General features: G+C 48.2%; 1 protein-coding gene across 8 annotated transcripts; it reads left to right on the plus strand.

Moving 5' to 3' along the window:
- Window positions 1–14657: 14657 nt before the first annotated feature.
- LOC140394042 (carbohydrate sulfotransferase 12-like) lies at window positions 14658–97471 on the plus strand. Of its 8 annotated transcripts, XR_011935808.1 has the most exons (5): window positions 14743–14899; window positions 27660–27797; window positions 85513–85582; window positions 95796–95877; window positions 97164–97471. XR_011935808.1 is itself a non-coding variant. In XM_072480829.1 (3 exons), exon 3 carries the CDS (start codon window positions 44572–44574, stop codon window positions 45916–45918), a length of 1347 nt encoding a protein of 448 aa, XP_072336930.1. In that variant the 5' UTR covers window positions 14677–14736; window positions 27660–27797; window positions 44541–44571; the 3' UTR covers window positions 45919–57910. The 8 variants fall into 8 exon arrangements, 5 of the variants coding, with proteins under 5 accessions (XP_072336933.1, XP_072336930.1, XP_072336928.1 ...); XR_011935809.1 differs by lacking the exon at window positions 85513–85582; XM_072480829.1 differs by lacking the exons at window positions 14743–14899; window positions 85513–85582; window positions 95796–95877; window positions 97164–97471 and adding exons at window positions 14677–14736; window positions 44541–57910.
- The last annotated feature ends 46708 nt before the right edge of the window (window positions 97472–144179 follow it).

Genomic DNA, 144179 nt, shown 5'->3' on the forward strand with positions numbered 1-144179 from the left:
GGTGAAAGAGGTCCAGGTGTTGGACACGAGAATCTCCGGTATCCGAGTGCAAAATGATTGCCGGTGTTTTTCTGAAGTGGCGCTGGAAGTCTTAGAGGACATCCCAAGTATGTCCATCCATTTAGAATGGGCATCGACCAAGATAAAAAAACATTGACCACATTAATGGCCTGGCGAAGTCGGCATGTACCCATACTCAAGGCCTTCCTGGCCATTCCCATGAGTATAGCGACTCTGATGGTGGGAGCTTCTGATTCTTCTGACATGGCGAGCACTGTTTCACCAAACCTTCAATGTCTGAATCAAGCCCGGGCCATCAGACATAGCTCCTGGCGAGCATCTTCATTTTGGAAACACCTGGATGAGGTGATTGGATGCTGGCCAGAGCAAGGGATACTGACTCCAGCTCCCCAATGGATGATACCATCTTCCACGCTGAATTCTTGACGTTTAGACAGGTGTTATAACTTGCCTACTTACCATTGGCTGGGGACTAATGACTATCCCACAATCCTGTAGGAGTATGAGCTTCCCCAATGAGGGGGGGGCGGAGAAACCACTAGTAAACTCCTAGTATAAATAAAGCTGGCCAGTTCAGGAATCAGCAGGAAGGAGTATGTAGCAAGGGAAGTTACTGCTACTGTTATGTATATATGTTATAGTAAATAAATGTTATTACTTTGTATCCTTAAAACTCGTGCTGGATTCTTCGTGGCCCTTACAAAAACAGGAAGGGCTACAGGTCCTCTGGGGGGTGTCCTTGGTTTCCACCGCTTAGGATCATGTGACATAGTTTCGCCAATGTGGGGTCTTTCTGGGTCCATGCCTGGATCTGCCTGACGGACACAGGCAGGGAGTCCATAAAATACAAAGCCATGATGACCTCATCTATTCTCTGTTGGGGGGGGGGGGGGGGGGGGAGTTTACGGGTAATGGTAAGGGGTGTCAGCATTGGCTATGTGCATTCCTGGGCGGTGCTCGGAGTATTCATATGCCACCAATAAGCGCGCTCAGCGCTGAATCCGAGGTGATGGGTGGGATCGCCTTGTTCTCCTTAAAAAGGCCTTTATGGTCCATGATTATTGGAAACATTTGGCCATAGACATATGGACGGAATTTCTTCACTCTGAATATCATAACCAGATCTTCTTTATCTAATTGTGCACAGCATCACTCTGCATCTGCCAGGCTTAACGATACATATGCAATTGGTTGCTCTGCCATTGTCCCAACGATGAGGGAGGACTGCCCCTACTTCGTAGGGAGAGGCATTAGTACCAGCAGTTTTGTGAGATTAGAGTGCACCAAGATATAGGACAGCAGCTGTTGCTTCACTTTTGTGAATGCTTCGTCCAGTGGTTCCTGCTACGACCTAGAGGCCTAGAAATTACTTAAAGTCCGTCGTGTTTCGCAGAGTTGGCGACCCTTTTATGGCCTTCACTTTGTCCCCTACAAGGTACAGGGCTGTTCTTGTCGATGCGGTAACTGAGGTAATTCACCTCTCTCGCCTGAAAGACGCACTTTCCCCTCTTGAGGCGGGAGCCTGCATCTGAGAATTATCGCAGAACTTCCTCCAAGTTTGCCAGGTGTTCTTTGTCGGTGGCTCCTGTGATTAATACATCATCTTTGTACACTGCCACCCGAGGGAGCCCTTGAATGATATTTTTCATGACATGATGAGATATATCGCACGCCGGTGAGACTCCAAAAGGCAGGCGGGTGTATTCGTAAAACACCTTATGGATGTTGATGGTGACAAACCTCCTGGATGCCGTATCGAGCTTCAGCTGGAGGTATGCATGGCTCACTTCCAGTTTGGCAAACGTGTAGCCTCCAGCCAGCTTTGCATAGCGATCTTCAATATGCGACACAGGATATTGGTCAAGGCGGGAGGCTCTATTGACAGTAAATTTATAATGTGGAGATTCCGGCGTTGGACTGGGGTGAGCACAGTAAGGAGTCTTACAACACCAGGTTAAAGTTCAACAGGTTTGTTTCAAACACTAGCTTTCAGAGCAGTGCTCCTTCCTCAGGTGAATCTTACAGTAAATTTATAGTCCTCAAAGGCAGGCGGACTTGTCAGGTTTTAGTATTGGAATCACTGGCGCAGCCCATTCCATAAACTGTATTATACCAAGGTGCTCCAGACTCCCAAGCTCAGCTTCTAACTTGGTGAGCAAGGCATAGGGGACTGGTTGCCTTGAAATATTTAGGCAGGGCCTCCAGATACAGATTTTTGCTCTTGCTCCTTCGATCTTTCCATGGCCCTCATGAAACATCTCAGGATATCCTTAAGATCTGCTGCCAGTCCAACTGGATTTTTTGCGGTCAATCTCTGCCCAGTAGATTGGGTCCTGAATTGAGTGACTATTAGGGGAAGTCAGATCATCTGTTGCCCATGGGCAACCAAGGTCACGGAGCTTCTTACGATTCACAGAGGCTCCCCGGTGTACGTGGCCAACCTGGCCCTGGTAACCCACAGGCACAGGGGCGTGATGCGGACTCGGAGGCGCCTAGAAATCCGTTCCCCCACAATGAAGACAGTGGCTCCTGTGTTCATTTCGAAGGGGTGACCGTTGACCTGGGGTTTAATTTTGATAGATGCAACTTTGACGGAGGTGATGCATTAGTTCGCCTTGTTCAGATTTGTGGATTTGCAGAGCCTGGCATGAGGTGACTTTGGCTTCTGGCCCGGGCAGTATGTGTACTGACAATTCTGGGAGCCTTGCCTTTGGTATATCATTCGGCCGCAATTACAGCACTCTCATGACTGCTCCCCGAAGTCCTCTGGGGATGCTTTTTCCAACTGTCCTGGCATAAATGGACAATCTAATGGGGAGGGGTGGAGGTGGCATTAGCAGGTGCAAAGGCCTGATGATGATATTCAAATGGGGATCTAAAATGATTGGCAGGGGCCAGAGACAATCAGAACAGGAAATTCCATTGGCGTAAACTAGTGGACTCGCCAACACGAAGGGCATTCAAATGGTCATTGGATAGACATATGGACGATAAGGGAATAGTGTAAATGGGCTTTAGAGTGGTTTCACAGGTCGGCGCAACATCGAGGGCCGAAGGGCCTGTACTGCGCTGTAATGTTCTATGTTCAAAACCGCGTTTTGGGACTCCCGCGGGATTTCCCTCTCCTGCCACCCATCCTGCCCCCGAAAACGGGTTGCAAAATCTCTCTCTTGTATCTCTAAATTTACCCAGTTCCAAAGATCTATTATTTCCCTAACCTCAAGAGCTAATTTGCCTCCAAAAATATCCTGTAGCTTTTTAAAAACAATAAGAAAAATCCAGTAATAGTTACCACACCAGGCACTTATCTTTTTCTAGGTTGCTTTTGACATAGAGAAGAACAATTGGTCATTCAAGCAGGGGTTTCCAGACATAGCTTGCTCGGAGTTCAAACAGCTTCTCCTGCTGTGAACTGAAGTCTTCAAACAGATATCTTGCATAGGTTGAAATTTCTCCTGATATATTTTCCCTTTTGATCATCCCTTATCTAAACTAACACCTTCAGAAGTCAACTTAATTGTCTTTATTTTGTGAGTCCACATTTAGAATGTAAGTGCAACTTCCACCTTGTCTCCTCCTTTGAGCCTCAAAACAGGCACCCTGTGTGTCAGGTCTTTCAGGGGGTGTTTGTTTGTGATTTCTTGTGGGGGCTACTCATTTTTCTAAGTTTCTTCAGGATTGAAGTCACATTGTCTGAGGGTGCTTGTGTCACTGTGTATGTGCCCAAGGCTTACCATGCCTTCAAGCAGATGTGAGGGATATTGGTTACATCCTGGTGGATGAGGAGGCGTTGTTTTCCTCAATTCTCTGAGCTTCAGAGGGTTGCTTCATCGTGGCCGGGGAGGGTGAGTCAATGTGTGTCAGCAAAGGTAGCCAAGGTGTTAGATTGACCTGCGAGTTCCAGTGATGGATCCAGTTATGCATTGGGCTTCGTCCATTAGATGGTCCCTGGCTGTCATATGGACCTAACCTGTCCCTGGGTTTTCTGCCCTCCAAGGTGACATGCTGCTTCAGGAACATTGCCATTGAGCTTGGGAGATTGAAGAATCCCAACAAGAACCCAGTAGCAGAAAAGTCTGTAAATTGGAGGTTGAGTTCCTGCACCACGAACCACAGAGCCCCTGTCACACCTTTGGCCCTGTCTATCACCACTGCATGACTTAACTCATATCTTAGATCTCAGGGCATTTCTACAAGAGAATTACGAACACAGAGAGAGCAGTTCACTAAGGTTCAGATTCCCCTGCCCAATGACATGGTTAATCAGACTCAATGACTGCTCCACCAGATCTCTCACCTGCAGATTCAGAAGGCTAAGGCACTTCCCTCTCCCAAGAGTGCAGCTAACACCTCAAATGATGCTGGAGATCTGCTTTATCTTCACATAGATCACAACAAGTCACAGGACCGTTAATGCTACATCACCTTAATTGATGACAGCTGCCGCAATATTTACAAACTCATTGGTTCCCAGGTACATAGCACAACGTCTTGAGGCAAGAGATCTAAATGCTACAAAGTCCCTTCCTTTTGCACTGACTCTGTTATCTGCTCTATTTCCGGCTATGGTCCTACTACCCATGGTGAACGTTCTTCGCCTGTCTAGCCTGTTCCTGCAAACCCAGTCATACCTGCTGAGCTTTCTACCGTCCACAGCTCCAGTGGTGTCAGAAGTGTCAGCTATTGGGTCAACCATGCAAACTCTGCCAATAGACCCCACGGCCTTGTCTCCATCGCTGTCTCCGGGATGTATTCCTCAAATGCTTCCTGATGTGCAAACTCTGATATCTGACCTCGGCCCACGGTTTGTATCTCTAGCTGTTCAACCCTGAGTTTCAACTCATGTTCCCATAGCATCAGCTTGTAGTATGCCTAGCCAGCTGACTACGTGCGCCTCTATCTCCGTTTCCTCTGCCCCTGACAGTTTTAAGATGCTCCACTCATCAGAGACATCCCCAGACTATCTAGCAGATTTTATACTTCTGGATTGATGGAGATATTTGGCTGCTGAATAAATCCCAGTGTCTACAGAGCAGTTCACCCCTGTGAAATGCGTTTGTGTGTCCCGTATGTGCACCATTTGTTGGGTGTGCAGGTACTTGGATTGTCTTTCACAAAGAAGTTTTTGTTTCTTACATTTATATTATGTTTTTTGGCCACATATGTTCGCTTGTGAGTACATTTATATGCGAGGATGCTGCTTATATGTATTTGTCTTGGTTGTTCCTTGGGCATCTTTAGTTAGCACAAGATAGGTATCTGATGTACCCAGATGACTGGGAGGTCAGGGTTCCCTCAATGGGCGGGGAATTCTTGGCTCATTGTACTATTGTTTTGGTGGCAGCATCAAAGTTCAATTTTTACACCTCAGCACTTTGTATTGTGATCCTATGTATGTGCCAATCTACAGCTGCCCGGCAGAGACTCTTCACCCTCCCTCCCTTTTAACCTGGTACCAGGTAGGCAATACATGATTCAGCTCCTGATTGCTTCTGAATAGTAGCAACCGTTGGTCGAGCAGTAGGATGGACTAGATTCCTTTCTTATCTCGTGGATTCCTGTTGGGTTTAGTTGTCGTGGAGTGCTGCTTATTTAATCTTCAGACCTGGCTCGAGTGCAAGCAGGTTAATGAAAGTTGTTTTGAAGCAGGTACCCCAAACACCACTTTCACATCTTAAATACATCGCCTACATCTTTCCACTGTACGGTGTGGGAAAGTGGATTCCTCTTTGGACTCGGATTCTCTAGTTCACGTCCTCAGTTCATTGGAGCCAACCACCGGGCCTCAGGCCATTTTGAGTTTTAAAGCCTGCTTCCTCTGCCTCTCCTCCCAGCTCTGCGCATATGTCCGGTTTTGATGACAACAGATGTCAGGTAGGGAGGCATTGGGTAAGAGGCAGCACGATGCAGCCACACTGGGAAGCTCAAGGCTACCAGTTTTGTGTATGAGTGGAATTCGAGTCTGCCTTCAAGGTCCTTCCAGTTAGGAGCAAAAGGTGGTAAATGGAGATAATCATAGAATCCATACAGTGCAAAGAAGGCCATTTGGGCCATCGAGTCTGCACCGGCCCTTGGAAAGAGCACCCTATTTAGGCCCACGCCCCCACCCTATCACAGTAACCACCTAACCTTTTGGATGCTAAAGGGGCAATTTAGCATGGCCAATCCAGCTAACCTGCACACCTTTGGACTGTGGGAGGAAACCAGAGCACACGGAGGAAACCCACACAGACACGGGAAGAAAGTGCAAACTCCACACAGTCACCCTGAGGTCAGAATTGAACCTGGCTCCCTGGCGCTGTGAAGCAGCAGTGCTAACCACTATGCCATCCCAATCTGGAAGTCTCATCACCATTGAGAGCATTCCCTTCTTGGACATAAAATCCATGTTGCATGCTGGCTATAATTTGGCACAGTATTTACTGCAGATATTTTGCATGCAAAAGAAAGACCTGAAAGGCCAAAGCTGTAGACATAGATACTGAGAAACTGAGTATAATTTCAATACTGGACAATCAGCAGGCTTTTTGATAAAAGAGTACATGTGAAAATGTGCAGGCCTGGGCACAAGGGTAGTTGTTGAAACTCATAAATAGTTCCAAAAGATTGTCATTAAAGTTCAAAGAAACTGTGAAAGCTCTTGGAATTGTTTGGATGGTTGTTTTTTGAAACAGAAATGGGAAAGGCCATGTCAAGGAGCAGGGTAAGGTTTGTGAACTTTCCTCGCCGTTCCAGCCCTTCTCGATCCCCCGCCCTCAATGATGAGTGGGCCCCGGCTTCATTGCCAAGCCCTCCCTCCAGCCACTACCGTTGGTGTTAATACGCAGTTCCAGTACATTGACGATCCTGTGACAAATTATTTCAGCTTCATCTCATCAATAAAATTAGGCAGGTTCTCGACAAATAGTTGATGATTGTCTGGTTTTCAGATTGTGCCTGGTTTTCAGATTGTGCACTGTGTTTCACTGCCTGGAGTCCTGTGGTGGAACAGCCTGTTTTATCCTAATTCGCTGAGCATGAGGCCTTTGGGGTGGAATCTGTATTTCTGAGTTCTTTCAGGGTTGTTGTGGTGTTGGGACACACGACTCCAACGTCCCTGGAGGAAAACCCAGGTTGGCAACCAACATGATTCCGAGTCCCACTTTCAGTATGCTTTGCGTAAGTCAAGGAGACACAGCCGGATTGAGACACATACAGAGTGGGAATTTGGAACTTGGTAATTTGGTGCCCCAGCTCTCTACCCCAGAATAATGAAGGAGGATAGAGAGGAAACTGCTGAGGCCTTGACAGAAACCTTTGGATCCTCACTGTCTTCAGGTGATGTCCCGGAGAACTGGAGAATAGCCAATGTTGTTCCTTTGTTTAAGAAGGGAAGCAAGGATAATCCAGGGAACTACAGGCCGGTGAGCCTTACGTCAGTGGTAGGGAAATTACTGGAGAGAATTCTTCGAGACAGGATCTACACCCATTTGGAAGCAAATGGACGTATTAGTGAGAGGCAGCGTGGTTTTGTGAAGGTGAGGTCATGTCTCACTAACTTGATAGAGTTTTTCTAAGAGGTCACAAAGGTGATTGATGCAGGTAGGGCAGTGGATGTTGTCTATATGGACTTCAGTAAGGCCTTTGACAAGGTCCCTCATGGTAGACTAGTACAAAAGGTGAAGTCACACGGGATCAGGGGTGAGCTGGCAAGGTGGATACAGAACTGGCTAGGTCATAGAAGGCAGAGAGTAGCAATGGAAGGGTGCTTTTCTAATTGGAGGGCTGTGACTAGTGGTGTTCCGCAGGGATCAGTGCTGGGACCTTTGCTGTTTGTAGTATACATAAATGATTTGGAGGAAAATGTAACTGGTCTGATTAGTAAGTTTGCAGACGACACAAAGGTTGGTGGAATTGCAGATAACGATGAGGACTGTCAGAGGATACAGCAGGATTTAGATCGTTTGGAGACTTGGGCGGAGAGATGGCAGATGGAGTTTAATCCGGACAAATGTGAGGTAATGCATTTTGGAAGGTTTAATGCAGGTAGGGAATATACAGTGAATGGTAGAACCCTCAAGAGTATTGAAAGTCAGAGAGATCTAGGTGTACAGGTCCACAGGTCACTGAAGGAGGAGAAGGTAGTCAAGAAGACATATGGCATGCTTACCTTCATTGGCCAGGGCATTGAGTATAAGAATTGGCAAGTCATGTTGCAGCTGTATAGAACCTTAGTTAGGCCACACTTGGAGTATAGTGTTTAGAGAGGGTGCAGAAGAGATTTACCAGGATGTTGCCTGGTAAGGGAGGGCATTGGCTATGAGGAGCGGTTGAATAAACTCGGTTTGTTCTCACTGGAATGACGGAAGTTGAGGGGCGACCTGATAAGAGGTCTACAAAATTATGAGGGGCATAGACAGAATGGATAGTCAGAGGCTTTTCCCCAGGGTAGAGGGGTCAATTACGAGGGGGCATAGGTTTAAGCTGCGAGGGGCAAGGTTTAGAGTAGAAGTACGAGGCAAGTTTTTTTTACACAGAGGGTAGTGGGTGCCTGGAACTCATTGCCGGAGGAGGTGGTGGAAGCAGGGACGATAGTGACATTTAAGAGGCATCTTGACAAATACATGAATTGGATGGGAATAGAGGGATACAGACTTGTAGTTTAGTCGGGCAGCATGGTCGGCACGGGCTTGGAGGGCCGAAGGGCCTGTTCCTGTGCTGTACTTTTCTTTGTTCATATGAATTTCACCGAGGCTGTTAGTTAAACCCAACTCCTTAGCTTGGCCCCAGTTCCCTCCCCCTTTCCTGGTGACGAAGTCTTGGAGCCTAATGTTTCCCTTTCTAGCTGTTCCTTAAGTGAAAAGGCAAAACAAAAGTTTTACTCGTTACCCTCTGCTTGGCAGTTCTTACTGATCACCTTTATTAATTACTAATTTTAAAAATGATCAATATATTGTGCTGAAAATTTTTTACTCAGCAAAATGTCGATGTTTTCTTTGTAACTTAACTGTTTTTTAAAATTCATATTTAATGTTATGCAAATCAGATCTTGCAGAAAGGGAAATAAGAGGCTCACAAAGAGTCTGATTGCTTTTTGCAGGACCAGAAAAAGGGGTTAACTTTGCTCCAATAGAAATGGTAAAAGCTGGGATGCTCAGCAAATCTGACCCTTCATCCGAATTAAGGCATCTTTTAGACCTGAAGCATTAACTCTGTTTCTCCCTCTCCAGATGCTGCCTGGTCTGCAGTACTTTGCTCACCTATTATATACTCCATGCTGGGCATTTGTATGCGTCGTTAATTTCAACTTAAAACAACAAAATATTTATCACTCAATACAAAATGTAATTTTCCCGCTAACATTGGTTGGTGCGAAATTACTGGAGGGTTTTGCCATTTTTAAACTTAGAAGCAAAACCGGGAGTTATGCACTAATAGATTATGCCACTGTTATCTGCAGGTTAGGGACTTTGCGCGAAAGGTCTGGAGGGGGTCCCCTCGGTTGCCGGGATACCACTTGCTGGAGCGACTGCTGCTTCCGGATGTGGAAGGTGAGGGAAGAATTGGGGACATGTATAAGTGGCTGGGGGAGCAGGGAGGCAAGCGGGTGGTGAAGATCAAGGAGAAATGGGAAGCGGAGTTGGGAGCAGAGATCAATTGGGCAGTGTGGAGCGAGGCACTGCGGAGGGCAAACGGGACCTCCTCTTGTGCAAGGATTAGCCTGATACAGTTTAAGGTGGTGCACAGAGTGCATATGACTAGGGCAAGAATGAGTGGGTTCTTTCAGGGGGTAGCAGATGAGTGTGAGGTGTGGCCGTGGCCAGCAAATCACGCGTACATGTTTTGGGGTTACGAAAAGTTGTGACGATTCTGGGCAGGAGTGTTCATAGTCTTAGCCAGGATAGTGAAAGAGGAGATGGACCCTTTGGTGGGGATATTTGGGGTTTCAGAGAAGCCGGAGCTCATGGAGGAGGATGGCCGATGTCGTGGTCTTCGCTTCTCTGATTGCACGGCGCCAGATTTTGCTGGAGTGGCGGTCGGCATCGCCACCGGGGGTATTGGCTTGGTTGGGTGACCTGAACGACTTCCTGCGGTTAGAAAAGATAAAGTATGAGTTTAGGGGCTCTGCAGGGGGGTTTGAGAAAAGGTGGGGGATGTTTGTGGCCGTGTTTGAGAGGCTGTTCGTCACGGTGGAGGGGCGCTAAAAAGGGGAAAAATCTGTACAGACTGTATAGTAGATTGTTGGGAAGTATGTTTCCCGAGGTGTTTATTTGCTGTAACCTGTTTCGATACATGTCTATAATAAAATACATTAAAAAAAACAATCAAAATTTACAATATGAACAATTAATAGACACAACAGTCAATAAGTTAGGCATTTTGGAGGACATCAATTTCTGTGTGGTTGTTGGCGAATCTCAGGTGTCTTCTTTCTCGCGTTGACTATAACCTCTGGTGTTTTGGGTGTATTTTGGACGTTGTCCATTGTCAAAGTAGTGTTTGAATGTTAACTTGGTCTGAAAGTGTCCTCAATACTGTCTTCCACAATTCTTTCTGATATTGTCAGGTTCTCAGGAATGTTTCGGTCTTCACTTGGCACAGTTTGTTGTGGACTCTCGGTTGATTTTCTCTCTGAAAAACTAGCTCTAGTTGCTAAAAGTTGATCATTGTGTCTTCTCCTTGCTACATTGTCCTGAGTTTGAACCGTGTAGGAGATCAGTCCTCTCTGTGCTAAGACAATGGCAGGTATCCACTTCTCAATGGTGGTATATTTCCTTGCAAATACTTCCTGACCTTTCTGAAAAACACAGCGTTTAGCCCTGTTCTCATGTCGCAAAACCTGACTTTGCTGTCTCTTCTCAACAATTCATTTGTCTTAGCCGGCTTCAGCAAATCAAACGCTGTGTGCCACAGGCATTATATCATGAATAATGCCGGAGAACTTTGGGTTGTTGAATGTGCAGTATTCCTGTATGTCATCAAGAATTGGCTTAATCATTTACACAATAATCCTTCCTCACGAGTTACCTTCAATGAATGCTTCATGTCTGAATAAACCTTTCAAGCCAGCCCATTTGTGACAGGATAATTAGGAGCCGAACGGATATCTAAATCAATCTGATTGGGAATCTGATTCAATCCAAATGGGAATCTAAATGTTTAATTTCATTCTCCTTTAGACAATTTGTGAATTCTTGCGAAATGAACTGTGGCCTGTTGTCATTAACAAGCTGTTCAGGGTAACCTAATCTTGCAAAAAACTCACCCAGTCTTTCCATTGTTCTCTCATGGTAGCGACTTCAGGCCATTTTGAGTGCGCGTCTACCACAATGAAAAACATTTGTGTTTTGAATAGTCCGCTAATATCTCCGTGAACTCTTTGCCATGTCCCTTCTGGTCATTTGCATAGGTGTAAAGGTGCTAGTGGCGGCAGGTTGAACCTTTGCACAAACCTAATACATGCCCGCCTTCTTCTCGATTTCGCTCTCAAGCCCTGGCCACCAAAAATAGCTTCTGCCTATCTCCTTTATCCTTACTATCCCACAATGATCTTCATGAAGTTGGTTCAGGACACGTTTCCTTAACAATGGCAAAATGATGACCCTCATTCCCCAGAGGAGACAACTAGCCTATACGGATAGTTTGAGTTTTCAGGTAACATTTGGCCTCAACTCCGTGTTTACTCCCTCGGTATTGCCACACAGTGGGCGCGATTCTCCGCTCCCGCGCCGGTTGGGAGAATCGCCTGGGTCGCCAAATTTTCCCGCGACGCCGGTCCGACGCCCTCCCGCGATTCTCCCAAGCGGCGAGAACGGCCCCATCGAGTTCCGCGTGGCACAGGCCGGAGAATTGCCCGAGACACCCAAAATGGCGATTCTCCGGCACCCCTGCTATTCTCAGGCCCGGATGGGCCGAGCGGCCAGCCCAAAACGGCGGGTTCCCCCTGGCGCCGTCCACACCTGGTCGCTGCCGGCGGGAACAGCGCAGGAACGCTGGGGGGGGGGGGGTGGATCCTGCACCGGGGGGTGGGGGGGGGCCTGAAATGGGGTCTGGCCCGCGATCGATGCCCATCGATCGTCGGGCCGTCCTCTCTGAAGGAGGACCTCCTTTCTTCCGCAGCCCCGCAAGATCCGTCTGACATCTTCTTGCAGGGCGGACTCGGAGAGGACGGCAACCACGCATGCGCAGGTTGGCGCCGGCCAACCCGCGCATGCGCGGGTGACGCCAGTTATGCCGCATCATGTATGCAGCGCCGCCTTTACATGGCGCCAAGGCCTGGCACGCATAAATGACGCGGCGCCGCTCCTAGCCCATTATCAGGCCCTGAATCAGTCAGGATAGGGGCCGTTTCGCGCCGTCCTGAACCTCGACGGTGCTCACGACGGCGCGAACACTCTGCCTCCATTTCGGAGAATCCCGCCCAGTATCACGTCCATAACCTCTGACAGCAGTGGATTATATCTGGTATATTCAACTTGTCCTGCGGTTACAGGAGTGTTATCAAATAGAAAATATCACCACCCAAACTATTTGTTGACAACTCGTTAGGTAAAAGTAATCTAGAGAGTCTATTAGCATAACCATTGAGATTTGATTGATGATATTTTATTTTGTATGTATGTGCTGACAACTGCAATGCCCATCTCTGTACCCGGCTCACTGCTAGAGATGCTAGAGAAGGAATACCGGTGTGTGGTCCACGTATCACTGTCAGCTCCGTTAGTAAATTAAGTTTCCTTCCATATAGGTATTGGTAAAAACATTTGATTCTGAAAATCATGATTAGAGCTTCCTTCTCTATTTGTTCATAGTTCATTTCTGCTTTGTTCAAGGATCTTGATGCAAATGCTATTGGCTTCTCTTCATCAACAGGCAGTATGTGAGAAACCACTATTCCCAAACGATAAGGTGATGCATCGCAAGACAGCTGCAATGGTAACTTCAGATCAAAGTGTGTCAGGACTTCTGAGTTTAGTAATGCCTCTTCAGCTTGTACAAAGGTCTTTTCACATTGATCCGCCCATTTCCATTTCCTGTTTTGACACAATAAGTGTCAAAAACAGGAAATGGAAATGAATGAGAAAAATTGCTACTATGACTACTAAAATCCCTTCTATGACATGCCCCATAGAAGATTTAAAGAATTCACATTTATCCTGCCGTACTCGTAGTACATAGTCTTCTTTGAAGTGGAGATGCTGACATTGGATTGGGGTGAGCTCAGTAAGAATTCTTACAACACCAGATTAAAGTCCAACAGGTTTGTTTCGAATCACTAGCTTTCGGAGCACAGCTCCTTCATCAGGTGACTCAGACAGTGACCCAAGATGGAACCCTGAAGCTGTGAAGCAACAGTGCTAACCACCGTGCTGTCTACGAGGATAGTTTGTCCGTGTAAACGGGTGATTGCATCATCAATACATCACATGATGGGACTCTTAAAGTTGTTGTGACTCGGAACAAACAACAATGCATATTAAAGAGAGCCAGGTTCAAAGAATCAGAGATGATTGCACAATATGAATGATCGAGTTGTGCTGATAAAGCCCTGGTTGTGAAGTGGAACTGAAACTTGAGCTTTCAATGGTCTGTGTAAACCACAGCCAAGAGTACAAAAGCCAAGAGGTTTTGCTAGACCTATATAAAACAGTAAGAAGTCTTTAACCTGGTGTTGTAAGACTTCTTACTGTGCTCACCCCAATCCAATGCTGGCATCTCCACACCATGGCTATATAAAGCAGTTTGACCCCAGTATGCCTAGGGGCATCTAAAGATGTGAGGAGACAAATTAAAGGTGGGCGGGTGAATTTGATGCCAGGAAACAGGAGCACCACTATGGTTGCCTGGTATGGAGGGCATTAGCTATGAGGAGAGGTTGAATAAACTCGGTTTGTTCTCACTGGAACGAAGGAGGTTGAGGGGCGACCTGATATCTACAAAATTATGAGGGGCATAGGCAGAGTGGATAGTCAGAGGCTTTTTCCAAGGGTAGAGGGGTCAATTACTAGGGGGCATAGGTTTAAGGTGCGAGGGGCAAGGTTTAGAGGAGATGTACGAGGCAAGTCATTTACACAGAGCGTAGTGGGTGCCTAGAACTCGCTGCCGGAGGTGTTGGTGGAAGCAGGGATGATAGTGACGTTTAAGGGGCATCTTGACAAATACATGAATAGGATGGGAATAGAGGGATACGGACCCCGGAAGTTTAGAAGATTTTTTAGACGAACAGCATGGTCGGCGCAGGCTTGGAGGGCTGAGGGCCTGTTCCTGTGCTGTACGTTTCTTTGTTCTTTGTTTATAATTTCTCCCCCTGACCTGATCTTAATTTCAGGTTTGGCGTTCCAAAGATGGCAGAGGCCGTGAATTGTCCCTGAGGACATCATCGCCGCTCAGGGTCTCAGCCATTTGTCCAGGTTTTTTCAACCGGTGTGGTGCTCGCCTCAATGTAAACACCGAAAGGTCATCCTTCTTATCCTATTGACTGCTTTACAGCTATAACTTACCAGACTGAACTGACCGTACTTTCCAATTACCACCACGCCTGGCGCCTACTTCGACGGCACCGCGCAAGCACAGCAATTGCGCCAGAGCGCACGGCACCGCGCAGGCGCCGGGCGGCTGGCTCCGAGCCGACGGCACCGCACGTGACCTGGTGGCCTGTTCTCGCGAGAAGAGGCAGGGGCCGCGATGTGGCCGCGTTGCCTGGTAATAGCAGCTCGAGCCGGGGAGCAGCGGCGGGTAAGAGACTATGTGAGGTAGAACCGGGTGGAGCCATTCCCCGGGGTGGTATTCCGAAGAGTGAAGCCCGGACGGGGAGCCCCTGACTGCAGAAAGTGAGAGCGGTGTGGATGGAGCGAGGTGAAGGCTCTCTCCATCACCGCGGGAGGACCGTGACATCCAGGTAGAGGGGACATTCCCGCCAGGACAGAGAGGACATTGTGAGAGTGACCGTCTCAGGGATGGCATTTGCTGAATGCGACCCACGTTGCCCCTGCTCCGTGGCAGGGGAAAGCAGCGGGCACTCCCAATCTGCACACCATGCCGAGAGTCCCGCGGCACATCTTTGCTGTTGCTCCAGACCACAGCCCCTGTGTCCTGTCTGAATTAAAACACGGAAAGTGTTGGAAATGCACTGTCGGACTGGCAGCCTCTGTGCAGAGATAAACTGAATTGATGTTTCCTGTCCAATGTGGCACCTACTCGAAACATTAACTCTGAGTTTTCTCTCCACAGAAACTCGCCAGAAGGAAGTGGTGGTAAAACTCGGGGAAATAAGTGATACTAGTCTTGCTTACCTTAAAATGGAATTCCTGTTCGGACCGGTCCTTTCCCAATTTTTACAACCCCCCCCCCCCCCCCCCCCCGATCGATTGCGTTTTTCCAGCACTTTTGTTTTTATTTCTCATTTCCAGCATCTGGTGAATTTTGCTTTATTCTCCCTCTTTCCTGTCATCCTGACAAGAACAACTTTTCTCCTTGGTGCAGGGATCAATGAATAGGGGACATAGAATTAAAGTTAGGGACAGGAAGTTTAGAGGGGATGTGAGGAAAACTTTTTTCACTGGGTGGGGGGGGGTTGGGGGGGCGAGTGAGAATCTGGAGAGGCAGCACGGTAGCCTTGTGGATAGCACAATTGCTTCACAGCTCCAGGGTCCCAGGTTCGATTCCGGCTTGGGTCACTGTCTGTGCGGAGTCTGCACATCCTCCCCGTGTGTGCGTGGGTTTCCTCCGGGTGCTCCGGTTTCCTCCCACAGTCCAAAGATGTGCAGGTGAAACAGGTATAATCAGACAAAGTTTCAAGAGCTTTCCAAGAGCCGGTGCAGACTCGATGGGCCAAATGGCCTCCTTCTGCACTGTAAATTCTATGAAACTCACTGCCTGAAAGGGTGGTGGAGGCAGAGACCCTCATAACACGGGAGAACAGTGGTTAGCACTGCTGTTTCATAGCACCAGGGACCTGGGTTCGAAGATTTATTATAACATTTAAGAAGTATTTAAATGTACACTTGTGATGCCAAGGTGTACAAGGCTATGGACCAAGTGCTGGAAAATTGGATATTCCTGATCGGTGCAGACGCCCTCAATGACGTGTCATTACTCCACTTTCTGGACCCCAAATCCTGACACCAACCTTCATTGTTCCCTCAGCTTCCTATTCTCCTTTAACCCTTCACCATCGTCACCATCAAGTCACACCAGGCTGCTTCCTTATGAGCAACAGCTGTCTCATCTTGCTCTAAATTTATATGAAATAGGAGCAGCAGTAAGCCAGTCTGTCTTGAGCCCATTCTGTTATCTAATAAGATTGTGCTTGACCTGCTTGTGGCCTTAACTCTACCTTCCTGCCGCTCCCCACAGCCATGATTATCTTGTTAATCAAGATTCTGTCTAACTCGGCCTCTTTGGGAAGCGAGCTCCAAAGGCAAGTGACCCCCTGAGAGAAGTTGTTTCTCCTCACCCCTTATTCTTTTCGAATAAGACAACTGTTGCTAACTTTTGGTTGGCTCTTAATTCGTAATTTGCTCTGTTTGTTTAACCTTTGCTCTAGAGTCGCCAGGTATCTTTATGATACCGCCATGAGGTTCAAGTTCAAGTACTCAACACCAATTAGTAAGATTCAAATCAAAACGCATTTATTGTATACAGTAAGTCACTACTTATGCATATAACTCTACTTTCTAGACTATTTCTATCTCTAAAAGGCCTATACTTAGCTTCGGAATTAGCCCACCAGGTCAGGGGAACAAATGGCCTTTCGTTCAGGTTCTGAGTCTGCAGGATTCAAAAGCTGGTATGGACTTGTAGCTAGGAGCGCCTATCTCACAGCGAGCGTTGACTGGAGACTTACTTGGTTGATGTGGCCGCTTGGGCAGTTCACTCTCGGGTTGATTCGCGTTGTTGAGTGACCCTGCCAAGAAGACCGATTTGAACTTGGGGGCTTTACTTTATAGTCCCCAGGGGCTTCCCGCCCTTCGGGGCGGACCCCGTACCTGGTTCCAAATGATTGGACTGCGTCCCGATCACTTGGATCGATTTCCCCAATACTGGAGCTGTTCCCTGATCGCTGGGCGGTCCCTAAATGTCCGTTGGCCTTCCTTTGTCTTGGCTCCTGCTGGCGCCGAGGAGTCTGGCTTGGCCTTATTCACCTGAAGTGTTTCAATTGTGCCTGGGAATCGCTCATTACTATGCAGATGGCTGCCGGTTTCAGTGCTGTCTGGTTTTTGCAAGTTCCAATACACAGGATTTCTGCACTTGCTTGTTTTTGCCTGTGTTGTCTGAATTTCCCTTTAATCTTTGCGGTTCTCCATTTTAAGTCGGGAAGTGGCCAACTCAGGTGGCTACACAACCCATTCATCCCAGGAATTAGCCAGATGAACTGCTTCCAATGTAAGCATATCCCTCCTTAAGTAAGGAGACTAGAACTGTACACATTACTCCAGGTGCCGTCTCACCAATGCCTTGGACAGTTATAGCTGGACTTCCCATGTTTTTACACTCCACCCCCTTGTAATAAAGGCCAACCTTCCATTTGCTGTATCTGGGTGAAGACATTTTGTGATTCATGTACAAGGACACTCTGACCTGCAGTCCCTCTTCATTTAAATACTGTTATGCTTTTCTATTCTTTTAGCTAAATTGGCCAACCTTACATTGTCCCATGTTAACGGATGTTTTTCAAATTGACAGGCAGTGACTAGTGGGGTACCACAGGGATTGTCCCATGTTAACGGATGTTTTTCAAATTGACGGGCAGTGACTAGTGGGGTACCACAGGGATCGGTGCTAGGACCCCAGCTATTCACAATATATATTTATATGAGGGAACAAAACGTAATATCTCCAAATTTGCAGATGACACCATTAAGTGAGTGAGCAAATGAATGGCTGATGCAGTATAATGTGGATACATGCGAAGTTATCCACTTTGGCAGCAAAAATGAGAAGGCAGACTATTATCTCAATGGCCATAAATTAGGAGCGGGGGATATGCAATGAAACTTGGGCCTCCTTGTACACCAGTCACTGACGGTAAGCATACAATACAGCAGGTGGTAACGAAGGCAAATGGTATGTTGTCCTTCAGATTGAGTGAATTCGAGTACAGGAGCAGGGATATCTTGCTGCAATTATACAGGGCCATGGTGAGGCCATACTTGGAATATTGTGTGCAGTTTTGGTCTCCTTATCTGAAGAAGGCTGTTCTTGCTCTGGAGGGAGTGCAGCATAGGTTTACCAGACTGATGCCTGGTATGGCGTGACTGATGTATGAGGTGATATTGAATTAGTATTCCCTGGAGCTCCGAAGAATGAGGAGGGATCTCATTAAACCTACAAAATCCTAACCGGACTTGACAGGGTAGATACAGGAAGGATATTCCCAATGGTGAGTGTATCCAGAACCACGGTCCACAGTCTGAGGATGGACCAGGAGTAGATCATTTAGGACAGAGATGAGGAGAAATTTCTTCCCCCAGAGTGGTGAGCCTTTGGAATACGTTACGACATGAAGTAGTTGAGGCCAAAACATTGCATGTTTCTAAGAAGCGGTTAGATGTAGATGAAGGGGATCAAAGGATATGCAAGGGGAGGGGGGGGGGGGGGGGGGATTAGGCGACTGAGTTGGATGATCAGCCATAATGAATGGAGGAGTAGGCTCAAAAGGGCCGTATGGCCTCCCATTGCTCCTATTGTCTATGTTCCTATGTACTGATTCTGCTAAATGTTTGCCCATCCTTTTGCCAACCTTTCTGTTGTGTGTATCCACTGGAAGTAACTCTTGCTAGCCTTCTCCCCCTTCCATTGACTCAGAACAGTGCTGATCCTGTGAATTATTCCAGCTGATCATCTATCACTGCTGTTCTCTGCATTTGCTTCCAGATTGTTTATTCACTTGAGTACAAGAACCTCTCCAATAAAGTTGTCTTCCCTGCCACAACACAGGAATGGCCTTTATTGATATCTTGCAATTCTATGTTACCGTGTTGCACTAGCCCTTCTCGCCTTTCTTGACCTGTCTCCAATCTTTGACATGGTTGACTACACTCTTCAGTGCCTCTCCTACGTTGTCCAGCTGAGTGAGTCTACCCTCGCCTTACTCCATTTTTATCTGGCAAGACATAATTGGAGAATCTCTATCCTGTCTCACACCATTACCTCTGGAATATTTCAAGGATCTATTCTCCTCCCCTCCTATTTCTGTTCATCTGAAAGCAGATTCCACATGCATGCTGATGATACCCAGTTGGACCTCGTCACCACTCTGTCAACCTTTCCACTGCCTGTCATTTGCCACGCTGCTTGTCCAATATCCAGTCTTGGCGCAGCAGAAATCTGCTCTTGTTATTATCATGAAGACTGAAGACATTGTCTTTAGCCACACATTGTGTTCCCTGGCCACCAATTCTGTCTCCCTCCCTGGTAACTTTTTGAATCAACTGTTTGCGACCTCTGCGGCTGTCATGGGACTGTCCCTTTATGAAATATTTTTATCTTATCACATGACTTCAGTAATGTGTGCCGGTGGAGCTGGGTTGTGGCTCTGGGAGTTGGTTTTACTTTTGCTTTGGGCTGGTTTGGAAGTTTTTGCTTTCGTTTTCACATTTTAGCTGCTGTACTCAGACAGAGAAGCATCTTGGCCTGTCTCTCTCTCTCTTCATTTTAAAAGCTGTTACCAGACTGCTTGATAACTTAAAATAAATAATTGTTTTCTGGAAGGAATTCAAACCTGCTGTTTTGGAAAGGAAACCAGAGTATCAATACCAAGTCTTGAGTGCTGTGTGCTGGGCCACTCCTTTGAAAAGGGGGTACTGTGTTTCTACTTGGATCTTGTTATTAAATTGGAACAATTAAGGGGGATTCATTAAGGGTTACAAATAGATTACTGTAGCTGTGTGGGGTATTTATATTTGTACTTGATAAAAATGCTTACTGTGCGTGTTTATAAAAATGTTAACTAAATTCGTAGAATCAAGCTTGTTTTTTGATTAAAAGCGCCTAAGACTTGCGTTGAATAACACCTGAAGGGCAGGCTCTTGTGCTCATCGTAACCAAAATCAATAAACAGTTGTAGGTCAGGTGAACTCCATGATATACTTTGGAGTTTTCTAAACCCTGGCCCATAACAGCAGCAAATTTAACTGAGGTGAATTTCTAGTGCTATATCTTCTGCAGTGCTCCTGCCTTAATCCATCTGCTGATGAAACCCTCACGCATCCCTATACTTCTCTTCTTCCATACTTTGTAAACTTCCGAGGTCATTCAAAACACAGCTGCCAACGTCCACTTCACACCAACATCCCGTTCTTCTGTTTCAGCTGAGCCCACTGCCCGACAGTGCCTTCCAGTGCAGCAAGACCTCAAATTCAAATTCTTATGCTCCTGTTCAAATCCCTCTTGTGACTCACTTCTTTCTCTCTAACTGTCTGATCTCCAGCCCAGTAACCCTGCAAGAACTCTCCATTCCCCTAATTACCTTTGTTTGCTCTGACACTTTCAATTGTCCAGTCCCTAAGCTCTGGAGTCCATTTGTCAGTGATGCAAGAGATTGAAAGGACAGAAGTTGAGGTGCTATTCTTCAGGTGCACAGTGATTATTATCAGCATTATTCAACCATATAAGATTAGTGATAGACTAATTTCCCTTTAAGCCTTATTTCTAGGAGTGCAGAATTCAAACCTAGTGAAATTATGTTAAACTTGTGTAGGATCGTGGCCAAACCACACTCGGTTATGTTTATCACAATATAAAATAAGTGCAAAAATGACTTACAAGGATAGTATCAGAACTGAGAGATCACAGCTATTGCCAAAGATTAAACAAATTGGGGCATTTTTCTTCAAATACTTAGAGGAGCACCTGATAAAGATTTTGAAATTCTGAATAGATTGGACTGAGCACTTGTGGGAAGCATGTTTCTACTTGTGGTAGAACCTAAAGCTAGAGACCATAAATACAAAATAATGATTTCTAAATGCGAGAGAGGGTGAATTTCTTTTGTGGAAGGTGCCACTACCACAGGAAGTGGCTTGAGGAAAATAGCTGAAGTGCTTTTGAAAGGAAATGAGCAGAATCTGTAAGAGAAAACGGAACATACGTATATGCTGAAAGGACAAAATAAGCTGCTGAAAGGCTGAAGAAAGCTTGACTGAATAGGAAGAGTCGTGTGGAGTATAAATATTCAGCATAGACTAGTTGGTCTGAATTGCCTTTTCTGTCCTTTTATTCGATGGCTAGATTTTGGGTAAGTAATAACTGGAGCTAACAGCACTCGTTATTGATATAGTGTAAATCAGGCAGCAGTGTTGCAATCAGAGATACTCTTCTGCTCCTCCTCGAGATGCATTATAACTGTCCTTGCCAATGGACTCAGCTCTGAAATAAATACGCCAATAAGGTTCCTTACTCATTAATTCATCGCTAAAAGGGGCAGATAAATTTAGGATTAATTTGGCACAGTGGTTAGCACTGCTGCATCAGCATCAGGGACCTGGGTTTGATTTTGGCCTTTTTTGCACATTCTCCCTGTGCCTGCGTGGGTTTCATCCGGGTGCTCCGGTTTCCCCCCACAGTCCAAAGATGTGCAGGTTAGGTGGGTTGACTATGATCATTGCGTGGGTTTACGGGGATAGGGCAAAAGAGTGGGCCTGGGTAGAGTGCTCTTCCGGAGGATTGGTTGCAGACTTGATGGGCCTCCTTCTGCACGGTAAGGATTCAATGGATTCAGGAGTAAGCGAATTTGGAATTGCATAAAAAACTTTGGCTCTGAAACTTTACTTTTATAAGTGAAGGTTCTCGTTCCTTCAGACTTTTTTGGAAATATTTTTATTATAACTTTTGACAATTTTTATTCAAAGCACATAAAAGCACAGAATAATTAAACAGTAAGAATCCACCACCCACTTCCCTCTGCCACACTATAACCTCACCACTAACACCCCCCCCCCCCAAACCACCCTATTTCCCCCCCCCCCCCCCCCCCAAAGTGACCAGTTTAAAAAATAAATAAATTTAGAGTTCCCAATTCATTTTCTTCAATTGAGCAGCAATTTAGCGTGGCCAATTCACCTACCCTGCACATAAGAACATAAGAACTAGGAACAGGAGTAGGCCATCTGGCCCCTCGAGCCTGCTCCGCCACTTAATGAGATCATGGCTGATCTTTGGGGACTCAGCTCCACTCTCCGGCCCGTACACCATATCCCCGAATCCCTTTATTCTTTAGAAAGGCATCTATCTTTTTCTTAAAAACGTTTAAAGAAGGAGCCTCAATTGCTTCACTGGGCAAGGAATTCCAGAGATTCACAACCCTTTGGGTGAAGAAGTTCCCCCTACACTCCGTCCTAAATCTACCTCCCCTTATTTTGAGGCTATGCCCCCTAGTTCTGCTTTCCCCGACCAGTGGAAACAACCTGCCCGCATCTATCCTATCTATTCCCTTCATAATTTTATATGTCTCAATAAGATTGCCCTTAGTGTTGGGTGGGGTTACTGGGTTATGGGGATAGGGTGGAGGTGTAGACCTTGGGTAGGGTGCTCTTTCCAAGAGCTGGTGCAGACTCGATGGGCCGAATGGCCCCTTCTGCACTGTAAATTCTATGATAAGATCCCCCCGCATCCTTCTAAACATCTTTGAATTGTGGGGGTGAAACCCACGCAAACACGGGGAGAATGTGCAAACTCCACACGGACAGTGACTCAGAGCCGGGATCGAACCTGGGACCTCAGCGCCGTGAGGCAGGAATGCGTGACCAGCTCTTTATAGTACATTATAAACGCTGCCATCTACGGTAAAACCCATCCACCGACTCTCTCATGGTAAACATGACCTTCTCGAGGTGCAAAAACGGCAAGGCACCGAGCAGTGCATGAGGCACTTTGCAGTGTAGTCGACCTCCAGCCCAAGAGGATCCGTGTCTTTGTCACAAGCGAGACAGAGGACCAGGTCATCTGCCCCTGTCCGAACCTCTGGCACATCCGAAACCCCCAAAATCATCACCAGGCAGCAACGCTCCATCCCAATGCCCAGGATTGGCGACATAGTATCAAAAAAGGACCTCCAGAAACCCATCAGCTTTCAGCACGACTAGAGCATGTGGGTGTGATGCGCTGTCCCCCTCGAACACCAATCACATCTATCTCCATCCGTTCAAAAAACCGACTCTAACCTTTGTGAGATGTGGTTGAAACACTACCTTTGGCTGAATGAGACTCAGCCTTGCACATGACGAGGTCGCGTTCACCTTCCTCAGTGTCTCGCTCCAAACCTCCTCTTCTAAGATTGGCCCCAGCTCATCTGCCCACTTTGCCTTCACGCCCTCAACCGAGCATGTCTCCTCCCTCGCTATCCGTTGAGCAGGATAAAATCTGCTTCAGCTAGGTAGAAGGGTGGTTCACCGGGAAGGATGCAAAGTACCTTTTGACTCGGCTACGCACCTGGAGATACCTGAACCCATCAGTATCTGTAAGTCATTATTTCCCCTTCGGTTTCCCCAGGCTAGCAAACTGACCGTCTAAAAATAAATCTCACACCTTCTTCAACTCCTTTTCCTTCCACTCTCTATACTTCACATCCGATCTAGCAGGCTCGAATAACTAGTTTGCACAGATGGGAGCTAGCCTCGAGGCAGCCTTCAAAGTGAAATGTTGACGGAGTTGCCTCCAAATTTTTAACGTGGCTACTACCACTGGGTTAGTAGAGTGTTTCTTTGGCACCACTGAGAGCAACACCATTGGCAATGCTTCCAGGCTTTCCCCACTCACAGACTCTTCTTCCACCCGGACCCACAGCTCGTCCGAAGCCCCGCACCACTCTCATACTTTTTCAGCATTGGCCGCCCAACAGTAACATTGAAGGTTTGGCCAAGCCAAGCCCACTGCTTGTATCCCCCTCTGGAGCACCATCCTGATCCTCGGGCCCTTACCTGCCAAAATAAACCCAGTCACAAGCTGGTCGATCTCTCTGAAGAACACCTTGAGCAGGAACAGAGGGAGGCACTGAAAAATAACAACCTGAGCAAGATATTCACCTTAACCAATTGCACTCAGCCAGCTGGGGATTGGGTGACTGTCCCACCTTTGCAGATCTGTCTTAACCTTCCCTATCAGATTTGTGCAGTTCAACGCACAATAACACAGTGGCGTCACAGTGCCAGGGACCCGGGTTCGATTCCTGGCTTGGGTCACTGTCTGTGTGAAGTCTGCATGTTCTCTCTGTGTCTGTGTGGGTTTCCTCCGGGCACTCCGGTTTCCTCCCACAAGTCCCGTAAGACGTGCTTGTTGGGTAAATTGGACATTTTGAATTCTCACTCGGTGTATCTGATCAGGCGCCAGAGTGTGACAACTAGGGGATTTTCACAGTAACTTCATTGCAGTTTAACGTAGGCGTACTTGTGACATTAATAAAAATTATTTATTCTTAACCTTCAGAGCTTCCACAGTCCCTTGCTATCTGGACCCCCTAAATACCGAAAATGACTTCCTGTTAGCTGGAACGGCAATCCACCAAGCCTCCATTCTCCGCCCCGTACCCCAACCACCAGGTATTCGCTCTTTCCTATATTTAGCTTAGCCAGAAAATACCCCCAAAGTGCTGCAAGGTCCCCATATAGTTTCCCATTGACTCCTCTGGATCCCTAACGTGTAACAGCAAATTGTCAGTGTATAGCGAGACCCAATGCTCCACCCCACCTCTAACTATTCCTTCCCAAGCTTTCAAAGCCCTCAGCCCCATAGCTAATGGCTCTATTGCCAATGCAAATAACAAAGAGGACATTGGATATCCCTGCCTGGTGCCCCTGTATAAACAAAAAGGCTCAGAAGTAACTTTGTTATTGCAAACACTGGCAAATGGTACCGCATACAACAACCGCACTCATGCTACGAAGCCCAGTCCGAATTCACATTTCTCTGGTACCTCGAACAGATAGTCCCACTCTACCCGGTCGAACGCTTTCTCCGTGTTCACAAATGAAATTATGATCTCCGAAACCCGGCCCTCCCCTGAGGTAAGCACCCAGTTCAACAGCCGCCTCCTGTTTGCTGTCAACCTCCGCCCCTTTGCAAAACCCTGTTTGGTCTTTCCCCACCACCTCTGGAAGACGAGACTTCAGTCTTAATGCCAACACCTTAGCTAGAAGCTTCGCATCCATATTCAAAAATATTTTTTTTCTTTTTTTTAAAACTTAAAGCACCCCAATTCATTTTTTCCAATAAAGGGGAAATTTAGCATGGCCAGTCTGCCTACCCTGCACATCTTTGGGTTGTGGGGGTGAGACACGCAGAGAATGTGCAAACTCCACACGGACAGTGACCTCGGGCCGGGATCGATCCCGGGTCCTCGGCGCTGTGAGGCAGCAGTGCTAACCGCTGCGCCACCGTGCTGCCCCTTCGCATCCACATTTAACAGAGAGCGGACAATGTGACCCACAGTCTGCGGTTTCTTTGTCCTTTTTCAGGAGCAGGGAAATAACACCTGCCCCAGCATCTGTGGCAGAGCACCTCTCTCCAAGGAGTTCCTGAACATCTCAACAACAAAGGGGCTAGTTGGTCTAAAACTCTTAATAGGATTCCACAGAAAATCCATCGGGCCCTGGTGTCTACCCGTTTGAACCAATTTCAGCGCCTTCTTGATCTCTTCCAACTCCAACGGCGCTTCTAGTTCTTCTCGTAACTCCTCCCCCACCTTGGGGAAACTCCAACTACCCCAGGAACTCCACCATATCCCTCCCATCCCGAGGCAATTCAGAACTGAAGGCCTTAAAAATCTCATGCACCTTCTCCTGAACCGAGACCAGTCCCCCATCCTGAGTCCTAATCTTGACAATCTCCCTCTCTGGCCCCCCCCCCCCCCCCTGGTACTCCTTGAGTATGCTGATTTTGAGGGGGTGGAGCATCTGAAAAAGAGCCGCCGCCCCCACATTTCGGCATAAAAATGGATTCTCTGGCCAATCGCCGAACACGATTTCACCGTCGGCAATGGGAGAATCCCGCCCATAATTTCTCCCCTAATTACTACCTTCAGTGCCTCCCATAATATCGAAGGTGAGACCTCCTCATTAACATTGTTCAAAATGTCATCCTGGATAGCACCTGAGATCCTTGCGCAGATCCCTAGGTCAGTGGCAACAGACTACATCTTCCTGGAGAAACATCACGCGGCCACCAGACTCTTTAATTGAGCATAAACCTGTGCTCTTTTGACTGGGCCCCCTCGGGCCTCGTGTTTTCCAGTGACCACTGTTCCCATCGCTTCGCCAATGATTCCCAATCCACCTCCCACACCTAGACCTATAGAGACTAACCTAACTGGCCCATCAAGTCGCAGCCCCAACCTCCACTTGACTTCTGTTCACTAGCCTATTTTCTAGTGGTAGCACTATGCCCCTCCTCCCCCACGCTGCCTTACCTCTTCCTTAATCACCCACCGCCTTTGCTCCTGCCCCAAGCTCGTCCCTCCATCTGCTCTTCATTCCCACCCACATTAAAGCAAACCCTAAACTCAGGGACCCCCCCCCCCCCCCCCCCACAATCCCCTACCAACTACTAAACCCATGTACAAGAGTAAACATGAAAAAAGAGCAGAACATAACCCCAACCCAACTCATATCAACATAAACCTGAAGAGTAAAACCCCAACCAGCCATCAGCCCACTTGCATCCCTCAAACCATGTCCATGATCTTTAAATCCTCCGCCTGCTCCGGAGTTTCGAAATGAAAGTACTTCCAGTCAGACGTGACTCAGCTTTGCAGGGTGTACTTCCCCAAATCTCACTCCCCGATTGTCCAAGACCGTCTTCACCTTATTGAGGGCCGCCCGTTGCCTCATCAGTTCCACTCCAATATCTTGGTGAATTCTCACCATGTTACCATCCCTCAATGTTCCGGCATTTCTTGGCCCAATCCAGGACTCGCTCCTTCCTCTGGAAACTAGAACCGAATGATCGCTGCACGTGGTGGCTCATTTGGTCATGGCTTCTGCCTCAAGGTTTGGCGTGCCTTGTCCAGCTCTGGCGCAGCAAATACCACCTCGCTGCTCATCAGCTGAGAGAACTTTACAGAGAAGTACTTGGTCGGACTTAAGCCCTTGACTCCCTGCGGCAGACCAACCAGCCTCAGGTTCATGCGCTGGACCTGTTCTCCATATCATCAAGTTTCGCCTTGAGGCCCTTATTTCTGTCACCAACAATCGCCATTTGTGCTTCCAGCAACATGAGTCAATCCTCGTAGTGAGATGAAGCCTCCCCGTCTTTCAACCTCTGAGCCTACTCGCCTACTGCCTTAGCCATCTTCCCCAGCTGCTCCTTGACTGCGCCCAGAGCCTCCTCCACCATAACTTTAAATTATACCCTAATCTCCGGGCCATACTTCAGGAATTGCTTGTCCATCTCCCCACCATAATTCTCATGTTCTTTTGCCATCATTTCCGCCACCAAATTGAGAGTGATGGACGCGGCTGCTTCCCCAAAAAATTCACAAAAGGGCAGGAAAGCCCTTAGAATCGGGACCTGCACAGCAGCCAATTAAAGTGCGGTTGGCTGTTACATGTCGCTGCGCCAGAAGTCCTGTTCCTTTAGACTTAAGTGTAGATTGAGTAAAAACATATTTTTCTCCTTGTCTCTTTTAAAAAAAATTTAAAGTACCCAATTATTTTTTTCCAATGTAGGGGCAATTTAGCGTGACCAATTCACCTACCTGCACATCTTTGGGTTGTGAGTGTGCGATCCACCAGACACGGGGAGAATGTGCAAACTCCACACGGACAGTGACCCGGGGCTGGGATCGCACCCGGATCCACAGTGCTGTGAGTTCTGCCTTGTGTCTTAATACCAACTGTTTTTTGCAGGTTTTTATTTTGCTTTCTATACATGATTTAAATCTAGTATACTTCCTGCTTTATATATCCTGGTTTAGATTTTGTGTATCTCAGTTAGGATTCTTCAGTCTGGGTGAAGAGCCTTGCTGTTCATTACTCTTCACAGGCACACACACGTCACAGATCTCCTATAGAGGCTGCAGTGTTGGATCAGATGTTAGGATAGAGGTGGTCTTTGCACATTAGCCACGGAAGCTTTGTGGGCAGCTTTCATCAGGGTGAACAGAAAGCAAGTTTTCTGTTCACCCAGGATATGTAATTTTATATTTAAAAACTTTATAAAGAAAAACATTAGTCCAAAATGCTATTCATAAAAAAAACAAGCATAGATGTGTTAGACTTTGCTTTTAGCAGCTACATAAAAATGATAGTTTACCAATTTCCTACTTATGCCACACATTTTTAAATTTAGAAATAATTAACTATTACTGTGGTGGAAGTAATTTTGATTTCCCCAACACCTCAACATTTGAGAAATAATATTTAAAGATATGTAATGGTGATATTCATATTTTTATGACTGTCTCCATGCAGCTTACATCCATCTTAAAACCAGCTCTGTTATGAAGTTCCTTTGAAATGGTCCCACGGCAAAAGAATGTATACAATGGGTGTAGTCCAACAATTTGAACAGTAGAACTATGGTATTAAAAGCAGGTTATATTCTGTGTGGTATTATAGATTGATGATGTAACCTTTTTTATGGCTTCACAATACAAACCCATTTTATTACAGGGCATTTGCCAAAAAACAAACTTCAGGTACTTGAATATTTTAAGAGTGTTCATATAAAGTTTCGGGACAATTTCACTTTGAATAGGTAAACAAGTCAATGGTACAATGGGCTGAAAGCTTTATTTTGATTAAGTTTTTAATCTACTTTTGAACTCTGAACATTCTTTGCCTTTTTCAGTTTGTTTATTTGAAGATTACATCACACATTCCTCCAATATATGTTTCAAATACCCAGTTGGGAGAGGGGGTAGAGGTATTATACATATTCGCCTGGACTACTGTGTACAGTTTTATTTTCCTTATCCAAGGAAGGATTATCTTGTCTTCGAAGGGGAGCAATAAACTAGTTTGATTCCTAGGATTAGAGAGGGCTGTGCTGTGAGAAAAGATTGAATGAAATGGGTTCAAATTCTCTCGTGTTTATGTCACAGAAGAACACCATTTGGTCCACTGTTTCTGTGTCAACTCTTTGCACTCTGAAACTAATTCCATTATCCTGCATCATACCCAGTGCTATGTTTACCTCCATTTCTCCTCAAGTAGAGATGTCAAACTCATTTACATGGCAGGCCTGATCTGACATCCTGGTACTTTGCATGGACCACATTCAGAAGATTATTTGGACAAGGCTGCTGTCACATTGGTCCTAAATGTTTTTGATATCTCTCTCTCTTTCACCAACGCCCCCCTCCCACCCCAGTCTGTAATGAAATAACTATTGGATCAAGTTAAATATGCAAAAAAAGGGTCTTGTTCATATTTTAGGATACTATGGACACAATTTAACAAAAAACGTTCAGAGTGTCATATCAGGCGCGATTTCCTGGGAGATTCCCGACGGCCGCGCCGGTGAGATCGTGGCCCTAATGACACTTATTGCCGAAAATGAACCCCCACGCGCTTCATGCCAGTACTGGTTATCCCGCTTTGTCAGACTCGCGCCCAGTAGCTCCCCGCTAACAAGAGGGAGCTGCCTTTGAATGCAACTCTCCCAGTCAGCACACATGCATGGCACCACACAGACTCGCTCCAAGTTTCTGGGATGGCGACTAGGCCAGACTTCTGTATGCCATGGAGGCGAGACAGGGCATCCTGTTCCCCTGAGGACGAGGCAGTGACAGCGGCCGTCTGTTCGGGCAGCGTGACCACAAGGACCACTGTACAGTGGAGGAAGAAGACCAACAACCTCCACCAAGCTGCAAGGGTAAGTTGACACCGGTCTCCTGATATCAGTTCTGCCTTCCACCCCCTTGATCTCGAGGTTGATCCCCCAATCAGTTGGTGGCTGATACCTCTCCCCTCTCCACATCTGATCAATGCGTTTGTGTCCCAGTACGCACTGGCACCCACCAGCACAACCGCTCCATGTCTGTGTGAGGTACCCAAACATTCCACCTGCTGCAGACCACCCAGATGCATCAAACACGCGACTCACAAAGCCCCCTCTCTATTCCCGCAGGAGAGGTTAGCCCATAATATGCGTGAAAGGGCCCAAACGTTCAGCTGAGTTCCAGATATGAGACTCGTCACCACCTTTAAGGAACGGGCTCTCGCGCTCGTGGGGTTATCTGCGGAGAGAGCAGTCACCGACAGCGAGGCTGGCTTGCACTGTAGACGTGAGGATCCACTGCCCTTTCACCCAGATGACCTGCCTCAAATGAGTTGTTTATGTCAGACAAAATGATCCTTCCCTCTCACTGACCACGTCCATTCTCTCGCAGGATCTCCACCTGATGGGACCGGGCCACCTGGGTTTGCACTCACCCACCACCACCCATGAAAACACCACGGAGGAGAACTCTGAGGAGACCACCATTCAGGCGTCACAGCTATCACCCTCATCTTCCACCAATGCAGAGTCACACACCTCGGTAGTTGACATCAGTGGATAGGCTTCTGGGGCAAAATCTGTTGAGCACCACACAGATGCTGATACACCTCAGGTGGAGGCAGGAACATCTGAGGGAGTCAGCAGTCGGGAGTTCTACTGGACTCAACTGGATCCCAGTCAGATGCTGAGCCTCTGGGCAAGGTTATTCCGGAGCTGATGCAGACACAGATGGCGCTGGTAATGCGCGGCACAGAGGCCAACACTGCTAGGATGGCAATTGCAGTGGAAAGCCTGGAGCACGACATCAGCACCTGAATGGTGGTGTACAAGCCATGGCTCAGTCAGTGTCGGCCATGGTTGAGGGCCTCACCCGTTGAGGGACATGTCCCAGATGCAGGTGGACTTGAGAATATTTTGTTTATTTATTAAACAGTCAACAGTAACAAAGATTTGAAAATCAATTACGTAACGTTCCGCATAGTACACTAACCATTAAACAACAAGGAAACGTCACCATTCCATACTGGTACCAATACAAAGCAATATCAGCTAATTTCCACACACAAAACTCAAACACGCAGTACCACCCCTTGCAGGTCCCTCAAAAGAAACGGAGGATAAGCCTGAGAATGTTTTATCATGTCCAAACGTTTGTCATAGAAATTATCTGTCCATCAATGTGTTACTTATTCCACGTATCAGTACCATTCTCTGTCAAGGAGCCACAGCTTTGCAGTCCCTTCCACACAGCCCAATCTCACCGGAACCAAATCCTGACAACCCATATTCCACTGGTATTCAAGGTACAGTTGAACATCCTTGACTTCCAGCGTGTTTAACCTGTGATGACATGCCAGTTACATACAAAAGTATCAGCGATCTGCAAAAGCATTTCTTCAATGGCATCATCTGGTGGCCCATTTGGATCAATGTCGCACACCAGGTTCTGCAGTGTCTTGCTTCAAACTGGATTACCTTCTGGACTCCTACGTCCCCCAGAGCCTGGGATTCCAGGACCCAGATATCTTAGAAAAAAAATTGTCCTTCTTTCCTGCTATAGAAAAGGAAGGAAACCGCAACAGCAGCCTCCAGGCCACCAGCAGCAACAAGTACAACCTGCAGCTGTGAAGTCTTCTCATATTAACACCACCAATTTCTCATTAGCAATAGGCATCAACTGTGTGCAGCTTGGGGCTGCTCACAGCTTATGCCCAAGACCAGGAATTTGTCCTGGAAGTGATTGGTAGGATAGACAGGCAGCAGCTGTCATGGCCACTGTTAGAGGTATACACAGTATTGGAGGATGGCTTATATGCCCCGAAGATGCTAAACCCCTCACCCCAGCAGCCCAGGGGAGACCTATGACACCCAGCACCTCGACCAGGCCCATTTCTCCACCCCCCCCCCCCCCCCCCCCCTTCACCGAGCATTGGGGCAGCAGCACTACTGCCCCTTGGCTGCATGCCAGGGATTCGAAATGGCTACTCACCACCTAGGTCCCGCTCAGCAGAAATATAATTGTCCTCCTTTCCCGCTACATAAAAGGAAGGAAAGAGCAACAGCAGTCTCCAGTCATTTACAGCCACTAGCAGCAACAAATACAACCTGCAACTGTGAAGTGCTCTCACAGCTAACAGCGCCAATTCCTTATTAGCAATAGCCATCAATTGTGCATCTAGGGACCCCCAACCTATGACACCCAGCACCCCGACCAGGCCCATTCCACCTGGAGCACTGGGGCAGCAGCTCCACTGCACCTTGGCTGCATGCCAGGGATTGGAAATGGCTACTCACCACCTCAGTCCTGCTCCGCAGCGATTACGTCAGCTTCCCATTTTAAAAAAGGAGTGCTAGAAGGTGCCCGCATGATCCCTCGCTGGGGAACCAGTTTAATCCCGGGAGCGGCCATTAGATTGGATTTGCATCTCGCTAATGAAAATGAAGTTGCTCTTAAATGGTGTCAATGCCACGTTTGGGCAGGTTTCTGAACCGCCACCGGGTGCAGGCCGGTTAGATAGCAAACTGATTCGCGTCTGGTGCGGATCCTGATTTAATTTAACCGGCAGGCCCCAGATCTGCGCCGGGCGCAACACATCGCACCCTATAAATTTCTTTACTTAGAATCAAAGTCCTGCAGACAGAAATAAAATGTGATCAAATAACCTACTTTGCTGGTGTTAGTTGGGGGAAAACTGTTCGACCTGGTGACTGGAGGAACAGCCCTCCGGTAGCATGGTGCTAATGTCACTAAACTCGGGGGGGCGCCTCGCGGGCGGGTGCCAGGAGGGTCGCGGAGCCGTCCGTCGCGGCGCTCCCGATCACGTAAATCTGCGCGCAGCAGCTGGCTGTTGGTAAAGCGGCCTTCAAAATGGCCGCGAACATGTTAAAAAAATGCAGCCGCACTGCGCATGCGTGCCAGATCATCGGCGCGCATGCACAGTGTGTCCGCTTTTTTTTTAAAACGGCCGCATCTTTTTGTTTTACAAGTTCGGGGCGGTTTTATTCATTTATTTTATTCATTTAAAAAAAAATTTTTTTTTTTACGAGTACGGTGGGGTTTTATTTGATATAACTTTATAGGAAAAAAATGCAAAACTTTGGACGGACTTTCCGACACCGGAAGGCTTCATCTTCATCCAACAGGTTCCATTGGAGGAGCGTGTACGAGGGCCAAAGGGACCCAAAACCATTTCCTCCATTTTTGTCAGCAGCAAACAAGGTGAGAGAAAATGGTGGGTCGCGCAGGTCGGCCGGCGTGGTTCGTGAAGGTCGGCCGGGTTGGGTCCCGAAGGTTGGCCGGTTGGTAAAAATGAGTCCCTGGAAAAAAGTTTGAAGAACACTGCTCCAGAGTGACAATTGATTCTCGTTTAAAAAAGGATAGTCAAAAGTTGCAGCTTTTTTGTCTTCAGACTGGTTCTCTTTTTCACTAAAGTGATCAGAGTCCCTAAGATTGAAGTCTGCATAAACCTAATCTCAACTGTAGACTTGTTAGCTAACCCAAATCTAAATTGTTTTTGGTATAAAATAGAGCCGTCTTTTTGAGTTTCAGTTCAAAATTTACCAGGGCACATTTGTAGGCAGTGCACTAACTGACCTTGCAGTTGCATCTGCTTATTTTACCCACTCTGTTATGCTGATGCTCCAATTAAATGTTAAGAGATGTGTGAGGTATATTTAATTGTACATTCATCGATAGCTTATATTGCAGCATACACGTGTTATGTGCAGCTGTTTTGTTGAGAGACGGCTCCGCCCTTTTTATTGGCTCTTGCAATGTGGATAACAGCAAATCTGTGACTATTTCTCATCCCTAGTTCTGCCAAAATTGCGAAGCTTCTTAAAGTCATTAAATCTAATCCACATAGTCACACACAGGCTGCACAAGGGAGGTGTGGTTGATTTTCTTTCTTAAAGAGAACATTAGTGAACAAATTGTGTTTTTATGACAATTGAGTAGCTTTCACAGTTAATCAATTAACTTTTGCAACCTTCCATATTGAACTCATGACTGGGTTGCATGGTGCAGTAATACTTACCGCACCCATGCATCTGCTCAGATTATTTTGCAGACTACGGTTGGGTAAACCACTGGGATATTGCATGAGGGAACTGAGAAAATGTTTCTGTCATTAACGTTGATTTATCTTGCTATTTGTTAGTCCATTGTTCATTTAAAGTCATTGGGTTAAAAATGGAAAACTGTTCAAGCAAGGGAAAAATAGAGCAATAGAATACTATTAGAACAAAAGAATGGTTGACGATGTGGGAGTTGGAACTGGGATATTGTTGCTCTTTCTAGCTTTATTCTATTTGCTCTGTTTAGGTCACCTTTGCTCATGAGTCGCCAGGTATCTTTATGATACCGCCATGTGGTTCAAGTTTAGGTTATGATTAATAACACAGCACACCGCTAAGGATTAAAACAATGGTCATTTATTATATACAACAAGCAATATTAATACCCTAATACTATTTATATAATAAACCTATCACTACTGGCCAATACTTAACTTAGGAAGAGCCCACCAGGTCAGGGAAACGAATGGCTTGTCCAATCAAATCTGGCCCGCGGGATTCAAAAGGGCTGCTACAGGTCGGTGGCTAGGTGTCTCTACCGGATAGCGATCGTTGGATTCAAACTTACTGCTACCGGTGGCTGGTCTTCCGAAGGACTCGAGCAGGCGAAGATGCGAGAGAGAGAGATCTGAACTTGGACCTTTACTTTTATAGGGCCCAGGGGCTTATCGCCTCCCGGGGCGGCCCTTGACCCTGAGTCCCAAGTGATTGATTCTGTCCCCAATCTCTGGGGTCAATGTGTCCAATGGTGAGGCGATTCCTCGATCGGGGGTGGTCGCTCACCTGTCTTTGTTTCGGCCACTGCAGGCGCCGACAGGTCTGGCCTGGTATTCAATTGCTAATATGTTGCAATTGTTCCTGGGGATAGCCGATTTAACTGTGGATGTCTGAGTTGATTAGGTGTAAACAGTCCTGAATGAAACTGCGGATACCTGGGTTGAAGGGCTGTTGATAGCCCTGAGTATCGATCTGGGCTACGTTCCCAGAGCTGAATATGCAAACCTGTCTGCAGCTGCCTGCTTGTGTCTTCTTGGCTGCTTTTCCCAGCAGTCTTTCGGGTTAGCCATTTTAAACTGGGTTTTGGCCAGATTAATCGGAACGCAGCCATTTTACATGGCTACAATATAACAAAAATAAGAGAGATTTGGCAATGACATTCAAATTAGCAAGAAAAAGCAATAGACCTAAGGATTGGGAACAGTTTAAAATTCAGCAAAGGCGGACCAAGAGATTGATTGATTAAGAAGGGGAAAATACAATATGAAAGTAAGCGAGCGGGGAACATAAAAGCTGACTAAGAGTTTCTATAGGTATGTAAAGAGAAAAAAAATGATTTAAAAAATAATAAATACCCCTTACAGACAGAAAAGGGGGGAATTCATAACGGGGAACAAAGGAATGGCTGAGGAACTAAATTCGTAATTTTCATCTGCCTTCATAAAGGAAGACATGAATAATGTACCGGAAGTTCTGAGAAACACTAGTTTCAGTAGGGAACTAAAGGAAATTAGTATTACAGGTAGAGCATCCTTTATCTGAAATATCAAAAAATTCCCAAATCCCGCTATTTTCTGAGTGCTAATGTGATGTCACAAGTGGGAAATCCCACAAGACTCTGAATAGGTTCCCAGACAAAGTGCACGCGCCCTGGCGCACTGCACATGCACAGGCCCCGAAACGCTGCACAGCCTGAAGCGCCGCACGCGTGCAGGCCCCGATGCATTATATTCCAAAATCCGATACATACTCGGCCCCAAGCATTTCGGAAAAGGGATGATCAACCAGTAGTAAATAAATGGTTTGGGGGCGATTAATGGGATTGAAGGTGGATAAATCTGCAGGTCCTGAAAATCTTCATTTCAGAGGAGTTAAAGATTTGGCCCTAGAAATAGTAGATCCATTGGTAGTCATTTTCCAAAATTTTATTAGACTCTGGAATCATTCCTACAGATTGGAGGGTAGCTAATGTAACCCCACTATTCAAAAAAGGAGGTACAGAGAAAACACGGAACTGTGGGCAGTACCGCATAGTGGTTAGCACAGTTGTTTCTCAACTCCAGGGTCCTAGGTTCGATTCCCGGCTTGGGTCACTGTCTGTGCGGAGTCTGCACATTCTCCCCATGTCTGCGTGGGTTTCCTCCGGGTGCTCCGGTTTCCTCCCTCAGTCCAAAGATGTGCAGGTGAAGCAGGTATAATCAGGCAAAGTCAGCATGGATTTCCAAAAGGGAAATCATGCTTGACAAATCTACTAGAAGTCTTTGATGATGTAACTAGTCGAGTTGACAGGGCGAACCAGTGGGTCTGGTGTATTTAGACTTTCAGAAGACTTTCAACAAGGTCTCACACAGCAAATTACTATGTAAAGTAAAAGCACATGGGATTGTGAATAGTGTCTTGAGATGGAGAGAAAGCTGGTTAACAGACAGGAGGCAAAACATTGGAATGCATGGGTCTTTTTCCAATTGGCAGGCAATGACTAGTGGGGAACCACAGGGATCTATGCTAGAACCCCAACTGTTCACATTATATATTAATGATTTGGACGAGGGAACTAAATGTACTAGCTCCAAATTTGCAGATGGTACAAAGTTGGTGGGAGGGTGAGCTGTGAGGGTGCAGAGATGCTTCAGCAGGATTTGGACAGGCTGAATGAATGGGCATATGCATGACAGATGCAGTATAATGTGGATAAATGTGAGGTTATCTGCTTTGGAAAGAAAAATAGGAAGGCAGATTATTATTTGAATGGGAGTAAATTGAGAGAGATGGATATTCAGCAAAAAGTAAGCTCACGGGTACAGCAAGCAGTAAAGAAGGCAAATGGTATGGTGGCCTTCATAGCGAGAGCATTTGAGTATGCTATATGCCAGGTTTTGGAGAACCCCAAAGTGTATCATGGAGTTCACCTGACCCACGACTTTTACTAGATTGTGGTATGGGGAGCACATGGCCCACTCTACAGGTGTGGTGTAGCACAACTCTAAAAAGTAATTTTTAAAGCAAAACAATGTTTATTCTATGAACTCAGTTGACCTTTTTAAAACATACAGTGAACATCTTGGGAACCATCAATTCAAATACACCCCCCAAAGAATACAACGCTCTAAGTAATCATTAAACTTTCCTTTTAACATCTATAAGACAAAAATCCTTTTTACAGAAGCACATCAGGCTTAAATTCTCTACTGAGAGCAGTTAGCACTCTGAATTCACCAAATGATCTAGAGATAGTCTTTAGATGGCAGAGAGATCAAAATTACACCTTCGTTGGTTGGCTTCAGCTCCAACACAAACAAAACCAAAAAACACACACACCCAAGCTGTCCCTCAAAGCAAAACTAAAAAGCAGAGCCAGAGTTCAGCTCCACCCACACTCTGACATCACTGCAGCCACTTGAGCAGACAAACATTTCTTAAAGTGACATTCCCATGACAAGTATTGGAATAGGGATGTTTTACTGCAATTGTAAAGGGCATTGGTGAAGCCACACCTGGAGTATTGTGTGCAGTTTTGGTGTCCTTATCTGAGGAAGGATGTTCATGTTATGGAGGAAGTGCAGCGAAGGTTTACCAGGCCGATTCCTGGGATGACGGGACTGTCATATGAGGAGAGACTAAATCAGTTAGAATTATATTCACTGGAGTTTAGAAGAGTGAGAGGGGATCTCATAGAAACTTATAAAATTCTAACGGGATTGGTAAGGCGGGATTGGTCAGGCTAGAAAGAATGCCCCTGATGGTGGGGAAGTCTATTATTAGGGGTCATAGTTTGCGGATAAGGGGTAAACCTTTTAGGACTGAGATGAGGAGAAATGTCTTCACCCAGAGAGTGGTGAATCTGTGGAATTCACTATCACAAAGTAATTAAGGCCAAAATGTTGTGTAATTTCAAGAAGGAATTAGATATAGCTCTTGGGGCTAAAGGCATCATATTGGGGGAAGGCGGGATGAGGGTATTGAACTTGATGGTCAGCCATGATCATAATGAATGGTGGAGCAGGCTTGAAGGGCCGAATGGTCATCTCCTGCTTCTAATGTGTGTTTCTATGTAAAATCATTTCATCCAGTGATCAGAGCCACTGGGAGCTACTGGGAGCTAGCCTATCTGGTTATTTTAGGTGATTTGTGTTCATCAAGATGTGGGATATTGCTGCAGGTGAATGGGTTGCACTGTTTTTCTTCTTTTCATCACCATTTTGTCAACATTGTTGTGGCTGTACCTTGATTTGAGGATGCCAATTAATGATCTTGAGTTTCTGCCACGGGTCTTCGTGTGACTGAACAGGCCAGTTCTTGACCCACTGATATTTGGGCATATGGGGAAGGATGTCCCAGGAGATAGTGGGATTCAGAGTGCAGAATTTTCTTGCCTTTTCTGGCACCACGCTGCCTCATCATTTAAGATGTTGTGACTCAAAGCGTGATGCAACTCGATGGACAGCTTGTTCTCGGTTCCAACAACTGACAGGAAGCTTCTCCAGTCATTCATGTCAGTGCTGTCGTGCTTCATGAAGAACTTCAGAGTGTCTGAGAATCATTTAATTGTCCTCTACTAGAATTTTGACCATTTAAGATTTGGGAAAACAGGACCTGGCAGAAGAGATGCTTTTCAGCCATGCGGACACAGTGTCCAGTCCACTTGAGCTCCTCGTGGAGACAGCTTCATCACATTCTCAGTAATTAGCCTAAATAATTGTTTTAACCATAGTTTCAGAACACTGCATCAGTATGAATCTGTCTACGTCCAAAAGCAGCTAACCTCATGTATTCACTGAGTGGGATTGCTAACTTTTGCTCAATTGTATGCAGTTTTGTTGTGGCTCTGATCACTGTGAATTAGACTTGGACTAACCAAACCCATAATCCATTTCAGTTGCTATCCTCACAGGCAGCAGGGAGGGGAATATATAGGATTGTTTTTTTTTTTAAATCATATCTGGTTCCAGAGTGTACAAAGTGTCTGATACCACTGTATTTTCATAACCTCCTTCCAATCTCTTCTGAAATATCCACCCAGCTGTCTTAAATGTACCAACCCACTGCTGATGTATTCCATTTGTTTATTATGATGAATGAGGTTTGTTCCACACAATTGTTCCACACAATCCATTCGAAGCGGAGAGATATTGTGCGCGATATAACGGCCTCATCGAGCCTGACTCGGGATGTGATGAGGCTGGTAAATTATGCTTGTGGCCTCTTGCAAGGTTTACGATGCTTGTTACGCCTTGTGAGATCTCGTAAGGCGTCGCAATCTGGATCTCACCCATACTGGGCGTGAACCAGATTTGCATATTCAAGTGTGCAGTTAGGCTCACTTTGATATGTTTACTTGGGAGTTATCCAAGGCGTGGCCTCGTCTCGGAGACCTCCAGCCGGCGTGGTACCCTGGCCCCCAATACCATCCTGGCACTGCCATCCTGGTCCCCTGGCAGTGCTATCCTGGAAAGGCCAGGGTTCCGAGTTGGCATTGTCAGGCAGGCAGGGGCGCTGACACTGCCAAGCTGCCTGGGTGGCATCTTGCCCATGCCGTGGATCGTGCGCAGGGGTGCCTTGACCTCATGAGGTGGGGTGCGGGAGGCTTGAGGACCCTCTAATTGGTGTGTTTGATGGGGTGGGGGGGGGGGGGGTTGAGAGGTTTAAGTGGTACCCTGATAATACATAATCCGCTAATACATAATGTAGATGATGTTATACCACTGACACTAGTTAGTCATGGGTCAGACTCTCAAAATTCTAACCCACGACTGACTGGTGTCAGTTCATCATCTTCTATGTCATATCTATTAAGCCTTTACATTGCACATAGACCTACAGAGGTTTACAACACAGTATGCTATTTGGCCCATTGTGATTTTTTTTTTTACTAAAGAATCCACTGGATTCCAATAACTCTGTAACTTCCATCTTGTTTAATGCCAGGTTCTGTATACTACAGATAAGATCTTGCAGCTCTGAAACTGTACCGGTCAATCACGATATTTAATTTCTATGAGAAAGGTGAAATGGATGTATTAAAAAATTATTTTATATCTGCGAGGTGATGTAATGTCCAAAGATTAGATTTTTCTTTTTGCATTGGGCACATGTTCAGATTGTGATGTTGTGGAAGAAATATGATTTGGAGTATTTGGCTCACTTAAGTGTCACACATCTGTTGTTAACAAAACACGTCCTGAGTTTGGCAGTGGAATGTGTCTATACTTGCTGACAACAGTCTGCCAAATTTGCTACTTAAGCTGAAGTCCAGTACAAACTATGTGTGTGTTTAAGTAGGACCTAATACTTTTCTTGCATGAGTTCATGTTAACGGTTATCAAAAATGTATTGCTTCTTTAATTTCTGTGTAATTTTCAGCTGTTCCAACTATTAAATACTGATTTTATCTTTATTCTTGTTGAAGACATTTATTTATAAAAAGAAATCTAACTTGTCTCTTTTTTGATGTGTTCATTCTTAAATAAACTTGTCAGGATTCTGCTAAACTACACTTACGTTTGCCAACCTTGTATCAGCCAGAGATCAAAGGGTTAACTTGCTTTTGGTGGATGTGAGTGCTTCCTACCAATTAAGAGAGCAATACTTTTTTTTAATGGTCAGAGTTTTTGCTGTACTGTCAGAGTAGCAAAATGCAGTTAAGTTGAACAATTCGATCACTAGATGTTAGCGAGGATGGAAAAATGTTTTCTGGCTCAGTGCCAGCAACTTGCCGGATTGTGAAATTTTGTCTTTCGGATCGCTTCACATAACTGCCTTAACCTCTAATGAAGCTTTACATCATCTACAATGGTTTCTTTCAGCCATGGCTGCGTTATTAAGCAAGGTTGGCCAATCAGATACTGAAAGTACTATGTGGCATGCAGTTATAGAAAAAAGTTATTTTTGGACACTTTCTCCTGAGTGCTACAGCTGTAACAGTAGCAATGTCTGGTTTTGTGTTCCTCACAATAATATTAACACTTTGGAGTTTGCAGGTTAAAATTTTTAGAATGTAGACACAGCTGGACAGAACACAAATGGCAAATCGGGGCAGCTGGACAGAAGCCTTGTTGAAAACATACAAAAATAACATTTTTTTAAAGAGAACCTTTAAATTAGAGATTGATGTATCTAAGCAAAGGAATTAATTAGTGATTGATGTAGCTAAGCAAAAGAATTAAGGGCAGAAGGGATGCAGTTGGGGGGGAGGGGGCTGCCAATTAAGGCCTTTTGGCAGACTGGGACTGGAAGGGGAAGTAGGGGTGCAACGCTCCAGGCAGACGTTGAGGCCTTTTTCACCTAACCTGGTTTCCCTTCCACAATGGATGCTTGGCTGCTGAGAGCATTTTTTACTTGTAATTTGAAAATATTGGAGAGCAGGCATCTCCATCTTGAGCTCTCTCTCTCGTTCATGTAGGAAGGTACAGCGGACTCACCAAATGGAGTGACACTGCTGGATATTATCGTACCGATGGATCTGAAACACAAAAAGTCAGCAAGTAATTCAAAATGTGATATTGGCCTTTATTTCAAAGGTGATGGAATATAAATGTAAGGAAGCATTGCTACAAATATACAGGATGTTGTGAGACGACATCTAGAGAACTGTGTACCATTTTGGTCTCCTTATTAAGGAAGGGATATATTTGCATTGGAGGCACATCAGAGGACAGGGGGACCGGTTTAGCTCAGTTAAGCTGGACAACTGGTTCGTGATGCAGAGTGAGGCCAATAGCGTGGGTTCAATTCCCATATCAGCTGAGGCTATTGATGAAGGTCCCTCACCTGAAGTGTATCATAGAATCATAGAATTTACAGTGCAGAAGGAGGCCATTCGGCCCATCGAGTCTGCACCGGCTCCTGGAAAGAGCACCCTACCCAAGGTCAACACCTCCACCCTATCCCCATTACCCAGCAACCCCACCCAACACTAAGGGCAATTTTGGACACTAAGGGCAATTTAGCATGGCCAATCCACCTAACCTGCACATCTTTGGACTGTGGGAGGAAACCGGAGCACCCGGAGGAAACCCACGCACACACGGGGAGGATGTGCAGACTCCACACAGACAGTGGCCCAAGCCGGAATCGAACCTGGGACCCTGGAGCTGTGAAGCAATTGTGCTATCCACATTGCTACCGTGCTGCATCTCAGTGACTCTCGGGTTAAATCACCACCAGTCAGCTCTCCCCCTCAAAAGGTGAAAGTAGCCCATGGTCATCTGGGACTATGGTGACTTTACTTACTTACTTCAGAGAAGGTTCACTAGGTTAATTTCTGGGAAGAAGGAGTTGACGTATGAGGAAATGTTGAACAGGTTGGGCATGTTCTGAGATAACTTGAGAGGGTAAATCTTTCCCCTGGAATTAGACACCACAGTTTCAGAATAAGGACACTCAGATAGGGAAGAATTTCTTCTGAGGGTCATTAATCTTTGACATTCTCTACCGCAGGGAGCAGTGGAGGCTAGGCCTTGACTATGTTTATGATCTAGTGGGGAGTCGGGGGTTATAGGAAGCAGAGAGGAAACTGGAGCTGAGCCATGAGCAGATTGGCCATGATCTTATTGAAAGGTGAAGTGGGCTTGAAGGTCTGAATTAGAACATATTTTCCCAACCCCCAATTCTGCCCAGGGAGTCGGTGGAGCTTGGCAAGATGGGGGAATATTGGGATGTGGGAAAACAGCTGGATAAAGCAATTTGAGTTATGGAGTGGGATTGTCCGTCCCACCGCTTCCATTTTCTTGTGCGGCACGCTCCCACCGGCAGCAGGATCCTCCGTTCCGAAAGCCAGCCAATGGGGTTTCCCATTCTGGGCACCCGCACGCCGTCGGGAAAACCATGGGCGTGAGTGCGCTGCCGGCGAGGCGGAGGATCCTGCCGATGGTCAATCCAGCCCATGGTTTCTGGACAATTAAAGCAGGGAAGATATTGAAGAACTTAAACCATAAAGTGATAAAGGTTCAGTACTTCATCTCAGTGATGTTTACTCACCTTGACCAATTACAGAGAAAAGCACAAAAGAAAGAAAAGAGAAAACTAAAATGAAAGAATGATAACCTGAAAATAAGGCACTCGACTAACATCTGTGGGTTCAAAAATAGACTTGACAAAAGTCAGTACTTATTAAATTTCATTTATTAATTTACTGCAACATACTTCAGAAAAATACAATAATCAAAGCATTTCAAGATAGTGTCTTTCTTAGCTAAATAGTAGCCAGGGTTTTGCACTGCCATATGCTGCACTCTGCAATTGTCTCCTCATTCATTTTAATCGGTGGCAAATTGCCAAATGGTTAAATTGTTTCAACTTGTAACCAGATGGGGTATCAGCCCAAAAATTCATTCCTGTGAATACAACATTCCTACTTGTAAAATAATCCACCAAAGATGTAATGGGAAATTTGACTTCTTGTAGTCAATATCTGCCTCTCCTGAGCAACAAGTATGACAGTCAGTTGATGGAGTTGACCTGTCTATTCCCAGTTCTTCAGCATGGTATGCTGGATATCTATCAGTATACATTGTCCTTTATCATTCTCACCTCTCTTTCTAAATTATCCTGCTTTTCCTCATCTCCCTTTGCAAATGCTTTCCTCATTGAATTTGCTACAATGCTCGGTCTTCAGTCTCTACAATGAGGGATTGCTCATCTTTAGCGATTTCCATCTCTCCAAAACTCCAGTTGCCCTACTACAGCTGATTTCTTTGCTTGGTTTACTTCCCTCAACCACGTCCTTGATATTAGTGCCAGCACTCCCACAGATGCACACAGCAAATTTCCTTGACCGTGAGACCTCTGAGCTTTACATCTCGAGTGTCATCAGTACCTTATTTATTTTGTCATCTCCCTATTCCTAACAGCTTCCTCATCATCAGTTGCCCCCTTAAAATCAAACATGATTCTTCATTTTGCTGAACACTTCTACTGAGCGCCTTACCAGGCTACTTCAAAGAGCTGTTAAGATTCAATAACAGCATGGGATGAAATCAGGTATGCATCTTACCAAGTAAGGATGAAAGGATTAATTCCCTAATTAATATTAGTGAGCCTGTTGGATTTTTACAACACTTCATGGTCACTTTTACTGGTTTTGTTTCTTTATTCACAGATTTTTTTTAAAACTGAATTTAAATTCTCAAATTGCCACTGTAGGATTTGAACTCCCCAGTTTTCAGATTATTAGCCTTTGGATCAATAAAGCCACAATTCTGCTGTACTCTGCACTGTGTGCTGATAGCTGCTGTGCTTCTTCTTTATTGTTAATATTTGATAAAATTGGCAGTTCTAATAAAGTAATATATTGAATGTAAGTTGGCTAACAGAAGTACAGTGCCTACCTTTTATGAACCAGCCAAATTTTGCAGTCAATGGCATCAAATTTTAAATATTTATTATTTGAATTTTTTTAAATGAAATAAAAATATCTAAGTTTCAGTGTAATTATATTTGATTTTTTTTTTTTTAATGGTTATATAATGGCACTAGCCTCTTGTATTGGGCAGGTTATGAACGAATGATTCTGAAATCTTTCTCTTTTGCTCCAGAGTCCACTTGTTTCGAGATGGTTCGTTGTAGATGAACATCCAGCAGAGACCTGGTAACAGAAGCAGGACTGCTATGCATTTACTCAAAATGAGTAAGTCTCGGATCTTCCAGATCTGTGGCATCATGGCCCCTGTGTTTATGATTCTACTGATATTTTATTGGGATGATGTTGGAACGACCCATTTCTACTTGCACACGGCAATCACAAGTATTCGGGTCTCTCATCTCCCTCCCGTGGCGGACCTAAACCGTGACCAGCTACATTCCAAAAAGTCAGTCGAAGAAAGAACGCCCAGTTCTGAAGCTGATATAATTCAGGGTAATCTTGACTTAACATATGTGGAAAGCACAATGGGATATCAAAAGGGAGGAGGCTCCCATGAGTTTGAACAAACTTTCAATGCAATATCCGTACCCAGCTTTGAGGAGAAACTCCCAGGCTTTGACTTGGGAATCGACTCTATAAAGACTAAGACCGAGTTAGAATGGATACAGCATGAGAGGAAACGGAAAATTAAAGATGTTTGCGCAGACTCCAGTATCACGTTCTCAGGGAAAAATAGGAACTTTGAAGATATTCCGAATAAGGAATTGGACCACCTAATTGTGGACGACCGGCATGGAATTATTTACTGTTACGTTCCCAAAGTGGCCTGCACTAATTGGAAGCGGATCATGATTCTATTAAGCGGAAGTATTTTAAAACAAGGCAGTCCATATCATGTTCCACTTGAGATCCCCAGGGATCTTGTGCATAACTCCACCAGTCATTTCACCTTCAGCAAGTTCTGGAAGCGTTATGGCAAATTCTCAAAACACCTCATGAAGGTAAAACTGAAAAAGTACACCAAATTTCTCTTCGTACGTGATCCTTTTGTAAGACTAATTTCGGCATTCCGCAGCAAATTTGGAATTAAGAATGAGGATTTTTACAGCCACTTCGCAATCCCGATGCTCCAGCTGTATGCAAATTATTCTGATCCGCCACCATCTGTCAATGAGGCTTTCTCTGCAGGAATCAAGCCCACCTTTGTTAACTTTATTCAGTATTTGTTGGACCCGCGGACTGAGAAAGATAGGCCTTTTAATGAACACTGGCGACAGGTATACAGACTTTGTCACCCATGTCAAATAAATTATGACTTTATTGGAAAACTTGAAAGTTTGGATGAGGATGCTAGTTACTTACTGAAGTTGCTGAATGTGGAAAAGTTTGTTCAGTTTCCACCCAGTTTGCGGAACCGGACAGTTAGCAGCTGGGAAGAGGACTGGTTTTCAAAAATTCCAGTGGCTTGGAGGGAAAAGTTGTATGAGCTTTACCAGCCTGATTTTGTTGTCTTTGATTATCCCAAACCAACAAATTTATTATTTGACTGATCTCAAGGGTGCACTAAAAGCCTTAAAGAAAATGGGTGCGCGGTGAATGCCTCATGTGCAATTTCTTGGTAGACTTCCATCTTGCCAGAGAAAATGGTGGAAGGTAGACTTCCATCTTGCCAGAGAAAATGGTGGAAGTATTGTGAAAATGTCAAAATTTCAAAAAACATTGATTAGATTACAATATTTGAAGTCCTCCTCACTCCCATGTGCTAATATTTTTTATTTTGGCCATAAAACAAAGCCAGGTTGCTTTGTCAATGGATAAATTTGATAACCAACTAGAAATCTAAGGTGATAACCCATTCTGAGTTTTATATTCCATATATGCTAAACCGATAGGCGGTGGAATGCAATCACTGGAGTTTATCAATGCGATATTCCTTACAATGATGATATTTTGAGCAATTGAATGATCACACTATAGCAACTGATGAAAACCCTGAAATAATTTTACTTGTGCTCTTTGAAGTTAAAACAAGAACTGCGTAGTACTGATTATTAAAATCAGTATCAGGCTTGATGCTGGGAGAAGAGGTTGGCTTTATGAATGCCTGCCAACTGCTGTGACAGTGACTTGAAGTATAATTTTCTCCTTTAATATTTCCTGGCTTTAAAAGTCCAGATTTACCGATTCGCTTGATATATCTTGCTTTGTATCTTTTTCAATCTTGAAGGTGTCCTGTATGACAGGCCTTGACCCATCACCTGGATTTCTCCTTTAAACACAAAACGTAGCCTAGCCTAATACTGTGCACGCCTTCTGATTTTCATAATTCAATTTGGTATAGCAACTTCAAAGTAACCTCTCATGGAAAAGTTGTGGCTATAATGAAGAATTCTTACTTGAATTAAATATCCGCTGAGCACCGTGATAAGAGTGCAATATTGGGTTAATTCTAAACGCTGCCTACAAATTACAGGCAAATTTTAACTTTGATTTCATTTTATTTCTACCAAGCAAATGGGCAAGTGGCATGCAAGAAATGCCACTTGTAAAGATTATGCTTGGAAAAATGTCAAAGCAAAATCATGTGCCTTGTATTCCCCCAATACAGCAAATATGTTTTGCACGTAATCTGGGACGTGTCAAATTTCAGTTAGTAAGTTGAGCTACTGACCCTCATCAATTAAGCCACATATAAATGTGTCACGATATTGACTAATGGTAAATATACAAATTATATATTTTATACATTTATGGGATAAAGCAATAGATTTTGGTTTTGAGAGTTACAGAAGTGTCTTGTTTATAATTTTGGGGATTTTTGCACATTTTCTGTTGTATAGCCTAAGAGATATTAGTTATAAAGGGAAAACTAAAGGATTGTTTTCTGTACTAAATCACCAACTTTCCTTTTTTCAGAAGAAAAACTTTAGAACCTGTCTTAAACAAGAACAATGTTTGCCTCATGGAAATCTGATATTTTGGATTTGTTTCATTCATTAACTACATAATAACTGCTTTAATTTTAATAATAATTGCTTTTTGTCACAAGTAGGCTTCAGTGAGTTACTGTGAAAAGCCTCTGGTTGCCACGTTCCGGCGCCTGTTCAAGGAGGCCGGTGGGGACTGACTGGCTTTTTGGCACAGACTGGAGAAAATTGGAAATGTTCATCTGTAGGAAAGTTGTTGCTGGTCTTGAAGCATCAGCTGCCATTAAACCAGTGGAACCCTTCCAGAATGTACATATTAAAATTCAGGTTTCTGCAACACGTCTTATTTAGCTTCACTGCAAAAAGGCAGGTTCTGTAAGCAAAATTCCTCCCATGATCTGAAACTTCATATGCATGCAACATGGTAGACAATGTGTTGCACTACTAATAACTGTAATTTTTTGAATTAAGCAAAATGTCTTGTGCGAAAGCACCTGACAGCCAATGAAATGTAGTCACTGTAGTTTTGTAGGCAAAATGGCACAATGTCTCTCAAACAGCAACAAGTGAATGAATGATCAATTAATCTCCTTACTTGATCCAACAAATGCCTATCCCAAAGGGTGTTCCTCTGACAATGTAGCATTCCCTGAGTATAGATTACATGTTGATGTCCTAATATGGGGTATGATGAGCCTGTCACTTTGAGTCAAAACGGAGAAGGCGAACACAGAACCAAACTTGTACTTGAAGCCCTAGAAACCTAGAATGGTTTTCACCACACACGCCCCCCCTTGCCCTGAAAGGCAGGAATCTCATTGTTATAATGTATGGTTAAAGCTAGTAACCTAACATATCTGTAAATGAAAGAAATACAATTGAGTAGAAAAGTACAGACAGATAAATTTCATATAAAACATTCCATTTGAATTGCTTCTCAAGGATTTGAATATAAGTTCCAGAGTGCATTCATCTCGTAGTCTGATGAATTGCAAGACTTTTAAGTGGCATAGATTTTTTGTTGACCTTTTTTGAAGCGATATTTGTACACTGGTAAGGTGACACCTTACATATTCCACTGATTCTGAATGTAATTTGAAAAAAAATTACAATGGAGAAAATCTGGTTTCTGAACATGAACATGGAGTGCTGCAGTGCCTTTATCTAAAAAGAAACTTTTCATGTTGCTGAGGTGAAAAACAGCCGCCTTTTTTTTCCTCTGGTAATAATCTTTATAAATCTGTACTCATTGATGTCAGTCAGCACGATAAAACCAACCCTCTGACTAGAATTCACAAAAAACTATCCATTGATTTGTTTTTTAAAGGACCAGCAGTTTCATTATGTTGAACTATGGGAACAAGCCTAATTATTCCATAGAAACCATATTCAACTAGAGCCTGCAAATTATGCATGTGTTTAACATTCCAGAGAAGCAGGAAATGTTCTGATGTAATTGATTCATGGAGTCGAATAGCATCATATTGAAAATCTGTTTCAGTCATTTGGAAATATGAATGCTTCCATATTTTCTTACCTCACAGACTAGAGAACCTTTTTCAGAATACGGCATAAGCTAACTAAAGGCCTTTATAAAGTAACAATATATTGGTTGAATACTCGTATGCAGATTTTCTAGTTGCAGCAAATGATCCCTGCTTTTCTCATAGTGTGCAATCTACTGCCTAATTCTGGTTTGGCCATGTAGGGATGTCTAAATCTAGAGGCGCTCGAGATTGAACATATGGTAAAAGCACGAGAAACACTAGAAATTACTGTCTTTTGGGGGGGGGGGGGAAGCGATACTTTGTACATAAATTAACCTCAATATTTTTCTCAGTGTATTCCTTAAATTGAAAACGCATTTGTTCTCGTGCCACTGACCTCTATTAATTGGCAATAGTGATGGTGATCATGTGAGGGAATCTCCTCCCAGCGCATTTTGCTCCAAATATGCTATTAAAGGAGCTCCAGACATATAATTAAATATGCTGCAAATGCAGAAGGCAGAAGGGCACCTGTTCCATATTTCCTAGGTGGCATGTGAGTGCAGCAAACATTTTAAAAATTCTTTATTCGCTCTCTTCCTACCCCTCTGTCTCCCCAACTGAGCAACTTAACTTTGCTTTCAATCTTTTCCAAAAAAGCTTGACAGAATTAACAATTAAAGGGGCAGTGGCTGCGTGGACACAGTGTTGGCAAGGGACAGAAAAGGAGTAGTGATGAATAGTTAGAACATAGAACATTACAGCGCAGTACAGGCCCTTCGGCCCCCGATGTTACGCCGACCTGTGAAACCACTCTAAAACCCATCGACATTCCCTTATCGTCCATATGTCTATCCAATGACCATTTGAATGCCCTTAGTGTTGGCGAGTCCACTACTGTTGCAGGCAGGGCATTCCACACCCTTACTACTCTCTGAGTAAAGAACCTACCTCTGACATCTGTCCTATATCTATCTCCCCTCGATTTAAAGCTATGTCCCCTCGTGCTAGACATCACCATCCGAGGAAAAAGGCTCTCACTGTCCACCCTATCCAATCCTCTGATCATCTTGTATGCCTCAATTAAGTAACCTTCTCTCTAATGAAAACAGCTTCAAGTCCCTCAGCCTTTCCTCATAAGATCTTCCCTCCATACCAGGCAACATTCTGGTTAATCTCCTCTGCACCCTTTCCAATGCTTCCACATCCTTCCTATAATGCGGCGACCAGAATTGCACGCAATACTCCAAATGCGGCCGCACCAGAGTTTTGTACAGCTGCAACATGACCTCATGGCTCTGAAACTCAATCCCTCTACCAATAAAAGCTAACACACCGTACGCCTTCTTAACAACCCTCTCAACCTGGGTGGCAACTTTCAGGGATCTATGTACATGGACACCGAGATCTCTCTGCTCATCCACACTGCCAAGAATCTTGCCATTAGCCCAGTACTATGTCTTCCTGTTATTCCTTCCAAAATGAATCACTTCACACTTTTTTGCATTAAACTCCATTTGCCACCTCTCAGCCCAGCACTGCAGCTTATCTATGTCCCTCTGTAACTTGTAACATCCTTCCGCACTGTCCACAACTCCACCAACTTTAGTGTCATCTGCAAATTTACTCACCCATCCTACGCCCTCCTCCAGGTCATTTATAAAAATGACAAACAGCAGTGGCCCCAAACAGATCCTTGTGGTACACCTGGTTTATTCCTGACATATCTATAGAAAGCTAATGCTCTTCGGGAGGGTTTAAACTAGTTCAGCAGGGGCTTGGGAACCTGAATTGTAGCTCCAGTATACAGGAGGTTGAGAGTAGTGAGGTCATGAGTAAGGTTTCAAAGTTGCAGGAGTGTAATTGCAGGCAGGAAGGTGGTTTAAAGTGTTTCTTCTTCAATGCCAGGAGCATCCGGAATAAGGTGGGTGAACGTGCGGCATGGGTTGGTACCTGGGACTTCGATGTTGTGGCCATTTCGGAGACATGGATAGAGCAGGGACAGGAATGGTTGTTGCAGGTGCCGGGGTATAGATATTTCAGTAAGCTCAGGGAAGGTGGTAAAAGAGGGGGAGGGGTGGCATTGTTAGTCAAGGACAGTATTACGGTGGCAGAAAGGACGTTTGATGAGGACTCGTCTACTGAGGTAGTATGGGCTGAGGTTAGAAACAGGAAAGGAGAGGTCACCCTGTTAGGGGTTTTCTATAGGCCTCCGAAAAGTTCCAGAGATGTAGAGGAAAGGATTGCAAAGATAATTCTGGATAGGAGCGAAAGCAACAGGGTAGTTGTTATGGGGGACTTTAACTTTCCAAATATTGACTGGAAACGCTATAGTTCGAGTACTTTAGATGGGTCTGTTTTTGTCCAATGTGTGCAGGAGGGTTTCCTGACACAATATGTAGATAGGCCAACAAGAGGCGAGGCCATATTGGATTTGGTATTGAGCCAAAACGCCTCCTTTTTGCTGTTTCTTGTACTACAGCTCCTTTGATTTCACTGTATTCTATGCAAGTTTCATGTTTTCTTCTGTCAAGGAACAACTACAAGTTCTGTTTCATTCAGAGATCATAAACCTGCTTGTGTGATCTTTTTGCCTATTTTGAATCGTGTCCATAAACTTTTTATTAATATCATTTTTTTTGTAGGGGTGTAATTTGAGTTTGCTTATTTTTCTAGATTGCAAGAAAATATTTAAAATTTATAAAGCAATTATTCAGGTGGTTATGATAAAATGCATAAAGTCTAATGTAGCCTAAAACATGGGTCACTTTGTTTAATTTTTAATCTTTATTTACTATAGTGTAATATCTCCCAACCATGAAAAAGAAGCGTAAGAAACCTGGCAGGCAGTTTTAGAAGGTCTATAGATATGTAACCAAAGAGAAAATGCTGTAAAATCTCAGCAGGTCTGGCAGTATCTTGTCGAAGTGACAAAGGGTTATCTGGACTCTAAACGTTAGCTCTTTTCTCTCTCTACAGATACTGCCAGACCTGCTGAGATTTTACAGCATTTTCTCTTTGGTTTCAGATTCCAGCATCCACAGTAATTTGCTTTTATTTTGCCTATAGATATGTTGTCATTATAGGTTGTTTAAAAGTAACGTCTACTTCTTATTAATCAACGATGAAACCTGCTTATATTTGAGGATGTTCCTTTATGTCAGCGTGTAAAGTTATTGCTGGCTTTCTGTCTGGTAAACAGAAGGAACATTTTTAATGGGTTGTCAAATTGAATGTTTTCAGGAAATTGTCCAGATAAATGGTTTTTCCATAGCACAGTGATTAGTGATTTTGTAACACTTTTAATCAATCATGCTAGATCAAAAATCAATCAGCTAATGCTATAATCCCATGCAGCCATGAGTAGAAATCTGAGTTTATTGCACATTAATTTGGTCCCGCACTTCACGAACTTAAGAAGTATTGATTCTAATTGATAGTGAACGTTAGGATAAATATTTTGTAATTGGTTCAGAACCCGATCTGATTTTTTATTTTCTCCCATATTTTTTTATCAATGCATGAAGTGTCTCAGAGTTTGTGTACTTTGGGTATGAGCAGACACATCACTGCTGCCAGGTTAGCCTGCTGGCCTTGCATGCACAGTATTGCTGTTTTTATCAGTGTTCCTGCTTAACATTTAAAGGAGCAAGTCTTGGGCATTTCTGCAAATTGAACTCTACAGAAATGCATTTGAACTTCTTGTTCATGTCAAGAAATTGTTATTTTGGGACTTCCCTTCATTGTTCTCCTTAACCTATACTGTACACTATTTATTCCGTTCTAATCTCCAAATTAATGAGGTGCATTGAGGTGAGTGACTGTAAATGGACTTTAACAGACTGGCTAAAATGGAGTTCTGGAACAAAAAGAGAATAGATCATGTTTCGCCTGTAGTTTCTTAAGCCGGTATTTATAATTTTTTATAGATGAAATAGAATAGGTGAGGATTGACAATTATGTCTTCGGCTTTTACTCAAAAGTAACCAAAACTACTGAAAAGTGTTGAGGGTTTTCCATTTCTATCAAGGCTGATAGAAAGTGCTTTTCTTGAATATGTATAGAAGTTTTTGGGATGCAAAGCTGCTTTTTGTGTAGTAAATTTTGTAATGAAATTCCTCAGGCCTAACTAAATAAAACCTAGCTGTGTGTTGACTGAGGTCAGCTGCAAGATGTGGGCATAGTAAAACTACAACATTAAATCTAATATTCAAAACTTCTGTTTTTGTTACAAATTGTACTTTTTTAAATCAGGTAATCTGACATGAACAAATATTCAGAAAGAAAATCCTTGTTCTTTCATTAAAAAGCAATTCTATTTGCAGTCTATTTCTATTAAGAACATTAGTTCTCAATTGATAATTTAACCCTCGTTAATAGCTAACACAACAAACTCTTAGCATATTGTGCACACATCCATCCGACCCCTCAAGGACGGAAGTATACCAAGATCTTATTCTGATTTTTACAAATTACTAGAAAGTACAAGAGAGTGTGCAAACTTTCTTTCAATTTGTGCTTGATGTACTTTTGACTATACCCTGAAACAATATAATTCTTTCAGATAATGGTGAATTTGAAATGTGGTACAAGTTTAAATAAACCTTTGCACATTTGGAGATAGAATTTTTCTTTTCTGTTTCTACCCCTTCCCAACGCATATCGTGAACAAGAAGAGCATCCCTCTTGTGCCTATCGAAAGATTTGTGTAATAGATTAAAGCTATTTTTCAAATTTAAAAGTGGAAAATTAATTAAGTTGCTGAAGAAAGAAAGAACTTGCATTTATAATAGCACTTTTCACGTGCTTGCACCCTATAGATGTCCCAAAGCACTTCATAACGTGGCTGCTAATTGATGAACAGCAAGCCCCCACCAAACATCAATGGCAAAGAACTCAGAATAATGAGGTTTATCATACTGGCCAAGGGATAGATATTGGCCAACCAGGAGAAAATTGTGAGAACTCACCAATTCTTTGAATATGTCATTAGATCGTTTGCACCACCTATGGGAGCAAACAGGGCTTTGGTTACCATCTCAACTGTTGGAAGGGAAATTGATGCTACACTATGAATTACATGAGTTACTAAACAGTAGATTCTAGGTAAAATCCTTCAATTGCAAGGTGTAGCAAGTGGCACTACAGGGAGACATTTCTAAAACAAGACTGATCGAAACAATTTTGATACCTGTAATAATTGATAGTTACTAATACAACAGCTATATTTAAATATTTAATGTCAAACATCTCAAAGTTCTCCACAGACAAAATGGCAAACAAATATCAGTAGGAGAAACACCTTGTGAAAACAAGGGATTTTGAGATTTTAGAAGCCTTTTAAAAGTCTTTCAAAGATAGAAGGATAAGTAGCAAGATAGAGCAGTTTCAGAGACTAGGACTGATGCACCCAAAGCCACCAATGTTGGAATGAAAGACAATGTAAAGGAAGCATTGTTTGGGACATAGGGTTAGAGGAGGTTGCAGAGGTAGAATAGCCAAGACCATTGTAAACAGTGATGAGTCCTTCTATAACTGTATCAAAGAATGGTTTCAGTTCTGCCTGTCGCGTCTTTCCCGTTTTCTGCAAGAGTAATTCAACTAGTGCTCAGCCTTTTCCCCTGGTATATTTATAAACTCAAGATCTCATATGCTTCATTAACCCCTCTCAACTAGCCTTGGCACCTTCAATGATTTGTACACATATCCTGGTCCTTCCACTCCTGGATCCTCTTTAGCATTGTGCCCTTTATTTTATATTGGAGTATCATTGGCTAGGCAGCTAGTGTGAGGATTAGATAAATGCAACAGCATGGGAGATTAATCCCCATTCCGATGAGATAGAATCATGGTCCGCCTCTTCACTCTGTTTTGCTTCAGGCAAATAATCATCAGGAACCTGTCTTTCTAAAGCGAACTTGAAAATGTTATATTGCCTTTCCAGGATCTGCCAATTTTATGGGGAGATGGTGACATGGTGTTAATGTCACTGGACTAGTGAGCCAAAGGCCCAAGCTCATGCTCTGGAGGAATGGATTCAAATCCCACCATCGAAGCTGGGATAGTAATCTGAATAATCAGGAATATAAAGCTTATCTCAGCAGAAATTCTTGTTGTTAAAGACCCATCTGAGGAAATTTGCTATCCTTACCTGGTCTGGCCTACATGTGCCTCTAGATCCACAGGAATGTGGTTGACTCTTAACTGCCCTCTGAAATTGCCCAGCAAACCAGTCAGTTCTGGGGCAATCATAAATGGCAACAAATGCTTGCATTGCCAGAGACACCCAGATGCCATGAAAGAATAAAAACTACATCAAGGATAGCAGTGTATTTCACACTGATCCCTGGAGAACCCTACCATAAACCTTCCTCCAGTCTGCGGAACATCATTCACATTATTCTGTTTCCTGTCACTTGACCAATTCTGTATTCATGTTGTTGCTGTCCCTTTTGTTCCGTGAGCTGTAACTTTACCTACAAGTCTGTTGTATGGGACTTTATTAAATACCTTTTGGAAGTCCGTGTATACTATATCAACAACATTGCCCCAATCCACCCTCCCCGATACCTAATCAAAAAATTAATGCAAGTTAGTTAAACACATTTTGCCTGAACAAATACATGCTGGCTTTCCTTAATTAACAAGTGATAATTTTGTCCCAAATAATTGTTGCTTAAAAATGTCCCCACCACAAGAGGTTAAACCGACTGGCCTGTAGTTGCTGAACTGAGCTTTACACCTTCTTTTGAACAGTGGTGTAACATTGGCAATTCTTCAGTCCTCTGTATCTAAGCAGGATTGAAAAAATAATGGCCGAAAACAATCTGTAATTTCCACTCTTAGTACCTGTGGATGTCAATCCTGGTGACTAATCAACTTTTAAGTACAGCCAGCCTACCTAATATCTCTTTTTAACACTTTAAACCATTAAGTGTCTATTCTTTCACTTTGACTTGGGTAACTTCTTCTTGGTAAAAATAAATGCAAAATATTAATTTAGTACCTCAACCATGACCCCTCCTTCTATGTGTAAGTCCCTTGTTAGGTCCCTAATAGTCTTTCCGTTTACCACCCTTTTACTATTTGTATGTGACTGTACCCAAGCTCCCTCCCCTTTAAATATAGCCTATTGTTCAGGTACAGTTATGCCTGCCAAGCTTTGATTCCAATTTATCTACTCTATCTGGAAGTTTGCACTCCCCTAATTAGTTATTCTTACTCTGGATTGCTCCTTATCCTTTTCAGTTGTCAACCTAAACTTCATAAGAAGGTTGCGGGTACAAGTCCCAATCCTGGATTTGGAAACACAAAATCCAAAAGCCCCATGCAGGACTGGGAGGTGTTGCAGTGTTGGAGCTACTATCTCAGATGGGATGTTAAACTGAGAACCCTCTGCACCCACAGGTGAATGTAAAAGATCCCATGGCACTATTTAGGGGGAAAAAAAGTTATCTTTTGTCATAGCTTAATTAACATCGCAAAAACAGATTATCTGGTCATTATTCATGGCTGTGGAAGCTTGCTATGCACAATTTGGTTGCCAATTTTCCTGTATTAGAACAGTGACTAGACTTCATAAGTATGTCATTGTAAAATATTTCGGTAGATTCTAAGCTCATGAAAGGCACCATATAAATGCAAGGTTTTTTTTTTTACATGTAGGTATGATTGTTGTTATTTTTTTAATGCATTTTTCTGTCAGTAGACTATAATGAGCCACATTTCGTGCTTGTACAACCCATATTGTTTCCCCTGGAAAATTCAGCAAGGGAAATTGTGCAACTTAAGAGCATGTTATGAACAACATGTAAAGTACACTTTCAAACTGATGAAAAGAAACCGTATTTAAGCAAGTGATAATCAATGTTGCACTAATGACAAAAAGGTCAGTGACACCAGCACCTGCGGAAAAGCCTGTAAATCTGACTTAGACCATTGATTTTGTTTATTTACATATTTCAACTTGTCCCTAAATTCAAATGCAGATGTTAGAAAAAGGAAATAACCTGTTTCTTCCTAAATCTGACTTCAAGAACAGTGCATCAGATGCATAGGAACATGGGGCTAGATTCTCCACAGCCCCACGTCAAAATCGCGGCTGGCTCAGGGGCAGAGAATCCACTTGCGCGCCGTAATCAGGCCTGGCGCTGGTTCGGCGATTCTCCTGGACCCGTAAATCTGCGTGACCACAGAGTACGGCTCCCCGCCAGGGGGCAATTGTCAGAGGCCCGCCCAGCAATCCTCCGCTCCCGACTGGCCCAGTTCCCGATGGCGTGGAACTAGCCACCTATTGCCCGTCAGGATGCTGACGTGGCGGCTGCGGACTCGGTCCACGGCCTCCCTGGTCGGGGTTGGGGGGATCGGAGACCTGGTGGGGCCCTTATAGGTGGCCGGGGGTTAAATCTGCACAGTTTGAGGCTCGGACGCACGGCTGATCGAGGGGGTCTCATTTTTCTGTCTGGCTCCGTGGTCCGAGTCCACCATGGAGCTTGGCGAGCTGCCGCGCGCATGAGCAGACTCCAAACCGGAAGTGCGGGGGCCCGTATCCGTAGCTAAAGCTGGGAGATTCACTCCAGGTCCGTGCTAGCCCCCTGCAGGGCTGAGAATTCGTTCAACTTTTAGATAGGAACTTCTGGAGTAAAACTCCACCGTTTTATGCCGGCGTGGGGACAAAGTCTCATTTTGGGAGAATCCGTCTCATTTTGGGAGAATCCAGCCCATGCACTTTGAGGGATTGTGCCTCGGAATTATTTTGCCTAATTTTGTTTACAACCACGTGGCCCGTTTTACTGTCACCACAGTCGGTATTCTAAAGAGAGTCCAAGTTGTATGTTGAAATACAGATCCGTTAGGCTATTGCATTGTTTTAATCTGCACTCTGGTTCAAAATTATGCCTGTGCATTCATATACTAGTTCTGTATCTGTTTTTGCTATTTATATGTAAATTTAACCAACTAATATGTTTATTTTAAGAATCACAATGTAAGCAAAAATGCCTTTATTAACAGAATAGAACTGAATGATTGTAAAATGGCTGACTTGTTTTGTTTTTTATCCATATTTTTCATGGGACCCATGAATTTTATGCCAGCATTATCATTAATAAAACAAAGTTACACTTTCACACTCCAGACCACATATTCTTGGTTTTTTCACTTTATAAGGAGTCTCCACGTGATGAAAATGCATACATAGCATTACTAAAATCAAGTTCAAAGTCTAAAATCAGTAATGTACTGTAGGAGCATAACACATGCATACCTCACCCAAACCCCACATGCCATCAAGAAAAAAGGTATTTCTGGGCAGGGCCAATTGATTTAATTTCTAAATAAAGGCGCATACTGCGGATGCTGGAATCTGAAACAAAAACAAAATGCTGGACAGGTCTGACAGCATCTGGAGAGAAGGGAGCTAACATTTTGAGTCTGGATGACTCTGTCAAAGCTAGAATGAACTGGAAATGATGTCAGATTTATACTGTTGTGGGGGGAGCGTGGGGCTGGATAGGGGGCCAACGATATGTGGAGATCGGCAAAGATGTCGAGGACAGAAAGACAAAGGGATGATTAAGGCTAAGAAGGGTGCTGATAGGGGCACAAAGAGATTAGAATGTGAATGGCAGAAGAAAGGTGAGCAGTATGTTAAAGGGCAAATAGGAACAATTGGTTCCAAGTGAGGTGGGGGGAGGGTGAACAATGGTGAGGGGGAAAAAATCAATGGAAGAAATGAAAATAAATTGTTAGAAATAAAAATGGGGTGAAGGTGGAGGAGTGATTTCAGAGTCTGCAGTTCAGAGTCTGAAGAGTCATCCAGACTCCACAGATGCTGTCAGACCTGCTGAGATTGTCCAGTATTTTCTGACTTAAATTCAAGTTAATCTTTTGTGATCATTAAGGTCAGATAAGATTTTTTTAAAGTAGAAATTCTAAAATAATTGAATTGATAATTTGATGTGTATATAAAAGCATCAAGTGGCTCACTTACTGTATGTATCATACTATATGTTGTATGATCAAATATTAATTATTGCTTCGGTCAACTTAATGGACCTAAACTGCTGGCATTTGAATTATGCCAGGAATACATTTTCTGTTAGTAATAAAATAGAAGCTCTGAATTTTGCAAGTAGTAGTTTCATGTGTATCAGTAAAATAGGAGCCATCATTCAGATGCCCTTTAGATTCAGCTGTCAATTATTTATTTATTATTCATTTAGGGGATATGGACATCACTGGCTAGGCTAGCATTTATTGGCTATCCCTAGTTGTCCTTCAGAAGGTGGCGGTGAACCGCCTTCTTGAATCACTGCAGTCCCTGAGGTGTAGATACACAGTGCTGATAAGGAGGGAATTCCAGGATTTTGACCCAACGACAGTGATATATTTCCATGTCAGGATGGTGAGTGACTTGGAGGGAAACCTCCAGGTGACGTAGTTCCTAAGTATCTAATGCTCTTGCCCTTCTAGAGTAGTGGTTGTGGATTTGAAAGGTGCTGCCTAAGGAAACTTGGTAAGTTCCTGCAGTGCATCTTGTAGTTTGTCGGTGGTGGAGGGAGTGAATGTTTGTGGAAGGGGTAGAAATCAAGCGGGCTGCTTTGTCCTAGATGGTGTTGAGCTTCAAAGAACAAAGAAATGTACAGCACAGGAACAGGCCCTTCGGCCCTCCAAGCCCGTACCGACCATGCTGCCCGACTAAACTACAATCTTCTACACTTCCTGGGTCCGTATCCCTCTATTCCCATCCTATTCATGTATTTGTCAAAATGCCCCTTAAATGTCACTATCGTCCCTGCTTCCACCACCTCCTCCGGTAGCGAGTTCCAGGCACCCACTACCCTCTGTGTAAAAAAAACTTGCCTCGTACAACTACTCTAAACCTTGCCCCTCTCACCTTAAACCTATGCCCCCTAGTAATTGACCCCTCTACCCCGGGGAAAAGCCTCTGACTATCCACTCTGTCTATGCCCCTCATAATTTTGTAGACCTCTATCAGGTCGCCCCTCAACCTCCTTCGTTCCAGTGAGAACAAACCGAATTTATTCAACCGCTCCTCATAGTTAACGCCCTCCATACCAGGCAACATTCTGGTAAATCTCTTCTGCACCCTCTCTAAAGCCTCCACATCCTTCTGGTAGTGTGGCGACCAGAATTGAACACTATACTCCAAGTGTGGCCTAACTAAGGTTCTATACAGCTGCAACATGACTTGCCAATTCTTATACTCAATGCCCCGGCCAATGAAGGCAAGCATGCCGTATGCCTTCTTGACTACCTTCTCCACCTGTGTTGCCCCTTTCAGTGACCTGTGGACCTGTACTCCTAGATCTCTTTGACTTTCAATACTCTTGAGGGTTCTACCATTCACTATATTCCCTACCTGCATTAGACCTTCCAAAATGCATTACCTCACATTTGTCCGGATTAAACTCCATCTGCCATCTCTCCGCCCAAGTCTCCAAACAATCTAAATCCTCCTGTATCCTCTGACAGTCCTCATCGCTATCCGCAATTCCACCAACCTTTGTGTCGTCTGCAAACTTACTAATCAGACCAGTTACATTTTCCTCCAAATCATTTATATATACTACAAACAGCAAAGGTCCCAGCACTGATCCCTGTGGAACACCACTGGTCACAGCCCTCCAATTAGAAAAGCATCCTTCCATTGCTACTCTCTGCCTTCTATGACCTAGCCAGTTCTGTATCCACCTTGCCAGCTCACCCCTGATCCAGTGTGACTTCACCTTTTGTACTAGTCTACCATGAGGGACCTTGTCAAAGGCCTTACTGATGTCCATATAGACAACATCCACTGCCCTACCTGCATCAATCATCTTTGTGACCTCCTCGAAAAACTCTATCAAGTTAGTGAGACACGACCTCCCCTTCACAAAACCATGCTGCCTCTCACTAATACGTCCATTTGCTTCCAAATGGGAGTAGACCCTGTCTCGAAGAATTCTCTCCAGTAATTTCCCTACCACTGAAGTAAGGCTCACCGGCCTGTAGATCCCTGGATTATCCTTGCTACCCTTCTTAAACAGAGGAACAACATTGGCTATTCTCCAGTCCTCTGGGACATCACCTGAAGACAGTGAGGATCCAAAGATTTCTGTCAAGGCCTCAGCAATTTCCTCTCCAGCCTCCTTCAGTATTCTGGGGTAGATCCCATCAGGCCCTGGGAACTTATCTACCTTAATATTTTTTAAGACACCCAACACCTCGTCTTTTTGGATCTCAATGTGACCCAGGCTATCTACACACCCTTCTCCAGACTCAACATCTACCAATTTCTTCTCTTTGGTGAATACTGATGCAAAGTATTCATTTGGTACCTCGCCCATTTCCTCTGGCTCCACACATAGATTCCCTTGCCTATCCTTCAGTGGGCCAACCCTTTCCCTGGCTACCCTCTTGCTTCCCCAGTGTAAACCTATCAGAAATGTCGCTTTATGCGCAGTGATCTGGGAGCTGATATTCCTAGGTTAAATAATAAACCTCTAGTATTGATAGCTCAATGAATGCATGATAAGCCAACTCGTGTTCTCCAACTCTAGTGGTTGGCCATTTGGCCAATTACACACCTATAAAATATGATTCTGGTTTATTAAGAAATATAAGATCAGCAGAAGCAATACAAACAAAGATAATTGACAATTGTTCAGTTTACTTACAGAAGCAATATCAAAAGTATTATCAAAAGTTCAGTTTTGTTTGCGTTAACTTCATTCTATGTTTGCCAACTCTGGGTCTTTTTCCTGGATGTATCGTCATATGACCTCCCATTGTTCTGTCCAGTCAAAGGGCCTTTTATCACATTCCTCATATTTCATAACAGAAGTCAAAACATTCAAATAAAACAAAATTGTTTTTTTAATATTCCTGTGGTTTTTCTCCCAGTTGCTCACCGCTGCGTCCAATCTTTCATTCATGATGGATTGGCAACTCTAAAATGGTATGAGATAAAGCTTATCTGTGAATTTAACACTTTAGATAACAAGTGGTAGCTCTTTCACTGTCTGGTGAGTGGAGATAAACTCAAGTAACTAACAGTATATAGAGCTTTCCAATGCATTGAAGGCAAGACTGATATGTGGAAATGTCTTTATTGTCACAAGTAGGCTCACAGAAAGGTACACAAGTTGAAGGCTGCTTCTCCAAAAGCTAATTTCCAGCCACCGGTCATAATTTTGAAACATTACCGCTGATTCTCCATCTTTGTTTTTATTTATTTATTTATAAATTTAGAGTACCCAATTTTATTTTCCAATTAAGGGGCAATTTAGCGTGGCCAATCCACCCAGCCTGCACATCTTTGGGTTGTGGGGGTGAGACCCACACAGACACGGGGAGAATGTGCAAACTCCATACGGACAGTGACCCGGGGTCGGGATTGAACCCGGGTCCTCGGCACCGTGAGGCAGCAGTGCTAACCACTGCACCACTGTATTTCAAATTTCCAACATCTACAGTGTCACGATATCTGCGAGGATATCCCAACTTGGAACACCGGTTCGTGGGGGTGTATAATTTTGTTTTATTTTGATGTGAGGAGACAAGTGAACCCCCAGTGAGAATAAACAGCGCAGTTATCGTGTGACAATTATTAAAGACTATTTAATACAATAACTACATTACTTATGCAATTAAGATGAATGAATTATTAAACACATTTTATAAAGAACAGAGCCTTGTTCCAAAATATATCTACAATACCTGAACTCTGTACAACTTCCCAATTTCTCCAAACAACCTCCAAATTAAATAGCCAGTTTATAGTTACCCCGCAATATAGGGATGATACTCCAGTCTGGGAAATTACTTCCTGGTCCAACGAAGATAATTCAAACTGCTGGTACTAAGCTTTTCTGCATTGCCTGGGCTCTTAAGACCTGGAGGTTTGTTTCATGTAAACTTGGCCTCCAGGCTGCTCACTGAAAAACTTTGGCCTTCAGGCTTGGTGGCTGGAAACTGGCTTGTCTGCCTCCTGAGGAAGGAGCAGCGCTCCGAAAGCTAGTGACATCGAAACAAACCTGTTGGACTTTAACCTGGTGTTGTAAGACCTCTTACTGTGCTCACCCCAGTCCAACGCCGGCATCTCCACATCATGCCTTCTGAGACTGTTAGATGGTAACTGCTGCCCTGGCTTCTCAGGATCTGGTCAATTATATATTTGTTCCTCTTTGATCATGCCTTCTATGGTGATGTCGAGCACGAGGGGACATAGCTTTAAATTGAGGGGTGATAGATATAGGACAGATGTCAGAGGTAGGTTCTTTACTCAGAGTAGTAAGGGCGTTGAATGCCCTGCCTGTAACAGTAGTGGACTCGCCAACATTAAGGGCATTTAAATGGTCATTGGATAAACATATGGATGATAAGGGAATAGTGTAGATGGGCTTTAGAGTGATTTCAAAGGTTGGCGCAACATCGAGGCCGAAGGGCCTGTACTGCGCTGTAATCTATGTATTCGGCTGAGCTCATGGATGTTCCCCAATCATCTATAAACTTTCTCCTCACAAGCTATTCACACCTAATTATGATCTAAATGGCCACCAAATCTCATCATTGGGAGAGATGCCCATCAATGGAGACTTTTGAATACTATCAATTGCTGTCTCTGGGCAGCTTTTTACCTTTTGCTGGACATCTTGCATCCTATTATGTTTTGTTAATTACGTTTACTGCTGTTGCTAGGCAGATTCATGACAACACTATTTTCCTTTTGTATTGGCTATACGTGGCCTCCATTTCGGGTGACATAATTGAAAACAAAATTTTGGATTTATATGTCACCTACAATGTAGTAAAATACCTTGAGGTGTGTCTCACCTCCGGTCATTATTCCATCAAATTCCTGGAACACTATAGGACCTACTCCACTTTTTGTACTTCCCCACCCAGCTCTGTCTGCTTTAACAATTCACACATTCTCAGGAACTTATGTATGACTTTGATTTCTCTTTTTTTCTCTCTCATTCGGTGACTCATTCCGTAGCAACATTATCAGTCCTAACAATCAATCGTATCCTAGCTGCACCCAATTAAATTAACAGCTCAAAATTTTCCATTTTGTATGGATGTGATCCCCTTCCTGTCTACCCACCCACTTCTCTCATTTGCTAATCCTTTTCATAAGCTTTTCATTCATACTCCATGATACCAATGATACTCCATTATTGAAGAAGGGAAAATGTAGGCCTCTGAGTCTAACATGTGTTGTTGGAAAAATTACCACCATCTGTTATTAGGGGCTGTGTGACTGAACACTAGAATAAGCATTAGCTGATCCAAGAGAACCAGAATGGATTTGTAAAGGGTAAGTCCTGTCTTCCAAACCTAGTTGAATTTTTTGAGGTAACTAATATAGTAAATAAGGGATTGTCTTTGGGTGTTATATGCGCCTTCAAATGGCATTTGATAATGCTCTACCGAACAGACAGATGGCAAAAATGAGAGCACATAGATCTAGAAGCAACTATTCATATGGTAACGATTGGTTAGGAGGCAAGCCTTCTTTGACAGCACCTTCCAAACCATGACCTGCAGGACAAAGGCAGTAGATGCATGGGAATACCGCCACCTCAAGTTCCCCTCCCAGCATGACACCACCCTGACTTGGAATCATATTGCCATTCCTTCACTGTTACTGGATCAAAGTCCTGGAACTCCCTACCTCCACCACAGCGATTCAAAAGACGGCTCACCACCAACATCTCAAAGGCAGCTAGGGGTGAACAACAAATTCTGGCCCCGCCAGTGACACTTAAATCGCATGCGAGGATTTAGAAAGAAAACTCTGATTAGGCCCAAATGAGAATATTGTGTTCAATTCTAGGCATCACACCTCAGGAAGGGTATGCTGGCCTTGGAGTGGGTGCATCGCACATTCACCTGAATGATATCAAGGCTAAATGGATTGAGCCATGAAAATAAGTTGCACATTCTAGGTTTATATTCAGTATCGAAGAATAAAGCATGATCCTATTGGATGGTTAAGATAATTAAAGATTTGAAAAGATAGAAAATAGAATTATTTTCTCTTCGGGGGTCAGGAAGAGTCCAGAAACAGAGGGAATAAGATTAAAATAAGAGCTAGGCCACTCGGTTGTTGTCAGGAAGCACTTCTTCATTCAAAGTCGAGTAGACATTTGGAACAATCTGTCCCCTCTCCACTCGCCCATTGCAAAATAAAAGCTGTTCAATATAAGTTAATCAAATTGTTTTTAATTGACTTTTGTTAGGCTTTTTCAGTCATTCATTTTTGCGAGGTGGCTGTTGTTGGCAAGGTCAATATTCATTGTCCATTTCTGGTTGCCCTTGAGAAAGGTGGCTGTGAAGTTCCTTTTTGAACTGTTGCAGCCTATGTGGAGAGGTGCTGTCAGTGAATTTTAGGATTTGTCCCAGGGCCATTGAAGGAATGGGTAATATATTTCCACGCTGTGTGACTTGAAGGGGAGCTCAGAGGTGGCGGTTTCTCATGCATCTTCTGCCTTTGTCCTTCTAAGTGATCGAGGTTGCAAGTTTGGAATGTGCTGTTGAAGAATTTTTGGTGATTTACTGCAGTGCATCTTGTAGAAGGTACACGCATACTGCAGATACTTTGCGTTGGTAGTGGATTTGATATCCATCAAGTATCCTAATTGTCATTGAGTATCTTGTGTTTTGGATATGCACTCATTCAGACAAGTGGAGGATATTCCATCACACTTCTTCCTTGTACCCTACAGATGATGAAAAGGTTTTGGGGAGTCAGGAGGTGAGTCACCCACTGTAGAAACCAAGCTTCTGGCCTGCTCTTCTAGCCAGACTATTTAAGTGGTCGGTTCAGTTAAGTTGCTGGTCAATAGTGACCTCCAGTGGGCAGCACGGTGGCGCAGTGGTTAGCATTACTGCCTCATGGCACCGAGGTCCCAGGTTTTATCCTGGCTCTGGGTAATTGTCCATGTGGAGTTTGCACATTCTCCCCGTGTTTGCGTGCGTTTCGCCCCCACAACCCAAAGATGTGCAGGGTAGGTGGATTGACCACGCTAAATTGCCCTCAATTGGAAAAAAATGAATTGGGTACTCTAAATTTAAAAAAATATATAATGATCTCCAGAATGTTGATAATGGGGGATGATAATGGCATTGAATGTCAGGGGGAAATGGTTAGACTCAAATGTTGAAGATGATCATTGCCTGGCATCTGGAGTATGAATGTCACTTGCCATTTATCAGCTCCTACCAGGCCTTGCTGCATGCAGTGATTATTCTCTGAAGAGTTGTAAATAGTACTGAACACTGTGCAGTCAGCAGTACACATCCAGTCTTTTGACCTTATGCTGGAGGAAAGGTGGTTAATGAAGCAGCCTGAAGGTGTTTGGGCCTAGTTCACTGCCATGACTAATTCCTGCCATGACATCCTGAGGCTGAGGTGATTGACCTATTGTTAAGGGTTACAGAATCTTGGTGGATAGATGGAGTTCAGATAAAAAATTCTCCATGTTCTAATTGATTGCTGTAGCAGGCTCACAGGATGAACAGATTATAATGTTCGTAAGTGAAACATCCTTTCTGTACAGCTGTTGCCTGATTGCTGAATAGTTCAGCAGGTTCTACACATTAGGTCATTTATTTGTTAACAGCACAAAATTTATGATGCCCGAAGGGATTCTCAGAATGCCAGAGTAAAAGGTTGACTGCAACAAGCAATGTAATGTTTATCCTGTCAGGAAGGCTATATCGCAGCAGTTGATATTTACCACAACCGTGTCTAATATACTCAAGGCCAGGAAAGTGCAGTATGGTATACTTTCCCAAAATACAAACTCAAAGCATTACTGATTTTAATATCAAAGTTCGAAATTGTAGTTAATGAAATCCAATCATAATCTTTATTGTCACAAGTAGGCTTACATTAACACTGCAATGAAGTTACTGTGAAAGGCCCTAGTTCGGGTACACAGAGGGAGAATTCAGAATGTCCAAATTACCTAACAGCACGTTAGTTTCGGGACTTGGAGGAAACCGGAGCACCCGGAATACTGTACATTTGCCATTTTTGGAATCATGCCAAGATGGTAACTTATTTGGAGTAGCAGCATTTAACAGATGGCCAATATCAGGAAGCATAATCTGCTTTATTTGACCTTTGACATTTCTTGAAATCTGGGGGGAAATTCTCCGTTATCGGCGGAAAGTCCGCCGATCGGCGCAAAAAACGGCGCAAATCCGACTTGCGTCACGTCGGAAAAATGGGTCGATAGTCTCCGGCCCGAAATGGGCTAGCAGCGACGTAACAGGATCCGCGCTTGCGCAGTGGTTCACGCCGTGCAGCGTCATACGCGCTGCACGGCGTGACGGCTCATAAGGCCGCGCTGCTCCCCCCCACCCGACCGCAACACCCGACCGCAACACCCGACTGGATGGCTGGCCGTCGCTCAGCCCCGAGGTTCGAGTCACGCGATGTGGAGGCGCTCCTGGACGCGGTGGAGCAGAGGAGGGACGCCCTGTATCCCGGGCACGGCCGCAGAGTTGCCCCACGCCACAGCCGGCGTCTGTGGAGGGAAGTGGCAGAGGCCGTCACCGCTGTGGCCCTGACACCACGGACAGGCACCCAGTGCCACAAGAAGGTGAACGACCTCGTCAGAGCAGGCAGGGTGAGCCTCCCCATATCCCCCCCTCCCCATATCCCCCCTCCCCATATCCCCCCTCCCCCATATCCCCCCTCCCCATATCCCCCCTCCCCCATATCCCCCTCCCCATATCCCCCCCTCCCCATATCCCCCCTCCCCATATCCCCCCTCCCCCATATCCCCCCTCCCCCATATCCCCCCTCCCCCATATCCCCCCTCCCCATATCCCCCTCCCCCATATCCCCCGCTCCCCCATATCCCCCCTCCCGCATATCCCCCCTCCCCATATCCCCCCTCCCCCATATCCCCCTCCCCCATATCCCCCCTCTCCCATATCCCCCCTCCCCCATATCCCCCCTCCCCATATCCCCCCTCCCCCATATCCCCCCTCTCCCATATCCCCCCCTCCCCATATCCCCCTCCCCATATCCCCCCTCCCCCATATCCCCCCTCCCCCATATCCCCCCTCCCATATCCCCCTCCCCCATATCCCCCCTCCCCCATATCCCCCTCCCCATATCCCCCCTCCCCCATATCCCCCCATATCCCCCCTCTCCCATATCCGCCCCTCCCCCATATCCCCCCTCCCCCATATCCCCCCTCCCCCATATCCCCCCTCCCCCATATCCCCCCCTCCTCCATATCCCCCCCTTTCCCATATCCCCCCCTTTCCCATATCCCCCCCTTTCCCATATCCCCCCTTCCCCCATATCCCCCCTCCCCCATATCCCCCCTCCCCCATATCCCCAAGTGAATATAGCCCTAACCTTAACCTCTGCAATGCACGCGCAACCGATGGCGTGCATTCATATACCTGCCTAACAGTGTTGCCTTTTACCCCTGCCACCCCCCCCCCCCACAGGAGAAGCGCGCACACAACAATAGGGAGCATGTGAGGACTGGAGGAGGCCCCGCTGATGAGAGCCAACTGACCGTACACGAGGAAAGGGCCGTGGAACTGGCTGGTGGACCTGAGGACCGGGAGGTTGCTGATGCAGAGGTCGGGGGCGTAGTAGCAAGTGAGCCATCGACAGCCCGTCCCCATATCCCCCCTCCCCTATATCCCCCTCCCCCGTATCACCTGATCACTGCCTGATGTCGAACCATGCATGCTTCATTGTGTATCGCAGGACCAAACGTCCAGGCACCTATCCCCGCAGATGCAGACCGCCCGCAGGATGCCCCTCGGAGACCACGGGAGACGGAGAGACCCGGACCCTCCAGCATGCGACGCCCGCAGGATGCCCCTCGGAGACCACGGGAGACGGAGAGACCCGGACCCTCCAGCATGCGACGCCCGCAGGATGCCCCTCGGAGACCACGGGAGACAGAGAGACCCGGACCCTCCAGCATGCGACGCCCGCAGGATGCCCCTCGGAGACCACGGGAGACGGAGAGACCCGGACCCTCCAGCATGCGACGCCCGCAGGATGCCCCTCGGAGACCACAGGAGACGGAGAGACCCGGACCCTCCAGCATGCGACGCCCGCAGGATGCCCCTCGGAGACCACGGGAGACGGAGAGACCCGGACCCTCCAGCATGCGACGCCCGCAGGATGCCCCTCGGAGACCACAGGAGACGGAGAGACCTGGAGCAACAGGGAGACGACACCCCCGTCACGTGCGGGAGCGACCACCCAGCGATGAGGGGGGCAGCCACAGGCCCCCGTCACATCCGAGCCAGGACACCACTACCCAGGACACCCCTACCCGGGATAGCACTACCCAGGAAGACGAAATACCGGACAGTGACTCAGAGTGGATGGATGGAGACGAACCCCCACCCCAAAGGGCCATGGACTCAGAGTGGGACGAAGAGCACGACACAACGCCACTGCTGTCACCAACACCCTCCACCATCGCAGAAACACTCACCACGGTTGGGCAGTTTAGTGATGAGACGTCTGGTACACTCACTGGTGCGCACAACACAGCCGTCCCAGTACAGCAGGTGGAGGTAGGAGCAGCAGAGGAGCCGGGCGGTCGGAGGACAGCCCAGCCCAAGCGAACATCTGCCGCCCAGATGGATCCCGGGTTCCTGCAGTTACCACACCCACACATAGATCCGATGCAACCACCGAACCGGAGACGAGCGAAGAGGGTGACGGGCGGCTTGCGGCGGCTGCGGTCGCAGGTGGCGGAGTCCACCCGCGTCCAGGAGCTGGGAGTGGTCCCGGTCATGCGTGCCACCCAGGCTGACACCGCACGGGTGGCGTCCGCGGTGGAGGCAATGGGTGCGACGGTGTCAGACATGGGGAACGGTTTGCGAGGCCTGGGGCCTTCCGTGCAGGCGGCGTCTGTGGCCCAGGAAATGGCTGCCCTCTCACAGGAGGCCATGAGCCAGTGCCAGCGCCAGATGGCAGAGGCGCTCAACGCCATAGCCCAGTCTCTGCAGGCCATGGCCCAGTCTCAGCAGGCCATGGCCCAGTCTCTGCAGGCCATGGCCCAGTCTCTGCAGGCCATGGCCCAGTCTCTGCAGGCCATCGCTGAGGGCATCGGCGCCAGTGGCCATGTGCGAGCCGGCGTCGCACTGTCACAGACAGGGTTTGCCAACCCCCTGGGCTCCATGGCTGCAAACCTGCAGACCCCTGTCGATACCAGCACGGGCCTCCAGGACTGGCAGCGCCAGATGTCGGGGGGGCGTCGGATGGCCAGTCCGTTCGCATCCCCCACCCATGTAGAGGCCTGGGGGCCATCGGGCACCCCGAGGGAGGAGGAGGTGGTGTGGTCCGTCCCGGCTCCCTCTGTAGGGGAGGTCCCGGTACACCGCGACACCTCGGACTCCCCCCCCCCTTCCGTCCCAGGTGCATCGGGTGGGCAACGGGCAGGACAGGCTGGCAGCTCGCCATCCCAGTTGCCCGGGCCGCAGCCTGGCCCATCTAGGCCAGGACGCCCCAGGAAACGGCCGCCAAAGGGATCCAGTGTCAGAGGGCAGGAATCACAGGAGTCCACCTCCAGTTCTGCTGTACCGTCTGGGGAACCACGTAGACTGAGTCAAAGGGCCCGTAAGGCCAAACAATTAGACACTGAGTAAGTTGGCACGGGTGCAGGGCACAGATGAGTTTTAGGGGCTAGGGCACGTGCATGAACTCCTTTCGTTATTAAAGTCAATGTTACACCTACCGAAGCTGCCTTTGTGCTCTGTCCAAAGTGTGCGGGGGTGTCATGTACATTGAGCGCAAGTGTGTGTGTGAGGGGTGGTCTTACCTCAGCCCCAGGTGAGTCTGCCCCCTTCCCCCTGGGCCGCCATCAACATCCCCCGGGCAGAGGACGGGACCGTGCGCTGCAGTGTCACAGCTGCATGCAGGGATGGTCCGGGTGGATGGTGGTACTGTGGCCATGGGTCAGACATAGTCCAACGATGCAGAGCCAGGAGCTCATCGCAGGGCGGGTTGTCATCATCCTCCATGGCCTGCGATAGACACGCGTCCACCCGCAACTGTGTGAACCCGGCCCGTTGTGCCGCAGGTGGATCGGCAATGGGGGGGGTGGTGTGCATGCGGGTGGGGTGGGTGGGGTTGGGAGGGGGGTGAGGGTGCTGGGTGGGTGGATGGGTGGGGGGTGTGGGTGGTCGGCTGTTGCCATGGTGTGCGGTCTGTGGCCATACTACCCGATTCCCACGCCCATCTAGTCAGTGAAGCGGGCGTCTTATCAGTCTGTCCCGTGCCCGCCGGGCCAGCCGGTAACGGTGGACAGCCACCCGCCTGTGTCTACCCCGTCTGCCCTGACCATTGCCCCCATCCCCCTCATCTGGGGAGGACTGCGCCTCTTCCTGCTGCTCCTCCACTCCGCCCTCCTCTGCCTGCTGCACATCGCCCCTCTGCTGGGCTATGTTGTGCAGGACGCAGCACACCACAATGATGCGGCCGACCCTATCTGACTGATACTGGAGGGCGCCCCCAGAGAGGTCCAGGCACCTGAAACGCATCTTCAGCACGCCAAAGCACCTCTCGATCACTCCCCTTGTCGCTACATGGGCATCATTGTAGCGGTTCTCCGCCTCATTGCGTGGCCTCCGTATAGGCGTCATCAGCCACGATCGCAATGGGTAGCCCCTGTCGCCCAGCAACCAGCCCCTCAGCCGGGGATGGCATCCCTCGTACATGCCGGGGATGGATGACCGCGACAACATGAATGAGTCGTGTACACTGCCTGGGTGACGGGCGCAGACGTGCAGGATCATCATGCGGTGGTCGCAGGTGGTCCCCTTCCTATTAGTGAACACGGCCCTGTTATCTGCAGGTGGCCGCACGGCGACGTGCATCCCATCAATCGCGCCCTGGACCATGGGGAACCCGGCCACGGCAGAGAAGCCCACGGCCCGGGCATCTTGGCTGGCCTGGTCCACGGGGAAGCGGATGTAGTGGTGCGCCATGGCATATAGGGCATCTGTCACTGCCCGGATGCACCGGTGCACCGATGTCTGCGATATGCCGGACAGGTACCCACTCGGTGCCTGGAATGACCCCGTTGCATAAAAGTTCAGGGCCACCGTAACCTTGACGGACACAGGGAGAGGGTGTCCCCCGCCAGTGCCACGCGGTGACAGGTGTGCCAGCAGGTGGCAGATGTGTGCCACGGTTTCCCGGCTCATTCGGAGTCTCCTCCTGCATTCCCGGTCCGTGAGGTCCTGGTATGACTGCCGGGGCTGGTACACACGGGGCGCCCTCGGGTGCCTCCGTTGCCGTGGGGCCGCGACGTCCTCCTCCCCCTCCTCGTCCTGTCGGTCAGGTGTCCCTCCAGCCTGGGCGGCTGCCGCCTGCCCCTCTGCGGCACCCTGCGCCGCCTCTCTGGCACGCTCCTCCTCCTCCTCCTCCTCCTCCTCATCCAGGGCAACATAGACATGAGCGGCTGCCACCACGGCGGCCAACATCGCTGGATGATCTGAAAACATGACGGCCTGGTGGGGAGGGAGGGGAACGACGACATGTCATCATTGCCCATATCCCCTCCTCCCCCCAGCCAGGTGGCATGGACCGCATGGGTCCAACTGTTGGAGGCTGGCACCTGGCCAGGTGGACCAACTCACTTGCCCTCCCATCCCCCTACTCGGCACGGACCCCCCCCAACCTCCACCCCGGCACGGACCCCCCCCCCCAACCTCCACCCCAGCACGGACCCGCCCCCCAACCCCCAACCTCCACCCCAGCACGGACCCCCCCCCAACCTCCACCCCGGCACGGACCCCCCCCCCCCCATCACCCTCCCCGGCACGGACCCCCCTCCCGGCACTCCCCCGGAGCCCAGCCTACTCTAACCACCCCCCCCCCCCCCCCCCCGCCGCACACACACACACACAACCCGAGACACACCTCTCCTCACGCAATCAGACTGCGGCCACGCCATTTCCTGCCCAGAGCCAACCCCCCAGGCCGTCACTCACCTCCACGCTGGTCGGCGTGAGCCTGGAGCACCGGGTCACGCCGATGAAAAGGAGGTTTGATTCACGTCGACGTGAACGGTCATCATGTCGACGGGACTTCGGCCCATCCGGAAGGGAGAATATCGGCAGGCCGAAAATCGGCTGCCTTGCGCAGACCCGTGACATTCTCCGCGGCAGCGACGACATTAACGCCCCGCCGACTTTTCTCCCTTCGGAGACTTCGGCGGGAGCGGGATTCACGGCAGCCAACGGCCATTCTCCGACCCTCTGGGGGGTCGGAGAATGACGCCCCTGGTTTGCAAAGTATTTTTAAGTGAATTATAGAAAAGTAAACCGGCACCCTCTCTGGTCCCCAGAAATACTCATCACAAGAAGCAGGGATGGATCATACACTGAACTTCCTAAATAAGTAATAATTTGGAATCCTAGACTGCGCAAAGTAATACTTTTTCCTCCCCAGCCATTCATAGGAAATGGGCATTGCTGGCTATACCAGTAATTATTATCCACCCCTAATTCCACTTGAGAAGGCCGAAGTCCTTGTGCAGGTACACCCACCGTGCTGTTAGGAAGGAAGTTTCCAGGGTTTTGTCCCTGTAACAAGCAGTTCCTGCGCGGTCATAAACAATGAGGCTTGAGCAGATATATTTTTTTTAATGCATGTATGTCACTGGAATTTCCAAACATTGTTATTTGCTTACTGACAAAATGTTCTCAACAGGGTAGATTGGAACTGGAGTACACAATTCCTATCGATCGGCTGTCGAAGGAGATGAAGCCTCAAGGAGAGGGTCTTAATTTAAATTCGTAGAAACCAACCTAAAGCAGACCCAGGAAATTTCCTTGTGGCTGATCCCCATTCCAGGGCCAGAACTTCACCAGAAATGTGGCAAGACACAATTCTGGCCAATTTATATTGACACGCTAGGATGGAAAGATTGATATTCCAGCAGCAATTGGTAAGGCCAAAGTGCCTCAATAGGCAAGTCTCTTGGAATTGTCAATTGCAGAGCTACGGTTGAATCGTTAAAAACGTGAGATTCCCAAACAACTGTGGAAGGGTAGAAAATTAAGGTTGGGATTTTCCAAACCTGCCTGTGAAGGGATGGTCCCATCCCGCTGGAAGTCAATGAACTTTTGACTTGCCCACCTACATTCCCCACAGCGGGTCCTGCCACAGCTGGGCGGTAAAATCCAGGCTCCAGTGCAATTCCTGAGCATTGCACTATTTTGGTTTGACATTGAGTGCAAATGCATTGCAGCAGTGAACCTATTTTGCAAAGTCCACAGAACTCTGTTCTATGGCCAATTGTAAATCTCTGTGATCTTAATGTTTGGACAGCAAAATTGTCTTCGAAACATTTCCGTTCTTAACTTTTGAGAAAGAGCACATCGCCTGGACATATCTCCACAAGCATGGAGCTCTCAACTAACAGTATAGTTAACATTCTAGCCGGACAGAAGCTTGCAAAGGAGAAGAGCATCTGCTCAGCTGGAAACCAAATTGTATCAACTGGATTCACACTGTAATCTGTCACAATTACTGGGAGCATCGGCATGACTTGATTGTGATCCCGATCTCAATTTCATCAGTTTATCTGTGGAGCTCTCTTCATCACAGACAAGCCACTGAGTATGTCCATCGCCTCCATAGAATCGCTACGGTGCAGAAAGAAGCCAATCAGCCCATCTGGTCTGTGTACACCCTCCGAAAGAGCACCCCACCCAGGCCCACTGCCCCGTCCCATCTCTTTAACCCCGTAACCCCACCTAACCTGCACTGTAGGAGGAAACCGGAGCACCCGGAGAAAACTCATGTAGACACAGGGAGAGCGTGCAAACTTCACACATTCACCCAAGGCCAGAATTGAACCTGGGTCACTGGTACTGCGAGGCAGCATTGCTAACCACTGCCACCATGCCGCCCTTGATGCCTATCTGTATTTGAACGCTTGCTCTTCCAGCAAATGTTAATAGATGGAAGTTAGGAATAGAAATCTCTTATTTTCCTCCTTTTTTAACCAAGGAATCTAGAAACTTGAAATCAAAGCTGCGGGTTTCCTAATGTGTACTGGTTGGTATTACATCCAAGTTAAATGTATCACCTTCACTGGGAATAGGATACTCTCCTCTCAATACAAAGTAGTCCTCAGTCACCCTGTTCTGTGAAGGGAATAATAATCTTTAGTATTGTCACAAGTAGGCTTACATTAACACTGCAATGATGTTGGTGGTCGCCACACTGATAACGTGGAACTAAATGAGGCAATATTTTGGTCCGACCGAGATGTCCGCCATGGCCCCTGTCTGCAGAAACCACAGGTTCCCACCAGCTATGCTAGACACCACTTTTAAGAGATGGAGACAGGACGGGGCTGACAGTCAGGGACTTCTACATTGGAAACAGACCAGCGACACTGAACAAACTGATAGAGGAGTTGGAACTACCGACAGGATAAGAAATGAGAAACCTGCAAATAAAACACTTTCGCGGCAGAGACAGTAGGATACCCCAGGACACCGGAGACCACACTATTAGAGGACCTGATAAATATGGATAACAAGGAAGGGGTGAACTGTGGGAAAATGTATGGACAATTACTGGACAGGGTTCGAACGCCGTTAGACGAGACCTGACGGAAATGGAGGAATGAACTGGGGACAGAGGTGGGTTGGGGACTCCAACTCCACCTGCGCGAGGCTCAGCCTCATGCAATTAAAGCGGTGCACAGAGCGCACCTGACCAGAACCCGAATGAACAGGTTCTTCCCGGAGGTGGAGGATCATAGATCATAGAATTTACAGTGCAGAAGGAGGCCATTTGGCTCATCGAGTCTGCACCGGCCCATGGAAAGATCAGCCTACCTAAACCCACACCTCTACCCCTATTCCCGTGACCCAGTAACCCCTTCTAACCTTTTTGGACATGAAGGGCAATTTAGCATGGCCAATCCACCTAAACTGCACATCTTTGGGCTGTGGGAGGAAACCAGAGCACCCGGAGGAAACCTATGCAGACACAGGGAGAACGTGCAAACTTCACACAGTCATCCAAGGCTAGAATTGAACCTGGGTCTCTGGTGCTGCGAGGTAGCAGTGCTAACCATTGTGCCACAGTGCCGCCCTTGATGCCTATCTGTGTTTGCACGCTTGCTCTTCCAGCAAATGTTAATAGATGGAAGTTCGGAATAGAAATCTCTTATTTTCCTCCTTTTTTAACCAAGGAATCTAGAAACTTGAAATCAAAGCTGCATATTTCCTAATGTGTACTGGTTGGTATTATATCCAAGTTAAATGTATCACCACTGGGAAAAGGATACTCTCCAAGTAGTCCTCTGTCACCCTTTTCTGTGAAGGAGTAGGCTTACATTAACACTGCAGTGAAGTTGGTAGTCGCCACACTGATAACGTGGAACTAAATGAGGCAATATTTTGGTCCGACCAAGATGTCCGCCATGGCCCCCGTCTGCAGAAACCACAGGTTCCCACCAGCCATGCTAGACACCACTTTTAAGAGATGGAGACAGGACAGGGCTGACAGTCAGGGACTTCTACATAAGAAACGGACTAGCGACACTGAACAAACTGACAGAGGAGTTGGAACTACCGACAGGATAAGAAATGAGAAACCTGCAAATAAAACACTTTCTCGGCAGAGACAGGATACCCCAGGACACCGGAGACCGCGCTTTTAGAGGACCTGATAAATATGGATAACAAGGAAGGGGTGAACTGTGGGAAAATGTATGGACAATTACTGGACAGGATTCGAATGCCACTAGATGAGACCAGATGGAAATGGGGGGACGAACTGGGGCAGAGATGGGTTGGGGACTTCAACTCCACCTCCTCCTGCGCGAGGCACAGCCTCATGCAGTTTAAAGTGGTGCACAGAGTGCACCTGACCAGAACCCGAATGACCAGGTTCTTCTCGGAGGTGGAGGATCATAGAACTTACAGTGCAGAAGGAGGCCATTCGGCCCATTGATTCTGCACCGGCCCTTGGAAAGATCACCCTACCTAAGCCCACACCTCCACCCCTATTCCCGTAACCCAGTAACCCCTTCTAAACTTTTTGGACAAGAAGGGCAATTTGGCATGGCCAATCCACCTAACTCGCACATCTTTGTGGGGGGAAACCAGAGCACCCGGAGGAAACCCTTGCAGACACGGGGAGAACGTGCAGACTCCGCACAGACAGTGACGCAAGCCAGGAATCGAACCTGAGACCCTGGAGCTCTGAAGCAACTGTGATAACCACTGTGGTACCGTGTCGCCCTATATATGTGAATGGTGCCGGAGAGGCACGGCCAACCGCACCCACATGTTTTAGGCCTGTCCCAAGCTTGTTAGATTCTGGACAGCCTTCTCGGAGGCAATGCCCAAGGTTGTGGGGGTGAGGGTGGAGCCGTGCCAAACAGTGGAAATGTTTGGGGTATCAGAGCAGCCAGAGCTACACATGGGGAAGGGGGCCGATGCCCTAGCTTTTGCTTCCCTAATCGCACGCCGGAGAATCCTGCCTGGCTGGCGATCAGCAGCACCACCAACAGCTGCAGACTGGCTGGCTGATCTATCGGAATTTCTCCACTTGGAGAAGATCAAGAGGGTCGGAGGAAGGTTCCTTACATGTACTGCACAATGATGGACACAAAATGTAACTGTATATGGAATTGAAAATGCCAATTAAAACATTTAAATAAAAAACCACTGCAATGAAGTTACTCTGAAAATTCACTAGTCCAGTGTTTTTCAACGTGGGGGTCATGACCCCTGGGTGGGTCGCAGGATGATGTAAAATCGGTCGCCAAAAGATCTCCAAAAATGATCCCCAAGGATTGCCTGACCATTTTTCCCACTTTGTCCCTGGGTAAATTCTCGCTGCAGTACTGTGTATGACTACATGAGGCCGTTGTAGAGGCTGGTGCCGTGGACTTTCTGCCTCCCTGGGTCACTGTTACAGTCACTGCCACTGACACAGCCACCAGCAGCTACTCCCGTTCCTGCAGCAGCTGATCAACCAGGTTAGTCAGCACCGACAACTGAAGAGTCTAGAAGAAATTTATTTCTTGCAGATACTTCTTCTGCACAAAGTTAGTTTCCAGCAGTGCTTCGTGCACTTTTTCTTTCCAGGCCTGCATCTCCCACCCAAAACCAAGTGACTGCTGACTGGACTATGTTTCCACAAGTATTCCAGTCAGTAACACATAGCTAGAGTACTGCCTTATACAGGACCTTGCTCTAGCAGATAATTCCTGAGTATCCTGTGGAGATCTCCCCACCTTTCAATTGGTCTATTGTCACAAAGCTGATTTATGTTTGCCCCGTTCTGAACTAGGCTCTTGGGCGACGGGTGTGGGTTAGGGAACCCCATCCATCCCAGTCTGGTGGAAAATGCATCTGTTCAAGTACAGCTCATAGGTAGCACAGAGTAAATGATCACACAGAGAGACCGACTTCAGGGTTAATGTTCTGAATCTGATGCATGTTTAATGTCTACCACTGTTGCCATTGTCAATTATTCTTGAATTTCTGTTACCATTAACATTGTCAGTGTTGGTTCAATTTCTGCGACAGTTAATCTTGCTGAGGTCTGTTGAATTTCAGCTACTCTTAACTTGTCCATCAGATCTGTGTTTAAAGTTGTGTTGTGTGTGCATAAGGTGTTTGATGTTTATTTAAAATGGAGAGCCCTCTCCACTCACTTTCTGAGATCAGTCGCTCTTTCAGTGAGACTGACTTTGCGATAATGGTAAGTCTCCTTCCTGCCCTATCAGCCGAAAATCCAGGCGTGTTTCCAAGAATTTCCTCATTCCCCCTTCAAACACCTCAGGAGTCTGTGATCAAACGTCTTGTACACTGCAGAAATTGTTATCACAAGTTATTTAGATCTCCAAGAAACAACAAAAATAGAAAATATATTTTCATTTACAATGTTTTACATTTAATAATACAGAAGTACCAACAATGAACGTGACCTCTCAAAAAGTACCTATGGAGAATCTATTGTGAATGTGGCGTGGGTCAGGAGAGGCAGCTATTTTGTAGAAATGGGTCGCCAGAAAAAACGTTTGAAAAACACAGCCCTAGTCACCACACTCTGGCGCCTGTTTGGGTACACAGAGAGAGAATTCAGAATGTCCAATTCACCTAACACCTAACAAGCACGTCTTTCGGGACTTGTGGGAGGAAACGGGCGGAAACCCACGCAGACACGGGGAGAAGGTGCAGACTCTGCACAGTAACCCAAGCGGCAATCGAACCTGGGAACTTGGCACTGTGAAGCAACAGTGCCAACCACTGTGCTACCGTGCCTCCCAAGGTGAGGTGCAGCTCTGCACAACCTGAGCCATTATTCTGCTTTTTCACATTTTCTCCCAAATTTACACCCAACAATAAACAATAATCAGTAACGAATGTAATGTCAATCCCCATATCAATAACAACAATCCCATCCTCCCACCAAACCCCAGACATTAGCCCGCATGTTAACATAAACAAATGTCAAAAAGGAATCAGGAATCATCCGTAGTCACCATTAACACATACAGTCCCCCTCCCCCCAACCCTCCCAGCACCTCCCCCCCCCACCCAATGTTCGATGTGTTCCAATTCTTGAAAGGACATGATGAATAACGCTCATGAATTGTAGAACCCCTCCATCCTTCCCCTCAGTTCAAATTTGACCTTTTCAAGCGTCAGGAATTCCAACAGGTCCACCCGCCACACCAGGGCACTGGGTGGAGAGGTTGATCTCCACCCTAACAGGATCCACCTTCGGGCGATCAACGAGGCAAAGGCTACAACGTCTGCCTCCGCGCCCGTTTCCAATCTCGACTGATCCAACACCCCGAATATGGCCTCCCGAGGGCCCAGGTCCAGTTTCACGTGCACCACTTTAGAGATTACCCTAAAAACCTCCTTCCTGTGATCCTCCAGCTTTGGACAGGACCAAAACATATGAATGTGGTTTGGGCCCCCCCCCCGCGCGCAACATTTAGGCACATCTTCTACCCCTTCAAAGAGCTGGCTCATCCTCGCTCTTGTAAGGTCCACTCTATACACCACCTTCAGCTGTATCAGCCCCAACCTCGCACACGAGGTGGTGTCGTTCACCCTCCGTAGCACCTCACCCCAGAACCCCTCCTCCATACCCTCTCCCAACTCTTCCTCCCACTTTGCCTTGATCCCTTCTAGTGGCGCCTTCTCCAAAATAGCCCCGGAAACCGCCGATACCATCCCCTTCTCCAGTCCCCCTGTCGTCAGCACCTCCTCCAGCAATGTGGAAGCCGGCTCTACTGGGAAGCTCTGTATCTCCTTTTTGGCAAAATCTCGAACGGCATGTATCTAAATATTTCCCTCTGCTAACCTGAGCCACAAGACATTTTTTCATGGAGGAGACTAAGGCAAAATTAACCATCAGATGAAAAAGAGTTAAACATGCAAAATTGTATTAGGCTTGAACGATCTTGCAGAAGGAATTTATTGCAAAGGTTTGTTCAGTATGTCTCTCTAGGAGGTTAGATTAGGCTTGTAAGATTGAACAGTAGTGTTTATTGGTAACATATTACCATTTACATAAGTACAAAGCCTGGACCAGACTGTGAACTAACTTCATGCACAGGTCTCTGCAAATGCTTAGGCTGAACCAGGCCCCTTGTCATGTGACCTTGATAGGTCTAACATAGAGGAGAAATATACCGTAAATGGTAAAACTTTTAGGGATATAGAAAATCAGAGAGATCTGGGCTTGCAGGTCAACAGATCTCTGAAGGTGGCAATACAAGTGGACGAAGTAGTCAAGAAAGCATACGGAATGCTTGCCTTCATTGGACGAGGCATCGAATATAAAAACTGGCAAGTCATGCTACAGTTGTATAGAACCTTGGTAAGGCCGCACTTGGAATATTGCGCACAATTCTGGTCACCACACTACCAGAAGGATGTGGAAGCTTTGGAGAGCGTGCAGAGGAGATTTACCAGGATGTTGCCTGGTCTGGAGGTTGTTAGCTATGTGGAGAGGCTGAATAGACTTGGAATGTTTTCATTAGAAAGACAGAGGTTGAGGGATCACCTGATAGAGGTCTACAAGATTACAAGGGGCATGGATAAAGTGGATGGGCAGGCACTCTTTCCCAGTGTGGAGAGGTCAGTCAGCAGGGGGCATAGGTTTAAGGTCCGTGGGGCAAAGTTTAGAGGAGATGTGCGAGGCATGTTTTTTACGCAGAGGGTGGTGAGTGCCTGGAACGCGTTGCCTGGGGAGGTTGTGTAAGTAGATACATTAACGACGTTCAAAAGGCATATTGACAAACACATGGATAGGATGGGTATAGAGGATACGGCATAAAGAAGTGCTGAGGGTTTTGGCAAAGGTTGATATCATGGCCAGTACAGGTTTGGAGGGCCGAAGGACCTGTTCCTGTGCTGTATTGTTCTTTGTTCTTTACATCACACTGTGGGTGGTATTGTTCTCCAGACCCATGTTAACACTTGCTATGCCAAAGACCCTTACACTACTTGTCTCCAATTTTTACCCAACATATTTAAAGAAACATCTTTCTTTAGGTACTACCCATTTTTCCCCGACCCTCAAGTATCTGACTTTATAAATTTGCAGTCTGGAGGCTTGACAATGGTTCCAGGCCTCATTCTGGTCATGGTTGGACGAGTGATAGGCTCAGTTGCTTTGGGCAAGCTTTGTTGGCTTGGATTTGAAATAATAGTTTCCTGTGTTTCCAGCACTTGGCTGTCTCCATCTGATATGTTTTTTATGCTCCGTGGATTTGAACTTTGCTTTATAAACCATCCATCTGTTTTGTTTGGACACCATAGGCTTGTTCCATTCCTTCCAGAGGACGTTCTCCGTTCCTTCATGATATCAGCCTGGAGTTTCTTTTTCCTCAGGGTCCACCATGATTTTTCTGGATGTTGATGGTGCATCTTCATTCTGTTTGATCCATGAGATCCACCTGTAGTCTGTCTTTCATCACCACACTGTGTTCATTCCTCTGACTTTGTACCTTTCCTGAGGTAAGCTCTGTTGTGTTAATGGTACCTTCTCTCCAGCATTGCCTTGCTGCTGTGTGCTTCTGTTGGATATGGAGTGCCATCGCCATGGTGTTTCCAGGTTGTGTGACAGCAGTTGTGGGAGCCTGAGGTTGGGTCTCTTATCATAGAATTTACAGTGCAGAAGGAGGCCATTCGGCCCATCGAGTCTGCACCGGCTCTTAGAAAGAGCACCCTACCCAAGGTCAACACCTCCACCCTATCCCCATAACCCAGTAACCCCACCCAACACTAAGGGCAATTTTGGACACTAAGGGCAATTTATCATGGCCAATCCACCTAACCTGCACATCTTTGGACTGTGGGAGGAAACCGGAGCACCCAGAGGAAACCCACGCACACACGGAGAGGATGTTGATGTTCTCATCGTTCTGTTGCTGGTAATTTTCATTTGTGTCTTCCATTCAAAGTATGGTTGCACTTATCTGAAGGTGTGGCTCATCTGACCACAGAGGGGCTTCTGCCGTCAGCGAGGGAGTTGGATAAACCAGCTCTGCAAAGTGTAAAAAAGTTCTGAGCTGAAATCCCAGTCAAGAATCCATTCACTGGTGGGACTCTTGGGAACTTGCAGTTCCATATAGTTGACAACAGAGTTTGTTTTGACATCTGCCATTTTGAGAAGTTAAAGGCAGCTTAAGGAAGAAAAGGATTACTTTTGGATGATGTACAAGTTTTGGAATATTTGCCTGATGCCATACCAGAGTGGTTCTAGGATCATGTCTGTGACCTGGATTCAGATACCTCTGGGAACTTGGAGTGGTTTATCTGCTGTTCCTAGCTCGAGCTCCTTCCGCTACTGTTCCTTATCCGAGAGAATCGTAACACTGGCTTCTGTCTCTATTTGAAATTGGTGAGGTGACCATTTACTGAGATACCAAAGTTCCAAAAGGATCCTTGATCTCACCCAAGAAGCATGGATAAGCGTCTTCCCAGTGTGGTACCTCAATCCCATGGACTGTTTTGGGATCTTTCTCCAATTTGACATCTTAGAAGCTTTTCAAAGTGCTCCGGTCAGCTGCTGTTGAAACACTGCACAGAAAATGCTGGATATTGTTCTCACTGGTGAGGTCTTTTGGCTCCAAAGTGATGACATGGTGTCCCACTTTCCAATGGTCTGTTTGGGTATTGTCTTTCTTGGCCTGGAGTCTCCCTGGTGTTTTGTTGCTTTGTGAGCTGGACTATTGCAGCTGCTCTATAACATGGCTTAACCTTGCCACGTAAAATGTACTGGGTTTGTTGGTAAATTTCCGACTGCCTGACTATTTGGATTGCCATTTCTAGAGTCAGATCTTCTTTTGTCTGTAGTATGTTTGAAAGGTCACCATCAGCCACTTTGACTACTATTCAGTCTCACTTGAAATCTGACTTAAGTTTGCCGTAGGCACAGCTTTCAGCCAATTTGTATAATTTATTTATGGAAAAGCCAACAGATTCTCCAGGCTGTTGGGCTCATTCGTTGAACTTTTCTTGCTCTAAAATATAATTACTTCTTAAATTAAAGTAGGTGTTATAACTTCCCGGATCCTATTGGCTGGGGCCAATAGGTTAACCCATGATCTATTTTGGGGTCAATGAACTAAATAGAAGAACAGAAATTAACTGAGAGACAAATTAAAAGGTGCCGCTCCTAAAAAACAAATGGCGCACAGCCCTAAAAGAACAAAGAGGAGCGGAAACTTGAAAACATTAAATCCAAATGTGAAAACTGGGGTCGAGAAAGCAGTCCAACCCCTGCGGTACCCACCGAGAATGGAAGGCCTCAAGTGTTCCCATGGACATGCTTCCTCTCCAGGGACATCCGGCCGCGAAAGAGGGCAGGCAGCCCGGTTGGACGACTGGACTTGTTTATGGCAAGCTTTGCCAGGCCCAGGAGGAGGTTCACGAGGGGGTCCTCCGCCTTCCCTGCTCCCCGCCACACCGGATCAGGAGCGTGGGGCTGAAATGCAAACAAAACTTTAACAACAAGACTCCACAAGGCCGCAAAAGTGGCAAGGCTTGGTTACCCCATGATCCTTGAGGAATATGAGTACCCCCAATGAGGGGGGTGGGTCAAGCATTAGCAGTGCAGCTGTGGAAATAGAGCTGGTCAATGTGATATCGGCTAGAGAGGGAAGCAGTAGTGAATTGCTAGTACTGTGTACATATTGTTATAAATAAAGTTACTTTCTGTTTGACTCTGAAAACTTGTGCTGGATTCTTCGTGGCCTTCACAGTAGATGTCAAAGGGTTTCAGAACATCTTCAAACTTACCTTTCATGTCCATCCCTCGCAATTATGCCATTGGCTATTGGATCTACTGAGCATAGCTCTATATTCAATTGTTCAGCCTCTGTCTTCCTAGTTAATCCTGAACCAAAATGTATTTAAAAAATATTTTTGACCAAATGAATAGGATGGGAATAAAGGGATACGGACCCCGGAAGTGTGGAAGATTTTAGTTCAGACGGGCAGCATGCTTGGAGGGCTGAAGGGCCTGTTCCTGTGCTGTACTGTTCTTTGTTCTCTTTGTTTGTAAAACCCCACTTATGCGCCTGACCTGGGCCTTATATCTGCCGGTAGGATGAACTTTTCATCCATGGTTGCTTTTTAGCTCAGGGAAGTACAGTTATCATAGAGTACAATTATCATAGAATTTACAGAGCAGAAGGAGGCCACTCAGCCCATCGGGTCTGCACCAGCCCTTAGAAAGAGCACCCTACTTAAGCTCACACCTCCACACAATTCCCATAACCCAACCCAACCTTTTTGGATGCTAAGGACAATTTAGCATGCCAATCCACCTAACCTGCATATCTTTGGACTGTGGGAGGAAACCGGAGCACCCGGAGGAAACCCACGCAGACACAGGGTGAATGTGCAGACTCCGCACAGACAGTAACCCAAGCCGGGAATTGAACCTGGGACCCTGGAGCTGTGAAGAAACTGTGCTAACCACTGTGCTACCGTGCCGACATTGGAGGTTGGGGAGGTGTTGGACGTCAGGGGGTGCCGGACATTGGGAACGAGGGTGGTGAGTCCTTCGGGGGTGGTCTGACCAGGTCGTGGGGGGGTTGTTTGTGTCAGGTGGGTGGGGAAGAGATGTTGGGTCGGGCCCACAGAATGGTGTTGGGAGGAGGGTAACAATGTATGTCATGGGGTTGGTGGAAATCCCACGGAGGGGTCGGGGTGTGGGGAAACGGGGGGAGGGGGTGTCAGGGGAGTACCCTGCAGAGGGTTGTGTGTGTAGGTTATGGTTACCCCAACATTGTGTGGGGGTCAGTCTGGGGATTTAAAATATTTATTCAATAGTTAGAAGTGGTTTCATTTCTTCCAACTTTTCCTGTGTAACCATTTGTGTAAAACAGGCAGAACCATCCGAAGTTAGTGATTTGATTCACTTTCTCAAAGGGTTCCCAGCGCAGCGTGATTGTCCAAGGGAAATTAGCGCTTCTGGACAATTGTCGTGTAAACCCTTACCAGGAAACCTCCAAAAGAGATTTTCCTGCACATCTTTGGAGTACCCCCAAATCCGACACTGGGGAACCAGTAAGTTACTGGCAGTGGGGGGGCGGGGGGGGGGGGGGGGGGGGGGCGTGAGGGGGGGGCAGGGAGGGTAAAGAGGATAGCAATTAATCGGGAAATGATCAACATGAAAAAACATTGTTTTTTAACTATTTTAAAGGACCCTAACAGATCTATCAAGCGGAGGGTTGGGAGCTTTTTAAGTCCAGAAGACAAGAAATGAATGACATGTAAGTAAATCTTCATAGTTTTAGAACAAATAATTGATTGTGGTGGTATAATTTGATCCAAATTTTTCCATCGGTGACTTAAAGGAGGCAAGTTAAAGTGTAGAATTAATGAGGTCTTAGAGGATCATTGAACTCCAAGTGCCTCACTTTGAATTAATAACAAAATTAAGGGTGAGTATGAATAGGTGTCAGACTACATTGGGGCACCATTGTGCACTGCTACAGAGATATTCATTCATGATCCACATACTGATTTATTTATCTGCATTACATTGCTGTGGGGAAGTGTCATAATTTTCCCACAGTGAAGAAGGGAATGTTCACCCCAAGGCCTCTGACCTAGATTTTGGAGCATTGCCAGATGCCTGAGAGTAGGTTAACTGTCTTTTGTGTGACTGGGATGATTTATATTACAGAAAAACTCAAGCGGGTGACAAAACTAGTTGATATTTTTGCACCTTTGACCCGAGAATTATTTTCTTGCCTTTGATGTTAAGCTCTCTGGCTGTGCACTGATCGTAGTTCAGAGGTCAGATATTCACCTTGACCCCAGGCTTTTGTTAGTGTTAATTCTTAATTAGCTATTGGATACACGAGTTTGGCCTAAAAGTGACCTTTTCTCTGATGTTTCTCCCTCTTCTGCAAGGAGATGCTTGAACCCCACTCACCTCTATGATGTGACCAAAAGTGGAGGAGGAGCAGGAATGATTCCTCCCCATGCCAGTTCTCCCACACACATGCCTTCAACTTAGGCTTGGGGAGGAGTGGGTGATTGCAGGTCCTCTGGCACATAATGTCCTTTCAACAAGAAGGAATACGGGGTGTACAGCTTTCCAAATCCCACTGAAATTGCAGGTTAACTTCGCATTCCGTCTGCACAAAATATCGTGCTTGTCCGCTCTCAAAATCCTGTCTCTGGGTCAAAATCCTGAAACACTCTCCCTAACTGCACTGTGGGTGTACCTACACCACGTGGACTGCAGCGGTTCAAAAAGGCAGCTCAACACCATCTTCTGAAGGGGCAATTCGGGATGGGCAACACATGCTGGCCTAGCCAGGAGTGCCCACATCACGTGAAACAATAAAAGAAGGGGCAGATGTAAAATAAAAACACAATACCATTTAAGGAAGGGCAGGGGAATCCACCCACTGCCCCAGCCAACATTTATAACTCAACCAACAACACAAGATTGTCCAATCATTGCCTCCTTGGCTGCACTTCAGCATTGTTAAAATCCCGGACCACACCCTAATATTTATTAGGATATCGGACAAGAACCCCAAATGCTTTTTTTAAGTTTGTAAAACTGTGATGAAAGGATACTTGGCTCCAGGAGTGATTCCAGTGACCCAAGAGGTATATTTTATATTAAAACAAACTTTATTATCAACACCGGATTAAACACATTAACATCACAGAATATAGCTTACAATTAACAGTTAAACAGTTCTTAACAATAAAAGGAAACACTTTAACTTCTAATTGATACCTTATCTATCTCCAATTAAGCAAAGCCCATCTCAGGTCACAAGCCACTTATAAATAAATATATTATAAATAAAGGGCAAAATTCTCCGCCTCGCTCCACTGGTCGCAGAGTTACCAATGAGGTGAGAAGAAACCGGGATTGGCGCTGTTTCCGGTGCTTCGGCCCCCCGCTGGCATCAGGATTGAGGTTTGCGCCATGTGCCAGTGGGAGGGTGCAAGTGGATCATTAAGACCCATTTGCATCCACTTAGCGGGCCAGGCACCATATTCTCTGGGTCCGCATGACTCATGTCCTCTGGGCTGGGAGTCACATGAGAATCACAAGCGTGGCCCTGACGCGGTGAACTTCATGGTGGGCCAAAGGGGTAACTCTTTAAGAGAGTTGCCCCCAAAGTCCATCTGAGGGCCACACTTCCCCCCCACAAAAATGCAAGACTTGCCCACCCATCCCTACCAGATGCCCTCCCCACCAACCCCCCCACCCAGAGAAACTCTAAATAAGGACACCCCCAGAGACTCCCTAAATGCGGAATCCCCCAGAGATTCCCCAAATAAAGAAACCCCCTAAATAAAGAGATAATCCCCCAAAGAGAACCCTGTAAGGATCCTTACTTTTTTTTGCCATTATCATTTTGATCCATAGATGCTTAATGGACATACAAGGGGACATAAATTTAAGGTGAAAGGTGGAAGATATAGGAGGGATATCAGAGGTAGGTTCTTTACCCAGAGAGTAGTGGGGGCATGGAATGCACTGCCTGTGGAAGTAGTTGAGTCGGAAACATTAGGGACCTTCAAGCAGCTATTGGATAGGCACATGGATGACGGTAAAATGATATAGTGTAGATTTATTTGTTCTTAAGGGCAGCACGGTAGCATTGTGGATAGCGCAATTGCTTCACAGCTCCATGGTCCCAAGTTCGATTCCGGCTTGGGTCATTGTCTGTGCGGAGTCTGCACGTCCTCCCCGTGTCTGCGTGGGTTTCCTCCGGGTGCTCCGGTTTCCTCCCACAGTCCAAAGATGTGCGGGTTAGGTGAATTGGCCAATGATAAATTGCCCTTAGTGTCCAAATTGCCCTTGGTGTTGGGTGGAGGTGTTGAGTTTGGGTATGGTGCTCTTTCCAAGAGCCGGTGCAGACTCAAAGGGCCGAATGGCCTCCTTCTGCACTGTAAATTCAATGATAATCTATGATTAATCTAGGACAAAGGTTCGGCACAACATCGTGGGCCGAAGGGCCTGTTCTGTGCTGTATTTTTCTATGTTCTATGTTCTATGTATCTTTAAGTCAAGCAGCAGAGAGAATGAGGAATTCAGAAAGTTGCAACATAGTGTATGGTGCTAGTTTTCAAACAGCAGAACTCAGGCACTGTGGCACCTGAGAGATGGGGTGGGACTTGGTTTGATTGGTTGACTAGTTGTCAATGAATTGGCCAAAAGTCCGTATTCTGCCCAGTAACAGGTGGTGATTGGGCCTTGCCTGAGTAGGATGATTTCCAGAGATCTCTCTCTCTCTCTCATGTGTTGTGAGTCTGGGTCAAGGGGGGTTGGAATTGACTTGCACCCTAGCTCCCTCAGATCTTGCATCAGCAAGCCATTCATTTATTTCTCTTCAATATTGATTTTACTAGGCTGTGATTGACAGCTTCAACACACCCCAGCTGTCAGCATTGTTCCATTCATCTTCCTTCATGGTTGAGTAACTCTGAAGTGCTGCAATGTTTATAAACATCAAACTTTGATTGACAGCTGCTGGACCACTTCAAAAATAGCTAGGTTCTGTCAATTTCTAGCTGACCACTTCAAAATCATTCAACCATAATGGGAGATGATTGGAAAACACTTAATTCTGTTTGAAGCTGTTCAGAAGTCCTGACGGGTCTATTTTCTGGGACGCTTTCTGACAGCGGTGTCTCTTCTTGGGGGGGGGGGGAGCTTCCCATCATGGGTCTCATTTCAGGGGTGCTTCCTCAGAGGCGTGTATCTTCTGGGGGGCTTCCTGTTGGGGATCTCTCTTCTGGGGGGCTTCCTGGTAGGGATCTCTCTTCTGGGGGGCTTCCTGGTAGGGATCTCTTTTCTGGGGGGCTTCCTGGTAGGGATCTCTCTTCTGGGGGGCTTCCTGGTAGGGATCTCTCTTCTGGGGGGCTTCCTGGTAGGTATTTCTCTTCTAGGGGGCTTCCTGGTAGGGATCCCTCTTCTGGGGGGCTTCCTGGTAGGTATCTCTCTTCTGGGGGGCTTCCTGACAGGGGTCTCTTTTCTGGGGGGTCTGTTGGGGTTCCTTTATTTAGGGGATCTCTGTGAGGGTTCTCTTTATTTAGGGGGTCTCTGTGGCGGGGCACTTTGGGTCAGCCCCATATTGGGGGGGAGAGTGGTACCCAGAAAATACAGGGGTGGGCGGCTGAATTATCTGCATGGAGGACTGAATTGCGATTCAGTGGGGTGGCCAGCCGCAGGACCACACTATTGGTCGCCAGCTTAAATTGGCGGCCCGATAGCCAGGTTCCCTCGGGAATTCCTAGCAATCCTCGCTTGCAGAAATTTACATGGCTAAGGATCAGTAATGGCTTCCTGATTTATGCAAATCAGGTGCAAGTCAGCTCCGGCAGCAGAACATAGGACAGGATTCTCTGTTTCAGAGACACAGGATTCTCTGTTTCAGAGACTAAGTGCTGACGTTGGGACTGAATCAGTGGTGCTCTACGATCACGGAAACAGCGCAGGACCCGGAGCAATTCAGGATCCGTTAATGGGTTGGCACCGACACCACTTGGAACTGGGGCAATTCCATGAAAAATGGTGTCTGATTCGCTGGGCTCGGGATTGGCACTCAAGAGGCTGACAAGCTGCAGCCACATATAGGCACTCCATTCTCACATACACTCATTCCAGCCAACAAGTTGGCAGCCCAAGAAGCGGAAATACGGTTCCCACATCTGTAGCTCGAGACCCTGTGGGACGCCGTGGAGGGGAGGTGGGGCACCCTATTCCCTACATTGGGACAAAGGCTGCCACCTGCTGCCATACATAGGGCCTCGGGGCACAGATGGCAGAGGCCGTGAGCGCCGTGGGCCCCACGCCAGGACCGGCCAGCAGTGCTGCAAAATGCTGCACGACTTCCTCAGGGCAGCCAGGGTGAGTAACTAACACTGTGTCCCTGGCACCAAGCCCAACCCACACACTAGTACCTCACCGCCCCCCCCCCACCCAGAAGACAACTGAACCCAGATGCTGGCAATCTGCCAGCACCCTGGTCACAAAGGCAACCAGCTGCCTACCTCCTGTGCTGCCCACATCCGACTGCCTAACACTGTGCATTTTCTGCCTCCACCCTCCTCTCAGGAGAAAGCAGCGCATAATCGCAAGGAAAGAGAGAAGTCAGGAGGGGACCCATCTGACCTGCGGACCCTCACTGTCACGGAGCGGTGGGCACTGTACCTGGTTGGTGGGCCTGGGAGAGGGCAGTCACCGAGGTGGAGGTTGGCATCGGGGAACCAAGTGAGCCCCCGCTGAGTTGTGTCCCGATGGCACGGATGGCATAAAACCCACCCCACCCCACCACCGCTGCCACACCATCCTACCTCCCCACGCCACCCCACCTCCCACACACCACCCCCACACCGCCCCAGCAACCCCACCACCCCCACACCACTCCAGCAACCCCATCTCCCCATACAACCCCAGCACCTCCGCACCACCCCACCTCCCCCACACCATAACCCAATCACAATCCAACCATGCGTCATGTCTTGTGTTTTGCAGAATCACCTGGCAACGAGGCGGGCTCTTCTGGTGTCCACCGCCCCTGGCCTCAACCCCAGGACACGTCGAGCGATGAGGCGGAACAGGACTGTGACGTGAGCCCCCAAGCTCCAACCGGCGACACAGCGGCGCACCAGTCCGGAGACGACACCGGCTTCCCGTCGCAGCTGTCTCCTACACCCTCCACAATCCCAGAGACATTCACCTCGGTTGGGCACCTTAGTGACGAGGCTCCTGGGACACTATCTGATGCGCATCACACACATGCAGCGGTACATCAGGTGGAGGTAGGAATCATCGAGGGGGAGGACCGGAGGGTGGGCTGACCCCAGGGACTAGCTGTCTTCCAGACGGGTCTCAGGCTTTTGGAAACGATGGTCCCAACGATGCTAGAGGTGCAGACACAGAGCCGAAAACTACATGAGGGGATGTCAGCCACCATCCAGTACCTGCAGGTGCAGTTGGGGGAGTCCAACCGTCTGCAGGGGCAGGAGTCAGTGCCAACCATGTGCACCACCCAGGCCAACACGTGCAGTGTGGCATTCCGCGGTGGAGGCTTTGGGGGCAACGGTATCAGCCATGGGTCAGGATGTCCAAGATTTGGGGTATGGGCGGTGGCTGAGGCACAGGACAGCCCTGTCATAGGCAGCTATGTACCAGGTGCATCTGGACATTGTAGCGCTTGACCCAGCCACAATGGGTCCTGGCTGTGCGTGTCAATGGCATTGCCCAGGCGCTGGCTGACCACAGATGGATGGTGCACAGTCCCAGAGGGAGGCGACCCAGTCCCTGTGCTCCATGGTCACGAGCATTGAGACCTTGGTCAAGACGACAGAGGATCTCCAGGACAGGCAGCGCCAGGTGGCAGAGCTCGCTCCGGCCACACCCCTGTCCCAAGGTGTAGCCTAGGGGCCACCTGGCACCCCGAGAGAGGTGGAGGTGATGGCGCCCGTGATGGTGACCCCCATAAGGGAGGTGCTGGAACACCAACACGCCTCAGATACCCCCTACTGTCCCTGGCGCACCGATGGGCAGCAGGCAGAACAGGGTGGCACCATGCCACGTGGGACACCCAAGAAACCGGCCCTTGCTCCAATGGGCGGCCGCCAAAAGGGACCCAGGTCACAGGGCAAGAATTGCAGCAGGCCGCCTTCACCCCTGATGTACTGCCTGGGGATCCACCTAGACAGAGCGTTAGGGCCCGTAAGGCAGTAAGTTAGATACCAGTCAAGTTGGCACGGGTGCAGCACACAGGATAGCGTTGGGCTAGGGCACAAACCAGTAGAAACATGTTCACAATAAACACCTGTTCACAAATGTTTCAACCAACTCGGTGCTCTGTCTGCAGGGTGTGCGGGATGGGCTGGGCTGGGCCGCACTGGCTGCATAGTGGAGGTTGGTGGATGTGCCGCCGTTTGAGGTGGCCCCCCAGGTCAGCTATCACTCACCGCCCAGTACCCAGCCTGCACTTCCATATATCTCCACCCGACCGCAGCTCCCAACCACCCCCGTACTCCGTTTCCACCTCCATCACCCCAAAGGTTCGGTGGAACCATGTGATGGAATGGCCACCTCACATGAAGGGATAACCAGGTGGACGGTGGAAAGTGTGACCTTGGGTTGGAGTCAGCCATTGTCAAACGAAGCGGAGCACCAGAGCCTATCACAGAGCCGTCATCATCACCCTTCATCCCATGGACCAGACCTGCTGTTACTGGCAACCCAGGGCCCACACCCCATACTGAGGCATCCTGGTTGGTTCGGTCCACTTTGAATCTGATATATTGTACCAAGCGGGCATATAGGGCCTCCAAGACAGCGAGGATGTGCCTGTGCACTGAGGTCTGCGAGATCCCAGGCAGGTCTCCACTTGGATCTTGTGGCAAAAACGTTACCTTGAGGGCCACCGGGAGCACATGTCCTGCACCTACCAAGTGCGCCATGATCCGACAGATATGCCTGCAAGGCCCACCAAGCAGCTCCTGCTCGTACAGCGTCCGTACACCCCCCAGAGCTGCGGCAGCTAGAATGATGGCAACCATTCCTGGTTGGATTCCATTGTCTGCAGAGGGTGAAAGGCAGACATGTTAGCATGGTGCGTATCCCCATGGCCTACCAGGTCCACGGTGGCCATTTCCTGCACTGCAGCTCCAGCCCTCGCTTTTCCCCCTTCCTCCGCCCTCCTCCCCCATCCCCATCCCCGGCCGTTACCCCAATTTGTCCTCTGCACCGCATCTCTGGCCCCATCTGTGCCAGGCACTGGAGGGGCACCTTTAGCCCCGGCACCTGTCCCTGCCGGCAGGGGTACCGATGGCTGGCCCTACCCATTTCGGCTGTACGCTCCACAGCCTCCATGCGGCAACCTTCTGTAGGTGGGCCACGTGATGTCCCGTCGGCGGGTGGCGCCTGGTTGTGGGTGGGGGAGGGGGTTTTGGTGGGGTGGATGTGCGGTGGAGAGAGGGGTTGAGGATGGGTACACTCATGTGGCTGGTGTCGCTCTACGCAACCACTGGCCACGGTGGGCGGTCAGTGGGGTACACAGCAAGGTGGCTGTCTGTACCTGGACACCCTGGTCCCGGGGGGGTCACCCTGACCCCATGGCCTGTCCCCTGGTCACCCCCCGCTACTCCACCCTGCCCTAGCAGAGGCCCCACCTCCCCAGCCAGCCTTGCCAGCATCAGGACCAGCAGCACAGGGTTGAACATCTGGAAACATGTCCTACCTCCGTTCTCTCCCTCTGCGGCCACTGTGCCTGGTTCCTGATTTTTAAAACCACAAGTGTACCTCGCCATTGGAAATCATCCTGGTGGAGGTGGAGCATTGCAGGAGCCCCGGAGAATACTGGGACAGGCCCGTTAACGATATACCAACGGCGTTTACTGTACATGCAGCGTAGAATGCATTTATGCCGCTGTCGAGGCACCTGAGCATGGCATTCAATCGGGCACCCGGTGCCAGGCTTGATTTTTGACTGACGTGGGATTCTCCGCCCAATCGTGTTTCCTGATGATTCCGCCATTGGCTGATGGAGAATCCCACTCATAGTCTTCCAAATGAAGAATTTTGCACAAAGTTAGCAAACTCAGGGGCACTTGCTCTCCTCTGGGTAGAGATTTCTTAGAAAGGTTGCTTGGGGAGAGAGAGACACCCTTACAGACACCAGCCACAGATATTGCTGTCGTTGGGAGACAACTGCTTAACCTAACAGCCTTTGGCAAAAGCTTCTGCTCAGCTTCAAGCTCCGAGCAAAACTAAAAGCTAAATTGCTTGCTACAGACCTGGCTCCTCCCATTAATCACATCATTCCTGTCCCAGTAACTGGGTTATGACCATCTTACTAAGGCCAACCACAACCCCTCAATTATCTAAACCCCAGGGAACCTTCCTTTTAAAAACAAAATTCCATTTGCCATATTTAAGTAAACAATATAGAGTCATAGAATTTATAGTGCAGAAGGAGGCCATTTGGCCCATTGAGCCTGCATCGGCCCTTGGAAAGAGCACCCTACTTAAGCCCAAACCTCCACCCTATTCCCGCAACACATTTAACCTTTTTGGACACTAAGGGCAATTTAGCATGGCCAATCCACCTAACCTGCACATCTTTGGACTGTGGGAGGAAGCCGGAGCACCCGGAGGAAACACACGCAGACACAGGGAGAATGTGCAAACTCTGCACAGACAGTGACCCAAGCCGGGAATCGAACCTGGAACCCTGGAGCTGTGAAGCAACTGTGATAACCACTGTGCTACCGTACTGCCCTTTATATACATAGTTGGAATGAATGATGATCTCACTTTTAATGACATCTCAACCGGCTCTTTTTCAGCCAGAGTTTTGGTACCTTAACCTAAATTCTTAAATAACATTACTGCAACAGATATGTGGAATACAATCTATATAAAACATTTCTACATTCATCACAACATTAATTAGTTAACTTTAACATACTTTCAAATGTCTTTAGGTTGTGAAAGTTGCTATATACTTGTGAGTCTTTCCTTTCTCTTTAACAGCAAAGTGATGCCTCCTTCCCTCACCAAATCAAAAATGATGATAGTGCACGGAAAACAACAAGAAGATTCAATTGAAATGTTTCGACTCCATTAGGGAACTGTCTGATGATGAGGGTATGAGGTTCCAGTACAGATAAGAACAGTGGACAAATGTTTGAATTAGTAAATGGGATCTCCTGCTCACACAATGTGAATAGGATTTCAAAACGTTTTTAGTGCAGTAATTGAAAGAATTCCAAGGTCAGGTTGTTGCGATTAAATTTAATTGGCGGTGTTGATCCAAGCAGAAGTGTTGCAAGATTACAACTGCAATTATACCAGCTTGGACCTTAACCAGGGGTCCAAGTCATTTGTCAAAGCGGATGAGCAAAGAAGAAGTTTGTTATCTAACTGTGGCCTTTAATCAGGAGAAATGCTTCTGAAAATGCAAGCAAGCCCTTAAAGGCAGGTGACCTGAGAGGAAATAACATTGTTTATCATTATGGCCTGCCTTCTAATTCTTGATGGATTTCCTTAACACAGAGGAAAAAGTGGTCAATTTTCCTCCTGCATAACCTTTGCTCTCGTAAATCATTTCCAAACATCTGTCCTGTTCTCATTCCTGGAAGCCGGATGGTACATCACTCAAGTGGTCTTTCTGTGGATGTGAGTCTGAGCAACGATTGCTTGTAGAATGCTTAATGTTTGGAACTGGAAGTGAAACTGACCCTGTTGTCACTCACTGTTCATATACGTTTACAGCAAGTGCCAATGAGGAATGGTTGAGAGCAACACTGATTTGTTTCCCCATCTACCATTACCCCAGCCCAGGAATATTAACTAATCCAGTAACAACCATTGAACAAACATAGCGGGGTGGAGTCTCCATTGCTTGACACCAGTATTGAGATTCCCGATCGGGCAGAAAATGTGCGGGTCGACCTAAAAACGTTATTCTCCACCCCTCACAGCCGGGAATCACGCGGGTGTGATTTGGTCCAAATATTTACAAGTGGAGCCCAGGCGCCATGGCCGTTGAGGGGGAGCAAGGAGGTAAGCAAAGTTTTCGGGCTTACTTGGAGTGTCTGTTTGGACCTCAAGGAGTAGCGGGGAATGACTTGGCGGCAGGTGTGTGGACTTGGGGTGTCCCCCTCGGGATCGGGTGCCCTGGCTCAGGCCCCCATTGCTGCATATATTTATTTAAACCCACCCCCTAGCTGCAACTTACTGGCTCCTGGCTGTTCACACTGCTGACAGTATCCTGTAAATGCTCTGAGGGATCCTGGTTATATGGAAGCCCACCCCCCAGAAACCCTTATGTCCCAGCAATATCATCAAGGGGATGGGCGTGACAATGCTCAGTTTCTGGCACACCAGGTGTTGGCATTCCTCAGAAGTGCAGCCCCACAGCAGAGGAAGCAGGGGATTAGCAGAGCTCACCCCAAACAATGGACACATGCACCGTGGCCGCTGGAACCCTCCCTCGCATACAATCCCTCTTAGAGTAAAAGCCTTATGGGGCTGGTTTAGCACAGTGGGCTAAATCACTGGCTTTGAAAGCAGACCAAGGCAGGCCAGCAGCACGGTTCGATTCCCGTACCAGCCTCCCCGAACAGGCACCGGAATGTGGCGACTAGGGGCTTTTCACAGTAACTTCATTTGAAGCCTACTTGTGACAATAAGCGATTTTCATTTCATTTCATTTCATTTTCATTTCACCAGTGATACTATCAGCTATCCCAGCCCTGAGGATCACAAGCTGTCTCCAAGCCGTGCCTTGATCCCATCCATCCTGCCTCTGGCCAGGAATCCTGACCAGCTCCCTGTCACAACATAACATTGCAGCTAAGGTCCCAGCAAACGCACATACCCCGATCTGTAGGACTCACCAGACTCTTAGCATGGAGGTGACTGGCAGCGCACAATGACCTTCTCCACCACACAACAAGTTGTCACTCTATTGGCAGGATAACACAGGGCCAATCCAGGGAGGGATCCCACTGGGAGACACAGGACAGGGGACACAGAGCCATCACTAACATTGGTTGCGGCAGCCACCGGTACCCCTGTTGGCAGGGATGGGTGGTGGGGAAAGAGGTTCCCCACATCGCAGGCCAGGTGCCAGTCACCGATGGCGACGGCTGCAGTATAGACTCGATCACCTCAAAGGAGCCGGGTTGTGGTGCGGGGGGGAAGGGCGCATGTTGAAGGTGGTGCAGTGGTGGGGTGCAGCAGTACAACTCAGGGTGACCTTGTAATCTGGTGGCATTGGATGGTCAAGGGAAACCTCATCTTGCTGATATTCTCTCTCTCTTCCCCTCCCCCCCTCCACCCTGCAGAGACCATGGATTTCACCTGTGCCAGATGGTGTCACACCTGGAGGAGGACACCTGCTTCCAGTAGCCATCAAGTTGACAATCGTCCTGAACCTTCATGTCTCTGGCTCGAGTTGGGACATATGTGAGATCTCTCAAGCGTCCGGACATAGGTGTGAAGTTCCTTGTATAGTTCTCCAAGATGGCTAAAAATCGTAGTGTTGACAAAGAACATCAAGCTATGTATTTGAAACAAAGCTAGTTTATTTTACGCTTCTTCAAATGGTTCGCACATTTCACGAAGCAATAGCTAATAAAACAACAGTATATAATCTTTGTTACAGAAATCTGCAATATGTTTTTAGTACAGCTAACAATCTATCTCAACCTCTCACTATCCTTCTTCATAACCTTCTCCCAGGATACTGAGAGACGCAGCCTTTTATAAGACTACTCTGTGGTGCCATCTAGTGTTGAAATACATGAACATCATCTTGTTAACCCTTTGCACTCCATACATTATACATATCATTACAACTGGTGCACCCACGCTGTTGCAGAAGCCTTATACGCCTGGGCATCTACATACATCTCCTTCAACCTGGACCAGGTCCAACGGTATGCTTGGGCAGCAGGATTTGCGCCATTGCTAGCATGCCAAGGCCAAGGGGATGATCAATGGCATGCATGCCGGCTTCGGGGCATTTGTTCGACGTGGGGGTGCCCTTCACCAATAGGAAGGGCTTCCACTCCTTGAATGTGAGACCACCAGCTGCACGTCATGCAAGTCTGTGCCTGATATCCAGGCTGCACACATCCTGGCTCACTCATCAATTCCTGGCACCTTCGAGGTGCTCCCTCAGGTGTGGGGTTGGCTATTGAGTGGCAAGGGGTACCCACTGAGTTCATAGCTAATGATGCCTGTGTGGAGACCCCAGACCAAGGCAGAGAACTGTTATAAAGATGCCCATGCAGAAACCAGGAGATTAATTCCCGTACCAGCCTCCCCGAACAGGCGCCAGAATGTGGCGACTAGGGGCTTTTCACAGTAACTTCATTTGAAGCCTACTTGTGACAATAAGTTTAATTTCATTTCAATTAAATGGTGCATCGGTGTGCTCAGGATACGCTTCAAATGCTGTGGTGAGGTGCTCCAATGTAGCCCATAGAGGGTCTCAATCATCATGGTGGCAACCTTCATAACATCGTGCAGCTGCGGGACAACATGCCCGCATGGGGGAAGAACAGAGGCCCCAACTGGTCAGGAGGACAAGGATGGTTTCCAGGAAGACCCGGGAGTTGAACCGGAGCTAGCATGGCAGGCCGCCCAAGACATGTTCCAGGGCCACCGCACACGGGACAACCTCATCATTTCCCCATTTTGCAAATAAAAGGCTAGGCAACTGGCAGCTCCACCTCTTCACTCCCTGACTTTAAACCTCTCCCCCAACACACTAAATCCACCTTTCTCTCAGCCTCACAATCCTTCCCTCTCCCATAGGCCTTCCACCCCTTCCCTCTCCCTCAGTCCTTCACTTCACCTTCCCTCTCCCTCAGCCCTTAACACTCCCTCACCTTCCCTCTCCCTCAGCCCTTCCCACTCACCTTCCGCCCCTTCCCACTACCACAGCTTCCCCTCCTCCCTCCGAGGGTCCTACCAACATCATACAGTGAACATAAGAACTAGGAGCAGGAGTAGGCCATCTGGCTCCTTGTGCCTGCTCCGCCATTCAATAAGATCATGGCTGATCCTTTTGTGGACTCAGCTCCACTTACCCGCCCGCTCACCATAACCCTTAATTCCTTCACTGTTCAAAAATCTATTTTTGCCTTAAAAACGTCCATCGAGGTAGCTTCAACTGCTTCACTGGGCAGGGAATTCCACAGATTTACAAGCCTTTGGGTGAAGAAGTTCCTCCTCAACTCAGTCCTAAGTCTGTTCCCCCTTATTTTGAGGTTATGCTCCCTAGTTCCAGTTTCACCCTCCAGCGGAAACAACATCCCTGCTTCTATCTTAACCGTTCCCTTCATAATTTTATATGTTTCTTCTAAATTCCGATGAGTATAGTCCCAATCCACTCGGTCTCTCCTCACTCCCGGGAAGCAGGTTAGGGACAGAGCGGACTGATGGTGCAAAACTGTTTAATGGTGAGTATTTATAACATGTGTGCATTCCACCTCACTATCTACTCTCTGCTACATCTGTGCCAACTTATGGGTCATCTATCTTCCTAATCTTTCATGGCCTACCACGTCTTCTAGTTGGTACCCCAGACAACACATCAGAAGTGGAGCCGCTTGTCTTGCTCTCTGCTCTGTGATACCCTTGACGTTTGTCCTCTGGACGGCCTGGACCTGGATGGGCCCGGTCAGCTTTTGGGGTCACAGGTGATGACAGGTCATACTGTTCTGCCTGCTGCCTATGAGATGCACCAGTGGCGGGTGGCGGGGGGTGGGGTGGTTTCAGAAGTGCTGAGGTGTACCCGTGCTGGGATGGGCTCCAACACCTCCTTCTCCCTTTGGGTGCTTGCTGGCCCCTGGGCTGTTCCATGGGACATGTGGTGAGGTCAAGAGATCCCACCATCTGCCAGTCCTAGAGGCCCATCCTGGTCTTAACCATGGTTCCGAAGCCCTCCTCGATGGCGCATTGAGATTGGGACACGGTCCCATATCTAAGGAATAATGTGTTGGCCTTGGACAGGCCCAGAGGAGGTTCACAAAAATGAACTGGGAATGAAGGGCTTGTCATATGAGGAGCAGTTGAGAACCCTGGGTCTGTACTCGATGGAGTTTAGAAGGATGAGGGGGGATCTCATTGAAACTTACAGAATACTGAGAGGCCTGGATAGAGTGGACGAGGAGAAGACGTTTCCCCTACTAGAAGAGACTAGAACCCAAGGGCACAGCCTCACCCTTTAAAACTGAGATAAGGAGGAATTTCTTCAGCCAGAGGGTGGTGTATCTGTGGAACTCATTGCTGCAGAAAGCTGTGGAGGCCAAATCAATGAGTGACTTTAGACATAGATAGGTTCTTAGAGATGGATAGACCCTTGATTAATCGAGGATCAGGGGTTATGGGAAGAAGGCAGGAGAATGGGGATGAGAAACATATCAGCCATGATTGAATGGTGGAGCAGGCTTGATGGGCTAAATGGCCTAATTCTATACCTAAATCCTATCGTCCTATGGCCCTCAGTGAGTGGGCCATGTTCCTCACTGTCTCGGACATGTTCCTCTGTGTCTGGTTCTAGTCCCTCAGCATCCAGCCAATGCTCTCAATGCCCTCAGCCTTGATCCTTTGTGAATGGGCCAAGCTCTGAGCACTACAGCAATGTCCATCTGCGCCCGGGATATGTCCACCTCTAGCTGAGCCCTCCTGCCCTGCGCCTCAGCTGTGCACATCACAATGTGCCCCAAGCCTTGGACATCCTGACACGTGGATCCAACATCTTGTCCCAGGCCTTCCACTGTGGATGTCACTCTTTCAGTGTTGTCTTGGGTGCCACTGATTTCCGGCACCATCTCCTGTGCCTGAAGGTTACTGGACTCCTCCAACTGTTCTTGCGGGCTGGAAAGATGCTGACAGCTTCTCCTGTAGATTCTGGCTCTGCTTCTGCATCTGTGCCAGTGCTGGGATCGTCTTTTCCAGAAGTACAACATCTGTCTGGGCAACAGCTGTTCCCTGGGATCGGGCAGCCCTCCGACCGCCCATTCCCTCAGGAGTCCCTGCCTCCACCTGTTGTGCTGCAGCATGTGTGTATTGCTCACCAGAGGGTGACCCAGGAGCCTGATCACCAATATTTCCCACTGAGGCGATAGGTCTCTGCGATGGTGGATGGTGCAGGTGAAAGCAGTGTTGAGACGTTGGTGTCTTCCCTGGGATCATGCTTTGAGGTATTCTGAGGGTCTGGATTGGGAACAGTGACCTCGGATGGCCCGGCCTTCTCTGATGGGGATCCTGCAAGACAAAAAACAGGACTGAAGTCTTGGAAAGGACCAGTCTGTTGGAGAGGGCTCACTCACTTGCTATAGGGACATCTGGGTTGCATTAGGCTCTCAATTGTTTGGCACATACCGAACTCCATCACAGCCATTGTCCCCTCTCGACCTGCCCCGTGAGTTGCAGGGCTCTTACCTCAGTGGGGGTATGGACCCAAATATCTGGAATGCTCTCAGCAATTATGGCCCGCTTTATCCTTGGGGATACAAAAAGGATACAATGAGACACTGGGACGTGAGCTTTATGGGGGGTCTGTACTGGTGGTATGTGTGTGCAAGGCACCTGGCCTTGGGGTTTCGTGGAAAATGGGTTGCATGGAAGATGCAGGCACGTGGGTTGTTATCGGTCTCTAGGGAAGTGGATACAGATGTGAGGAAGTGTGGGACAGGAGTGATGCCAGAGGCACAGAGGTGATGACTAACCCGAGCTGTTCGAAGAAGGTCATTTATCTTCTTACGGCATTGCGCGCCAGTCTTCCTAGTGAGGCTGCCGGCACTCACAGCCTCTGCCACTCATCTCAGCACTCGTTCAGTACAGCGGGCTTGGGTCTCCACCCTGGGGAAGATGGTATCCCTCATCTCCTCAATGGTGTCGTGTTGGGTGTTCTGATGCACAAATGATCCAACACGGCTGTAGATGGTACAACTCTGTTTTATTGTCTAAACAACGGTAACAACTAACTGCTGGCTTGGGTACGTGCTTCACCAGCTAATCTGTGAACCCAGCCCTATCACTATCTTAGTGAGGCACTCAGCACATGGTCTATGTCTGAGTGGCACCCTGTGAGCTCTGTGCTCTGAGCTATCTCCTGGTAGAATGAGCGGGAGCTGTGGTGTTCCCTGTTTTATAGTGCGTGTGCTCTCACTGGTGATTGGCTGCGATGTTATGTGTGTGCTGGTTGGTCCAACTGCCTGTCCATCAGTGTGTGTGTGATTGCACCATGATATGCTGATGTGGATAGCATGACATCCCCCCCTTTCACAAAGGATACGTGCCTACATGCTAATAAATAGAAATGTGCACTGAGTGCATCTGAGTATGTGTGTCCAATATTTACAACATGTACATGAGGCTAAACTATATACAGAGGAAGGTGTCAGGTGCAACAGAGCAACGAGGTTGTACCAGTAACAGAACAAATGCAATCAGCAAACGACGAGAGAAAACTTCTGGAACAATGAACGACAAGAAAAGAAACTCGTTAACAGTACTGTGAAACAATTCAGTGAGTCCAATGTGCTAACAGGCTCATAACTCAAGTCTCTCAGGTGGGCGACGAATTTGGGTTGAGCGCCTCAAGGGTGGGTCAGGATCCACTGGCTGAGGAATGGGCCTGGCCACGGGCGAGCGAGAAAGAGGCAGAGTGGCAGGAAGCTCAACAAAGTCAACATCAGGGACAACAGGAGGGCGTGGCACCGGTGCATGATCTCATAGCGAGTGCGGAACCAAACGAAGGGCCTGCCGATTACGGCGGCGAATGGAGCCATCAGGCATACGAACTAGGAATGAGCGGGGAGCCACGTGGCGGAGAACCTCGGCGGTTGCCGACCAGCCACCCTCTGGTAGGTGTATGCGGACGTTGTCTCCAGGCGCCAGGGAAGGAAGATCAGTCACCCGAGCGTCATGTGCCACCTTCTGCTGAGCACGCTGTTGTTGCATCCTTCGCAATACTGGAGCATGGTCGAGGTCAGGAACATGAATGGACGGCACAGTGGTCCTGAGGGTGCGACCCATCAACAGCTGGGCTGGCGAGAGGCCTGTGGACAGTGGGGCCGAGCGATAGGCCAGCAGGGCTAAACAGAAGTCAGATCCGGCATCAGCAGCCTTGCAGAGGAGCCGCTTCACAATGTGGACGCCCTTTTCCGCCTTGCCATTCGACTGAGGATGCAAGGGACTGGACGTCATGTGCGTGAAGTTGTATGAAGTGGCAAAGGAAGACCATTCTTGGCTCGCAAGGCAAGGCCCGTTGTCAGACATGACGGTGAGCGGAATTCCATGGTGAGCAAAGGTTTCTTTGCATGCCCGGATGACAGCTGATGACGTCATTTCGTGCAGGCGCATGACCTCCGGATAATTTGAGAAGTAGTCAATCAGAATAATGTAGTCCCTGCCGAGCGCATGAAAGAGGTCCACGCCCACCTTCGCCCAGGGGGACATGGCCAACTCATGGGGCTGAAGGGTCTCAGGGGGTTGCGCCGGCTGAAACCTTTAGCAGGTGGGGCAGTTGAGCACCATGTTGGCGATGTCGTCGCTGATGCCCGGCCAGTACACAGCCTCTCGGGCCCTCCGCCTGCACTTTTCAACTCCGAGATGGCCTTCATGCAGTTGTTCGAGGACAAGCCGGTGCATGCTGTGTGGGATCATGATCCGGTCCAACTTCAAGAGGACACCATCAATGACGGCCAAGTCGTCCCGGACGTTGTAAAATTGTGGCCACTGCCCCTTGAGCCACCCTTCCGTCATGTGGCGCATCACACGTTGTAGAAGGGGGTCAGCCGCAGTCTCACGGCGAATGTGGGCCAGATGTGCATCAGTGACCGGCAGATTGGCCGATGTGAAGGCTACTTGTGCGTCGACCTGACAAATGAACCCCTCCGAGTCGGGCAGTGTGTTGACTGCCCTGGACAGAGCATCTGCGATGATGAGATCCTTCCCCGGGGTGTAGACAAGTTGGAAGTCATACCTCCGGAGCTTGAGCAGAATGCGCTGGAGGTGAGGGGTCATATCATTGAGGTCCTTCTGAATGATGCCGACTAGGGGGCGATGGTCGGTCTCCACAGTGAACTGCGGAAGACCGTATACATAGTCGTGAAACTTGTCGATGCCAGTCAACAGGCCTAGGCACTCCTTCTCAATCTGCGCATAGCGCTGTTCTGTGGGGGTCATGGCCCGCGTCATAGGCGACGGGAACCCATGATGTGGTGTCGTCCCGTTGCAGGAGTACCGCCCCAATGCCAGACTGACTGGCGTCAGTTGAGATCTTTGTTTCCCGTGTGGTATCGAAAAACGCCAGTACGGGGCGGTGGTGAGCTTGACCTTGAGCTCCTCCCATTCACTCTAGTGTGTGGGCAGCCACTGGAATTCCGTTGTCTTTTTGACCAGGTGGTGAAGAGCAGTCGTGTGCGAAGCAAGGTTAGGAATGAACTTCCCCAGGAAGTTGACCATCCCGAGAAAGCGCAGCACTGCCTTCTTGTCTGACGGCTGCTGCATGGCTGCGATGTCTGCCACTTTGTCGGCATCCGGCCGCACACCTGACCGGGAGATGTGGTCCCCAAAAAACTTTAGCTCAGTCTGGCCAAAAGAGCACTTGGCTTGGTTAAGGCGCCGGCCCTGATCCCGTATCCGTGCAAAGACACGCTGGAGATGACTGATGTGCTCCTGTGGTGTGGTGGACCATATGATAACGTCGTCTACATAGACGCGTACGCCTTCGATGCCCTCCATTATCTGTTCCATGATGCGATGGAACACCTCGGAGGCCGAGATGAAGCCGAATGGCATCCTATTGTAGCAGTATCTGCCAAATGGAGTGTTGAAAGTGCACAGTTTCCTGCTGGACTGATCCAATTGAACCTGCCAAAAGCCCTTTGAGGCATCAAGCTTTGTAAAAATTTTAGCCCGAGCCATTTCGATCGTGATTTCTTCTCGTTTGCGTATGGGGTAGTGTTCCCTCATAATGTTGTGGTTCAAATCTTTTGGGTCGATACAGATCTGGAGCTCGCCGGAGGGCTTCTTGACGCACACCCTGGTGCTGACCCACGGCGTTGGCTCCGTGACTCGGGAAAGCACTCCTTGGTCCTGCAGGTCCTGCAGCTGCTGCTTTAGGTGGTCCTTGAGTGGTGCTGGGACCCTACGAGGTGCGTGAATGACCGGGGTGGCGTCCGGTTTGAGCCGTATTTTGTACGTGTAGGGCAGGGTGCCCATGCCCTCAAAAACCTCCTGGTTGTGCGCGAGGAGTGAGTGGAGTTGCGCCCTAAAGTCTGCATCTAGGAAATCGGATGTGCCTTCTGGAGACAGAGTGTGTACCCGCTGAACATGGTGGAGGATCTTGCACGCCTGTACGCCTAACAGAGAGTCCTTCGAGGATCCTACGATTTCAAATGATAATGTGGCTTTGTGTGAGTTGTGTGTAACATCGAGCTGGCAGGACCCCGTGGCCGGGATGACGTTTCCATTGTAGTCAACCAGCTGACAGTGGGATGGCAGAATCGGTGGTTTAACCTTCAAGGTCTGGAAGGCTGACCATGCGAGGAGATTGGCGGAGGCACCAGTGTCCAGGCGAAATGTGATCTGTGATCGGTTGACCGTTAGGGCGGCACACCACTCATCGCCCGGATCAATGCTGTGCACTGGCAGCGGCTGGAAGTTCCGACTTGGGACATCCGGTTCTTGTGGATTACCGCAACGCGGAAGGGCTCCCTGTCTTCGGTATCGCTGGTCTGCATACTATCTGGATATGACTCAGTGTAGGGGGGCTGAATCGCCCGCACGTTCCTGCGAGGCTGGCGGAATTGTTGGGAGTTGGCAGGTTGAGCTGCTCGACAGCAGGCAGCGTAGTGGCCCATCCTGCCTCAGCGGAGGCATTGTCGCGCTTCGGCCAGACATTGCGGAGCCACAGTTGCCACACGTCGTGATGTCATGGCGTTCGTTGCATTCGTTGTGCCACCGTGCATGCGCGGTGTGGTCCTGCATAGAGCGCGCCTGCGCATCACGTCCCTCTGCCTCAACGTCCCCTCTTTTGGCGCGTACAAGCGCGGGAGGCCTCGGAAAACACACAAAATGGGCACCCTCGTCCGGGCCGCGGGCCGGGAGGAATTCGATCGACTCGACCCGCTCCGCCTCGTAGGACCCGAGCCGTGCCGTTTCGGCCGCCTGGATTTGGGAGTACCGGGTGGTCGCGTTCTCATGGAGGACGCAGGTCTCGATGGCAGTCGCTAGGGTGAGGCGCTTTATTTTAAGGAGCTGCTGGCGTAGGGTGTCCGAGATGACCCCAAAAACTATCTGATCCCGTATCATGGAGTTGGAGGTGGCCTCATAGCCGCAGGACTGCGCGAGGATACGGAGCTGTGTCAAGTAAGATTGGAAAGGCTCATCCTTACCCTGCAGGCGCTGCTGGAATAGGTACCTCTCGAAGCTCTCATTGACTTCCACGCTGAAGTGTTCCTCGAACTTCAGAAGAACCGTCTTATATTTTGTTTTGTCCTCGCCTTCCGCGAATGCCAGGGAGTTATAGATGTGGATGGCGTGTTGCCCCGCCGTGGAGAGGAGGAGGGCGATCTTCCTGGTGTCCGATGCATTCTCCCTGTCTGTGGCTTCTAGGAAGAGCTGGAAGCGCTGTTTAAACAGCTTCCAGTTTACGCCAAGATTACCAGCGATTCGGAGCAGCTGCGGTGGGCTGATGTTTTCCATGGAGCAGGATGGCGGATTTCTGAAAGGGTGCAGGTAAGTCTCACAGTCGCTGGTTAGCATCCACTACTGGTATCATGTCGTGTTGGGTGTTCTGATGCACAAATGATCCAACACGACTGTAGATGGTACAACTTTGTTTTATTGTCTCATCAACGGTAACAACTAACTGCTGGCTTGGGTACGTGCATCACCAGCTAACCTGTGGACCCAGCCCTATCACTCTCTTAGTGAGGCACTCAGCACATGGTCTATGTCTGAGTGGCGCGCTGTGAGCTCTGTGCTCTGAGCTATCTCCTGGTAGAATGAGTGGGAACTGTGATGTTCCCTGTTTTATAGTGCGTGTGCTCTCACTGGTGATTGGCTGCGATGTTATGTGTGTGTTGGTTGGTCCAACTGCCTGTCCATCAGTGTGTGTGTTATTGCACCATGACATTCTGATGTGGATATCATGACAAATGACATCCAGCATTCGATCAATGCCAGCATCCAGGAACCTTGGTACTGGTTTTCGTGCAGCCATTATCTTGGCTGTGCTGAGTGGAGCACTTCAAAGCTGCTACAGCTTCTCAGGTTCTTAATGCGTATCCCGACCCCAGCGAATCAGACTCTTGCGGGGCAGGGACTTGGGCGGGCTGCACATGGGCTGCGACTGGGCCAATTGTATGACATGAATCTCTCTTCACTGGCGCGCCTCACAGCAGCACGCAGTTACTGCGATTCTCCACCGGTGGCAGTACTTAGTCTCCAGAATGGAGATCCTGTTTCGGAACGTGCATAGTGCATAAATCTACTGAAGTATGAAGTTCCATTAGGCATGTATTTGTGTGTGTGTCAAATTTATGGATGGGGACAGGCATTTTGTTGTAAATGTGAAATGTGCTCCTAATGGGTCTCATTGTAGTTCCGATTACACCTGTTCCTGCAGTGGGAAGGGCTCTTATTGTGATGTTCACTCATCATCATAGAATTTCCAGTGCAGAAGGAGGCCATTCGGCACATCGAGTCTGCACCGGCTTTTGGAAAGAGCACCCTATCCAAGGTCAACACCTCCACCCTATCCCCATAACCAAGTAACCCCATCCAACACTAAGGGCAATTTATTTTATCATGGCCAATCCACCTAACCTGCACATCTTTGGACTGTGGGAGGAAACCGGAGCACCCTGTTAAGGGTATAAAAGTTTAACTGGCACAGATTCATCCTGCCTGGGTGTCCCACATGGATGCAATCACTGAAATCGTTTCAATTATTTATTTTAATTTATTATTAGCTATTTTAATTTTTCCTTTTCTCCCTTCTGTTTAAAAAAGGAGGTAGGCAGAAAGCGGGTAATTATAGGCCAGTGAGCTTAACTTCGGCAGTAGGGAAGATGCTGGAATCTATTATCAAGGAAGAAATAGCGAGGCATCTGGATGGAAATTGTTCCATTGGGCAGATGCAGCATGGGTTCATAAAGGCCAGGTCGTGCCTAACTAATTTAGTGGAATTTTTTGAGGACATTACCAGTGCAGTAGATAATGGGGAGCCAATGGATATGGTATATCTGGAGTTCCAGAAAGCTTTTGACAAGGTGCCAAAAGGTTGCTGCATAAGATAAAGATCCATGGCATTAAGGGTAAAGTAGTAGCATGGATAGAGGATTGGTTAATTAATAGAAAGCAAAGAGTAGGGATTAATGGGTGTTTCTCTAGTTGGCAATCAGTAGCTAAAGGTGCCCCTCATGGATCAGTGTTGGGCCCACAATTGTTCACAATTTACATTGATGATTTGGAGTTGGGGACCAAGGGCAATGTGTCCAAGTTTGCAGACGACACTAAGATGAGCGGTAAAGCAAAAAGTGCATAGGATACCGGAAGTCTGCGGAGGGATTTGGATAGGTTAAATGAATGGGCTAGGGTCTGGCAGATGGAATATAATGTTGACAAATGTGAGGTTATCCATTTTGGTAGGAATAACAGCAAAAGGGATTATTATTTAAATGATAAAATATTAAAACATGCTGCTGTGCAGAGAGATCTGGGTGTGCTAGTGCATGAGTCGCAAAAAGTTGGTTTACAGGTACAACGGGTGATTAAGAAGGCAAATGGAATTTTGCCCTTCATTGCTAGAGAGATGGAGTTTAAGACTAGGGAGGTTATGCTGCAATTGTATAAGGTGTTAGTGAGGCCACACCTGGAGTATTGTGTTCAGTTTTGGTCTCCTTACCTGAGAAAGGACGTACTGGCGCAGGAGGGTGTGCAGAGGAGATTCACTAGGTGAATCCCAGATCTGAAGGGATTGGATTACGAGGAGAGGTTGAGTAGACTGGGACTGTACTCATTGGAATTTAGAAGGATGAGGGGGGATCTTATAGAAACATATAAAATTATGAAGGGAATAGATAGGATAGATGCGGGCAGGTTGTTTCCACTGGCGGGTGAAAGCAGAACTAGGGGGCATAGCCTCAAAATAAGGGGAAGTAGATTTAGGACTGAGTTTAGGAGGAACTTCTTCACCCAAAGGGTTGTGAATCTATGGAATTCCTTGCCCAGTGAAGCAGTTGAGGCTCCTTCATTAAATGTTTTTAAGATAAATATAGATAGTTTTTTGAAGAATAAAGGGATTAAGGGTTATGGTATTCGGGCCGGAACGTGGAGCTGAGTCCACAAAAGATCAGCCATGATCTCATTGAATGGCGGAGCAGGCTCGAGGGGCCAGATGGCCTACTCCTGCTCCTAGTTCTTATGTTCTGGGTCTAACATTTTTGTTTTGTCACCGGCTCTCTTCCTCTGTCTACCAGAAATATACAGTTAATTTTAATTTGTAAATAGTGTTTATCTCAGCTGATATCTTTTCATCTCTCCACCCATCCTGCTCCCCTCTACTTGATTCTTTTAAAATGTTGTTATCTCCAAAAGTTTAATTTTTGACCCTCTGTTATCTCTCTTCTCCACGACTCAAATCACCATTCACAGTTACTTCAGAATTAATATTTTTTTTAACAGGTTTGTTGCTTTAGGATCTTGAAGCATCAGTGACAATGTTCAGGGACATTCCGCTGTGGGAGGGATGAGTAATGTTGAACAGGAAACAAGAGAAAGCACAAACATTATCAATGCCCATAAAGGGCTCAATGTCATGTCTTGCGTGACGACGGAGACGATTCTCCGGAAAAATTTCTAAGTTAATTTGTGGCGTGGAGTTTCCCGCCAGCGCTGTTGGCGAGTTCCCCGCCACTATTCAATGACACTTAGTCGTGTTTTTGTGTCCTGGGGTGTTTATCACTGGTTCAGCCCACACTTCTCCGGATTCGGCACGATTCTCCGGAAAGATTTCTAAGTGTGGTAGCGAGCTGCTGCCAGGAAGCCTGCTGGAGGGCTCTCCCGGGATTCTCCGGCCGTGTTGTGCTCTCGCTCGAGCGCAACGCGGCAAGAGAATTGCGCTCCCCATTTCTATGACCAACAGAGTTTTGGTTCAAGCCTGGTCTGCTTTGCACAACTATCGGTAGCACAGTGGTTAGCACTGTTGCTTCACAGCTCCAGGATCCCAGGTTCGATTCCCGGCTTGGGTCACTGTCTGTGCGGAGTCTGCACATTCTCCCTGTGTCTGCGTGGGTTTCCTCCGGGTGCTCCGGTTTCCTCCCACAAGTCCTGAAAGACAAGCTGTTAGGTAATTTGGACATTCTGAATTCTCACTCCGTGTACCCGAATAGGCGCCGGAGTGTGGCGACTAGGGGATTTTCACGGTAACTTCATTGCAGTGTTAATGTAAGCTTGCTTGCAACACTAATAAAGATTATTATTAAACATCACATGAATCATCACTGAATCTGCCACTATCAACATCCTGGGGATTTCCATTGACCAAAAACTGAACTGCACTAGCCATTGTGGCTGCAACTGAGTAATTTTCTTTCTTTTTTATTTTTCTGATTATGGGGCAATTTGCATTACCAATCCACCTACCCTGCACAACTTTGGGTTGTGGGGGTGAGACCCACGCAGACACGGGGAGAATGTGCAAACTCCAGAGGGACAGTGAATCGGGGTCAAGTGAGTAAATTTAAGGAGGCATTAGACAGATTTTAATTGGTAATGGTTTGACGGGTTATGGCGAGTGAGCAGTATGGTGGAGTTAAGGCCTGGATGAGATCAGCCATGATTGAATCGTGTAGCAGACTCGATGGGCCAAATGGCTTAGGTTTGCTCCTATATCTTATGAATGAACAAGAGCAGGTCAGAGGCTAGGAGTCCTGCGGCAGGTTACTCACCTCCTGACTCCCCAAAGCCAGTCCACTACCTTCCAGGCACAAGTCAGGAGTGTGATGGAATACTCTCCACTTGCCTGGATGAGTGCAACTCCAACAACACTCAAGAAGCTCGACACCATCCAGGACAAGGAGCCAACTTGATTGGCAGCCCTTCCACAAACATTCACTCCCTCCAGCACCAACGCGCAGTAGCAGCCGTGTGTACCATCTCAACGTGCACTGCAGGAACTCACCAAGGTTTCTTAGGCAGCATCTTCCAAATCCATGACCACCCCCATCTAGAAGGACAAGGGCTACAGATACTTGGGAACAGCACTACCTGGAATTTCCCCTCCAAGTCACTCACTATGCTGACTTGGAGGTATATCACCATTCCTTCACTGTCACTGAGTCAAAATCCTGGAGCTCCCTTCCTAACAGCACTATGGATGTACCTATGGACTGCAGCAGTTCAGGAAGGCAACTCACCACCACCTTCTCAAGGGCAATTAGGGATGGGCAAAAAATGCTGGCCTAACCAGCAACCCCTACACCCGGTAAAAATGAACTTAAAACATATTTACAGTTGTTTTGAGGGTTTTTTTAAAAATAGGTAACTGATTTTTCTCTCTTTCACTCACCCTCTCCCCTTCTATCTCCCCCTGTCTGGCTTACTTATGAACATACAGACATACAGGTTAGAAACAGGAGGAGGTCACTCCAAGCCTGCTCTGCCATTCAATATGATTATGGCTGACCTGATTGTAGCCTCCCCTCTACCCCAATATAACCTTTCACCCCTTTGTTAATCAAGAATCTACCTATCTTTGCCTTAGGAATATTAAAAGGTTCTGCTTACATTGAATTTTGAGGCAGGGTGTTTTGAAGACTCACTATCCTCTGAGAGAAAAAAAATATTTTCATGTGTCTTAAATGGACGGCCCCATATTCGTAAACAGTGACCCCCCTAGTTCGAGATTCTCCTACAAGAGGAAACATCCTTTCAGCATTCACCCTGTCATGGCCCCTCAGGATCTTAACACTTGCCTCCCACTTGCTATCTCCCAACCCACATGTTCATCCTAACTCCTCATCCACCCCTCCCTTCTCCAATCTGCCTCGGTTTACCATACGGTCGTTATTGGTTCTGGCAATGCAATTCCTTCAATTTGGATCAGAAACTCAGAGATTTGACTTACAGACATTCAAGCTTCTCTTTGTCATCATCTGGCAGCTTTTAATTCTCCCCCCTGACCTGGGCCTCTCATTCTTCTGCAGTCCGGTTGGCCTTTGCTGCATGTGGAATGGAATATAAAAATAGGGAAGTGTGGCCTTAATGATAAAGCATCTGGAGTACCATGTCCAGTTTTGGTCTCCTTGTTTAGAGGAGGGATTGGAAGCAGGACAGAGAAACAGAGAAGATTCACTCAACTAACTCCTGGGATGAAGGGGTTATCTTACGAAGAAATGTCAAGCAGGTTGGGCCTGTACCCATTGGAGTTTAGAAGAATGAGAGGTAACTTTATTAAAACAGGTAAGATTCCAAGGGTGCTTTCAGGGTGGATGCTGAGAAGATGTTTCTCCTCATGGGGGAAATCAAGAAGTCCGGGCCACAGTTTAATAATAAGTGGTCTCCCATTTAAGATGGAGATGAGGAGGAATTTCTTCTCTCAGAAGGTTGTGAGCCTTTGAAATACTCTTCCACGCAGAGCAATGGAGGCTGGGTCATTGAATATATTCAAGGCTGAGTTAGGCAGATTTTTGATCGGTAAAGGGAGTCAAGGATTATGGGGGGCAGGCAGGAAAGTGATGTTGAGGTCACAATCAGACCAGCCATGATCTTATTGAATGGTGGAGCAGGATCAATGGGCTGAATGGCCTCCTCCTGCTCTGATTTCTTATAATCTTATTTTTTAATCTGGCAGAAAAGTGGGTACTGTTACATTGCAGCTCAGCCATGATCTTACTGAATGGTGGAACAGGCTGGAGGTACGAAGCAGGCTGCTTCTGTCCCTATGTTGCACTATTATATATTATTGCCCTCAGACGGCTAGGAGCCTGGTTCCCATGTTGGTGCTGCCATTTTGTATTCTCTATTGTACAGCTCGATGCTGTGGCTGCACTAAAGCTTGACGTTTTCATCTCATCACCTCACTGTGATTCAGTTTATGCCCACTGGCAGAGAGCAATCAGGCCTTTCCCACCTGCAGTGATTAAAGAGTTTTATTTCTGTATGAAGCTCTGGTTGATCGGCCAGCATCCATGCAGGAACTGAGAAATGAGGCGCAGAGTTCTGACTCATGGGCAGCCAGCCCAGAAATCTAACCTCTGAGTTTCTGGTCCAAGTTGAAGTCCTGTATTGTTCCGAGCTAAAACAACTAGTTTATTTTATCAGTATTACCGCAAACAGTTCAGGCTCTTTTCCCAAATGTTTCAATTTGTGTTGGCCGTAGACTTCAGTTTCCACAGGTCAAATCTACATATCTTATCCAAACCATAGCCCCATTAACACTGAATGGGAGCATCATGCCACATTATTAACAATCTCCCTGTTACTGGAATCGCACACACTCCAGACATGATCATCAGCCTTCAGGGTAGCAACGCCAAGGTTGGCCTACTGTCAGGAAACAGAGTTTGTTTAAAGTAATCTATATTTGTGTTTGTGGATAATAGAAATAAGATAAAGCTTTAGTAAGTTTAATTTTGTGTCCCTGTCTAAGAAAGGGTTAAAACTTTAGTAATCTTCATGTTAAACAAAGGTGTCTGCATGTCTGTGGGTTTTGGTCACTTTAAACTGTGCCTGCATTGTAATTAATGGGACCACGACATGATAGTAAACAGGGATTAAAGGAAAAACTTTGTTGTTACTTAGCAACCGGGGCCACCCTCAGTTAGGAAGAACTTTTCTGTTTAGTTTTAAGCTGGACCCAGAAGAAACTGGAAACGACAAGAGAGCTGCAAGGGAGCAGACATTCCAAAAGAACACAAGAAAGTCCAGAAACTAGGGAGTTAAGATTTCATGTCTCAGTCAGCACGGTAGTACAGTGGTTAGCGCAGATGCTTCACAGCTCCAGGGTCCCAGGTTCGATTCCCGGCTTGGGTCACTGTCTGTGCAGAGTCTGCATGTTCTCCCTGTGTCTGCATGGGTTTCCTCCAGGTGCTCTGGTTTCCTCCCACTGTCCAAAGATATGCAGGTTAGGTGGATTGGCCATGCTAAATTGCCCTGAGTGTGGTTAATGGGTTAGGGTGGGAGTGTGGGCTTAAGTGGGGTGCTCTTTCCAAGGGCCAGTGCAGACTCGATGGGCTGAATGGCCTCCCTCTGCCCTGTAAATTCTATGATTCTATGACAACAGTTAAGTTAAAGGAACAAGAACGAGAAGCTGGACAAGTCTTGTTGAGTGAAATTAAAGGAAAAAGCAGAGAATGTGCTCTGAGTTAAAGAAGCCGATTAAAAGTGGGAAGTCCGACGTCCAAAGTAAATGAAAAGTTTGGAGACATCTTGGGCGAAATTCTCCGGTATCGGCGCGATGTCCGCCGACCGGCACCAAAAACGGCGCAAATCAGTTGGGCATCGCGCCGCCCCAAAGGTGCGGAATGCTCCGCATCTTGGGTGGCCGAGCCCTAACCTTGAGGGGCTAGGCCCACGCCGGACTGATTTCTGCCCCGTCAGCTGGCGGAAAAGGCCTTTGGTGCCCCGCCAGCTGGCGCGGAAATGACATTGCCGGGCGGCGCATGCGCGGGAGCGTTAGCGGCCGCTCACGGCATTCCCGCGCATGCGCTGTGGAGGGAGTCTCTTCCGCCTCCGCCATGGTGGAGACCGTGGCGAAGGCGAAAGGAAAAGAGTGCCCCCACGGCACAGGCCCGCCCGCGGATCGGTGGGCCCCGATCGTGGGCCAGGCCACCATGGGGGCACCCCCCGGGGCCAGATCGCCCCGCGCCCCCCCCCCCCAGGACCCCGGAGCCCGCCCGCGCCGCCTTGTCCCGCTGGTAAGAGAGGTGGTTTAATACACGCTGGCGGGACAGGCATCCTAGCAGCGGGACTTCGGCCCATCCGGGCTGGGGGGGGGAGGGTGCCGCCAACTGGCGCGGCGCGATTCCCGCCCCCGCCGAATCTCCGGTGCCGGAGAATTCGGCAACTGGCGGGGGCGGGATTCATGCCAGCCCCCGGCGATTCTCCGATCCGGCGGGGGGTCGGAGAATCTCGCCCCTTATTCTGTTCAGCAGGGGTGTATTTTTGGCATGGCTGTGTACCTGAGAGATTGTGTGGAAACTTAAATGCACGTGACAATGTAAGGCAGAGGAATATTGAAAGTGGAGCATCTTAGTGGGGCATTTTAGTGAAGCGGCTCCTGGGTCACCTTCTGGTCACACATGTTGTAGCACATTGGGTGAAGGCAGGGACACCCGAAGGAGTGGATGGTCAGAGGGCTGCCCGATCCCAGGAACCAGCTGTAGTCTGGAGAGGTATCGCACTTCTGGAAAGTATGATTCCATCACTGGTAGACATGCAGACACAGAGCCAGGATTTACAGGAGGGGGTGTCAGCAACTTTCCAGCTCCTGCAGGTAAGCTGGAAGAGTCCAATCTCCTTCAGGCATAAGAGATGGTGCCAACAATGTGTGGCACCCAGGAGAACACTGAACAGATGGCATCTGCAGTGGAAGGCCAGGGGCAAGAAGTCAGAGCCATGGGTCAAGACGTCCAAGGCTTGAGGCACACTGTGCGGTCGATGGCTGAGGTGAAGGACAGGGGAGACCAGTCACAGGCAGACATCTACCGGGCCCACATGGACATTGCTGCAGCGCTCCTGAGCTTGGCCCAGTCATAAATGGGCAGCATGGTAGCATTGTGGATAGCACAATTGCTTCACAGCTCCAGGTCCCAGGTTCGATTCCGGCTTGGGTCACTGTCTGTGCGGAGTCTGCACATGTGTGTGCATGGGTTTCCTCCGGGTGCCCCGGTTTCCTCCCACAGTCCAAAGATGTGCAGGTTCGGTGGATTGGCCATGATAAATTGCCCTTAGTGTCCAAAATTGCCCTTAGTGTTGGGTGGGGTTACTGGGTTATGGGGATAAGGTGGATATGTTGACCTTGGGTAGGGCACTCTTTCCAAGAGCCGGTGCAGACTCGATGGGCCGAATGGCCTCCTTCTGCACTGTAAATTCTATGATAAAGGGTCCTGGCTGAGGGCATTGAGAGCGTTGGCTGAGCGCTGACTGACCTTAGCCAGTCACAGAGGGACATGTCACAGGTACAGAAGGATATTATTGAGGCAGTGAGAGACATAGAACATAGAACAGCACAGCACAGTGCAGGCCCTTCGGCCCACGGTGTTGTGCCGACCATTTATCCTAATCTAAGATCAACCTAACCTACACCCCTTCAATTTACTGCTGTCCATGTGCCTGTCTAAGAGTCGCTTAAATGTCCCTAATGACTCTGACTCCACCACCTCCGCTGGCAGTGCATTCCACACAACCACCACTCTCTGTGTAAAGAACCGATCTCTGACGTCTCCCCTATACCTTCCTCCAATCATCTTGAAATTATGTCCCCTCGTGACAGCCATTTCCGCCCTGGGTAAAAGTCTCTGGCTATCCACTCTCTCCATGCCTCTCAGCACCTTGTACACCTCTATCAAGTCACCCCTCTTCCTTCTTCGCTCCAGTGAGAAAAGCCCTAGCTCCCTCAACCTTTCTTCATTAGACATGCCCTCCAGTCCAGGCAGCATCCTGGTAAATCCTGGACAGGGGGTCGGGCGGGTGCTATTGCTCCATCTCTGCTGTTCCTAGTGGTTTCCCTAGCCAGCTCTGCCGTCTGAACCTTGTGCTCTTTAGGGGCAACAAACTACGCAAGAAGATATGAGAGAGAGAGCGGCCATAGGCCGAGAGATTGCGTGCTGTGAAAAGAGCTAACCCACTTATCTTCACACTGCTTGCTGCTTCACCCAGCCACAAACTATTTTTCTCCGTATTTGCTGCTAATAGGCCCATTGGTAAACTCATCAGCAGCAAACATAGGAGAAAAATGGCTTGTGATTGGATGAGAAGCTCCTTGTAGATCTCTCATTTAACTTACCCATAGTTTGAATACAGGGTCCACAAGTTTGAGTACAGGGTCCACGGACAGATAGAGAGGCTTGGGAGGCCAAATTGTGGCCTCTGGCCAAAGGCTGGACTAGCCTGCCTCTGACAATGCAGTGCTCCCTCAGCACCCCAGGCTTGGATGCTGTGCTCAGGTCCTGGAGTGCGACTTGAACATGGAGCTTTGTGCCTCTGAGGTGAGAGTGCTAACTCTGGCGGAAACGCACGGTGAAATCATTGAATACCAAAATAAGGAGGGCCAACAACATTTATATTACTCTGAGCAACTTAAACACACTTAATTGTTTTTGAAACCTTGCATACGTATCTAATATCTTCTTCCAGCCCGGTCCCTCCAGCCTGCCAGTGTGGGCCGTACCTCCATTTTCTATTGCACAGAGTGCTGCACAATGCGGCGGGAAAGGCTGGCTGTGCAGCCAACTGGCTGCCTGCCGGGTTTCTCGCCTCAGCCGCCACTCTGTGCAGAAAATGGAAAATCCCGCCATTGTTTTGAATCCGTATGACTCTTCTACAGAACCGAAGAGGGATAGAATTTTGGGTGGGGCTGTGCAGAAAAGAAGGTCAGGGATAGGTCGGAGCTAAGGAGGGATTGACAAAGATGTCACGGACACAAGAGGAAAGGGGTGTAAAGGTAAAACACCAGAATGTGTCAATAGGAAGCATATCTTGCTTCTCCTGGAATCCATCGTTATCCCTAGACACAACAAAAAGACAAAATTAATCCTTTTTAGGATTCCATTTATCATTACAAAAGATAGGCCCATCTAAACTTCACATGAAAAAAGGTATAAAAGCAATTTTAGAGTTTGAAGGACACTAGGACTGTTTCTATCACAGTGGCCATTCAAAATTGAACTAATCCCAAGATTTACAATTTGAAGCAACCAGGAATAATGGTGAGCAGGCAACATTGGAAACAAGTTACAACGGGTGTTAGTCCCGTTCCAAATTACTGTACCTGCCAATGGAATCTGGTGCCCTGAGAACATTAACTTTTCATTTTGTGAATGTTCTGAACAATCTCAGTTAAACAGATGTTATGGTCCAGCTAGAAGCCAGGAAACGAAAGGTAAAAACTTCACTGGAAAATCTTAGCTACGATTCAGCCACGTTACAGACAAGAACAGATAATTGAAAACAGAAAATGAAAAGTCCTCACTTAATAAACTTCAAATGAATCACACTCATGCCCTGAATAATTTAGAGCCAGGCACTGGAAAATCTTTTGTAATCTATGTGTGACTAAAAAAGGCGTAAGTCATGTGGTGAACGTGTTATGGCAACCATTCACCACTGTATTGCATTGTACTATGTTGTTACCTTTGTGGGCTCCACCTATGGACCATTGTATTGTATTACACCACTTGTATCATGTTGGTGCCCTTGTGGGCTCTGCCCCCCTGGCTCCTCCCCCTTGATGGGGAGGTATATAGAGCAGCTGCCCTGTAGGCGGCTCTCAGTGCAGAGCAGTCGCAGGCAGGCACTGTTCTAGTTGATTAAAGCCACTGTTCACTTCAACTCTCTGTCTTGTGTGAATTGATGGTCGCATCAATTGAATCAACTACAACATCGCGATGGAAGCAGCCTTCAAACCTGACCGACTGGAACTCGATCAACAGGCCGCGGAAGCCAAAGGGATTTTTTCCACTGGCTCCGATGTTTCGAGGCCTACCTCGCCGCCTCCTCCTCGCCCTCCATCACCGACGAACAGAAGCTGAGCCTCCTCCACGCCCAGGTGAGCCATCGAATCTCCGTGCAAATCGAGGAAGCGACCACATACGCAGACGCGCTCGCGATCCTGAAGCGGCAATACATGAGGCCGGTGAACGAAGTGTTCGCGCGGCATCTCCTCACCACTCGCCGCCAACGCCCCGCGGAATCACTGGAGGAGTACCTACGCGACCTGAAAGTCCTCGCGCAAAGCTGCAACTACAAGGCCGTCACGGTCTTGCAACACATGGAACTCGCCATCCGGGACGCCTACGTGGCTGGAGTCCAGTCCAACTACATCAGACAGCGCCTGCAGGCGAAGGGCGCCCTCGACCTAGAAGAGACGGTAAAACTAGCCACCTTAATCACGGGGGCCGCCATCTTGGTCGCCATCTTCATCACCGCCCGACACATGTGACCAATGGGGGCCGCCATCTTGGCCGCCATCTTCAACACCGCCCAACACGTGCAACTGGCGGGGGCAGCCATCTTGGGACCATCCCACCACCTCTGACCATGCTGGCTACCCGCAACTCGGCGCGGTCACCCTCGACCAGTCACACCCAAAGCACCTCAGGAACTCCATGATGACTGTCCGGGTCAATGGGCACGAAACGCCCTGCCTGTTTGACTCCGGGAGCACGGAGAGCTTCGTACACCCAGACACGGTAAGGCGCTGTTCTCTCCAAATCTCCTCCGCATTTCAAACAATCTCCCTCGCTTCCGGATCGCACTCAGTGCAGATCCGGGGGTACACTGTCGCAAACCTCGCGAAACAGGGCATCGAATACGCAAACTTTAAACTATATGTACTCCCCGATCTCTGCGCTCCTCTTCTGTTGGGACTGGACTTCCAGTCAAACCTCAGGAGCCTGACCCTAAAGTTCGGCGGGCCCCTACCCCCCCCCCCCCCCACCTCACCGTGTGTAGCCTCGCGACCCTGAAGGTCGACCCTCCCCCGCTATTCGTGAATCTCACTGCCGACTGTACACCCGTCGCCACCAGGAGCAGGCGGTACAGTATCCAGGACAGGACTTTTATCAAGTCCGAGGTCCAGCGGCTCTTGCGGGAAGGGATCATCGAGGTCAGTAATAGCCCCTGGAGAGCCCAGGTGGTAGTCGTCAGGACCGGGAAAAAGAACCGGATGGTTGTAGATTGCAGCCAAACCATAAACCGGTATATACACCTCGATGCGTACCCCTCCCCTGGATAGCGGACATGGTGAATCAGATTGCACACTACCGGGTGTTCTCCACGGTAGCTCTGAAGTCCGCATACCACCAGCTCCCAATCCACCCGGAGGACCGCCACTACACGGCCTTTGAGGCAGACGGCCGCATGTTCCACTTCCTCCGGGTCCCCTTTGGCGTCACCAACGGGGTCACGGTCTTCCAAAGAACGATGGACCGAATGGTAGACCAGTACGGGCTGCGGGCCACATTTCCGTACTTGGACAACGTCACCATCTGCGGCCACGACCAGCAGGACCACGACGCCAATATTCAGAAGTTTCTCCAAACTGCCCAAGCCCTCAACCTCACTTATAACAAGGAGAAATGCGTTTTCCGCACAACCAGACGAGCCATCCTCGGCTATGCCGTGGAAAACGGAGTCCTAGGACCCGACCCCGACCGCATGCGCCCCCTCCTGCAACTCCCCCTTCCGCACTGCCCCAAGACCCTGAAAAGATGCCTCGGGTTCTTTTCCTATTATGCCCAGTGGGTCCCCAACTATGCAGACAAAACCCGCCCACTGATCAAAGCTACCATCTTCCCACTGGCGGCTGAGGCCCGCCAGGCCTTCAGCCGCATCAAGGCGGACATCGCCAAAGTCACGATGCGCGCGGTGGACGAGTCCGTCCCCTTCCAGGTGGAGAGCGACATGTCAGAGGTCGCCCTCGCCAGCACCCTTAACCAGGCAGGCAGGCCCGTAGCAATTTTCTCCCGTACCCTCAATGCCTCTGACATTCGACACTCCTCAGTTGAAAAAGAAGCTCAAGCTTTTGTCGAAGCGGTACGGCACTGGAGGCACTACCTCGCTGGTAGGAGGTGTACCCTCATCACCGACCAACGGTCGGTAGCCTTCATGATCGACAATACACAGCGGGGCAAGATCAAGAACGATAAAATCTTGAGGTGGAGGATCGAACTCTCCACCTGTAATTACAATATAGTGTATCGTCCTGGGAAGCTCAATGAACCCACAGATGCCCAGTCCCACGCACATGCGCCAGCGTGCAAGATGACCGACTCTAGGCCATCCACAATGACCTCTGCCACCCGGGGGTCACCCAGCTTATCCACTACATCAATGACCGCAAGCTGCCCTAATCCACCGAGGAGGTCAGTGCCATCACCAGGGACTGCCAAATCTGTGCGGAGTCCAAGCCGCACTTCTATCGACCGGATAAGGCCCACCTGGTGAAGGCATCCCGGCCCTTCGAGCGCCTCAGTATCGACTTCAAAGGGCCCCTCCCCTCTACTAACCACAACACGTATTTTCTCAACGTCGTTGACGAGTACTCCCGCTTCCCCTTTGCAATCCCTTGCCCCGACATGATCGCGGCCACCGTCATTAAGGCCCTGCATAGTATCTTCACTTTGTTCGGTTTCCCCACTTACGTCCACAGTGACCGGGTCTCCTCGTTTATGAGCGACGAGCTGTGTCAGTACCTGCTCGGTAAGGGCATCGCCTCGAGCAGGACTACCAGTTACAACCCCTGGGGAAATGGACAGGTGGAGAGGGAGAACGCGACGGTCTGGAAGGCCGTCCTCCTGGCCCTGCAGCCTAGGAATCTCCCAGTTTCCCACTGGCAGGAGGTCCTCCCCGACATGCTCCACTCCATTAGGTCACTTCTTTGCACAGCCACGAACGAGACTCCTCATGACCGCCTATTTGTTTTCCCCAGGAAATCCACCTCCGGGGTCTCGCTTCCAGCCTGACTGAAGACACTGGGGCCCGTACTCCTCCGGAAACACGTGAGGAGCCATAAGTCTGACCCCCTGGTCGAGAGGGTCCAGCTCCTTCATGCCAACCCCCAGTATGCATACGTGGCGCACCCCGACGGCCGACAAGATACGGTCTCCCTCCGGGACCTGGCACCCGCAGGATCCCCTACGACCATCCCCTACCCCCCCAACCTACACCGAACAGCGCCCCCCCCCACATGGCCTCCACCCCCCCCTCCTATACACCCTCTCCCCATCGCCGGCCAACAGGGATGAAGCTACAGAAGACACGCTCCCGGAGTCCACACCCGTGCCTGCATCGATGAGTTCAACACCCATGCCCACATCAACGAGTTCAACACCCATGCCCGCACTGACGAGTTTGACACCCGTGCCCACTGCGGAGCCAGAGCTCAGGCGATCACAGCGCCCGATCAGGGCGTGGACAGACTCAACCTGTGAACCCTTCACCTCCGCTGGACTTCAATTTTTTAACAGGGGGTGAATGTGGTGAACGAATTATGGCAGCCATTCACCACTATTGCATTGTACTATGTTGTTGCCCTTGTGGGCTCCTCTTATGGACCATTGTATTGTATTACACTGCTTGTATCATGTTGCTGCCCTTGTGGGCTCCGCCCCTGGCTCTGCCCCTTTGAGGGGAGGTATATAGAGCAGCTGCCCTGTAGGCGGCTCTCAGTGCAGAGCAGTCGCAGGCAGGCACTGTTCTAGTTGATTAAAGCCACTGTTCACTTCAACTCTCTGTCTCGTGTGAATTGATGGTCGCATCAAGTCATAATTCTTGGAAAAACTTAGTTGTGACCTATTGAATTTGCTCACAAAAGTGGGCTTAAGATGCTGAAATATCAGATTTAAACCTAATGGAAATAATGGATCTCCCACGAGTGACGAAGATTTCTCATTTAAAAAAAATAAATTTAGAGTATCCAATTCAATTTTTTCAATTAAGGGGCAATTTAGCATGGCCAATCCACCTATCCGGCACATCTTTTCGGTTGTGGGGGCGAAACCCATGTAAACACGGGGAGAATGTGCAAACTCCACAGTGACCCAGAGCCGGGATCGAACATGGGACCTCGGCGCCATGAAGCAACTGTGCGAACCACGTTCGCCACTGTGCTGTCCTAAGATTTCTCATTTTCACGTGGATTTCCCTGTTGACTTAAGATTTAAAGGTGCTACAAAATATACAGCACCAAAAAGGCCATTCGGCCCATCTGGTCCAAGCTTGTATTTATGTTTCACTTGGCCCCCTTTCCATCCATCCTTCCTTATCAAACTTTATCAGCATATCCCTCTATTCCCTTCTCCCTCATGTGTTTATCTAGCATTGATTTAAATGCATCAACACCGGCTTGTCTAATCCCTGGACCGCAGGTCACAACCCGGCTCCCAAAGCCTCTGTACAGGCCCACAGACTCACTCTTCAAACTACACGCAACTTGAATAAAGATCTGCTTGTGCAATCAGAGATAGATTCTCTCCTGCATTTGTGGCTGATAGGCTCACTAATTGGCCTACTAGGAGCAAATTCATGAGAGAATCAGTCTCCGATTGGGCGAGCAGTGAATATTGTAAAGATGATTGACTGCTCCTTTGTTATCAGAGCAAGCGTTCTCTCATGCTCCTACCTGGGCATCACCCCCCATCCCCCCTCCCCTAAGGAGTACAGGGCCAAGGTGGTAGAGTGAGAAGAGAGGCCAGGAGGAAAAGCAGGTGGGAATGAAAGCAGGAAATTGCTTGGAAGATAAACAATAAACAGGGTGGTAAGCAGAAGTAACAAGTGTCCAACAATCAGGAGGAGGTTGGGAAGGTCCACCAAGTGGCTGAAGATTTGTAGACCAGAGAGTGATTGGAGGTTGGGTAGGCCCGGGAGTGGCTGGAGGTCGAGTAGGCCCAGGAGTTGCTGGATATCGGGTAGGCCCAGAAGTGGCTGGAGCTCGGGTAGGCCCAGGAGTGGCTGGAGGTCGGGTAGGCCCAGGAGTTGCTGGACATCGGGTAGGCCCAGGAGTGGCTGGAGCTCGGGTAGGCCCAGGAGTGGATGGAGGGGGTAGGCCCGGGAGTGGCTGGAGGTCGGGTAGGCCCAGGAGTGGATGGAGGGGGTAGGCCCGGGAGTGGCTGGAGGTCGGGTAGGCCCGGGAGTGGCTGGAGGTTGGCTAGCTCTGTGACCAGCCAGAGGTTGGGTCGGCCTGTGAGAGGCTAGAGGTTGCGTAGGCCCCGGAATGGCTGGAGGCTGGGTAGGTCTGGGAGTTTAGGGACTCGATGCGCCTTTATCTTGGATCTAAGGTGAATGTAATATCCCACATGGAACCTATGGGGTGGGAATGCTTGTCTTCCCTGTACTCCTGGTGGAGTAGAAGCTCCCCCACTAGCAGCAGGGTATCTCAATTAACAGACGTATATAAGGTTGGCCAGTAAGGCACATACAGAAAGGAATCCAGTAGGGATCTACTGGGTAATGCATATATCGTCGTTTTTGTAAATGAAAATTTTGGCGCGATTCTCCCAAAAGATTTCTAAGTTAATTTGTAGCGGGTTTTTCAGGGTGCTTCCTGATGGCTCTGCCGGCGAGTTACCCACCACTATTCAATGGCACTTTTTTCTGCCCTGGGGAGTTTCTCACCGGTTTAGCCGCCACTCAGAAGTTGTTTTAGCAATGGGGAGCTGAACTCCGAGATCGGACCGCCATTTTAAAAGTGTGTTAATCGCTATGTGAGCTTGTGGGTCACCCCCTCCCATGGGCAATGTCACCCCCCCACACACATGGGCATGACCCCACCCCCCCCCAAGTGAGGACATTCCTGGGGATCCCCCCTCTTCGTGCATCCCCAAACTCCCTTACAGTACCCTCTCCCTTCTAGGATCCCCATCCATCACTCACCCAACCTCCCCGAGACCCCTACTTACATGCCCTGCACTCCCCCACCCTTCAAACACCCCCTCCACCCTCATTTCATGGGCATGGCCCCCTTGCACCCGAGTCCTTGGCAGTGCCACCCTGGCACTTGGGCACCCTTTCACTGCCACCCTGGCACCCAGGCAGTGCTCCTGCCAGCTTGGAAGTGCCACCTGGGCACCTTGGCAGTGCCAGGGTGGCAATGCCAAGGTGGAAGTGCCAAGGTGTGAGTTGGGCAGTGCCAAGGTGCCCAAGCAGAAGGCCAGGGAGCCACCCTGCACTTACCCTGACCACCCTGGGGTGGTCTAAGTGCCGTTCTGCCTGGTCCACATTTGTGTGGACCAGCACTGATCAGCGCCCGGCTGAGGCCTAATTGGGGAGGTCGAAGAGTTGAGGGAGGCCATTGGATCCCGTGCAGGTAGGTCGTAAGTAGGTTTACGACCTACGTCCGCAAGCATCATTCGGTCGTGCCCATTTGGGGTGGAGTTCCGACTCCGACATTTCACGGGACTTCGGAGAATCCCGGGAAGCATGGAGGCTGTCAGGATGCTCACTGTAAGCCTCTCCCGCCTTCTCCAGCCATGTTGTGATCAAGCAAGAGCAAAATGCGGCTGGAGAATTGTGCCCTTTATTTCTTATTTTACTCGGTGTTCTTATTAAACTGGCGACGAGGAGTAAACTGGTTTGCTGTTGATGCTGCAACCTACTCAGCTGAGCCACCTCCCCGATTTTCTGGACCCAGGTTTGGATTTCTTTGATTTGCTGTGCCTCTGTTTGGGAGGTTAGATGCATTTGATGCTCGTGCTGAAGAATGGAACCAATATGCTGAATGAATGCGGTATTTCTTCAGGGCCAGGCGGTCACACTATTGACAGCTTGTTGGCTGCATACATTCGGGGTGATCCATAATCTCACATACTCGGCGCCACTGGATACGTGATCATTCAACCATCTCCGTGTCCTTATTAAAGCGAGCAAGACTGAACAACATTCTGTCAGTTCTGGTCTGCAAGTAGACATAATCTGTAGAGGAACTGAAGCCGTATGACAGCAGAAAAGAGACGAATATGCCAAAGAATGTCAACACAAAATGCAACCCTGTTTGACCCCACTGCAGATGATGTTGCCCTGCCATAGCTGACCTTCCCTATGATGCTGTGATGGAACGGGCAGATCATATTGGGCAGTATCAACGACAGCTAATTTTCTTCATCAGCTTAAATAGACCCCCCTCTGCTCACATGCTCGAATACCTAGGTGAGATTCAGGAAGACAATTATCGTGCTTGGTTCATGGCATCTATTTTGCAGCTGCCAGACTGAGAAGATCAAGTCAATTGTGGATCTTCCAGTTCTGAAACCACACTGTGATTTAGGGTAGATGCAATCAGCCAGGAACTGCAATCTTCGTCATCAGGAATAGAGATTTCTCGCAAGATGCTCAGCAGGGAAGATTCCATGACAGTTGTTGTATTCACTGGAATTGCTCTTGCTCTTGTACAGGGTCACAGTCTTTGTATTATGCATATCCTCGGGCACTCCACCCTCCTTCCAACAGAGACGGAGAGGTCCATGCAGGTGTTGCAGGAGCACTGTTATCCCGTACTTAATAAGGTTGAACAGTGTAACATCATCACCTGGAGCCTTGCCAATAGCAAGTGAGTCATTAGCTTTGCTGAGCTCCTCCACAGTGGGTTGGATATCCAGGTCTGTCATGACAAGCCGCACTTCTATTCTGTTCAAAGCTTCCATGCTTTTCCTAGAGTCCAACTCGAGGTAGTGTTCCATCTATCTCTCCATCTGCTTATTGCAGTTGGTGATGATCTCAATTATCTTTATTCGTAATGGAGCTGTTAGCTAATGACCCTGTTTTCATCCCTGTATACATCCCTGTACCTCTCACATTCCCTGTGCTGGACTCATAGAATTAGAGGTTCATGATGACACAGAAGGAAGCCACTCAGTCCCTGAGTCCAGATCAGCTCTCTGTCCCTGCACCCCCCTCCCCCACCCCTCCCCTCTCCTCTCCACCCCTCATCTCTAGAACCTTAAATCATTCCCTGCACCATCTGCTAATGGGCGTAGCTTTCCTTTGTCAGTCTTATCCAAATCTCTCACAATCCTGTCCACCTCTATCAAATTTCCCCTCAATCTCCTTTGCGTTGAGGAGAAGAACCACAGCTTCTCCAACTTAACCTTGGAGCTAAAATCCCCTCGTGCCTGGACTGTTGTGGAGAATCTCGCCAGCAGCCTCTGAGAGACCCGCACATCCTTTCTGAAGTGTGGTGACTGGAACTGGACACAATACTCTAGTTGTGACCGTCGCAGAGCTTTAGAAAGATTCAGCATTATTTCCCTGATTTTATACTCAATTGCTTCTATTCATGAAGGCCAAGATCCTACCTGCTTTACTACCCCCTCAATGTGGCCACCTTCAAAGATCTATGAGCATGAAACCCCAGATTCCCATGCTCATTCTTTTGAACAATGTCATTTCACCGTAGCACAGTGGGTTAGCACTGTTGCTTCATAGCTCCAGGGTCCGAGGTTCGATTCCCGGCTTGGGCGTCTGTCTGTGCGGAGTCTGCACATTCTCCCCGTGTCTGCGTGGGTTTCCTCCGGGTGTTCCAGTTTCCTCCCACAAGTCCTAAAAGACGTGCTGCTAGGTAATTTGGACATTCTGAATTCTCCCTCTGTGTACCCAAACCGGCGCCGGAATGTGGCGACTAGGGGCTTTTCGCAGTAACTTCATTGCTATGTTAATGTAAGCCTACTTGTGACAATAAGCATTATTATTATTATTAATTCCACAATGTAGAGGAGGCTACATCACGAGCAACAAATACAGTGTGGCACAGTGGTTAACACTGCTGCTTCACAGCGCCAGGGACCCGGGTTCAATTCTGGCCTTGGGTGATTGTCTGTGTGGAGTTTGAATGTTCTTCCCCTATCTGTTTGGGTTTCTTCCGGGTGCTCCGGTTTCCTCCCACAGTCCAAAGATGTGCAGGTTAGGTGGATTTGCCATGATGAATTGCCCCTTAGTGCCCCAAGATGTGCAGGTTAGGTGAGGTTGCGGGGATAGGGTGATGGAATGGGCCTAGGTAGGGTGCTCTTTCAGAGGGTCGGTGCAGACTCGATGGCCCAAATGGCCTCCTTCTGCACCATGGATTCTATGAAAGAAATTTACCTTTTGACTCTGCACTCTACAGCCTTCTAGACTCACCCTGAGTTTAACAATGGAAGATAGTGATCTGTGCCTCCATTTTGCTCCATGTTTTTTCTGTGAGTTCATTTTTAAAAATTGTTTATTTTATATCCTTTACTTTGCATTTGGATGGCCATTAATACACACACACACATCTTTCGTTTCTCTCTTGTACCACTCCCTTTGACTTTTGAATGATGAAATCTTTTGTCATTTAATCCCGCCACATAATATCACAGACCTTCCATTTTGATCTTTCCTCCCCTCAAAATTTATTACATTTCTATTTTTTATAGAATCCCCACAGTGCAAAAAGAGGCCATTTGACCCATCAGGTTTATACCGACCCTCTGAAAGAGGACTCCACTCCCCCATCCAATCCCAATAACCCCTTAACCTAACCTGCACATCTTTGGACACTAAAGGACAATTTAGCATGGCCAATCCACTTAACTTGTACATTTTGAACTGTGGAAGGAAACCAGAGTACCCGGAGGTGCTCACACAGACACAGGGAGAACGTGCAAACTCCACACTGTCATCATCCTAAGGCCGGAATTGAACCCGGACCCCTGGCATTGTGAGGTAGCAGTGCTGACCACTATGCCTCAATGAAGGATCATCAGCCTAAAATATTAACTCCACAGATTGTGCTAGGCCTTTCTAGCATGTTCGGTTTTCCAGCATCCGCAGTATTTCACAGTCAGTCTCTGGAATGCCACTTGTTACCCACAACCTCTGACTCAGAGACTGGACACTGTTAATCCGCAGCTACTGACTATCAAATGGCTGTCTTGCTATTTTCCGTTAAAGATTTGGCGGAAAGCTGTCAGAACCTCTGCAGAATTTCAGGAAACGCTTAGCTTCCTCCATATGGAATGGGGGTTTTTTAACACCATTTTAGACATTGCTCCTGCCCCGTAAGAATGCCTGTATTAATCAGTGCTGCCTCATTCATTATTTCAAAGACAATTCCTTTAAATCATTATTACATATTCCAGTTCAATGAACAGTAACAAGATAAAGGAAACAACTCCCTAATTGCTTTTCTGTAATGTTTCCAAAATATTTGCTACCTCGGTTGATTTGCCTTCTGGTTGTTTAGCTGTAAGTTCTCAACCGTGACGCAAAAGTCATAAATTATGTAGGGAACATTACAAACAACACAGCCCTGTACTATTAATAAGCTTACACGCAATGGAAACCAAAATTAGGTGAGGTGTTTAATAGTTGGCACAGTGCTGCCTCACAACAGGGACCCGGGTTCAATTGCAGCCCCAGATGAATGTGTGGAGTTTGCACATTCTCCCCGTGTGTGCGTGGGTTTCCTCCGGGTGCTCCGGTTTCCTCCCACAGTCCAAAGATGTGCAGGTTCGGTGGATTGACCATGCCAAAGTGCCCTTTAGTGTCCAAAGTTGTGCATGTTAGGTAAGGTTGCAGGGATTGGGTAGGGGAGTGGGTCTTACATAAGGTGCTCTTTCAGAGGGTCGGTGAAACTCTTCCTCTAACCATTTCCACTAACAAACACATTCATTGATTAATGATGGTTAGCTTGCTGAGTTTGAAGGTTCTAGGTAAAAGGCTCACTCCAGCATTTGAGCACAAAATCTACGCTGAGACTAGTGCAGTAATGCGTGGGTGCTGCACTGTGGGGGTCTCATCTTTAAGATGCAACATTAAACTGAGGCCCCACCTTCTATTTCAAGTAGATGCAAAATACCCCATGGTGCTATTTTCTGGGCGGCACGGTAGCACAGTGGTTAGCACTGTTGCTTCACAGCGCCAGGGTCCCAGGTTCGATTCCTGCTTGGGTCACCGTCTGTGCGGAGTCTGCACGTTCTCCCTGTGTCTGTGTGGGTTTCCTCCGGGTGCTCCGGTTTCCACCCACAAGTCCCGAAAGATGTGCTGTTAGGTGAATTGGACATTCTGAATTCTTCCTCAGTGTATCCGAACAGGGGCCAGAATGTGGCAACTAGGGGATTTTCCCAGTAATCTCATTGCAGTGTTAATGTATCCTACTTGTGACAATAATAAAGATTATAATTATGATTATTATTATAAAAGAACAGATAGGAGAATCCCCGTTGTCATGGACAATATTTACCCCCCAATTTACTTCACAAAAACAAATTATTTGGTCATTATCACATTGTTGTTTGTGGGAGATTACTTTGCACAGATTGGTTGTGGTGTTTCCAACATTTAACTTCAAAAGCACTTTGTTTTGTAAAGGACTTTGAGGCAAGTGGTCGCAAACGCGTGTATATAAATGCAAGTTTTTCTTTGTTTAGTTCATCTTGTTGCAGTCTTCAAGATCCTGTATTGTGCATGACGCTTACGTGAATGCGATTCAGTAGTTATTTACCCTGTTCTTGTTTTCTGATGTTTGTGAGAGATATGCAAGGCCCTGTTTAAATACAAATTACTTCTAACACATTGCCCACCTTAGAACATAGATAGAACATTACAGCGCAGTACAGGCCCTTCGGCCCTCGATGTTGCACCGACCTGTGAAACCACTCTAAAGCCCATCTACACTATTCCCTTATCGTCCATATGCCTATCCAATGACCATTTGAATGCCCTTAGTGTTGGCGAGTCCACTACTGTTGCAGGCAGGGCATTCTATGCCCTTACTACTCTCTGAGTAAAGAACCTACCTCTGACATCTGTCTTATATCTATCTCCCCTCAATTTAAAGCTATGTCCCCTAGTGCTAGACATCACCATCTGAGGAAAAAGGCTCTCACTGTCCACCCTATCTAATCCTCTGATCATCTTGTATGCCTCAATTAAGTCACCTCTTAACCTTCTTCTCTCGAACGAAAACAGCCTCAAGTCCCTCAGCCTTTCCTCATAAGATCTTCCCTCCATACCAGGCAACATTCTGGTAAATCTCCTCTGCACCCTTTCCAATGCTTCCACATCCTTCCTATAATGCTGCGACCAGAATTGCACGCAATACTCCAAATGCGGCCGCACCAGAGTTTTGTACAGCTGCAACATGACCTCATGGCTCCAAAACTCAATCCCTCTACCAATAAAAGCTAACACACCGTACGCCTTCTTAACAACCCTCTCAACCTGGGTGGCAACTTTCAGGGATCTATATATGTGGACACCGAGATCTCCCTGCTCATCCACACTACCAAGAATCTTACCATTAGCCCAGTACTCTGTCTTCCTGTTATTCCTTCCAAAATGAATCACCTCACACTTTTCTGCATTAAACTCCATTTGCCACCTCTCAGCCCAGCGCTGCAGCTTATCTATGTCCCTCTGTAACTTGTAACATCCTTCCGCACTGTCCACAACTCCACTGACTTTAGTGTCATCTGAAAATTTACTCAGCCATCCTTCTACGCCAGCAGTGGCCCCAAAACAGATCCTTGTGGTACACCACTAGTAACTGGACTCCAGTCTGAACACTTCCCATCAACCACCACCCTTTGTCTTCTTCCAGCTAGTCAATTTCTGATCCAAACTGCTATATCTCCTTGAATCCCATGCCTCTGTATTTTCTGCAGTAGCCTACCGTGGGGAACCTTATCAAACACTTTACTGAAATCCATATACACCGCATCAACTGCTTTACCCTCATCCACCTGTTTGGTCACCTTCTCAAAGAACTCAATAAAGTTTGTGAGGCACGACCTACCCTTCACAAAACCGTGTTGACTATCTGTAATCAAATTATTCCTTTCCAGATGATTATACACCCTTTCTCTTATAATCATTTCCAAGATTTTGCCCACAACAGAAGTAAGGCTCACTGGTCTATAGTTACCGGGGTTGTCTCTACTCCTCTTCTTGAACAAGGGAACAACATTTGCTATCCTCCAGTCTTCTGGCACTATTCCTGTAGACAAAGATGACTTAAAGAGCAAAGCCAAAGGCTCAGCAATCTCCTCCCTAGCTTCCCAGAGAATCCTAGGATAAATCCCATCTGGCCCAGGGGACTTATCTATTTCCACACTTTCCAGAATTGCTAACCCCTCCTCCTTATGAACCTCGAGCCCTTCTAGTCTAGGAGCCTGAACCTCAGTATTCACCTCAACAACATTGTCTTTTTCCTGTGTGAATACTGATGAAAAATATTCATTTAGCACCTCTCCTATCTCCTCGGACTCCAAGCACAACTTCCCACTACTGTCCTTGACTGGCCCTACTCTTACCCTAGTAATTCTTTTATTCCTGACATATCTAGAAAGCTTTAGGGTTATCCTTGATCCTACCTGCCAAAGACTTCTCATGTCCCCGCCTGGCTCTTCTTAGCTCTCACTTTAGGTCCTTCCTAGCTAACTTAAAACTCTCGAGCGCCCTAACTGAACCTTCATGTCTCATCTTTGATGTGTTTCCTCGCACCGCTAACTGGAGATTATTGCTTGCAGTCTCCAAATTGACTGGACTTCACTTGTAAGGAGTTAACATTTGCAACCTTTTCACAAAATTGGTTGCTAGAAAAGAATGTGGAGAATCTCCAGAGACATTCAGGTTCACACACAAGCTATTGGTCCTCAAATGGTTTGGCTCATTTGCCTGGCACTTACATAGAAACATGGGCAGGATTATCAGTTTGGGAGAGTATGCTCTCCTGCCGGAAGTGAATTGTATCGACCAGGAGGACCGTTCAGATGAGATTCAGGATGTGCAAATGGGCCAGCACACTACCCTTGTGAAACGCATGTGATTCCCGGCCCTGCTGGTGTCTGAGTCATTGGGGCCGGGATTCGTGTTGAAGTGTCTGACAAATTGGAGCTGCTAATAAGTGATCCACTCACCACAGACCGTCATTCCTGCCAAGAAGACGGCTGCGCGGAGACCTGCTCCCTGATTCCAGGAGTCTGAAATAGTTTGCATTGCTGAATGCCATCGAGGAGAGGAGGGATACTCCTCCCATCACCCCCCATCCCCAGAGGCCAACAACACCCCACCTGCCTGCATCTCCCTTACACCCCACCCTCTTCCAAACCCCAACCACATGTATGGTGCTCTATGGCCAGGAGCCTTGCATACAGGCCACCAGCTACAGAACCCCCGTAGGACTTGCCCATAGCATCTCACTCTGTCCATTCTTTGTCCTGAAGGATAGGCCGGCCCATAATAGGCTAAATCAAAGCACATGGGATTGGAGTAATATATTGGCACGGATTGAGAATAGGTTAGCAGACATAAAAGATAGTAGGAATAGAGGGGTCTTTTTCGGAGTTGGAAGTGCAATATAACGTGAATATGGGTGAAGTTTTCCATTTCGGGAGGAAGAACAGAATGACGGAGTATTATTTAAATCCAGCTTGTCCCACTTTTTCACTTGGTTGGGGGAGGGAGCACTTTGCATATTTTTCTCATCAACGGGCAAATGTTAACACGTAACACGTAATGTTAGCAGTCAGGCTCCTGGGTCACCCTCTGCTGAGCACCACACACATGCTGCAGCACATCAGGTGGAAGCAGGGAATCTCCAGGAAGTGGACAGAGTGCTGCCCGATCCCAGGGAAAAGGTATAGTCCGTATAGGTGTCGTGCTTCTGGAAAGTATGATCCAATCTCTGATGCAGATGCAGACATACAGCCAGAAATTACAGGAGGGGGTGTCAACACCTTTCCAGTGTCTGCAAGTCCAGCTGGAGGGGTCCAGCTGCCTTTAGGTGCAGGAAGTGGTGCTAACAATGCATGGCACCCAGGGCAACACCGAAAAGGGTGGTGTTTGCGTAGAAGGCCTGAGGAAGATGTCAGGGCCATGTGTCAGGACATCCAGTGCGAACATCCAGGATTGGCAGCGCCAGGTGATGTTAGCGCCTCCGTGGGTCACTCCAGCCTCACCTCCATCCCATGCAGTAGCCAGGGAGCCAGCGAACACCCTGAGTGAGGAGGAAGTAATAGGGCCCGTGCCAGTGCCTCCTGCAGGGGAGGTGCTGGATTCAGCGCTTCTGAATCCCCCACCTCACACTGGCGCAACTCCAAGCAGCGGGCAGAACAGGTGGGCACATCACCAGCCGTGACACATGAAATTGGCTGCCAAGGATACCACAGAGCAGAGGGTGGGACAAGCAGCAAGCCACCTCCATTTCTGATGTGCTGTCTGGGGGAACACCTGGAAGGAGCAGTAAGCCACGGACGATAAGGAAGATAGATGGTACTTAAGTTGGCATGGGTGTATTAGATAGAAGATAGCCAGAGGTAGGGGCACACCATTGTACATAGTCACCATTAAACACTTTTGCACCACCAGTCTGACCTACCTCTAACCTCTGTGTGACGGGTGTGAAGGATGGGCTGGCCCAAACCGTTCACCATCACCCTACACCGGCAGTGGGTGTTCTCCTCCATGCTCCCGTAGTACCATCTGCCACAGATGGCGCATGGTCACCCTGGTGAGCTGGAGCTGGCTTCGGCACATGCGGTTTGGCAGTTCCTCAAGGGACAGGTGCCAACGGTATACACATGCTCTCATGCAGTGCCTCCTTCACACCTCCTCCTCGGCTTCTTGGATGACTGGCACCCAGGCGTCACAAGCTGGCCCCTGCTCTTCTGGGGCAGGCCCCTCTTGTGCAGGGTCCTCCCTGAGCAGGCCTTGTTCCTCCAGCCTCCGTGCATTTGCAACAGCAGCTGTGACTAGGTAGATAGCAAGCATCCTTGGCTGTGCTCCGACATCCATTTCTCTGCAGGGGGAAAGGGGGAGAGACAGAGAATGGCCCTGACAACAGGGGTACCAGTTGTGGTGATATGCCTATGTGGCCGACAGCGGGATCTTCTAGTTCCGCCTCTGACAACGAGTTTTCACAGTGTTTGCGTCCTCCGTCGTTGGGGAACTCATATCGGGAGAGGGTTGTTATCAGCAGGACCAGAAGACCCTGCCGGCGGGAACAGACAGAAAATTTCAGCCCCTATCTTTCGGAAATTTGCCCGTTGATGAGAAAAATATGCAAAGTGCTCTCTCCCCCAACCAAGTGAAAAAGTGGGACAAGCTGGATTTAAATAATACTCCGTCATTCTGTTCTTCCTCCCGAAATGGAAAACTTCACCCATATTCACGTTATATTGCACTTCCAACTCCGAAAAAGACCCCTCTATTCCTACTATCTTTTATGTCTGCTAACCTATTCTCAATCCGTGCCAATATATTACTCCAATCCCATGTGCTTTGATTTAGCAGCTAACCGCATATGTGGGACTTATCAGAAACTTTCTGAAAATCCAAATACACCACATCCACTGGTTTACCTTTGTCTATTCTATTAGTTACATCCTCAAAAAACTCCAGTAGTTTATCAAACATGATTTCCCTTTCATTAATCCATGTTGACTTTGTTTAACCCCGTTGACATTTTCTAAGTGTCCAATTATCACATCTTTTGTAATAGACGCTAGCATTTTCCCTATTACTGTACTATTACAGAATCTACAGAATTTTGGAAGATGACAAACAACACATCCATTATTTCCAGAGCCACCTCCCTGGATGTAGATTATCAGGCCTGGGTATTAATCAACTTTCAGTCCTATTAATTTCTCCAGCACTATTTCTTTCCTAATCCCAATTCCTCCTCACTAGACCTTTGCTTCCCTAGCATTTCTGGTAAGTTATTTGTGTCCTCTTCTGTGAAGACAGAACTAAAGTAGTTGTTTAATTGCTCTGCCATTTCCTTGTTCTGCAGCTGTTCAGTGACGTCATTGACCCTAGCTCCAGGGGGGCAACACACCATCTTGGTGTCAAGTATGTGCCCACATAACCATTTATCTGTTCCCTTTATGATCAAAACTCCTGTGCGGGATTCCCACTTGGCTGACACCGAAATCGCAAAATGTGATTGGGCAGACAATCGGTTCCGAAGCCACAATCGCGGTGGGTGCCGATTTGACGCCAAATCACAATTCTCCGTTGCCGTCAATGCACTAGTTTTCATATCATTAGCAGGTCTGACCCGGTATTCCCTGGGTTCTCTGCGATTCTCCGCCTCCGATGGGCTGAGTTCTCAATGGTGCGGTTCACTAGTGTTTTTAAAAATCGTGAAAGCGGCATTGTGGCTGCTGAGGGAGAGACAGGAGGTAGGACATGGAGAGGCGCGACTGTGGCCTGCCAGGCTGGTGGCTGGCTGGGTTGGGGGTGCCCTGCCGGGGCCAGGGGAGTGGGGTATGATGGAGGAAAGGGCCAAGTGGCCGGGGTGACCTTCCATGGGACTGGGGCGGTGTCCAGTCACGGACCGCCATTACCACGCCCTGCAAGGCAGCCATTTGCTGCGCACCCCACTGACCACTCGCCTTAGCACCTGGTCCGCAGAGTGACACCAACCATATGGGTGCCTCTACCCCGCGCACACCGCCCTCTGCCATACCCCCCAACCCGTCGGCCGCCCGCCGGCGGGGCATTCGGCGTCCAACTCAAGGGCAACAACTACTGTTGCCCCTACGGGGGCACCGATGGGGGCCGCGGAGCATACCACTGGTACAGGGAGCATCAGTCCATGGTACCCCGGCATCGGGGATGGGCACCAGGGCCAGAAACCTCCACGGTGCTGGGCATGGATGGGGCCAGGGGTGCGGGGTGGGGGGGGGGGGGGGTGGGGGGCATATGGGTGCAGAGCCACAATGCCAAACGGGGCCACCATGTAGCCCATTGGGTCAGGTTTGGCACGGGGGTACGCATCATGCTAACATGTCGGTTTTTCACCCCCTGCAGACAATGGACATTGGAATTCAACCAGCAATGGTGGCCTTCCTGTGGGCTGCCCTGCGGCTGTACAAATTGGAGCTGCTCGAGGAGGAGGAAGCTGCAGCAGCGGAGCGTGCAACTGAGGGTCAGGTGGCAGCCACCCAGGATGGAGAGCCAGCTGCCCAATTGGCGCAGGAGAAGGAGGTTCCAAGGAGGTGCAGCATGAGGCCTTGCGTGTACGGGCAGTGCCTGTCGTTCGAGGAACTGCCGGACCGGGCATAACGTCGAAGACTCCGGCTGAGCAGAGAGACAGTGCGACATATCTGCCAGATCATGGCGCACCTGGCATCGTGGGGTATGGGGGAGGACACCCGCTTCCAGCGTCCGTCAAGGCAATGGTCGCCCTGAACCTCAACGCCACGGGGTCCTTCCAGGCGCCGAGTGGGGACCTGTCCGGGATCGCACAGACCTCGGTGCACAGTTGCATCCGCGCCTTCACGCAGGCCCTATATGCCCAGGTGGATCAATAAGTCCATTTCAATGTGGACCGATCTCACCAGGAAGCCCGGGCTGCAGGGTTCACCACCATCGCCGGGATGTCCCGGGTCCAAGGGGTGATCGACAGGTGCATGTCCCCCTACGAGCACCTGCAGATGACAGGCCACTCTACACAAATCTAAATGGGTTCCACTCAATAAATGTACACCTAATATGTGACCATTAGCTCCGCATCATACAGGTCTGCGCCCGATACCCGGGCAATGTGCAAATCATCCTGGCACACGTGCCGATTCCTGACATGTTTGAGATGCCTCCCCGGCTGGGGGGTTGGCTCCTGGGTGACAGGGGTTACCCGCTGCAGTTGTGGTTGATGACGCCGATCCGGAGGTCACAGACCGTCGTGGTGACCCGCTACAACGACGCCCATGCAGCAACCAGGTCCATGATCGAGCGGTGCTTCGGCCTCCTGAAAATGCGGTTCAGGTGCTTGGGCCGCTCTGGAGGGGCCTTCCAGTATGATGCTCAGAGGGCCGCATGCATCATGGCGGCCTGCTGCATCCTCGACAACATTGTGCAGCAGAAGGGGGATGTGCTGGAGGAGAAGGAGGAACGCCAGGCCTCGTCCGAAGAGGAGGATGCGAGGGAGGGGGAGAATGGACAGGTCATGGGGCCCAGGTAGGCATGGGAGGCTGCATGACGTGTGCGCCAGTGCCAACACACGGGACGCTCTGATCGCCTCCAGGTTCACCAACTGGATTGGTGGGGTGGAGAGGGGAACTGGCCAGAGGCACGGACACCGCATCCCACCCCCACACCCCCTCACTCCGCCCCCCTCCACCCGCCTGCAACCCCTCCATGATACATACCTGCCGCACTACAGGGGTGTGGGCCCTGGATTTGATAGTAACAGCGGGTATGGTCTATGGGATGGAGGATGATGACAACCTGCTCTGCGATGAGCTCTGGTGCTCCGCATCGTATGACGAGGTCTGACTCCTGCCCATGGTAGCACTTTCCACTGTCCACCTTGGTGATCCCTGCATGTGAGCTGGCCATCCCATTACACAGTCCCATCGGATCCTTGGGGTGACAGTGGTGGGGACAGTACAAGGGGGGGGGGGGTATTCCGGGCCACCCACAGGATTTTAAAATAAATTCATTTACGGGATATGGGTGTCCCTGATTAGGCCAGCATTTATTGCCCATCCCTAGTTGCCCTTCAGAAGATGGTGGTGAGTTGCCTTCTTGAACCGCTGCAGTCCTTCAGATGTAGGTACACCCACTGTGCTGTTAGGGAGGGAGTTCTAGGATTTTCCCCAGCGACAGCGAAGGAACGCCAATATATTTCCAAGTCAGGGTAATGAGAGGCTTGGATGGGAACCTCCAGTTGGTGGGGTTCCCAGGTATCTGTTGTTCTTGTCCTTCTAGATGGTTGTGGGTTTGGAAGCTGCTGCCTCAGGAACCTTGGTGAGTTACTGCAGTACATCTTGTAGTTGGTACACATGCTGCCACTGTTCGTTGGTGGTGGAGGGATTGAATGTTTGTGGAAGGGGGAGCAATCAAGTGGGGCTGCTTTGTCCTGGATGGTGTCGAGCTTCTTGAGTGTTGTTGGAGCTGCACTCATCCAGGCAAGTGGAGTGTATTCCATTACACTCCTGACTTGTGCCTTGTAGATGGTGGACAGGGTTTGGGGGGTCAGGAGGTGGGCTACTCGCCGTAGGATTTCTAGCCTTTGACCTGCCCTGGTAGCCACAGTATTAATGTGGCTAGTGCAGTTCAGTTTCTGATCAATGGTAACCCCCAGGATGTTGATTATGGGGGAATCAGCAAAGGTATTGAATGTCAAGGGTCGATGGTTAGATCCACTTGCCGCTTCCCTCCCCACACACCCTCTCTGGCCAGCCCAGACCTGCCCACCCCTCACACCCTTCTGATAGATCACCGAGGCAGGTTGTACAGTGATAATAGGTGTTTAATGTGACAATGTATATGCAGATTTGTACCCTAGCCCATGTAACTAAACTGTACTCTGCACCCATGCCAACTTAACTGGTATTTAACTTTCTGGCTTTATGGGCCCTAACGCAACTTCTAGGTGGGTCCCCAGAAAGTACAACAGGAGAGGAGGCGGCCTGTTGTGATTCACGCCCACGACATGGGTCCCTGTTGGCGTGCATCTTCTGGGCCATCGGCCTGGATGGGCCTGGCTGCTGCTCGGGTGTCCCAGGTGGTGTGGTGCTGACCAGTTCCTGTCATAATATACACCAGTATATCATGGTGCAGACACACACACTGATGGACACACAGCAAGACCAATCAACACACACAACACCGCAGCCAATCACCAGTTAGAGCACACTCACTATATAGACAGAGGGCATCAGAGTTCCCGCTCATTCGGGAAACAGCCTCCTACAAGGACAGAGCGAACAGCTTACAGCACACATCCTCACCATGTGCTGAGTGCATAGACTGGTTCGGACAGGCATAGGTCTTTAGTTTAATCTAACATCGTGTTAACCCACAGTGAAAGTATGTTCAACAGTTTCTCACTTAATAAAATAGTGTTGCACTATTTTAAGTGTTGGTGGCCTGTATGTGTTCCACGGATCCAGAGCACCCAACACATCATGGTACCAGTAGTTGAGGGATATTAGAACTTCTTAGACCTAATTGCAAGTGATCTGCCTTCCACCAGCATACAGCCATCCTGCAAAATGGACAGCGTCTGTCCGCCGCCGCCGCTCCGCATCACCGGTAACCTAGGGGCCAACTGGAAGATATTCAAACAACGCTTCCAGCTCTACCTTGAAGCCACAGACCGGGAAGCTGCCTCAGACACCAGGAAGATCGCTCTCTTCCTATCCACGGCCGGGGAACATGCCATCCACATTTTCAACTCTCTCACCTTTGCTGATGGTGAAGATAAATCAAAATTCAAGATGGTCCTCCTCAAGTTTGACAGTCACTGCGACATCGAGGTGAATGAAAGTTTCGAGCGGCATGTATTCCAACAGCGTTTGCAGGGTAAGGATGAACCTTTCCAGTCCTTTCTCACCCACCTCCGCATCCTTGCGCAGTCCTGTAATTACGGGCCCACCTCCGACTCCATGATACGCGACCAGATTGTTTTTGGTGTTTAGTCGGACCCCCTACTCCAGCAGCTCCTTGGGGTAAAGCAGCTCACCCTAGCGATTGCCATCGAGACCTGTGTGCTACATGAACACGCCATTAGTTGGTATTCCCACATCCAAGCGGCTGAAACGGCACGGCAAGGACCCCACGAGGCAGAACAGATCCAAGCAATCGAGCAACTCCAGGGCCTCAGCCTGGATGAGGGCAGCCATTTCTCGTGCTTTTCGCGGACTCCTACGCTTGTGCGCACCGAACGAGGGGACGGCGACGTCAACGAACGTACTGCACAGGCGCGCACCACGTATGGCCGCACCGCGCATGCGCGGTGGCGCAGTGAACGTACTGACGCTACAATGTGCGGCAACTGTGGCTCCGCCCACTTAAACAGGCAATGTCCTGCCAAATCCCGACGATGCCTGCGATGTGGCAAACTTGGCCACTATGCTGCTTTTGCAGATCAGCTCAGCCTGCCAACTCTCGTAGCTCCAGCCAGCCTCGCAGGAATGTCCGGGCCATTCAACCCACGGTCACCGAGCCCGATTCGGACCTGCTACCCGATATTGACACTGGGGACCCGAAGGCGCCTTTTCGAGTCAGTATCATTACAAAAAACAGGGTGTTCCCAAAGCAAAGAAACCAGCCTCTGTCGGTATACAGCATCGATCCGGACGATGAGTGGTGTTCCACCCTTACGGTCAACCGGTCCCAAATACAATTCCGCCTGGACACTGGTGCCTCCGCCAATCTCATTGCGCGGTCTGACTTCCAAAGCCTTTGTGTCAAACGAGCCATCCTGCCAGCTATTAGATTATAATGGCAATGCCATTGCTGCCAGCAGCTCATGCCAACTTGAAGTGATGCACAGGTCACGCAAAGCCATCCTTCCCGTTGAAATCGTGGGCTCCTCGAAAGCCTCCCTGCTGGGTGTGCAGGCATGCAAGCTGTTGAACCTAGTTCAGAGAGTTCACTCTCTTTCTCCTGCTGACGCATCTGTCTTTCAGGACACCGACTTCAGGGCGCAGCTCAACGCCATTATCAACCCTTAGTGTTGCCCTTAGTGTTGGGTGGTATTACTGGGTTATGGGGATAGGGTGGAGGTGTTGACCTTGGGTAGGGTGCACTTTCCAAGAGCCGGTGCAGACTCGATGGGCCGAATGGCCTCCTTCTGCACTGTAAATTCTATGAGACTTCGATGAAAACCAGTACCACCACGTCTTCGAGGGCATGGGCACGCTCCCGTACACCTACAAGACTTTATTAAAACCGAATGCCACGCCTGTGGTGCACGCACCTCGCAGGGTCCCAGCACCCCTTAAGGACCGCCTCAAGCAGCAGCTGCAGGACCTCCAGAACCAAGGAGTGATTTCCAAAGTCACAGAACCGACCAACTGGATCAGTTCCATGGTATGTGTAAAAAAGCCTTCCGGCAAATTGAGAATTTGCATTGATCCCAAGGATCTAAATCGCAATATTATGAGAGAGCACTATCCAATTCCCAAGTGCAAAGAGCTCACATGTGAGATGGCTCGCGCCAAGCTCTTTACCAAACTCGACGCCTCAAAAGGATTCTGGCAAATCCAGCTCGATAAATCCAGCAGGAAACTCTGCACATTTAACACCCCCTTTGGAAGATATTGTTACAACAGTCTGCCGTTTGGGATCATCTCTGCATCAGAAGTGTTCCATAGGATTATGGAACAAATGATGGAAGGTATTGAACGTGTTCGTGTCTATGTCGACGACATAATCATTTGGTCCACCACCCCGCAGGAGCATATTAGTCGCCTCCAGTGCGTATTCAGACGTATACATGAGCATGGCCTCTGCCTCAACAGGGCCAAATGCTCTTTTGGTCAGACGGAACTCAAGTTCCTCAGGGACCACATCTCCCAATTGGGTGTGCAGCCGGATGTGGACAAGGTAGCTGCCATCACAGTTATGAAAACACCAGAGGACAAGAAGGCGGTCCTCCGATTTCTGGGCATGGTAAATTTTTTAGGGAAATTCATCCCTAACCTCGCCTCTCATACCACGGCTCTCAGGAACCTGGTCAGGAAGATGACAGACTTCCAATGGCTCCCTGCCCACGAGCGCGAATGGAGAGAACTCAAGGCAAAACTGATCACGGCCCCGGTCTTAGCTTTCTTTGATCCAGCAAAGGAGACCAAAATTTCGACTGATGCCAGTCAATCCGGTATTGGGGCAGTGCTCCTTCAACGTGATGAGGCCTCATCATGGGCCCCCGTTGCATATGCGTCACGGGCACTGACCCCCACGGAGCAGCCAGGAGTGCCTGGGCCTTCTGACCGGTGTTGTTAAGTTTCACGATTATCTCTACGGACTTCCTCAATTCACCGTCGAGACCGACCATCGCCCGCTGGTCAATATAATACAGAAAGACTTGAACCACATGACGCCTCGCCTCCAGCATATTCTTCTCAAGCTCCGGCGATACGACTTCCAGCTGGTATAAACCCCAGGCAAGGACCTCATCATTGCTGACGCTCTCTCCAGGGCAGTCAACACTCCATGTGACCGAGCGGGATTTGTCTGACAGGTTGACGCCCATGTGGCATTTGCGGCCTTCAATCTACCTGCCTCGGATGAACGCCGCGAGACGGTGGCTGACCCCTTGCTACAGCGTGTCATGCGCCATCTAGCGGATGGGTGGCTCAAGGGCCAATGCCCTCAATTCTATAATGTCAGAGATGATCTGGCGGTAGTAGACGGGGTTCTTCTAAAACTGGACCGCATTGTCATCCCACATAGCATGCGCCAGCTTGTCCTGGAACAACTACACGAGGGCCACCTTGGCGTGGAAAAGTGCTGCCGACGGGCCCGAGAGGCATTGTACTGGCCCGGCATTAATGAGGACATAGCCGACACAGTGCTCAACTGCCCCACTTGTCAGCGCCACCAGCCGGCCCAACCACGTGAGGCCCTGCAGCCCCATGAGTTGGTCACATCACCATGGACCAAGGTGGGCATCGACCTGTTCCACGCGCTGGGTACAGACTATGTCCTGATCGTGGACTACTTTTCGAATTACCCGGAGGTGATATGGTTGCACGACCTCACCTCGTCTGCAGTCATTCGTGCATGTAAAGAAACCTTTGCTCGACACGGCATCCCGCTCATGGTTATGTCGGACAATGGCCCCTGCTTCGCCAGCCAAGAATGGTCCAACTTTGCCAGGCGGTACAATTTTGCCCATGTGACGTCCAGTCCCCTGTACCCCCAATCCAACGGCAAAGCAGAGAAGGGAGTACATATCATGATTTTACCTGCAGGAAGTGCTGCCATCTCCAGCTCCTCCAAGACCGAGTTAGGGAACTGGAGCTGGAGTTGGAAGAACTTCGGATCATTCGGGAGGCAGAGGGGGTCATAGATAGCAGCTTCAGGGAATTAGTTACACCAAAGATTGGAGATAGATGGGTAACTGTAAGAGGGACGGGGAAAAAACAGTCAGTGCAGGGATCCCCTGCGGTCGTTCCCCTGAGAAACAAGTATACCGCTTTAGATACTTGTGGGGGGGACGACTTACCAGGGGTAAGCCATGGGGTACAGACCTCTGGCACAGAGTCTGTCCCTGTTGCTCAGAAGGGAAGGGGGGAGAGGAGCAGAGCATTAGTAATTGGGGACTCTATAGTCAGGGGCACAGATAGGAGATTTTGTGGGAGCGTGAGAGACTCACGTTTGGTATGTTGCCTCCCAGGTGCAAGGGTACGTGATGTCTCGGATCGTGTTTTCCGGGTCCTTAAGGGGGAGGGGGAGCAGCCCCAAGTCGTGGTCCACATTGGCACTAACGACATAGGTAGGAAAGGGGATAAGGATGTCAGGCAGGCTTTCAGGGAGCTAGGATGGAAGCTCAGAACTAGAACAAACAGAGTTGTTATCTCTGGGTTGTTGCCCGTGCCACGTGATAGTGAGATGAGGAATAGGGAGAGAGAGCAATTAAACACGTGGCTACAGGGATGGTGCAGGCGGGAGGGATTCAGATTTCTGGATAACTGGGGCGCTTTCTGGGGAAGGTGGGACCTCTACAGACAGGATGGTCTACATCTGAACCTGCGGGGCACAAATATCCTGGGGGGGAGATTTGTTAGTGCTCTTTGGGGGGGTTTAAACTAATGCAGCAGGGGCATGGGAACCTGGATTGTAGTTTTAGGGTAAGGGAGAATGAGAGTATAGAGGTCAGGAGCTCAGATTTGACGTCGGAGGAGGGGGCC

This window comes from Scyliorhinus torazame, chromosome 17 (assembly GCF_047496885.1).
Source record: "Scyliorhinus torazame isolate Kashiwa2021f chromosome 17, sScyTor2.1, whole genome shotgun sequence".
NCBI lineage: Eukaryota > Metazoa > Chordata > Chondrichthyes > Carcharhiniformes > Scyliorhinidae > Scyliorhinus > Scyliorhinus torazame.

Excerpts from the sequence above, each read along its gene's own strand:
- LOC140394042 (XM_072480832.1), top strand. The coding sequence starts at position 44,572 with ATGAACATCCAGCAGAGACCTGGTAACAGAAGCAGGACTGCTATGCAT.